The following is a 144,179-nucleotide window of genomic DNA, read 5'->3' as shown; positions in this document are numbered from 1 at the left end:
CTGCAAGAGAAGTAGGGGGCCAGCCAAATGGTTCGCTTTGGTTCATTTGCTGCCAAGTCTGACAACCTGAGTTCAAGGCATGGAACCCATATGATAGAGGAAGAGAACTGCTCCAGAAAGTTGCCCTCTGACCTCCACACACGCAAGCTTGAGTGCATATGTGGTGGTGCACACACATCAACAAACAAATAAATGTTCATTTTTTTAAATGATTTTTAATGGAACTGACAAGAGCTGGTAAAGGCACTTGCTGCCAAGCCTAATGACCTGAGTTCTATCCCTGATAGACGTTTCAGGATAAAATGAGAAAATTGATGACTCCTCAATTCATCTTCTGACCTCTGCAGCTGTGCCATCACACGGGAACCACACGTGTGCACACACAAACACATACAAACACCTAAATAAATTTGTAAAATTTGTTCTAAAAGACAGCAGTAACAAAAGGGTTATATATTTAATATTTTTTCTTATTAGTTCAAAATTCTTTAATTATTCAGTAAACCTACCCACCCCCACAATTGGAGCTATCTCTAAATTCCATGGGCCCCTTTGGCCTTTCATAACTGATTGCAGTTCAGTGACTACTCCATGTACCATGGTGACCATGTGATCACCAGGGAATCAATGTTCCTCCCCCAACCCCTTCGTTCTCTCACTTCCCAAACCACATTTCCATCAATGAACCAAGGCTCTCATAGCAAATTCCACATAATGGATACCAAATCAACTGGGAAAAAGTAACTGCTTCCCCTACCTACTCTCACACCATGATTAGCAGATGCTTTGGGGAGCCTTAAAGGATGTAAGGATACTAGCTGGTCAGTGGTGGCACACACTTTTAAAACCAGCACTTTGGAGGCAGAGGCAGATGAATCTGAGTTTGAGGCCACCCTGGTCTACATACAGAGTGAGTTCCAGGATAGCCATGCCTACACAGAGAAACCCTGTCTCAAAAAAATAAAAACAAAAAAATGTTAAGAATACCACACACACTTCCTAACAAGCAAGTGATGCTGTAATGCTATAGTAGTGGGTACCAGCCTGATGTCCTCTAACTCAATCCAGGAAGACACCATCAGAACCTACAGGTAGAATGTTCAGTCCTACAGCTTTCCACCTTCTTTAGATGCCAGTCACAAGCTCCAGGGTGTTTCACCTGTGCTTCTGAACTACTGACCACAACTCCTTCCTCTGGTCTGATTACCTTGCCAGAGTGTCTTATAGAACTCAGGGAAGCCAAGATTCAGATCCTGTTTATTACAGAAGGCATGACAAAGGATGCAGATGAAGAGAAGCACAGCCTGCAGGATGGGTGAAGGATGGGGAAGCTCTGTGCATGTGACACTCAGACACCTTCAGGTGTTCAGCAATCCAGATGCTCATGTATGATATCATAATAGCAGTACCATGGTCTAAAATTACTCCCTTCCTGTGGGAGCCCGTTTTCAGGTTCCTCGTGGCTTTATCCAGCAGGTCCGCATAGAGGATGATCAGGACCACGGGCCTGAATGCAGGTGTCTGAGATGGTCTGCACTTGGCTGTGCTGGGGGCAGGTCTTTTGCTCCACCCCCTTGGCATTTCTATAAATGCCCTAGGGCAGAGGTAGTCAGGGCTCATTGGAATAGGTTCCAGGCCCTCTCGAGGTTATCCTTTATTTTCTATCTTTTATCTCCCAATCTAAATCCTTCTATCTAACATTCCCTGCTGCTCAAACTCAAGAAAACTCTAGGGAACTGTGGGGTTGGTGGGTAAATGTCCCGCACCTTCCTCTGGGATGAAAATGCTTAAAGAAAGGAGAACATTTTTAACTGCTGATTAAACAACGTGGCTGGGCATTTACGCACGTATCAGGAATGACTAGTTTCATTTCTTTAATTTTGAATGCCATCATGTGACGTCCACATTGGATCCTCTTTTTCATGAAAGACATTTAAAGCCACTTTTCAACTAGACATAGTGGCCCCTGTCTGTGGTCCCAGAGCTTGGGATTAGGAGTTCAACACCAGTCTCAGCTACAGATGAGGCAAGCCTGGACCACATGGCAACCTGTCTCAAACCTGATTATAATAAATAAATAAATACAAAAATAAATAAAGAGAGGGAGAAGGGAGGGAAGGGAGGGAGAGACGGAGGAACAGAGGGAGGGGGGGGGCCTGGGTGGCACATACTTTTAACTGCAGCGCTAGGGAGGCAGAAGCAAGAGGATTCTTACAAGTACACGGCCAATCTGGTCTGGCAAAATCTTATCTATAAATGTTTCCTAAAAGCCAGGTCATTGTGGGGCTAGAAAGATGGTTCAGTGGATAAAAGCAATGGCTATTCTTGTAGAGGACCTGGTTCCGTTCCCAGCATCTATCTGGCAGCTCACAATTGTCTGCAACTGCAGTTACAGGAGATCTAGTGTGCTCTTCTGTCCTCTGAGGGCACCAGGCACCCACATGGTGCACAGACATATATGCAGATAAAACCCTCATAGACAAAAAATTTAAAAAAAATTTTTTAAGAAATCCTTAAAAGGAGCCAGGCATTCTGGCACATGCCTTTAATCCCAGCATTTGGGAGGCAAAGGCAGGCAGATCTCTGTGAGTTTGAAGCAGCCTGGTCTACAAAGCAAGTTCCAGGACAAGGGCTGTTACACCGAGAAACTCTGTCTCAAAAAATCCCTAAAAGGGGAGGAGCTTCTGAAATGGCTCCACAGGTAAAGGTACCTGCTGTCAGACCTGCAGATCCAACCCCAGGACCCACATGATGAATGGAGAAAACAGACTCCCACAAGTTGTCCTCTGACTTGCACATGCATACTTTGGTATGTGTGTGACAGTGAACACACACAAATATTTTTTAATAAGCCAGGCATGAAGGATAGTGTGTGCCTATGATCCCAGATCTGAGAAAATGAAGACAAAATGCCCAGGAGTTCCAAGCTAGCCTGTGCTACATGAGCTCCCTTGTTAAGATACACACATACTCTCTTTCTTCCTCCCCCTCCCCCTCCCCTTCTCCCTCTTTCTCTCTTTCATGCACACACACATACACACACACACACACACACACACACACACACACACACACACACACACACACACAGGCTGCTTGCCTAGAAAAGAAACAGACCAGACTCTTATATTACACCCAGGGCTTCACTTTATCAGCTGTTTTGTGCCCTGACATAACATAGTTACTTTGAAGGAAACTTTTCCTTTGGCCACAATTTTCTTTTGATAGTATTTTTCTTATACTCTGAGGAAGTGGAGTGAATCATTTGCAGAGTTGGGGGGCACCCCACTTTCTTCACAAACACAGAGTAGATGCCCAAGATATATAACAACAAAAATGAGAAAGCCATAAAGTAGAGGATTTGGATGTTTTTATTTTCATTTCAGATTAACTCTTATTTTCCATGGAGGCATTAGTAGATAAAAACACAGCTTGATGGCACAGGCCTTTAATCCCAGCACTCAGGAGACAGGGCCAGGTGGATTTTTGTGATTTCAAGGCTAGCCTGGTCTACACAAGTTCCAGGCTAGCAGAGCTACATAGTGAGACTCTGTCTCAAGCAGACAGACAAAACAAAAGACCTTATCACCCTTCCTCAGATCCAAGGCCTTGACTGAGAAGATGACAATATTCGTCTTGCTGTGTCATCATCAGAGAAATTTAGTGGTTCTCAAAACTGAGAAGATATGGAGAATTGGTCAGAGCTGCCCTCTGGACCCTCTTCTCCACCTCTGTTTTCCTCTGAATCAGGCACACAGAAGGAAAGACAGAACTCCCCCACCTGGCTGCCAGTAGATTTTTCTTTTTTCTTTTCTTTTTTTTAGTTCTCTCATACATTACATCTTGACCAAAGCTTCCCCTCCTTCCACTCCTCCCAATCCTTCCCCCCACCATCCCTCTCCCCCAGATCCACTCCTCCTCTGTTTCCCTCTTTTAAAAACAAAAACAAAGCAGCCCCCCCCACCAGAGATAACAACCAGACACTGTAACAAGTTACAATAAGACTAGGCACAAACCTTCATATCAACTGGACAAGGCAATCCAGTAGGACAAGAAGGGTCCCAAGAGCAGGCAAAAGAGTCAGAGACACCCTTACTCCCACTGTTAGGAGTCCCACAAGAACACCAAGCTACATAACCAGAACGTATAAGCAGAGAAACTAGCTCAGACCCACACAGGTTCCCTGATTGTCGCTTGAGTCTCTGTGAGTCCCTATGAGCCCTGTTAAGCTGACATCTTGAAATGTGAGTAACCCTACAAAGATGTTTCTCCTTAACACAGGAACAGAGTGAACTTCATTGTAATATGTTGGCTTAGCTTGTCCAGTGGCTTCCCTGTCTTAATAATTTCTGTAGTATCAGGCATGGAGGCACATGCCTGTAATCTCAGCACTCAGGAGGCAGAGGTAGGCAGACCTCTGTGAATTCTGAGCTAGCTTGATCTATATAGCAAGTTCTAGGACAGCCATGCATACATAGAGTGACCCTGTCTCAAAGAATGAAACCAAATAAGACAAAGAACTTCTGTGGTGGGGGAAGCCAGAGAGATGGTTTAACATATGAAGCCTGATAACCTGAGTTTGATCCCCAGGACCCACATGGTGGGAGGAAAGAACCAATTGCTGAAAGTTGTCCTCTAATTTCCATACAGGTGCCATGGCACATGTGTATACATGCATGTGTGCTCACACACACACAAACAAATAAATATATGTAAATAAATAAATAAAATTTCTGTGGAATGCCAGGGATGTAGCTTAGGGGTAACTACAGGAGTAGAATGCTTGCTTAGCATGCATATGACCCTCAGTACCCCATAAAACTGGACCAGTGATGCATGCCTGTATTCCTGCACTCAAGTAGAAGCAGAAGGATTAGAAATTCAAAGTCATCCTTAGCTGCATAGTGAGTTCTGGCAGCCTGGGGTTCAGAGGCCCTATTAAAAAAAAATGTGGCAAGAGGGAGGAGAGGATGGGGCTGTCATTTTCTGATTGGCCAGAACTGGATTAGTTCATGTCACCTTCGTGCTTCAGGTAGACCAGCCCACCTGTGCTTCAAAGACCTTCTCTTCACATACAAGTCACCATGTCACCACCCAGCCAAGGGGGACCCAGTACTTACTTTGTCCTGTGTGGTGTGGCCCCTGCTTTGGCCTCATTTGGTTGGACTGCCTACTTACCTTGGACCTTCAGACACGCCGGTCTTATGTCATATCATCCCTTTTTGCTTTTGAACTTACCACATGGCAGTTTCACCTCTGAAAACAAGGCTCCTTCCCTTCGTGTCCTGTTTAACTGGCTCACTTCCACTTATTTTCCTAAGGGCAGCTTAAATCCTAATTTTCTCAAGGATATCTTAAATGATTCATAAATTAAGTTACAGCCTTCTCTTCCCATTCCCCAACAGCCACTAAATATCTCCTTTGCAGCTTTTATCATAATCATAATTAAGTTTCAAATGAGTATTTTCTTTTAGTTCTGTGGGGACAAAATAACTGTAGAATTTGAAGGTTTTGTCAAATAAATGGATGTAATTCTTCACCAAATGGGTAAGCTAAAGGACTTTATCATGCTAAAGACAGTGTTTTTGTTGTTGCTGTTTGTTTGTTTTGTTTTGTTTGTTTGTTTTTCGAGACAGGGTTTCTCTGTGTAATTTTGGTGCCTTTCCTGGAACTCACTCTGTAGCCCAGGCTGGCCTCTAACTCACAGATATCTGCCTGCCTCTTCCTCCTGAGTGCTGAGATTAAATGTGCCACCACCACTGCCGGCTGAAGATGGTTTTATTAACCCCTCCCCCTGCTTCCTGCTCACCTGGTCCAGTTTTCTTTCATCTCCTTCCCTTACACATCAATACCAATTTTTCCCTATGTTGGTTCTTCAATAATGTCAACAAAGAGGATATTTTAGTTCTGTAGCAAAGCATCCCTATGTGGACATTTTGAGAGAATATAATTTCTCAATTAGTTATTTTTGTTTGGGTTTTTGAGACAGGGTCTCATCCCATTGCCTAGACCTCAAACCTTTGGGATTATGGGACAGAGTTACCACCCTTGGCTTCAACTAGGTGTTTCTGAAGGATCTATCAAGGCATTCAGTGCAAAGTGCTCATACCCTGCCATACGTAAACCTAGATGGCACACTAGGTTTAGTCATTCACAGGCTCTTTGATTGCAAGAGTTCATTTATTCTCTCTGAGTCTCCACTTATCTTCTCACTGCAGACAATAACAAAAATCTGATGGGGGTCTCGTGACAGCATAAAAATACTGAACGCTTTGTCCCCAGCACAAATCAGGCCATCGATATTTTTGTGATTATTCTGATGTCACAAAATGGCCGCTGCTGTAGAAAGCCTGCCAGAAAGCACAGCCGCCCTGCCCATCACTTGGACAGCATACCTGGGACACTATAAAAGTGGGTGGAAGCTGAGCGGTGGTGGCGCACGCCTTTAATCCCAGCACTCGGGAGGCAGAGCCAGGCGGATCTCTGTGAGTTCAAGGCCAGCCTGGGCTACCAAGTGAGTTCCAGGAAAGGCACAAAGCTACACAGAGAAACCCTGTCTCGAAAAACCAGAAAGAAAAAAAAAAGAAAAAAGAAAAAAAGAAAAAAAGAAATGAAAACAAGTGATTTAAAAAAAAAAAAAAGTGGGTGGAGAGGAGAGACTCACGGCGAACAAACTCAGCCTGGGTCGGTAACCATGTGGTCTACGCTAACCGGAGACCCTGTGTTCTTAGCATTAACTCCACAAAATTACCTGAGCCTCAAAGTTGTAACGGAAACGTCACACTGGACCACGCGGCCCAGCTTCTTTGCCCTCCACCCTACATGTCAGCAGAGTGAGCTTCCCACCTGTACTCAGGAGCGAAACTGAGGGCCCGGACTGTGCTACACAAGTACTCCGGCCCTCGCCTTCACCCACGGGCTGCGCCTTTCAAAAGGGGGTGATTTCAATAAATGGTCTTTTCTTCCCTTCAGTACCCACCCTGATTTGCTCCTACCGGCATTAAACCACGTTCAAGTCTTTTCCTCTTTCACCCCATATCCCTCTTAGCTACTCTGTCCCCTTCCTCCCTGTCACAGTGAACCTTCTTTATACAGTTGTCTCCACAGCCTCATTTCCTGGTCAGACTTCAACCTCAGGCGATCTGGCTTCTGGGATCAAGGCTCTTCTTCTGAAATTCACTTGGCTAAAGATCACAGGACTGTCCCACTGTGCATCCGAGGACAGTTCTCATCACCTGTGTCTGTGACAGCTTGATGGCTGGTGGCCCTGCTGACCAGGTCATACATTCCCTCAGGAAGCATTTAAGCTGTTCCTTAACCCCTCTCCCTTGGCACCAAGGACCCTCCCACCCAACCCCAGGGCTCCTTCTTGGTCACAAGGATGGAGTTTCATTTTTCCTCTCATTCCCTACTCAAAGCCTCATTAAGTGCTGTCTTTATCCGAGTGGCCCACAGATTCAAACCTCTACTCCCTAGTCTTCCGAGTGTCTGGCTCAGACAACCACCATGGGCATGTCCACATGGATGCCTCTCAGGTGCCTCAGAATAACTTGTTTACTGCTAAGATTTTCCCTCACAAACGGTCGAGTGCCCACTCCCAAGAGCACACCTGCTCCTGATTTTTAGCTCTAGGGATGATCACCAAACATCCCCTGGTGGCCAGGTGGGCGCTGTGAGTGAAATCCTTGACTGTGCCCAGCTGCACACTGCTGAAAACCCTTCGCTGTGATTTACATCAACCGTCATGGCAAAGTGCTACATCCTGCTCCCTGTCTTCCCTTGACTTCCTGTCCACATCTTCTATTTCTGGAACACCTCTAGCTTGACCAATGATTCTCCTCCCAGTGACCTGATCTTTAATCCAGACCACTCTGGTTTTGTGTAAGTCACTTTGCTCAGTGCTGTGACAAAATACTTACAATGACAGTTTAAGAAAGGAAGGTATCCCAAGGTGGGGGGGGAGGGGGCTTTGTCCTGCCTCAACTGAATGTACCAGGCTTTGCTGACTCCCCATGGGAGCCCTTGCCCTTTTGGAGGAGGGAATGGGGGGAGGAAGCCCGGGGAAGGCAAGAGAAGGACGAGGGATGAGATGGGAATCTGTGGTTGGTATGTAAAATGAATAAAAAAATTTCTTAAATAAAACAAAAGAAAAATATATGTAAAAAAGAAAGAAAGGGAAGGAAGGAAGGGAAGGAGGGAGGGAGGGAGGGAGGGAGGGAGGAAGGAAGGAAGGAAGGAAGGAAGGAAGGAAGGAAGGAAGGAAGGAAGGAAGGAAAAACCATTTCTGGTTTCTGTCTCATAGACCAAGGGTTCCACCCAGCATGGTGAGGAGGGCATGGCAGCCAGAAACCAAAGGAGCTGGTTCACATTGTGTTGGAAGTCAGGAAGATGAGAGAGATGAATGCTGCTGTTCAACTCTCTCCCTCCTGTTTATCCAGGACCCTTACACAGGGGATGTGACTGGCCATGTTTGGAGTGAATCCTCCCACCCCAGTTAACCCAGTTTAGAAACTCTGGCCCCCTGGATGATTTTAGGTCCTGTCCAGTTGAGGACCGACATGAAGTGTCTCAAGGATGTCCTCTTTCCACCGTGTTGAAACAGTGTCTTTCCTGTTTCCACTGTAGCACCTGATACTCCAGGCTAATGGGCCAAGAACTTCCAGGCAATGCTCCTGTCTCCAAGGACTACCATAATTACAGATGGGGGCCACTGCACAGTCACATGGGAACTTAGGTGGTCAGGCGTGCGCAGTGGCACACTCCTCCCCAATGGACCTTCTTCCTGCTCTTCTGTCTTCTCAATGCATTCTCCACACCATCTCACCGGGGCTGCAGAGGGACTTCCATGTTCCAAATCTACCACTCTGATCATTTGCTTCTTCTCTAAAATCCATCTTGTGATTATTGTTTTGTCTCCCCCACCCCCTTTTATTTTCCTATGTGTATATATGTTTCTGTGTATGGGGGCACACATGCATATGCAAATGAGCATGCACTGGAAGGCCAATCGCTCTTCTACCTTAATCTTTGTTGAGACAGGGTATTAATCGAACCCAGAGCTCACCTCCATGGCTAGCCAGCTTGCTGTGGGGGTAGCTTGTCTCCTCCTTCTGAGGCTGGAATTACAGTTGAGCTGCTTTGCTTAGCTGGGATATGTGGGGTCTAGGGAATCTGAACTCTGGTCTTCTTCCTTACATGGCAGGCAATTGTTTTAATCACTGAGCTCTCCTCAACCTTTGCCAAAACTTTCTTTTTTCCTTTAAGGTTTCACTGTGTGGCCCTGGCTACTCCAAAATTCATTGTATAGACTAGGATAACCTTGAACTCATAGAGAACCACCTGCCTCTGCTTCTTTTGTGTTCAGATTGAAGAGGACAGACAAGGCACAGGATGGCCTAGAACTCATTCTGTAGACCAGATGGGCCTGAAACTCAGAGATCGGCCTGCATCTGCCTCCTGATTGCCAGGATTAAAGGTGTGTACCACCATGCTGGGCCTATTTTGTTTTTGTTTTTCACACAGGGTTTTGTATGTATCATAGGCTAGCCTTGAACTCATTATGTAGTCCAGACCAGCCTCAGCACCCCCACCCCCACCCCAACACTTGTCTTGACTTTCTCCGAAAGTCCTTTGTAATTAATTTCTTCAAGTACATCCCGCTCTCTTATGAGCAAGTTGTCCCTAGTCTTCCTCTTCAGGAAGTACTCTCCTCTCACGTCATGTGGCCTCGGTCGCTCTTTCCTTGGTTCTGAGATCTATTTAAACATCATTGCCAGGGGGAGTTTTCTCTGAGGCATCTGAGCAGTGGCACACCAGCACATCTTTTCTCACACAGCTTACACTGCTTTGTATTAACCCCTCTGCATGCCTGTTTGCCCAGTCCTGCATAAAATCTCTTCAGGCAAAGGAACACAGCTTCCTCGCCATCATATACCTGAATGCGGGAATCAGTGCATGAAAGAATACTGAAGACCGAATCTGAACATTGTATCGCCTGCTGTTTAACCCGACACAAGCTACTTAATCTTTCTGACATATCCCTGCTTGCATTAAACACGTGTCTCCTCATGCTAAAGAACAAAATTCAGTAAGACAGGGATCAACGCAGTCTTACTTTAAAGACTACTGCAGAGGTAAGGAGCATAGCTCAGAAGTAGAGCACTTGCCCAGCACGCTGAAAAAAGGAAAGGCTAAGCAAAGTCTTTCTGCTACTTTGTCAGGAGCAGAGTCCAGACTACAGTCCTGAATTTTGTCACTGATCTGCAGCAGACTGAACTTGACTCTTCAAATGAGTATACTTTTATCAGTTCTCTCTCTTTAAAAATAGTTACATTTCTAAATGTGTGTGTGTGAGAGAGAGTGTGTGTATGCACGCATGTGCACCCTAGGGCATTCCACGACATACTTGTGGAGGTCCAAGGATGACATGTGGGAGTTGATTCTCTTCTTTCTAGTATTCGGGTGGCAAGGATCCAACTCCTGTCCTCAGACTCGGCAGCAGGCACTTTTGCCCACAGAGCCATCTCACCAGCCCTCACTTTCTCTTCCGAAGTCTTTTTGGTATCTTTTAAAAATAAAATAAAATGCAGGTCAACAAGATGGCTGAGCAGGTAAAGGGGCTTCCCATCCACGCCTGCTGAATCTGAGTTGTATCGCTGGGTCCCGCATAAAGGTGGAAGGAGAGGACCAACTCCACAAAGTTGTCCTCTGACCTCTGCACCCGCATGCTCATACACCTGTCATATGCACACACCGTACTTTAATAAAACATAGAATGCTTTAGAAGTTTGAGTTTAACCTCGGCACATAAACCACCATCTCTGCAATCTTCTACTGTTAGTAGATGTGTGGTCAAAGAAAACACTGTTGTTGTTGGGTTTTATTACTTATTACACTTTATTTATTTTGTGGCGGGGGTGGGGGTGGGGGTGGGGGTGGTACACATTCTATGACGTGTGAGTGGAGTAGTGGAGTCGGGTGACAACATGTGGGAGTCAGTTCCTTCCTTCCACCACATGGTTCTAGGGGTTTGAACACAAGTTGCCAATCTGACAACAGACAAGCATCTTTATCCAGCGCCATCTTGCTTGCCCTGCTGGTTTGAGTGACAGGGTCTCACTCTGTAGGGCAGGTTGTCCTCAAACATTACGTCTTGTTCAGGTAGCCTCAAACTTGCAGCAGTTCTTCTTGCTCAGTCTCCTACATGCTGGGACTACAGGTGTGCAATACCACTTTCTGAATTTTTTTTTTTTTTTTTTTGAGGTAGGGTATCACAGCTCAGGCTGGCCTGGAACTCACTATGCAGCTCAAGCCAGCCTTAAACTCATAATGCTCTGGCTTAACCTCCCAAATTCTGGCACTGCAGATATATACTATTTCACTTGGCTCTTAAATATCCATTTTTTAAGTGCATGTTGCCTGTGCCTTTAGTACTCAACCTCACCCGCCCCCCAGAATGTTTAACTTCACATTTTCCCAGATGTTCAGTCTAGATAGACACTTCTAGTTCTTGCTTTCCAGAAGACTGGCTTCATGTATTCTCTGATATAAGTGCTTCAGGAACATGTCCTTCATCAAAGTCTACTGTCTGCTAAAATACACCATTTGGGGCTGGCAGGATGGCTCAGCTGGTGAAGCTCCTGCCAAGCAAACCTCATTACTTGAGTTCGATCCCCAGAATGCAGAGTGAAAGAAACTGACTCCAAAAGTTGCCCTCTAACCTCCACACACATGCTGGCAAACACATTCACCTGTCTGCATATAGATTTTACACACAGACAAGAATAAGGGCAATGAAGGTTTCTAAAATATGTATGTGTACTGGCTGGGGTTGTAGCACTGGCCTCCCATTCCTGAGGCCCTGCTTTGGGTTCTCAGCACCACAGAAGTATATCGACTCAAGCAAAACAATCAGCGTGTACCTGATGACATCAACCCATGGAAACAGCCATCTGCATCAGTTCCTTCCTTCCATTGCCCTGCCCAGTCTACATCAGACCTCCAACATGAAGCCTTCAGGAGAAGTGAAACTTAGGGACACGGAACACTATCAGTATGACTCGTGATATCCTACTTTAACAGATGAATGTGTTTCCATTCCACCTTCCACAATCTTTCTGTTATGGGCCTCTGGTTTGTGATCAGTGCTTGAATATTAATTTATTCTTTGGTTGATACAAGCTGTTATGAAAAACAAGACCATGGGCTACCCATCATGATCAATGTAGAGGCATGCCTACTTACTAATAGATCAAAGTGGTTCCTGCAGAATAGTAATAATGTTATGATCTAAGATATAAAATGAGAGGCCGGGTGTGTTGGTGGCACACACCTTTAATCTCAGCATTTGGGAGGCAGAGGCAGGTGGATCTCTAAGTTCAAGGCCAACCTGGTTTACATAGCGAGTTCCAGGCCAGCCAGGGATACAAAGGGAGGCCTTGTCTTGCTCTTGTAGATCAGGCTGGCCTCAAACTTGAAGAGTCCCACCTGCTGCTGTCTCCTGAGTGCTGAGATTAAAGCCATGCACCATCATTGCTTGGAGGCCCTGTCTCAAAACCAACCAACCAAACAAACAAACAAAAAAGATATAAAATGAGGAAACAAATTTAGTGGAGACTGGTAGTGCACAGCCTTGAAGGAAACTCAAACAGCCTTGGTCTCTGAGCTGGAAGTGAGTCAGGTCTCATTAGCTTTTCTACACACTTGTCTAGAAAACACACAAACAGTGCAGAAGATATAAGGAAAATTGGACATCAAATAATGATATCCTGCCTTTTGACTTTCATTTCTCTTCTATTCAGAGTATCTGTAGTAAAGGAAATAATTTAACTAAGAGGGGCCTGAAATTAGTCTTGTTTAGTTCTTACTTGGTTTCCTTTTAGAGACTGGGCCTCACTGATACAGTCCAGATTGACCTGTCCTCGAATTCAAAAATCCTCTTACTTCAGCCTTCCAAATTCTGAGACTAGAGAGGAAAGCCATCTCTACTGGCTTTTGAATGCCTTTTATTACAGTTTCCCAGATGAGCGATCCCAGCAGTTTTCAAATGATTATATATCTGACTCCTGCTAATCTGTTGAATGATCTGGTTACAGTAGTCTTTACCCCAGAGCCAATCCATAAGCTTCTCCTCAGGACCTCCAGAACTGGAGGAGTGGAACCCAGTCACACATTATTTCTTCCCAAAGCTCCCAAGGTGGTTCTCATTGTTTTTCCAACTGACACCATTCTGAGTACAGTATCTCCAAGGACCCATGCTGAGCTAACAAGTTCAGCAGAGGGCGCTCTTTCTACCTTCCAACTTTGCTGCCTGACGGAATGGCTTTTGGACAACTCATGAGAGTCAGGAGCAGACCAAAGGGACAATTTCGCCTTTTTTGGTCATCAGTGAAGCTAATCCTTTTGTGGCTCTAACCAAAGCAAAACTCATAAAAGATATTATTCTTTTTTTAATTAAGACTTTATTTTTCATTTCTGAGTGTATACTGTGTGGTGAGGGTTGGGAGGGGATGTGTCTAAGAATTGAACTCTGGTCCTCTAAAAGACCAGGAAGCCTCTAAACCCCTGAGCCACCTCTCTGCCAAACAAAAGGCATTCCAAGTACCTTCCCAGTTATGCAAGATGATTGTCTTCCCCTCCCCAAAGAACCGAGACCAAAGTACAGCACCCTATGATCTGTGGTCTATGCTCATGAGAAGAGGGGAGAAGACAGACATGATGGCATATGTCAGTTACCCTAGCATGTGGCAGGCTGAAACACAATGATCACAAGTTCAAGAGCAGTTTGGGTACCTTAGGGAATTCCTATCTAAGACCTCCCTCAAACTCAGCGAAACAAAGCAGAGAAAAGATGAGATAAAGCAAAAGAAAGGATGCAGAGGCTTACGTTGTATGCATCGTGTGGGGGCTATGAAGAGCAGCAAGCTAGGGAAGTGGTCCAGACTTACACTGCACAGAAATTGCAGGAACAGGCTGGTGGTTCATTGTCCACATGAGCATTCCTCCCTGCAAGGTGTTTTTCACTAGGATGAAAACAGACAAAGGCTCTGTGAAGATACTTGAACAAAAAGCCAGATTTTGCCAAGTAGGACTGGAAAAGAAATACAAATACACAGAAGAAACAATCAAGAGGATCAAGGTTGCATAAAACCTTGCATTAAAAATTGCTAACATGAAGGGAGGTAAGATGTAATTCACTATTACCAATGTAATGGGTTTTACCTGTGTTTCTAGATGTGGTGGTGCATAGCTGTTACCCCAGTATTCAAGAGACAGAGGCAGAAGAATAGCCACAAAGTCACAAATTGAAGACCAGCCTGGTCTACTTAGTGAGTTCAAAATCAACTTAGGCTGCATGGTGGCATGCTATCTCAAAAGAAAGCAAAGCTGGGTAGAGTGGCACATGCCCTTGATCCCAACACTTGGGAGGCAGAGGCAGGTAGATCTGTGTGTGAGGAGTTCAAAGCCAGCTTGGTCTATATAGAGAGTTCCAGGACAGCCAGAGATACATAGAGAAACCCTGTCTCAAAAAAAAAAAAAAAAAAGACACATGCCTGTAATCTCAGCACTTGGGAGGAGAAGGAAGGGGTTCAGAAGTTCAAGGACAGCCAGGGCTACAAAGCCATCTGGGCTATATGAAGTAATTTTTTTTCTAAGTTCTGAAAATTTTTGGAGATTGATATTAGCAACACATTTACAGTATTTCTGGAGAGTTTCCATGATATTTGTCCCAATAATGATCTTAATGGTCTCTTCATAATACTCCTGATGATATTTTAATAGAATTGGGGTAGGGGAATAGCTCACTGCTGCAGACATAAACCACATCAAACAAGGTCAGGAAAAAATAAGTACTGGTTACAGTAAGAAAATAGACTATCTAGGCCCTCATAACATTATGATCTCTGGCTTTGGAAAACAATGGTTTAATCATTGTGGATAATTCATATCTCTATGCTAAGGGGCTATGTGCAGATGTTTTATCTATTGGTGGTATCTTCTAATTAGCATTCTGTCTATGCTGATTTAAACAGGTGCCTCCTTGTGATAGGAAGGATAGCAAAGCTACTTCCTAGCAAAAGTGCTGTGCCCTCTGAAGGTCAACTGACTTTTAAGAATGCAGAAAACTTCTACCCTGTTATATTTCAGAAAAATGTTTTCAGAGTCAGGAAATGACAGGGAAGATTTAATGTTTCTGTGAAATCTCGGTAATTCTTTCAAAGCTGTAGGTAGCATAATTCTTAAAGAGAAAAATCAAATCTGTGAAAAACAATGCCCTGCACTGCAGGCAGGGAGAATACCAAGTGTGTTCCTAGTTCTTGTTGGTGTGTTGGCATCGTTATGAGCACAATTCAAAAACCTCTGCACCGTAAGGAGGTTCTCTGGTGGACGGCAGCAGACAGGAAATGACCTCCTCTCCATGAGGCTTGGAGATGGAACAACTGACTGAGACAGCAGATGCTCAGGCCAGTCAAGTCAAGTCTTTGACACAGAATGGCATGGCAAGGAGTGTGTTCTATTAGCAGCTCCCCCCTTTCATCAGGAAGCAAGGAGTTTGTGGTGTGGCAGAAGCACTCTTATTTCTAGTTTTTGAGAAATAGCAAAGAATTTGATAACAATTGGCTGTTGGTAAAACAGTAAATTATCTTTTAAAAACCCGATTAGCCACACCTATGGGGGAGGGATCTCAAGAATGCATAGTACTCATAAGAGCTGGCTCTGAATTACTCCTACAGAGGGACCCTAATGCCAGGAAACAAGTGATTATGCACACTAGAGCCTTCCTTTCCCAGAAATAGCTAAAAAGTGAGGCTTTCTTTAAATCAACAAAACAAAAACTGAAAAAACGAAAATGCATACCTACAGACTTTTATAGTTTTACTTCATTTTGCTGATGAAATGTCACAGTAGCCAACAGGAATAATACATTTTCTTTTAAATTAACAAATGTCATGGTGGTTAAGGGTGGGTGAGGATGCAGAGAAAGAACTTGGCAAGAAAATGTTCAGAGCCTCTTGCAAAAGCAACTGTAACCCAAACATACTTCCAGCAGACAAGAACCACCTGCTGTAACAGAGAGGTTTTAAAAGACGAACCAAGGAGACGGCCTTAAAGTCGCTTTTTACCAATTTTAATATAAATAAAGGAACCTACAGACATATCAGATATATACCATGCTTCTAATTCCAGCACTCTCAAAGCAGAGTAAGCAGATCTCTGTGAGTTTGAGGCCAGCCTGGGCTACCTGGTGAGTTCCAGCCTAGCCAAGGTTATAAGGTGATTCCCTGGAGATGGGGGTGGGGAAGTGATGGTGAAGGCCTGGGGGTATTTGAATATTTAGGGGGATGGAGAGGTGGCCAGGAAGTTAAGAATGCTTGCTGCTCCTACTCTTGCAGAGGACCTGAGTTCTCCTATCTAGCACCCACAGTGGCCACCCCACAATAGCTTGTAACTCCAGTCTCAGGGGATCTGATGCCTCTTCTGGACTTTGCATCATGGACTTTCTGCATGTACATGATGCACAAACATACATCCTGGCCCACACACATACACATAAAAAAAAATACATACCAGCATTAGATTTCTCGTCTATTATTAAGCATAGAAAGACATATAATTATGTATATATTCCTGTAGTTAGTCAAGAAACACTCCTGGAAGTTGATGGCTTACTACTGATAACAGTAATGAGTACCCACACACATACTTGGAGTCTTAGTTAATCCTTATAGCAGTGCTCTGTTTTACAGTGCTTAAGGGCTGAAAAAAAAAAAACACAACGAATTCACAGAGAGTTATGTAACATGTCCTGGTTCATACTATAAGAGATTGAGACAGACTTTCTTCATGTCTACCCAACTCCTCAGCCCACACTCTCAGAAACTCTGTGATCCTATGCACTACATACATGTATGCCATGGTCAATGTAGAACTTCACATTCAAGTTAAGACAAATAAATTATAGGGAATCTTCCTGGGTTTGAAAATTCATTGAAGACCTCATTGACACATTTGTGGACAGACAGACAAGAAGACAGAAATTTAACTCCACAGAAAATGCTTAGGGGAAGACAAACACTTTTGCTTGGTCAACACAGTCAGAAATATGATTGTTTCTTTCCTCTCTTCTTTCTTTTCTTCAGTTTAAAACTAAATATCTTCCCACCCTTTAACACCAGTGCCCTGCTAGCCCTACTAGGAGCCATGTTCCCACTGGGGAATGGAATGAATAACTGTGAAATGGGGTCCATGGGTGGCTACTGGGCCTTTAAGACTAACTGGAGGCCACTGCCAGCACCAAGGGCTAATGTCTGAATTAAGCTGAGGTACAGAACATGAATATGAAGTGTGGGTGTAGAAGTCCTGTGTACTTTACATGCTTCCTGGTGGTACATGGGTGTGTGCACTCAACACTCAGACACCTACATACACTATTTTAAAAATAAGTTGTGTGTGTGTGTGTGTGTGTGTGTGTGTGTGTGTGCATGTGTACATATGTGTATCACAGCACAATTGGGAGGTCATATGACAACTTAGTAAAAGTCAGTTCTCTCCGTCTACCTCCAGGAGGGCTCTGGAAATCAAATCCAGGTTGTACAACTTGTGTGGCAAACACCTTTCCATGATTTCTAACACCTCCTGGCCAGCATTCCAGAAACTCTCAGAGAGCCTGGCCTTGAGATAATTCAAGGTGAAGGTCAGTACATGTAAGTCATTGTACCTGTGGCCCATTGTATATGGGCCAGACTGTGGTCCAAGGGGAATGCTATTCCTTCCTACTACTGGGGTAGTCCTGAGTGTGCTCTTACTGTCTGTTAGTGCATTAGACATTAAATGCTGGATAACCAGGGCAAGACCCCTGAACTACAATGGGAATTTCAGGTTTCTAACTGGGGGTTTTGTTTTGAGACAGGGTCTCATGTATCCCAGACTGGCCTAGAATTCAGTGTAGCCAAGTGAGTATGACCTTGGGCAGATCTTCCTTCGGTCCCCAGCTCCTGGAGGCTGACGTCACAGGCATGTCTTCATGCCCAGGCTTGAGCTTCTCTGAGCAAGGAAGGTAGAACACAGGAAAGGCCCAACAGAACAGCAGGTTGGCCTGGATACTACTCAGGTGCCAAAGCTGGCTCCCAAGGGCACTGTAGACACCTGCCGAGGCTTCCGAGGCTTTCTCTGCCAGATCTCAGATCTGAGGATGACTCTGGTTTGGAGGGAGTCTCAATGGGAACAGCTTGGCTATTTTAGTCTTACTCCCTAGCAAGAAGTTTTGGATTTCCACAATAATTCAACAAACTCTTGGAGATGCCTGGTAAACAAATAAACAAGGCGGGGGTTGGGGGGAGATGGCTCAGTGTTTAAGAGCATTTGTTCTTGCAGAGAACCTAGGTTCAGTTCCCAGTAACTACATGGCAGCTCACAACCATCTATCTGAAAGTCCAGTTCCTTGGGATCCAACCCTTCTTGACTTACTGGAGCACCAGGCACACGCATGATGCACAGACATAAATGCCAGCAAAACACTCATATAAATAAACAAAACTCACCTGGGAGGCAGAAGCAGGCGTTTCTCTGAGTTCGAGGCCAGCCTAGTCTACATAGTGAGTTCCAGGACAGCCAGGGCTACACAGAGAAACTCTGGGGGGTGGGGGAGACTGGTACACATCTTTAATCCTAGCATTTGGGAGGCAGAGGCAAGCTGATCTCCATGAGTTCTAAGCTAGCCTGGTTTACATAAGCCAGGGCTACACAGTGAGACCCAGCCTCAAAAAAAAAGAAAAAAGAAAGAGAGAGAGAGAGAGAGAGAGAGAGAGAGAGAGAGAGAGAGAGAGAGAGAGAAAGAGAGAAAGAAAGAAAGAAAAAGAAAAAAAATTAGAAATAAGGTGGAGCCCAGTTAAATGTTGATTACTGACTTGTGAGATCATGCCTTAGTGATTGTTTCTAAATGGAAGAAACATTGTTTCCTTAGAACTTACTTTAAGCATTCTTCTCAGTAACAATGTGAAACATAGAGTTCCCGGCTTTGTCTGCGTGTGTACACATACATGAGAACATTTTACAAAGAGGAAGTGTTTCCATTTCATAAAATTAAGGGAAGGTGTCACAGTGTTTTCTTTATTTTTTTGAGACAGTATCACTACAAGGCCCAACGGGGTTCAAACTTCCAGACATCTTATTGCCTCAGACTTCCAAGGGCTCTGATTGCAGGTCTGATCTTTTTCTTTTCAAAATTTATGTAGTGTGTGTGTGTGTGTGTGTGTGTGTGTGTGTGTGTGTGTGTGTGTTTGCGCGCATGGGCGCGGGTGCGCATTAGAGGGTGGGGTTGCGTATTTATGGGTGCATGCCACAGCACACGTGTGTAGGTAGGGTCAGAGGACTACTTTTGTGTAATTTCTTTTACCTTTACACAGGTTGTGGGCATCAACTAACTTCTATAGGCTTACAAGGCAAGGTCTTTACCCTATGCGTTCCCACTACTCTGCCTTTTTCTTTTGACTGACTATGCACCAAGGCTGACCCAGGACTCCCTGACTCAAATGATCCTACTATCATCGGCCTCAGGAATAGCTGTGACTACCCATAGGGGTCTTTTCTAAAGAAATCACACACGCGTGGTTTACGGGCAATATAATGATGTTAAGGCTGACTTAAAGTTGACTTCAGATTCTTGTGATCACAACTTTTCCCAAAGAGGAGGCTCCCAAATTACCCAAAGTGCCCTGAAAAATTAAAAGATGGGAGGGTGTATGCGTGCGCGCATTCTCTAAACTACTATCTCATGATTCCTATGTGTTTGTCTTGAGCTCACCTTCGAAAGTTAATGATTACCAAAAGGAGTATTTAAAAATGTAAGTAAAACTCCTCAGCAAGAAAAGAGAAAACTGCCAAGAGAAGAGCCGGTGTGCACAAGCCTTGAACTTCAGGGCAAACTGAGCGCTGCTTGGTCGGAATTCAGTTTCCCACAGGCGGTTTCTTCATTACTTAACCGTATGAGTGGAAATTTGTGCAGAATAGAGGAACTTACGGGGGAGACTTGAACATCAGAAACTGCAGACTGATTTCTTTCGAGTGACAAGTGGGGGCTCCAGGACACAACTCCTCTGGGCTAGGCGAGACTGCCCCCCTGCACGGCCCACGTGGCCAAAGTAAACAGAAGGTGGGCCTGGGCGGGGAGAACCCCGGCGCCGCCGGTTTGCAGCCCCGTGGAGTCTCGAAAGCACAGGCCCCTCGAGCATTTTTGGGCACGGTCTTGGAGAAATGGGGAGCGGCTTGGCTGGCCGACAGGGAAGGGAGGGTGGCAGGGCGTGGGGAGGGAGCGGGGAGCGGTCTGGTGCGGTGCTGGGAGCGGGAGCGCGGGGCCGGGGGCCTCCACGGAGCGCGCGGGAGGGAGCGGAGTTTCCAAGTGCGCCCGGGGCCCCGCGGGGGACAGAGGCGCGGAGGCCCACGCGCGGGGGTGCGGCCGGCGGGCTGGGGGGGTGGGTGGGGGGAGGCTGCCGAGAGCCCCGGGGCGGAGCGGAAAAGCGGAGTCCCCGAGCCCCCGGGGAGGGAGCGAGCGCCTAAGCCCCGGCCCCGCGTCCCCGCGAACGCGCGAGCGCACCGCCGGGCCCCCGCCGCGCCCCCGCGAACGGGCGAGCGCACAGCCCGCGCCCGCCCGCGCCCGCGCCCGCGCCGCTCGCATGCCAGTCACGTCCGCCCCTTCGGCGGCCGCCCGAGAGCCGGCCCCGGCGAGCCGGGAGAACAGACGTCAAACTGCCTTATGAATATTGATGCGGAGGCGAGGCTGCTTTCGTAGAGGAACAGAAGGAAGCAAGATGGCTGCCCTGTAGGATTTGTTAGAAAGGAGACCCGGCTGCGACGGTGGCGGACTGCGAGGCTAAGGGACCAGAACCAGGTCAGAGCGCTGCTGTCCGCGCCTGTCTCTCTCCCTCTCTCTTTCTCCCCTCGCTCTTTTCGGCAGCGGAACTGTCCCTTTCCAAGCCCCCTCGCTTTCTCTCGGCCTGGCGGGGACTGTCATGTCACCCACAAATACCAAGAGGGAAGAGGGAAGCCTCACAAATTACTGGAGCTTCTTCAACATGGCTGACAAATATAGTTTTAATTTAGCACCACCTCCCCCTCTTCTGCAACCTGCACTTCTGGGGGTCCCTTCTTCCTACTAATGCGTGTGCCCCTCCTTACCCAGAAAACTTACCTTTGTACCTCCCACCAGCCGCTCTCCCGGCCTTTGAGTGTCAGGAAAGTGAGTATTTTCTTGGGGCTGCCTTTCTGAAAGAGCTCATCTTTGGGGATCACCACTTTTCTTTTTGATCCTCCTCCCCCCTGTCCTTAGGGTAAGTCATTCGAGTCCCTCGTTTATCCTCAGACACCCCGGAAAGAACACTGACCCGGTGTTTTTGACTCTTTTATCTCCAGTAGTGTTTGTTTGGGTCCTGTTCTGGGTTTGTGTCTCCGGCTTCCAGCACGTTTGCCCCCCCCCCCACTTCCCCCGTGGACAACTACACTAGACAAATGTCACAGTGAGTGGATTCGGGATCCACTCCGTGGAGTTTTTTTTCTTTCTCTCTTGAGTCCGCGCGTTTTGTTAGTGGCGCTGAGTAAGAGAGGAAAGAATAGTTTCTCTGCTCCCCCAAACAAGACCAGAACCCACTTTTCTCAAGGCCCACGAGCTCTGCGTGGGCTGTACCTTCCAGTTTAGGAAATGTGTGTAGAGAATCTGTGCAAATCTGTGAGTTGGCTTTGTGCTGCCCCCGAAATCAGCTTCGTTCTGTTCCCCGGTAAGTGACAGGCACACACAAAGGCAGGCGCAGGCCGAGGGAGGGGGCGGGAGAAGCGTTCCGAATTGGAGACAGCAAGGTCAGGGGCGCCCAAAGAAATGAAACCCAATCCCGGCGAAGATCTAACAGTCCCATCCCAAATTTCCTTAACTCTGGCATTCACTCTTTTTGGGGGGTCTTTCACCACCTCTCCTCCCCATACTCTTCACTCACATCCTGATTCTCTCCGCCAGAACTGCTTGCTTACTGTTAGAAAGCTAATAGGGTTTCTATGGAGAGTTTTCTACCTATGACCAGACCAAGTGTGGCCTGGACAGACTCCTGGGAAGGTCGAGTTTAAGACATGTAACTTGGTGGCTAATGCCTTCATGATACACTTTTGAGCGCTTTGAGTGAATCTTCTCTCTCTTTTAATGGTTTGGAATAGAAATAGGTTGTTGTTTTTTTTTTTGTTTTGTTTTGTTTTGTTTATCCCAAGTTGTTTGCTTATAATTTCGGGAAATGTTTTGATGTTTGCCTATCTATCTGAGGAGTAGAATACATCCGTGGATTTAAAAAAAACAAACAAACAAACAAAAAAAAAAAACCACAAGTCATACACAGTACTTTTACTCTAATTAAGAATTATAATGACAAAATTTATACTCAGAAATACTCATACGAATAAGATTGCATGTTACAGGAAGTTGGGATTCACAGGGAAAAGATATTGGTTTGGTTTAAGACTGGGTATTGTTGCCTGGTTAATGAAATCATTACATTTGCATTTTAATGGAAAGTTGAAATACTGAAGGGGAGTTAAATTCTCCATGTTTCCATGTGTGTTTTGTAATGCATTTTGAACACAGTACAAATTACAACACAAATATTAATTTTGAAAAATGTTGTTAGGCAGTACAGTGTTTGTGAAGGATCGGGGGTTAACCTTAAGTTCAGGAGGGACTGATTTGATTACAAGGCAGAGGGAAAAGCACATCACTGCACCAATCAAACCTCCAAACCTGCTCACCCTCACTAACTCACTTCGCAAGCCTTTCTGCTTTGGTTTTCGGAAACATGGCTAAGCTTGCTTTAAGCTTGGTCCTAGGGGCTCTTCCACATGACCAGAAGGAAGAAACATTACTCATCCCTGAACAGAAACAGTTCATTGGTTCTGATTTGCCCTCAAGTAATAGAGAAAACAGAGGGGTTTTCCTCCACAAATGTTTGTTGTTGGTTGAGAAAACTATGGTCAATTATGCCAGCAATCTAGAATGTAAAAAGAATAATTTGGCTGGGCAGTGGTGATGCACGCCATTAATCATAGCACTCAGGAGGCAGAGGTAGGCGGGGATCTCTGTGAGTTCAAGGCCAGCCTGGTCTAGTGTGTGGTGACATCTTTGAGGGCAAGTTTTCAGATTCCTGATCTTTTATGTCCTCAAACTTCTCAAAAGTGTTTTCCATTCCAATCAATATAAAATTTCATTCCAATAAAAATACCTAAATTGGCTTTTTTTTTTTTTAATGTTATTATAGAGGCCTGCTCTTTCCTGTCATGAAATTTAGAATCTTGTTACTTTGGGCATCTTAGTTTTATGCTGACAACAGCTGCTAATTACTATTATTTTAAGAGTTTTGGAGAGCTGGGCGGTGGTGGCACATGCCTTTAATCCCAGCACTTGGGAGGCAGAGGCAGGCGGATTTCTGTGAGTTCGAGGCCAGCCTGGTCTCCAAAGCAAGTTCCAGGAAAGGTGCAAAAGCTACACAGTTTAAACACTTTGAGTAAAAATAACACTTTCTCATTTCTTAGAGACTTTTTTTTTTAAGCAAACATGGGGTGAAAGGTCTACAATAACCTTTCATTTTCTGTATGTGTGAAAGTACCACCTAGGTATTCTAAAAGTTCTTAAGAGCTAGCTGTCTTAGTTGGTTTTACTTTAGGAAAAAAATATTAAACAATAACAAGATTGGTAGCTTTAAAAAATGCATTGTTTTGTCTATTTGCATACTGAACTAATGAAAAATTAACTTGAAATGAGACTTTGCTTTGTTTAAATTCACTGATTGGCCAAATATTTTTAAAGCTTTCAGTAGATGACTGCTGTTTCAGTCTGTGCCAGGAACCTGGGGGGTGGTATGGGTTCCACATGACAACATGTGGCCCTGCATACTGGCGTCACCATCACTTCCAGAGCAAGAGTGCACACCTGCTGTGGGCTTGCTAGGATGACTTCCCCAGTCTCTGCTGGCTGCTGTATTTATGTTTCATTCTGGTTTCACTTGCTGAAGCTAGAAATTCCCTATCAATTGCTCTGAGCTCCACCCAGGCCCTGTTGTAAGCCAAGTGCCACTATTTCCTTGTTTGCTAGCCTCGTTTGGAAACCCTTTTTATGAATCACAGGCACATCTACAAGAAAAGTCTCTTTTCCATCATTACCTAAGCAATCATCAAGTAAAATGTCTTAGAAAATGTTTGAGCTGGGTATGGTGTGTCAGGTCTGTAATGTTAGCACTTGTCAGGCTGAGGCAGGAAGATGGCTAAAAGTTTTGGACCAGCTTAGGCTAATGAATGAGACATCTCAAAAAAAAAGGAGATGATATTTGATATAAAATGTCTGTATTTTAGGATGTCTGGTATTTTTAAATTAGATCTGATATTTATGTTATAATTGCTTCTAACTTTTCATTTGTTGTTTTTAACAATTGTTGCTTTTTATGTATGAGTGTTTGCTTTCATATTTGTATGTACAGTGTGTACATGTTTGGTGCCTTTGGAGGCCAGAAGAGGATATTGAATCCCCTGGATCTGGTCTTAGGTAGTTGAGAACTGCCATGTGGATACTTTTGGAATCCAGATCCTAAGCCAAGAGCAGTGAGCCTTGTTAACTGCTCAGCCATCCCTCCATCCCCAAATTTCATAATCTTACATAGTTTATTGCTAGAAGACACATTATAATTGTGTCCTGAATGGAACAGTATTGATTCATTAAAGTCATACTTTCTCAAGGATTATGCCACCATTGAATAGTAATTCCTGGGGGCAGCAACAGTACCAAAATCAGCAGCAGGAAAGTGTCTCCTAAGCCAACTTTACAGTTGGAGCCTTAGCTGTGGGAGAGTCCAGTTGCCAAGCAGACTGGTGGTTATCCTGGAAACTGTGCTAAAGAACACAACCACAGTGATTGTTGCCAAACACACAGTATTTACACGGGTCTAGTGCTCTGGTTTCTATTACAGTTGACTGCCAAAACTTAGTGAATACTGTGACATTATTGAATGAGGTTATACAGTGCATCTGTTGGTGTGTAGGGCTCTAGCAGGGGAGGAGGCGCAGTCAGAGCATGTGGGTCACAATGAGCACAAACAAGCAGGAAGAAATGTGTACACTTTACACTTGCTCACTTCCAACAGTATTCTGACTGTAGAATGGACATTGCAGCAAATTCCAAACTTAAGCTACATCTATCATTTTTCTCAATAAAATTGACTTTGAGTTGCCATTTCCAATGTAGCAACTTCTCGCTTTTGACTTTCTCCATTTGTTGCAAAAGGTATTTAAGGGTTTAGAGAGATGGCTCAGTAGCTAAAAACACTTTGCCCCATCATGAGGACTGGAGTTTGAATCCTAGCACCTACATTGGGTGGCTTACAAACACCTTTAACTTATCGATCCAAGTATTCCAACACCCTGCTTCAACCTCTGCAGACACCTGAACACACACAAATAAAAATAAATAAATCTTAGGCTGGACATGGTGGTGCACACCTTTATTTTGTTTGTTTTTTATGTGTATTTGTCTGTCTATATTGCACTATGTTCCTGCAGTGCCAACAGGGGACCAGAAGAGGGCATCATCAGATCCCTAGGAATGAGAGTTACAAAAGATCCTTAATCCAACAAGTGAATGCTGGGAACTGATACCAGGTCCTGGAAGAGCAGTTAATGCTCTTAACTTCTGGGCCATCTTTTCAGCTCTGGTTTCAGGTCTTGCTATGGAACCCTGGATGGCCTGATAATTCCTATGCAACCCTGGGCTGGCCCCAGACTTGCTGAAGTCCTCTTGACTCTGTCTTGACTCTGTCTTCTGATTGCTGAGGTTCCATGGCGCTTTATGGTGCCTATGTAAGAAACTAGAATCCAGTGCTTTAAGCTCACGAAAGGTTGTTGTTCAAAACTGATGTGAAATCATATTCTAAATAGTCTGAGAACTAAAATCAGAGATGAATAAACTGGGATGAAGTATTTTTGAGAGATAATTTAGGGCATAAAATAGATCTGTTGTACCAAAAATATTGCAAATGTTTCTTTTAAATTAGATTTCTTCCTGTCTGTTGAGAACTTGCTGATTTCTCTGTTTTTATTCACTAGCAGAATCTAGTAAAAACTTTTTTTTTTTACTAGAACATGTGTCATCTGTACTCAAAGCATAATGGGAAAATAATGTAAGAGGCCTTGGTGATGGCGTGGTGGTAGGTAGTGATGCTATTTTTCCTGTATGTAATTTCTACAGGAAATGGAAATGGCTAAAGTCACCCATCTTCAGCACGGCAGGTAGTGGCTTTTATTACATTTCTGCTGGGATTACATATTTTTAATTGAAGCTTTTATTCAAATAGTTGTAGAATCTATGCAGTTATATGAAATAATGGAGACAGAACCTGTGTACACCATCTGGTCTCCTCTAGGGATAACATTTGCACAACTTTTGTACAGGAAGCCAGCCTTGATTCAGTTCTTTGTGATGTGTGTGTGTGTGTGTGTGTGTGTGTGTGTGTGTGTGTGTGTGTTGAGAGTCAAACTCGGGGTCTCAAACATGCTAAGCAATCACTTTCCCACTAAGAGATAGTGGTCTGTTTGTTTGGCCTTTGTTGTTTTCAAGATAGAGCCATGCTCTGTACCCCAAACTGGCATAGAACTCATGGCAATCCTCCTGTCTTAGCCTCTGCAGTGCTGTGATTGCACGCATAAGCTATCACATCCAATTCTGTCTTTTTCTTTTCTTTTCTTTTCTTTTCTTTTTCTTTTTCTTTTTCTTTCTTTTTTTTTTTTTTTTTTTGAGACAGGGTCCTGCTGTGTAGTCCAGGGTGATCTAGAACTTGGCTTCCTTCTACTTCAGCTTTCTGTGTGCTTTGTTTACAGATGTGCACTGCAAAGCATGTCTGCTTGTCTGCCTGTCTTACTGGACTTTCTCCAGTTTGGTTGTCCTCTTTCATTCCTGTATATACTTAGTTCTTTATCACATAATCTTGAGCCCAGAGAAGCTAGGCATGGTGCTCCATCATGCATGTGTTGTACCATTATATTTTAGCAAAATATATCCAGTTTTATATAGAGAGCCTTTTACAGTTCATTAAGGAGATGGGACCTAAGAAATAGTAAAAGGACTATCTGTAAAAATGGCTATCATTGTTTAAACGGATGGATGCTGAATTTATAGTGAGATCTAGAAATGAAATTTCTAGATTGAATATTTTAGTAGCAAATTACTAGACAATTTTTGTATCTTATTTACCTGGAAACATAAGGGCATTAGAGACCATAGTCAGTTTCTAAAGATTGATTTTTTTTTTTCAAGACAGGATCTCACCATGTAGACCATGCTGGCCTCAGACTCATGAAGATCCCCCTGCCTCCACTTCTCAAGTGCTGGGATACAATCAAGGCATTCCCACTGCACCCAGCTCCCCAGTTTCTCTTAGTACTTTGGGAATCACTTCATTGACAGTAGGGTTTTATAGTCCAATCATTGTCATTTTTAGTTATTCACTACTTTTTAGTATTCCATTTTTACTTTTACGAGCTTCCAAAAGTTTATTTTTCTTCCTTGCAAAGTTGGCATAGTTTAATTTATTGTTTTTGTCTTACTAAGTAGCCCAGGCTGACCTAAAACTTGATGTAGCACAAGATGGCCTTGGCATTCCTCTCTCTTCTCCCCGCTTGAGACAGTGTCTTCTTACGCTACCATTGAAATAACAAGTGTCCCGCCTCAGGCCCAAGTGCTAGGATTACAAGCATGTACCATTATGCCCTGTTTGCCCTTGAACTCCTGATCCTCCTGCCTCAGCCCGCTGACTGTCAGATTGACGACACCTGTTGTTGATTTTTCAAAAAGATAGATTTTATGTGTATGACTGTATTGCCTGCATGGATGTCTGAGGACCATGTGTGTTCGATGTCTGAGGTCAGAAGAGGGCATCACTTCTCCTGGAACTCGATTAACAAACAATCGTGAGCCACCATGTGGGTGCTGTGTACTGAACCTAGGTCCTCTCCAAGAGGAGCAAATGTCCTGAACTGATGAGCCATTTCTTCAGCCCCTGCTGTTGATATTTTAAACTTACTTTTATAAGTAATTTCTGTGAAAAATAAAACCTACTGAAAAGAAAACAATGTGTCATCATTTCTGCTGATGCACTGCTCTCTTCAGAGAGCACCGCCTATGGGCAGGCACAGGTGGAGGCTGCCTGCCATTAAGGTATCCCCTTCAGTGCACTGGGTTTGGCTGCTGTGACTGTTCCGAGGTACCATCGTTTGTTCTGTGGGCACTTCAGCCGCAGTAATCGTCATTGTCGTGGCTTCATGGGCATTGCTAAAATGTGCTGTATCAAATCGCCTACTTTCATCACAGAATATTATACTTCAGTCAATGGAAACTATCCATATCCCTGTCAAATGGGTTTTTTGTATTTCAGTATTTTCTCCTGAAATTTGTATTTTGTCTTAAAAAAAAAAAAGATAACAGGAGCTTAAATTATGATAATGGAAGCCAGGGGGTGTGAAATGATATCTGAGTTACTCTTCTCTTTGTCTTCCCTGTCCTTAGTTAGAAGGTCACCCCTTAGAAAAAGACCTTAATCCTTAAGGTAGACAGTGATGCCCAGCCACAGCTGGGTTTTGTCCTCCGCACACTGGCCCACTCCTGCCTGTTTGCTTCTGTCTGTCTGTCCTTCCTGCACGTACGCAGTGATGCACAAAGTCTCTGATCTGAAGTCTTTTCCTATTAGCTATAGCATGAACTCACCTCTTTGTGCCTTTCAAGACTTTTGCATTAAAAGGCTCTCTTTGCACAACCTGTAATTAGGTCAGGATGTTAGCTTTTTGTTTGTTTTATTGCATACATTAGAATGAGAAATCATTTCTGCAAATAAAGTGGCCAATCAACTGTCAGTTTCAGGCAATAATCTATAAATGAATAAATGAATGAATGAATGAATAAATAAATAAATAAATAAATAAATAAATAAATAAATACCTTTCAGATATGAGGGAGGAAGAAATCCCCCAACTTAGAAGTGCTTAACACATAATTTTTTTCTTTTAGTAAAAACGTAGACAGGTGTATCTTAGGAAGAAAGAACATATTTTAAAATTGATACTCCCAGTTCTGCTTCACAAATTTCAGAGGTCACCTAAATGATTAGTTTTTGACCTGTGATATTACATTAGGTTTAGGTTGATATTCAAGCAAGACTATTTTAATTTAGAAATTTCTAATTCATGGGTAAACACTGGCAGAAAAAAAAGCTAGTAAATATTTCTGTGTATGGCTCCCCTTATCGATGGCTTGGTTGGTAATGCCCCTTATCAATCAATAGTTAGGATTTGATTACTACTGAAAATAGTCCTTATTACCTTTGGGAACTAAACTTTCTGTAGCTTGAAGTGATCTCTTTCTCTTTTTAAAACATTTTTTTTTCAAGTGAAAAATTCTATATGCATTAATTTTTTTCCCACATACAATTTGAAGTCATTTCTACAGAATGTATATATTTCTAGTGTTAAGATATAGGACATATCATTTTTTTTTTTTTTTTTTTTGGTTTTTTCGAGACAGGGTTTCTCTGTGTAGCTTTGCGCCTTTCCTGGAACTCACTTGGTAGTCCAGGCTGGCCTCGAACTCACAGAGATCCGCCTGGCTCTGCCTCCCAAGTGCTGGGATTAAAGGCATGTGCCACCACGCCCGGCTCAACATATCATTTTTAAAATTTAAGATTTGGGCTGGAGAGATGGCTCAGCCATTAAAGGCTAGATTCACAACCAAAATTAAAATTTAAGATTTATTTTTATTTTAGTTTCTAAGTGTTTAGCACACATGAATGTATGTGCACCATATGCAATCCTGGTACCAAGAGAGGGTGTCAGATCCCCTAGAATTTGAGTTACAGATGATTGTTTGGTGACATGTGGGTACCAGGTTGAACCCCCAATCCTCTGGAAAAACAGCTAGTGCTCTTAACCACGGAACCATCTCTTCAGCCCCAGTACATTTCATTTTAAAGTGACTTAAACATCCAGGAAAGACTAAAGATAAACTGTCCTTATTAGAGTGGATTCCTTGTCATCCGCATGCATGTTTTTATGGCTAACAAATGTTTCTGTGTGCTACTGAAGCATTCAAGTCTTTACACCGGACCCTGTCACTTGGACACGTGGGCTGGTACTCAGGCAGCACTATTTACAAACACTGGGAGGGAGGATGCTTTGTGTGTCTGGAGCCAGGGATCCACCCCCTTAATTAATAGTCATGAAACCCCTGTCTGGTTCTGACCAGGTCATAACCCCAAGATCAAGGTGTTTCCCTGAGGCCTGCCCAATACAAAGTCTACTTAACCAAAGCCTGGCCCAGCCTCCATTCAAGGTTAGGTTAATCTTTTTTTTTTTTTTTTTTTTTTTTTTTTGCCTCTGGTGGCTTGCACAGCAGGTTGTGCTAGCCTTTTTGTTTGTTTGTTTCTTTTGGTAGATGGTGCCTTGGTTCTGTCATTTACAATTCCCAATGCATGAAGGAAGTTCGGCCCATTCCTGCAAATACCTTTAAAATGACAATCATCAGTGATAAAAAAAAAAAGGAGCTGAGGGAAGGGAAATCATAATCAGAGTATATTGTATGGAGAAAAGCTTATCTTCATTCTGAGGTCTTGAGAAGTGAATCCGAGATCCAGTTCCCGAAACAGTAGGAACTATGGCCAGAGATAGTTGATACTTTCCACCCCACACCCGGATCTGAAATTTACCCCCATGGCTGCCACATTCCAGCTCCACCTCCCCCTGGGGTTAACACAACAGTAATAAAGCTTTCCCTTGGTACTTACTTCCTCCTTTCCCTAGTTGATTTCTGCAGATTTTCAGTTGTATTGTTGAGTTTAAAAAAAAAAAAATATGAAATTAAATGTCTGCTCTTATGTGTGTTTGATTGTGTTACAGTTTTAAGCAGGGTGGTTCTGAAACGTAAAATATGAGCAGGTGTGAGTTGTGCTTGTATTGTATCCAACCATGGTTTCCCTGACATTTCATCATCTGAAAGTGGAAGTTGTGTTAACAGCTGAGATGCAGCAGGGAGACGGTGAGCTGGCTTGAATGGCTATTTGCTTTCCCAGACCCCGGCTTACTGTGTAGCCCAGGCTGTCCTGGAACTCACAATGTGGACCACACACAGAGCAGCAGCTAGCAAAGGCCTGTGATGTTAAGAGTGATGCCTGGCTCCGGACAGCTCCAGGTTATTCTCATTCCATCTCAGGTGGTCAAACACTCATGGATTTAATGTTTGTAGACTGTTCCAGAATTCTGAAGACTAGCATTTAATGATGGGGGTGTGGCTGCCTCTCACAAACTATTTAGTCAGCTAGCTCTTGGAATATTGGAACGCCCTGCTGGTGTAATAAACTTAACTGGAAGAGAAATGTGGTGGATGCCTGAAGGAGCCTCACCCCCTTGTTTATTTTAGAATATAATTACCACCTGAAAGAAAATATTTTGAATGAAAAACAGTGGTAGTGGTTGACTCTGACAAGGATTTCTGTATGCAAACAGTGGACGGAAGGTAGCCCTAAAGCTGACCCAAACTCTACTGTAAATTAACAAGTTAACTAATCATCTGCAATAATGGAGGGAAGCTGCCTTGGAGTTAGGGCTGCATTTTCTCTCATTTTAAAAGTATTTCTCATCCGTTATTTCTGCTTGGTTTTTAATATAAGCAATTCCTATTGTATGTATAATGTTTTCCAAAACTACTGAATGTATTTATACAGAGAAGCATTGCTTGGCAATGGGTTGAATATAATGAGAAACCCCCCCTCCCCCTTTTCTTTGTTTTGTTTTGTTTTTCAAGACAGGGTTTCTCTGTGTAGTATTGGTGTCTGTCCTGGATCTCACTCTGTAGACCAGGCTGGACTTGAACTCGCGGAGATCCGCCTGGCTCTGCCTCCCGAGTGCTGAGATTAAAGGCGATGGAGGGCCATTGCCATCTTTGTGTTGTTGCAGTCAGATAGATACACTAGCTCCTGATGTCACCTGTTCGTGAGTGTCCACTGCTATCCTTGTATGGAAATAAGCTTGTCTTTAGAAATATTAAATGATAGCATGCATGATTTAAAAACTAGTAATACTAAGGAGTGGGTGGGTGGTGGCTCACACCTGTATTCTCAGCACTTGGGAGGTGGAGCCAGGAAGATTTAAAATTCAAGGTCATTTGAAGGAGAATTTGAGGTCAGCCTCTTCAGGTGTTGGGATTAAAGGTATGCACCATTACACCAAGTATTTGGGTTTGTTTTCATTGTTGTCATTATGTAACCCAGGCTACCCTGGAACTTGCTAGATATTGGAGGGTGACTTTGAACTTCTGATCCTATTGCCTACAAGTGGTGGGATTAAAGACATGCACCACCACACTTGATACAATATAAACATTTAAAATAATATAATGAGAAGTATGATTTTTGTCAGGTGGTGGTGGTGGCACACACCTTTAGTCCCAGCACTAAGGGAGGCAGAGGCAGAAGGATCTCTATGAATTCAAGGCCAGCCTGGCCTACAGAGCAAGTTCCAGGACAGCCAGGGCTACGTAGAGAAACCCTATCTTAAGAAATCACATTTGTCTATTAACCATGCAGGAAAATGTAAAGCATTTTGAGCAGGTTAAGCACTTACAGTATCTCCTGAACTCCCAAAATGGTTAGGAGTTCTATGCTATTATTCGTTATTGGTAAGTCCATATTCTATCTTCTTAGGGCAGAGGATATAGCTCGTAGACCTTCAAGCGAGACTTGCTTCAGTATTATACTAGCCACCCAAAAGAAAAAATGATATTGTGGTGTGCATTTAGAGCTGGTTTTCTTGTGTTTTGTTTCTCATTGCTAACTGAAAAAATCATCACTTAGTGTCGTGATTTTGATGTCTAGACCTGAGCACATGGTGTGGTAAAGGTGCAGAGCAGGAAGAGCCGTCCTGACATGGGATTTGGCTTGCTTCAGGTGCAATATGTTATATGCATCAATTAAGTAAATTTTGTTTTCTTATATTCTTGAAATTCCTTCCAATTGTGCTCTATTTTAGCTTCTTTCATATCCACTCTCAGGTTTTCCTATTAACATTCACTTTTTCTTGGAAACTCTAGTTGCTTCTTTTGTTCTTTCTTAAATAACTATCTCTAGTTCTGAGTGTGTTCCTGTGTCGGGTCTGTGCGGTTGAGTGCTGGTGCCCATGGAGCTCTCTTCTCCTGTTGTAACACACAGAGTCTCTGTTCAGTTTTTTTGTCCTCCTTGGGCTTCCTCGTGGTTCACTCTCTCATATTCTCCTCTTTCACACTGGTCAACACCTCTAACCGTTTTGGGAGTTCAGGAGATACTTAACCTATTCAAAATGCTTTACATTTTGATTTTACACATGATTAAAATCATTTGGAGTAACTAAAAATTTTATTTTTTAGAGACAGTCTTACAGTGTAGTGCATGCTGCTCTCAAATTCTAGATCCCCCTGCCTCCGGTTTCCAAGTAGAGATTACAGATATGCACTACCACACCTGGAAGTTTGGAATCATTTTAACTAAGAATGTAGGAGACACTGGTAGATTACTAACCATCTGGTATTGCTTGTCTGATGTCAACATTTAAAACATTCAACTGCTTCCTATGAAACTTGACTCTTTAACTACAAAATCTTGTTACAATTTAAAATATTCTTTTTATAGCAGGCGGTGGTGGCACACGCCTTTAATCCCAGCACTTGGGAGGCAGAGACAGGCGGATCTCTGTGAGTTTGAGGCCAGCCTGGTCTCCAAAGCGAGTTCCAGGAAAGGTGTAATTCTTTTTGTTTTGTTTTTTTTTGTTTGTTTGGTTGTTTTTTTTCCCCCCGCTTTTTGAGGCAGGGCTTCTCTGTGTAGCTTTTGGAGCCTGTCCTGTAACTCACTTTGTAGACCAGGCTGGGTTTGAACTCACAGAGATCCACCTGCCTCTGCCTCCCGAGTGCTGGTATTAAAGGGGTGTGCCACCACCACCTACTGGCAAATATTCTTAACATTGTGATCATATACAATCTTTTCGTTGTTGTTTTTCCAGGCAGGGTCTCACTATGTAGTTTACAGAGATTCCCCTTCCCACAAGTACTGGGATTACCCTCACAATATACAATCTTAAAATAAGAACCTTCATTCATTTCAAGGAATTTTTCTTTTGTTATCACATTATTTCTTTACCTATTTTTCTTATCTTTGTGGGATTTCTACTAATTGTTCATTAAGCCCCCCTGAATTGAATATTCATGTTTGTTAAAGTTCTCACATTTTCACACTAGATTTCAAAAGTATCCATCCAATGCATGCAAGTGAGGCTGGATTTGCAGATAGATACTGGTGCAATACAGCTTCCCAGCAGCTGCTGGAGCAAAGGAAACATTTGTATCTAGAGTGCTCTTCACAATGGCAACTGTATTCTTTTAAGATGTTCTTAGAATGTTACAATATTCCAATTATATTATGGGTTTAAAGGGTCTTTGCAATCGCTTCAAAAATACAAAAATGATTTGCAGCATCACAATTTAGTTTTTTAATTTAATTTTTTTTCATTTATTGTTATTTATTTATTTATTTTTATTATCAGCATGATACAGTACAAATTCTTATCCTAATAGTAAATGTTTCACTGAGGCTTGCCCAGTGATTGAGTAAAACCAAAACTTATTATAAGCCACAGTTATCCTAGGGTCCTGCTATGTAGCATCCCTGGTTCTGTGGGTTGCAGTCTGATTGTTCTTTGCTTTATATCTAGTATCCACTTATGAGTGAGTACATACCATGTTCATCCTTCTGAGTTTGGGTTACCTCACTCAGGATGATATCTTCTAGTTCCATCCATTTGCCTGCAAATTTCATGCTGTCATTGTTTTTCTCTGCTGAGTAGTACTCCATTGTGTATATGTGCCACATTTTCTTAATCCATTCTTCAGTTGACGGGCATCTAGGTTGTTTCCAGGTTCTGGCTATTATGAGTAGTGCTGCTATGAACATAGTTGAGCATGTATCTTTGTGGTATGAATCAGTATTCCTTGGGTATATGCCCAAGAGTGGTATGGCTGGGTCTTGAGGTAGATAGATTCCCAATTTTCTGAGAAACTGCCATACTGATTTCCACAGTGGTTGTACAAGTTTACATTCCCACCAACAGTGGAGGAGTGTTCCCTTTGCTCCACATCCTCTCCAACATTGGCTGTCATTAGTGTTTTTGATCGTAGCCATTCTGACAGGTGTAAGGTGGTATCTCAGAGTCGTTTTGATTTGCATTTCTCTGATGACTAAGGATGTTGAGCATTTCTTTAAATATCTTTCAGCCATTTGAGATTCTTCTTTTGAGAATTCTCTGTTTAGCTCTTTAGCCCATTTTTTAATTGGATTGTTCAGTATTTTGATGTCTAGTTTCTTGAGTTCTTTATATACTTTGGAGATCAGTCCTCTGTTAGATGTGGGGTTGGTAAAGGTCTTTTCCCATTCTGTAGGCTGTCTTTTTGTCTTATTGACTGTGTCTTTTGCCCTACAAAAGCTTCTCAGGTTCAAGAGGTCCCATTTATTAATTGTTGTTCTCAGTGTCTGTGCTATTGATGTTATATTTAGGAAGTGATCTCCTATGACAATGCATTCAAGAGTACTTCCTACTTTCTCTTCTATCGAGTTCAGTATAACTGGATTTATTTTGAGGTCTTTGATCCACTTGGACTTGGAGTTTTGTGCATGGTGACAGATATGGATCTATTTGTAATCTTTTACATATTGAGATCCAGTTATGCCAGCACCATTTGTTGAAGATACTTTCTTTTTTCCATTGTATAGTTTTGGCTTCTTTGTCAAAAATCAGGATTAATGTCAGGGTCTGTATGTCGGTTTTTATGCCAGTATGAAGCAGTTTTTATGACTATAGCTCTATAGTAGAGCTTGAGGTCAGAGATGGTGATACCTCCAGAGATTGCTTTATTATACAGGATTCTTTAAATGAAGTTGAGTATTGTTCTTTCCAAATCTGTGAAGAATTGTGTTGGGATTTTGATGGGGATTGCATTGAATCTGTAAGATTGCCATTTTTACCATGTTAATCCTACCTATCCATGAGCATGGGAGATCCTTCCATTTTCTGATATCTTCTTCAATTTCTTTCTTTAGAGACTTCAAGTTCTTATCAAACAGGTCCTCCACTTGTTTAGTTAGTGTTTTCCCAAGGTATTTTATATTATTTGTGGCTATTTTAAAGGGTGATGTTTCTTTGATTTCTTTCTCAGCCCTTTTATCATTTGTGTATAGGAGGGCTACTGATTTTTTTCAGTTGATCTTGTATCCTGGCACTTTACTGAAGGAGTTTATCAGCTGTAGGAGTTCCCTGGTAGAATTTTTGGGGTCACTTATGTATACTATCATATCATCTGCAAATAGTGAAAGTTTGACTTCTTCCTTGCCAATTTTTATCCTTTTGGTCTTATTGCTCTAGCTAGAACTTCAAGTACTATATTGAATAAATATGGGGAGAGTGGACAGCCTTGTCTTGTTCTTGATTTTAGTGGAATCACTTTGAGTTTCTCTCTGTTTAATTTGATGGTGGCTGTTGGCTTGCTGTAAATTGCCTTTATTATGTTTAGAAATGTTCCTTGTATTCCTGATCTCTCTAAGACCTTTATCATGTAGGGGTGTTGAATTTTGTCAAAGGCTTTTTCAGCATCTAAGGAGATGATCATGTGTTTTTTTTCTTTCAGTTTGTTTATATGGTGTATTACATTGACAGATTTTCATGATTGAGTTTTAAGCAACCTAACTATAAGCAGAGGGGAGGTCAGGTCTCCTGCAAAGTGAACGTTGCCTGAGATCCCCAGCTGATTCCTGCCTTCCAGGGTGTGTCAGCTAACCTTGAGGCTAGGAGAGATTGTAGGCTCTTCAGCTAGCTTGCCCTTGGTGTTAGCAAGCAGTCTTACTGGGTGTGGTGGTGCACACCTTTAATCCTAGCACTTGGGAGGCAGAATCAGGTTTAGGCCAGCCTGGACGACATAGCGAATTCCAGGATGGTCAAAGCTACATAGTGAGACCCTGTCACAGGGTCTAGAGGCTGTTAAGAGCTCTTGTTGCTTTTCCATAGGACCTGAGTTCAGTTCCCAGAAGCCACATGGCACATGGCGGCTCACAGCCATCTATAATGTCAGTTCCAGCGGGTCTGATGCATTCTTCTGATCTAGCGCTAGGCACTAGGCAAAACTTATTTTGTCTTAGATAGTCTTCTTATTTATTATTATTATTTTATCTCCTGTGTGTGATATTTTCCTGCATGTATATAGGTGCAACACATGTGTGCCTGCTGCTAACAGAGGCCAGAAAGTATTGGATCTCTTGGAAATGGAGTTACAGACAATTGTGATATAGGAGCTGGGAATTAAACTCAGTCCCTCAGGAACAACAGCCAGTGCTCTTAACTCTGAAACAGTTCTTGAAGCCCACAAAACAATTTTTTGTTTATTATTATTTTTTTTGGAGACAGGGTCTTTCTACATAGCCCTGGCTGTCCTGAAACTCATTGTGTAGCCAGGCTGGGTTCAAACACAGAGAAACCCGCTTGCTTCTGCCTCCCAGGTGGTGAGACTAAAGGTGTGTGCCATTTTTGGACATCTTTCAAAATCCAACTTTTTGCCAGCTATGGTGGAGTATGTCTTTAATACCAGTACTACAAAGGCAGAGACAGGCAGATTTCGGTGTATTCTAGGCCAGCCTGATCTATATAGAGAATTCTAGACAGCCAGGGAGGGCTATGTAGTGAGACAGTTTTAGGAGGAGGAAAAAAATAATAAATAAAAAAAGAAAAATAATGTAAAATCAGTAAAAAAAAAAAATTGACTTTATATATCCCAATGATTACTTACAGTTACAAAGTTGGGGAGCTGTTTCATTTTGTTTTGTTTTTGTTTTTGTTTTGTTTTGTTTTTTTAGTTTTTAAAAGTGACTAAGCCCTCCTGTTTGTAGTCTGTCATGTTGGAAATGAGAAGCACTACTCCATCCCAGTGACAAGTAAAACATTGAAGAAGATGAAAACCAACAATTCCTGGTTCTGTCAAGAGGATCAGAGGAAACCATGGCCCCCGTGTTCAGGAGATGCAGGCAGATACAGAGAAGTGTACTTGTCTGAGACCTCCACAGGAAGAACTCTCTGGAATTGTCTGAGTGGGAAAATCTGAGTAGTTATTGGCTTGCTGGAGGCTTAGTGTGGCTGAGGAGCGCAGACTCCTGGACCATCCAGTCAGTGTGGTACCCTCTTCATGTCTCCTGTACCACCAGCGCTCCCAGCTCCTCCAAGTGGATAGTGTAGTACATCACCACATGCTTCCTGGCAAGCGACAGGAAAGCGGTCATCTTGAAATATGCCAGAGAATTTCATTAGACTTCTTTTTTTGTTGTTTGTTTTTTGTTGTTCGAGACAGGGGTTCTCTGTGTAGCCCTGGCTGTCCTGGAACTCACTCTGTAGACCAGGCTGGCCTCAAACTCACAAGAGATCCACCTGCCTCTGCCTCCCGAGTGCTGGGATTAAAGGTGTGTGCAACCACCACCCAGCTCTGATTAGACTTTCAAGGCCCAACTTCAGGAAACTATTTAACAAAGCCTAAATTTCTGGATTTTCTTTCTCTTTGAGGCTAGGCTTCATTATGTAGTTCTAGGCTGGACTTGAAATCACAAAGGTGCAGCCCTCCCTACCTGCCCAGTGCTAGGATTAAAGGCATTACCATCTCAGCAATTTCTAGAATTTTATCAGATTCTAACCTAACCCTAACCTTGAGAAGACATCCAACCTTCCCCAGCAGGGGACATATCTATGAACAACATTGGTGAAGTTCATAGCACAAGGTACAGGTCCACCAAAAGACTAGCTAGTCACAGGAGTGCAGGATGTTGCACTCCTGTCACAGCAGGCTTGCTACCTGACGGGTCTTTGGTTCTTTCTGGAAAACGTCAGTCTCCATGCCTATTGAGGGCAGTTCTTCTTACCAAGAATATAGTGTGTGTGTGTCAGTCAACAACAAAAAGTACAGTGTTTATCGAAAAAATTGAAGAAGCAAGAATTCAAAATGGAATCAAATACAGTAGTAATGTAGGGATGATCAGGATTTTGTTCCCATGTGTATTTAATTATTGTGTGTGAGTGTGTACACACAGGCACTGGAGGTCAGGTGACATGTGAGTGTGTACACACAGGCACTGGAGGTCAGGTGACATGTGTGAGTGTGTACACACAGGCACTGGAGGTCAGGTGATGTGTGAGTGTGTACACACGGGCACTGGAGGTCAGGTGACATGTGTGAGTCACTTCTCCTTTCACCTCCGAGGCTCAGGGGGAAAACCCTGGTGTCAGTTTTAACAGCAAGTGCCTTTGAGCAGCTGAACTGTCTCTCTGGCCCCCAGAATTTTTTTAATGATGATGCGTACGCAAGAGTCTAAGCGGGAGAGGTAGACAGGTGTAAGAGCACCAGGTGGGTAATGTCAGCATGGAGACAGGCATTTTCAGGAGGAACTAAAGACCTGTCAAGGAACAAGCATGCTGCCGTGGGAGTAATGAAAAACGCCTTCAGTGGCCTCATTAGGAAGCTGGCCAATAACTAAAGAACTTCTGAGCTTAAAGACACGGGCATAGGAAACTCAAAAGCTAAAACACACAAAGAAAAGGGGCTGGGAAGGGCAAGGAGAACACACCATTGGAGAGCTGCAGGACTGCTCCAAGGCTCATACTGTAAAATGAAAACCCAAGAAAGAAAAATGCATTCGTACCTGAGAAGTCTCAAATTAATGTCAAATACACGATTATAAATCCAGAGCATCAAGTGGGGTAACATCCCACCACCACCCCCAACTCCCCCCCCACTTCCCCCCCCCCCCCCCCCCCCCCCCCCCCCCGCTTAGGCCCGCAACCCCCACTGTGGCTAAAGTGAGTAACCTAATGGCCTTCTTCGTTGACCCATAGCGTTGCTCATGATGAATAATTAGCACTGATCTTTTCTTAAAAGCAGGGGTGGTGAGGGTCTGCCGAGGACGGTGGACTTCCTTCAGTTCCCTTCCTACAGTGCCCATGGTACAAAGGCTACAAGGCAAATTGGCATGTCCGCTGATGGCACAGTTAGTATTCCGGATGAAATATCCTGTTGGCTTTGTACTTTCCTCCTTGCCTCACCTCTTCATGCGAAAGTGAGTTCTTGTAATAGAAAGTTATGTGTCGACAGCTGTGACGCTTAGTGATTTACGCCAGCTCTGACCTGCATTCTGTGTAACACATGACTTCATCCGTGGCAGTGAGTAGAGGTGACCTGTGCACCCTGACCTGGCACACACCTAGTGCCTTAAGTAACTTCACCAGTGCTTGTTGCTAGAAGATTGACATCTGTCTGCAGTGAGGTCTATAAAGCAGGCCTCTTCCCAGCGAGAAAGGACCCAGTTTATTGGGCTCTTATCTATGAGCAAGGAGAGTTTTCTTCTATTTGCTTACTTGTCTTTGTTTTGATTTGTATCTTTGGCTGGCACTGAATTAGTAGAAATCCTCCTGCCTCGGCTTCTTAAATGTTGGTATTAGAGGCCAGCTCATGCCCCCAGCTTCTTAGCACCACTTTCCAGGATGGTCTCAACACTTGATCTTAGCCAAAGGTCAAGAGGCGACATGAATCTTTAGCCTTTGCCTGCATATTTGTTATTGGCATTTAGAAGAATCTATATAGGTGCCTATCCACCTTTATGTAGTTCATAAATACTCCATGTGGTCAAAATTAACATTCTTCAAGAGGGTTTTCCCCTCCTGAGGCTGTCTTGGTGGTTTTCACTTTGCCCTGGGATGGAGTTGGTTGGAAGCACTGAGCATCCCCAGTGCTTCTCTGCCCTCCTCCACTGTTCACTGCAGCATGGTTGGAGACAATAACAACTCTTACAGTGATTTCTACGACACACACGGTCCGGGTGACTTGAACTTCTGCAACAAAGGACAGTCAATGGCCACACATTCTTGGTCTCTTCAGGTTTTATATCTATCTTGGAAGATTTAGCAAATAAAAAATGATTTTTGAACGTTTAAAAAATGGTTATTGGGGAATATATGTATATCATGGCATGTGTATAGAGGTCAGAGGACAGCTCTGTGTAATCTGCTGTATCCTTCCACCCTTACATGGGTTCTAGAGATCTGATACCTTCTTCTGACCTCCGCAGGCACACATGTGGAACACATACATACATGCAGGTAAAACACCCATACACATAAAATAAATCAAATTCTTTTTTCAGTTCATAAAGAAGTTCTGTGTGGCATGTCCTATGATCTGCATCATGCTCCAATTGTTTTTTTTTTAATTTGTGCTGCTATTTTTTAAAATGTCTATAACAAGTCAATTTGTTTCTAGTAATGGTTATACCCCCTTTGCATAACACAATAATAATACTTTCATTAAAATAGGTCATAAGTTTGTTACATTTGAATTTCTTATCCATTTATATGATTATCAAACCATAAGCATGACATGAGCTTGAGTTCCTGGCTTTTTGTTTTTTGCTTGTTTTTCAGACAGGATCTCACTACTGTCTCAAATTTGTGGTTATGTGTTAAGATTACTGCTCTACACCATTATGCCGGGCTGAATTTATGCCCCTTTCTTTTTGTTTTGTTTTGTTTTTTTTGAGACAGGATTTCTCTGTGTAGTTTTGGTGCCTGTCCTGGATCTTGCTCTATAGACCAGGCTGCCCTAGAACTCACAGAGATCTGCCTGGCTCTGCCTCCCAAGTGCTGAGATTAAAGATGTGTGCCACCACCGCCCGCCTCGAATTTATACCTCTTTATGCTATCTGCCATCTTTACTTAGGGGCAAATACATTTAAATTCACTCAACTTGGCCCCAACTTGAAAATTTAGCCTCATGCTTCCATTTTTATTGAAGCTTCATAATATAATCTTCTGTATAATCCTAAAAGTATTTTTTAAAGTTTGTTATATTTAAGTATGTTTATTCTTCCAAAGTTCCCTCCCCATCGTCCTGCTCTCTAGCTATCACGAAAGTGAAAAGTGACATGTTCCCCCAGCAAATGTTAGGTTCAAAGAGACTTAACAACCATCGGTCTTTTTTGATCCCTTAAGATCCTGGAGAAGAAGCGGAGCCCCGTGTGCAGCAGGTGCCTGAGAGTGGCCATTGAAGTGCTTCCAAGGGATCTGGCCCTTCTGCTGCCTCAGCCACCACGTCCCCTCCCTGCCACGTCTGAGCCTGTCGACTGCCCTGCAACTAAAATAGCACATGGCTTATAGGTGGGCTGCAGATGGCCACTGGGCTCCTCCTCCGTCCGCTGACCCATGCTTTGGCATGCCAGATGTTAAACATTTTGTTTATATTGGTGTGTGTCAAGAGAGACGTTTGTTTCAAGTTCATGAGTGCCTCCCCTTCCCACTTTTCTTTGTTCCTTTGAGACAAAACCTTGCTGTGTAGCCCACCCATGCTGGCCTCAAACCCCTGACCCTTCAGTGCTTTTTATAAAGTCTTCTGTTGGATGCGGTGGCATACACCTTTAATCCCAGCACTTTGGATACAGACACAGATGGATCTGTGTGAGTTTGAAGCCAGCCTGGTTTAAGCAGTAAGTTCCAGGCCAGCCAGGGTTACATACTGAGAACCTACCTAAATAATAATAATGACAGTAATGATAGGAATATATTGCGATCACAGTTTTTGTTTGTCACTTTGTTTGTTTGAGAGCTGTACCACACATCAGTGAACACAAAGGTGTATATACACACATGCACACACAAAGGGCTAATCTTGAATTCCTACCTCCTGCTCCTTCTGCCTCTGCTTCCTTAAGTTCTGGGATGACAGGTGTGAACCACCATGGCAGGATTGAGATAGAATTATTTTGATTTCATCTTAAATGAAATTCCTAGTTTGCAAAATGCATAATTTGTTTTTAACAACACAGATAAATACAACTCCGGAGTTTTCCTGTTTGATTTGATGTCTTAGAAATCCCTTTCATTGGCTTTTCTATTAGATATGAGGTTTGATGAGATCAACCTGAGTGTGGTGTTCCGTGGTTGTGCTCTGAATGCTAGGGATGCTGAAGGAGGATCAAGGTTGAAGCCAGGATGGGCTACGGAGAACCTTTGAGGCCAGCCTGGAATACAGAGCCAGACCCTGCCTCAAAACAAACAAAAGGGAATTGATAAAACCTGCTTGATTAAAATTCAACAGTGTTGTTTCTTGAATTAATACTATGTAAACGTTTTTACAAGATTTTTGTTTTTAATTGTGTGTAGCACAGTGATGTATGATATATGAGCACAGGTGCTCGAGGAGTCCAAAGGCATTGGATTTTCTAGAACTGAAGTTATAAGTGGTGGGGAACTGCCCAACCCATGTGCTAGGAGCTGAATAAGCATTTTCTGCAAGAACAGTATGTGGTCTTCATTGCCAAACTGCCTCTCTTTAAAGAAAATAGTAACAGATCAAAGGTCATCAGCTTCCCAGTATGGTAGAAGAGTGGGAAATTCCACTTCACCTGTAAGTCTGCATCTCACCAGTCCTTAGAGTTAGTAGAGTTGATGCTTGACATTGGGAATGCTGCTGCTGCTGTTGTAATGGCTTTAAATCTTCCCTCCTGTGAGCATAAGATTCAAGGCAGGACTATGGGTCATTTATGACACAATTAGTAGTTTAACATTCATCCTGCTCATCTGTCTTGAAGAAATTGGAAGATAGGGTTAATATAAACCTCACACTTTCCTCAAAATATTGGAAAAGTAAACTATTTTTAATATCTAGGGTCATGTTACAGCTTCAAAGCAGCTTTATAAAGCACTTATGGTCTACTTATTGATCCTTAATGTGTGGCCACTATGAATGTGCAATCAGTAATTCAGTCTGCTTAAACCTTGGTAATAGACTCTTTCTCCCAGGAATCCACCACTGCACTTTATGACATGAAATTGCCAAGTCTAAAGAAATAGAGCACATGTTATAAAATGTCTTTGAACCTAGTGCTGAGCATTATGACTGTGAGCTGGGGTTACACATTTCAGCTTAGAGGACATTCTTTGTGTTAAAAAAAAATGTACTATTTGAGACTAGAGGTATAGCTCCGCTAATAGAGTGCTTGCCTAACCTGCAAAAAAGCCCTGGGTTTGGTGCTTCTGTACTGCATAAGATAGGCATGGGGGGAAATACCTGTAATCCCAGTACTTAAGAAGTAGGGTCAGGAGGATCCGGAGTTTAAGACCAGCCTTGGCTGAGTAGCAAGTTCAAGGGCAGCTTGGGATACATGAGTCTCTGTCTCAATAATCACTTTCTTTTAGTATCATGTCATTGAGAATAAGTTGAGATAGTTGTATCACTATAATGTACCTCATATTCCTATATATTATCTGCTCCTGCTTCAACTTTGAGATATGGTATCATTACATAACACTGGATTGCCTGTAACTTGCCCTGCAGCTCAGCCTGTATTTGAACTTGTGGCTATTCTCTTGCCTCTGTCCATTGAGTGCTTAGGTTACAGGTATACACCACCACACCTGGCTGTTTATTTGATAAATGTATTTGTCCCACCAGGATCAAACTGGACAGCATCTAAGCCAGCGGTTCTCAACTTGTGGGTCACAACCCCTTTGGGGGTCGAACTCTTTCACAGGGGTCACCTGAGACCATCCGAAAACACAGATATTTACATTATGATTCATAACAGCAGAAAAATTAGAGTTATGAAGTAACAACAAAAATAATTTTATGTTTGGGGGTCGCCACAACACAAGGAACTGTACTAAAGGGTCACAGCACTAGGAAGGTTGAGGACCACTGCAGTAAGCCATAAGCTCCTAACGCCTTAGAGCTGGGCTAGAGCCGTGATGATACAATGAAACAATGTATGAGTGGCTGTGGTCCTCAGTTCCCTTAAAAGCTCAGCTGAATGTCATAAGAATGTAAAGGGGCGGAGTCAAAATGAGAAAGTGAGTGAGCTTCTTCTGTGATAACCTTTCTGTACCCATTCTCCTTAGTTTGCTTCTGAGGTTAGAGTTGGAAAGCAGTCTTGAGATTCAGCTCAGAATTTGCTCCCCGCCTGGTGGGGTGGCACCTGCTTTTAATTAATCCCAGTGCTTGGGAGGCAATGACAGGCAGATCTCTGAGTCTGAGGCCAGCCTGAACTACAGAGTGAGTTCCAGGACAGCCAGAGCTGCACAGAGAAACCTTGTCTTGATAGCCCCCACCCCCTGAAAAACATTGCTTCCTAGTGGAATGATTGTCCTGTCTTCAACTGCATCAGCACATCCATCCACTAGTTACTCGTAACTAGTAACAGTACTAGTTACTGTTTGTTGCTGTCATAAAATGCAATGCCCAAAAGCAGCTTATGGAAGAGTTAGTTTGCCTTGCGGTTCCAGAAGGCTGAGTCTATCCTGGTGGGAGGCATGGCAGCCATCAGCGGGCACAGTGGCAGGAACAGGAAACCGGCAGCTCACTTGGTTAAGTGCAGTTACAGAGCAGAGAGTGAACTGGAAATGGCAGAGGCTTTTCGTTCTCAAAGCCCGCCCACAGGGACATACTTCCTCCAGCAAGACTGCACCTCCTAAACATCCCCCAAACAGTGCCACAAACTGGGGGGCTGAGTCTTCAAATGCCTGAGCGCCGAAGGGGGGAAATTTATCACTTAAACAACCACAACCATTATGCCTAGAGTTCTCTGTATGAAGAAAAAGGAAATGACAAATGAACCATTAAACCCAATGCAAACCTTGGGTCCTTTTCCTTCTCCTTCCCTTCTCTTGACACAGGATTTCTAGAAAGAATCCTCAAAATTCCTGGATGTCTGGAATGGTGGGACTGTTGTAGGAATCTTTATTTTCTATTTTAGTGGACTATTAAATTAGTTAAGGTTTTAGACACACCCTCCATTGGCCCAGACTGGGACCAAAGAGGTCAAGTGCTAGCAAGTGTCTGAGTGTTGGAAATGTTTACACTCAGGCTCAGGATGCTTTTGTTTTGTCTGGTTGACTTTTTAGGAGCAGGGCAGGCAATGTTTTTGCCTGAGCTTCCCCTAGGCTGAGATAACGAACATGCACCACCATACCTGGCTTTCTGCTGTATTTTTGCTCATTTTCCTCTAACATGGGTGTCCCATCTTTGTTCCTTTTTTTTTTGTTTTGTTTTGTTTTGTTTTTTGAGACAGGGTTTCTCTGTGTAGCTTTGTGCCTTTCCTGGAACTCACTTGGCAGCCCAGGCTGGCCTCGAACTCACAGAGATCCGCCTGCCTCTGCCTCCCAAGTGCTGGGAATAAAGGCATGCACCACCACCACCCAGCTCCCATCTTTGTTCTTAAACATACCTACTATAGCTTTTTCCTCACAACATTCTCCTGTTTCTGCTGAGCATGTAAATTGACATATATATATATATATATATATATATATATATATATATATATAATCTGTTCATAGTGTAGAATTTATATGTCTCTCTTATATTCCACTTGGCTCTTAGATAATCCAGTGGTGCAGTACAAATACTACAATAAACAGCTTTTAACTGCTGGCTAATATTTCAGATTTGTTTGGGATTTCAGGTCTCTAAAGACTTGACTAGAAACAGCTTATGTGGAGCATTTGTTTTTATTCTGGAATTTGTCCTGCAAATTCCTGCTGAATTCTTCCTTCAGAGTCACACTCTGTATAAGTTAGGAGGAACAAAAGTAGAAATACTCGAGGTCTTCTCTAATTTTCCTCTCATTGCTTTTTTTTAAAAAAGCAATTGTTTTCAGTATAATAATTTTAAAGCATTAATAAGGAAAGCCTTGCTGCTGAGTTGCTGAGATTCTGAAATAGCACTTTGCTCTGAGAACTGTATGGCTGAGGTCATTGACCAGCTCTGGGTGTGCGTGCGTGTTAGGGCAGAGCCATTTGTGGACCCACCCTGCTGAGGTCAGTAACCTGTTGTGCAGGGCACTCTACTCTGACCCACTTAGGCCTGGAGGACCACAGACTGTGACAGCATTTCTCCAGGAAGGAAGCAGCTGTTGCCAGGAGGTTATAAAGACCAGGCACCGAGGGTACTAGGGGCACCAAAGGGAAAAGATGGGTCAGACCCAGGATGATAAAGATGGAGCATTTGGTGACATTTGGTCTATGGAAGATGCAGCTATTGAAAAAGAATGACTTTTGAGCTCTGGACATGGTGGTTCATGCCAGGGATCCCAGAACTCAATGAGCGGAGGCAGAAGGATCAGGGCAAGCCTGATGTACATAGAAAGTTCCAGGCCAGCCTGGTATATAGAATAAGACAATGGCTTAAAAAAAAAAAAAAAAGAAAGGGAGAAAGAGAGGGGGAGGGAGGGAGGGAGGGAGGGAGGGAGGGAGGGAGGGAGGGAGGAAGGAAGGAAGGAAGGAAGGAAGGAAGGAAGGAAGGAAGGAAGGAAGGAAGGAAGGAAGGAAGGAAGGAAGGAAGGGAAGGAAGGAAGGAAGGAAGAATTTCAAAAGAAAAATCCTACACACAGTATACATAGCTTGTATGTATGTCCATGTTCGTGGTTTGAGTGACTGACTTTTAAAGATTTCTTTTTCTTCTGTTAAAGGACTGCTTTGGGTTGGGGTGTGGTTTGGTGGATGAAATGCTTACTGCTCAAGTGTAAGGACTCCAAAATCCACATAAAAGCATGCCTGGAAATCGCCTGGAATCCCAGCATCAGAGAGGCAGATCCCCAGGGCAAGCTGCACACTTAGACTAGCTAGAATTGAAAAGCTCCTGGTTCAGTGAGAGACCCTGCCTTACTAAATGGAGAGTGATGGAGGCATGCACGCACGCACGGACGCACGCACACAAATGCGTACCTCCCATACAAAGAAGAAGAAAAAAAGGAAAGAAGGAAAGGAAATGGTCTTCTAGGATTTGAAATATGGAATTGTTGGCTTTTATCAAAATGGGCTGTTTTTGCATTGAGCCTCCTCCAAGCCCACTGAGACTCTGAAGCATGGCAGGTCGAGTCCAGGCGCTGGGGCTCTGCCACCAAATGCAGCAGACAGTTTGCTGAACACTAAATGAATCCAAATACCTTTAGTAGATCATAGCTTTTTTACTTATTAAGTTTTACCTTCTAGAAAATATAGCAGAAAATCTATTTTAAAATACTGAGTAACTAAAAGTTAAAATAGATTTCAATTTAAAGGGAAAAATCTGTCTAGGAACTACATAATTCCAGAAAGATCACACTTTTATAGGGTCTGTATCATTCCATTGCATTTGTTAGTGATAGAGTTTGTGCGAAGAGGTTGTTTGGGGCATAGGAAACTGGAATCTCATGGTTCTCTTTGACAGTTTGCCAGCTGGAATCCCAGGTAACCAGATAACTGGTTGTAGCAACACACAGTCCTCTAGGACTCCTGAACTTCGTCCAGGCCTTGGAGGGAAGTCTCTCTGAGCACACTCGTGCCCATCTGAGAGTAGAGGGTACCACTGTGCCATGGTGTAGGCAAAAGTATTCCATCACAGTAGGCTTACAGATGAAATCCTGAAACTATGTAGTATTGTTTTACTATTTTACATTTTAAACAGAAAACAGGAAGGCAGAAACCCCTTTGCCTTCTTTAGTGTTCTGTAAGTGGCTGAACTCAGCTGAAGGGACCTCAAGTATGTGTGTCAGGAAATGACGATGACCCTCTTGTAATACAACCAATGTTTCCTCGAGGAGAGATGGGGTGAGAATGGGGTGGAAGTTGGGGTGGGGGAGGAGAGAGAGATCCTAAATTTCATCTTTATTCATGGAATTCCTAGATTTTCTCAAGTGTATTAAGAATTTATGTTTCATTTCAGCTTTCCTTTCAGGAGTGATGCATTTACCCGGTTGATACCATCACTGATCCAGTCAATCAAAGCTTTGCTATTCTAACTGCCTCGTTGTTTTTTCTCATTTCTCATTTTTCTCATTTCTCATTTTGAGAATGTCGCTGAATTTCGTATTTATTTCCTTATAGTATCTCCCCAGCTGATCATTTCCTCTGCTACTCTCTTTTTCAGACTCAATCACCTCATGCATAGCTAAAGAACTAAGTATCTTCCCTAGGGTTATTTATAGCATCTATATCTTCTACCACTTACCACTTATGAGGATAAATATAAATAAAAGGACACACAACAACAAATGTTGGTAAGGTTGTAGGAAAGCGGGAACCCCCAGATATTGCTTTTGAGAGTCTAAAAGGTGGCAGCCATGTTGCAGGATAGTTTAGTACTTCGTGTTTAAACAACCACAACAAAATGATAGAAAGACCTTGCTCAAAGCGGTGACACCATCTAATGACCCAAGACCAGTTCCTAAGAGTCCAGGAACCTCACTAAAACCCCTGGAACATGCTGCCACTACTCTGGGTACTGTTTCGTGATGTTCCAGGGCCATTTTCAGTGTTCAGGATAATGCTACATTAGCTGTTTTGATGGAGCTCTTAGATTCTGTTGGAAAATTTTTTTCAAACATTTTCTCTAAATTTCTCCCACTGCACCATTAGCGTAACCTCCATCCTTAGCCAGCTTCACAGAGTCTTGGTCCACCCATCCCTTACTCTCCATTTTTCTCTCAGTTAACTTCACCCTCCCCTTAGAACACTCAACTTTCTGTGTTCTATAGCACTCAAGACTTTCTACTGTATCTCTGACTGGTGGGTTAGGTTATGTTTTCAAAGTATTTTTCTTCTCAGGTAATCTTTTTAAAAAAATGCATATTAGAGAAAATGAAAGTTCCAGAACCTAGGGACCACCTGTTGCAACGCCTTCCCCTTTCCACAGCACCCAACACTTGTCTTTCACATGATGCATGCAGAATAAATGCTACGAGTTAAGTTAGTGCTTCATCTCAGTAAGTGCCAGGTCCCCACCTCTGCCTTCCCCATGATCCCCCGGGGACCAAGTTCTTCCATAGTCCAGCAGGTCAGACTCTCGGGTGGAGGGCTCAGCCTTACACTGAGATGCTGTTCTTACAGCCCAGGCTGAAGGGCACAGAGCCTGACAGGTAAAGGAATGGAAGTCAGTGGTTAGGAAACCTAGTTGACCATTGCAAGGGTTGAGGATCAGAATGCTTGCATTTCGAAGCTCTCCACTGATGGGGGTTTTGTTGGGACTTTTGAAAGAATCACTGTTTTGATAAGAATCTTTGCTGCAGCAATGTAATTGAGACAACAGCTCTAGGCCCCTAAGACCTTTTAAAAAACACATCATACCTTAGTAATAGGTGTAGATGTCTTGATGCTCTTGGCAAACTAAGAACCAATGAACTTTTGTCTTCTCTAGGCTGGTAAACACTCAGCAGCTCACCCTCCCAAGACTCTCCATGTCCCTTGTTCCTGTTCCGCTGCGGTGCTTGGAAGCAGGAGATGGGCTCACACACAGTCAACCGGACATGATCCAGGAGGAGCAGTGAGGGGCAGTGCTGCTGGTGAGGCCGGGGGCATGGTGGATGCTGGACTTGCAAGTTCAGGGTTGTGTGTGGTTCCACGGTTACTCCAGATCACACTGTGAATCATGACTGTCAGCTGTGCATAAGACACAAAGATCAGATTTTAAGATAAATCTCTACCGTTGTATGACTTTTATACCTTTCTGTAGCTTCCTGGAGTGTTGTACATTTATAGAATTCTTACCAGATTCTTAATGTCTGATTATTTTTTTTTTTTTAATTTGGAGCTGAGGACCAAACCCAGGGCCTTGTGCTTGCTAGGCAAGCACTCTACCACTGAGCTAAATCCTCAACCCTAATGTCTGATTCTTACTAAAAAAGAAATAGCCTTCACATATAACTAAGCATGGAGAAGTGCATGTTATTGTCACAGTATCCCTCTTTCCTCTCCTCCATTTGTTACTCACACGTGGCCACGTTCCTCAGCCTTGTTAGGAAAAAGTCAGTGGTGTTCACATTGGAAAACTCAAATAATTCCTTGTGTCTTTAAAATTAATCTTAATAAAGACCAGCATGCTTTTAATGTACCAAACTCTTAGTAAGTTTCCCAAACTAAGGGTTCTTTTAAAAAAAGAAAAATTTTATTACATTTGTTTACTAAGGAGCCATTCTATATTTGTGTGTGTTTGTGTGTATGTGTGTGTGTGTGAGAGAGAATGTGTGAGTGTGTATGTGAGTGAGTGAGTGTGTGTGTGTGTGTGTGTGTGTGTGAGAGAGAGAGAGAGAGAGAGAGAGAGAGAGTGTGTGTGTAGTTCAGAGGACAACTTGTAGTTGTGGGTCTGTCCTTCTGTTATGTGGGTTCTGATGATAGAACTCAAGTTGTGACCTCTGGCAGCCAACACCCTTACTCATCTTGCTAGCCCTAAACTAGGTTTAGTTTTAATTAATTAATTAATTAATTTGTATTTACTGTGCTTGTGTTTTCTCCTTCTACCATGTGGATCCTGGGGATGGAGCTTGGGTTATGAGGGCTGCCAGCAGCAACATTTACCTCCTGAGCCAGCCATCTCTCTGGCCCCCTAAGTAAGGATTCTTTATCAAACCATTTTCCTGTATTTATATGCACATATAGAAGTAGGGAAGAAATGGATTCCCCCCACACACACGGAAAATGAGAACAAGAATGCATTCTGCATACACCCTGGCCTGTGCTGGAAGCCAGCTGAAGTTTTAGGGGTGGGTGTTGTGGGCGAGCCCCGAAGGTCAGATAGAGAAAAGGAAGATTTAGGCAATTCCCCCTCTGTAACTCTTGGCAGGTAGTCCAGCGTCAGCGTGTCTTTATGCATTCAGCAGAATGAATTGTGCAGAAAGCCCTGCCCTCGTTCTCTGAGCTTGAGGATGTAAGCATCCACGCTGCCACTTGATACTTCGGAGATGATGGTCTGATGCCGAGAAGTCCTTCTGAGTGTCCTCAGCTAAACCCTTGTGGCTTCAGAGGCTAGTGCCTCTGCCTGGTGGGGGTGGTCAGCTCATTGAAAGGGAACTCTCAGAATGAAGATTTTCCTCTTGATTCTTAATATTCTTAGACTTCCTCTTTCCCTGCGCATGTTGGAAAATCTTGGGTAATTATGAGCAAAGCATTCTTTACTCCCCCCCCCAACACACTCAATGACTGTTCACTTCACCACGTGGGTGCCAACTGTGGCCACTCATTCTGCTCTTGTCCTTAACGTGAGAACTGAGAGCATATATTTTAAGATGGAATTTTTATCTCTTTCGTGAGATGATAGTGTTACTCGGAGATTCTTTTCTTGGAGGTGGGGGGTGGGTGAGGAAGGGAGTGTACAAGTTGATGGAAAAGTGTAAGAGAAATAACTAAAGAAGATTCAAAATTGGAACGTTCGCTTTTTTAGAAGTGGCTTGCTGAGGAGCTCTTTCCCTTAGCACCCCCCAATCCCCAATCCCCCTACCCTGCTCCTATCTTAGTTCACACTTAGTGTTTACTGTTGAATCAACTCAGCCTAGGACTTAACTTTCTGTAGTAAATAAGCCTAGGGTGCATCTGAGGTCACTTATTAAGAGTATATTTAAGGTCTTTTTTGTTGCTGTTGTTGTTGTTGTTGTTGTTTTGTTTTGTTTTGTTTTTCGAGACAGAGTTTCTCTGTGTAGCTTTGAAGCCTGTCCTGGAACTCACTCTATAGCCTAGGCTGGCCTTGAACTCACAGAGATCCACCTACCTCTGCCTCCCGAGTGCTGGGATTAAAGGCGTGCACCACCACTGCCCGGCTGAGTATGTTTAAGGTCTTTAAGCCTTGCTTTACTTGGCAGTTAGGAAAGAATAGACAAGGACAATAGGATTGTTTTAAGGATACTCTGTAGGGTCAGGCACAGTGCGAGTTTCCAGTTTTCTACTAGCATATCTTTCGTTGTTATCAACCATCTTAATGGTTCCTTCCATTTTTATTTCGTTTCATTCCAGTATTTCTTTAATTAATTCTCTATGTGAACGAGTGTTTTTGCATGTATGTCTGTGCACCACATGTATGCCTGGTGCCCTCAGAGACTGAAAGAGGGTGCTGGAGTTAGAGACAGCTGTGAATGTCTGGGACATGAACTGAGTCCTCTGGAAGAGCAGCAAGTGCACTTGACTGCAGAGCAGTCTCTCCAGCCCCACACTTCCCATATCAAGTCCTGGGGACAGAACCCAGAGCCGTGATCGTGCTCGGCATGTGTTTTGCTAGAGAGCTAGACACTTACCTCTCCTTAAACCTTTTAAACTAGGAATTTGTTGTAAAGAACTTTATGTATGCCTATCAAATACTAGACACACTTCTAGGAAACAGACAGAAATTTTTGTCTTTGGTGAGCTTAGGAGTCTGAAGGAGACACAGACAAAACATGATAGTTTTTAAGAAGGCAGTATGCTAAATACCAAGAATTATTAAGCATAAAATAAAGGACAAAGTTGGATGTGATGTTGTATGCTTGCTTTTTCTTTTTCTTATTCTTTTGCTTTTTCTTTTTTTGCTTCTGCTCAGTTTATTGATGCCTCTCCCCACTCCCCTGTACACAATCAAGATAATGCCCCCACAGGCGTGGTTAGCAGCCCCGCCTTTTCATTTTCTCAGGAGGCTGAGGCAGGAGGGACTATTTGGGTCCAGGAGTTCAGAGCCTGGGCACTCTTTCACAAGAAAGAGGGTATCCGGCATGACTATGAGATAGTTAATTGAAGACACAGCAGTCAGAGAAGTCTTGTTGAGAAGATTAGATCATGGCATTGAAACAAACCATGAAGTTATGTGGAGCAAAACCTCTAAGTAATAGAAACAAGTCAAAAAGAATAAGAAAATGGTTTCAGAGGAAGCCAAAAGGAACCAGAGCACTAGAGCTTAAGGAAGTTCCATCAGTAAATGTTTGTCTATATCCTCAGTTAAGTGGGAATGGATGAGGACCTGGGGAAGTCAGAGGGCAGGGTCTGGATCTTGAAGGACAGGAGGTAAGAAGAGGGTGGCATCCTAGTGGAGAAATGGAGGCAAACATTATGGTGTAATAGATTGATGATGTGGACTCTGAGGGTTGGATGCCACCCTCTGTAGACCTCCTGTGGGCAGATGATTCGAGAGCAGGTGAGAAGCACAGAGAAAGAAAGGATCGGATCAAACTAAAGACTGCTGTACCGAGAGAGTTTCAGGACAGCCAGAGCTACACAGAGGAACTCCGACTCAAAAAACCAAAATAAAGAAAACAATAAAAATGTATTTTTAAAACTTAAAAAAAACAAAAAACCAAACCAGAGCCCGGCACATGCTAGGCACATGTTCTAACACCTCATACCGATAATTTGAAATTGTATCAGGTTCCCTGTCTTCACCTCTTGGTGACTAGTTTTGAGAAAATTTGATGTAAAAATATAGACTGAATGTGTAAAAAAAAAAAAAAGATATTTAATAAAGACATCACAATCTCAAAGGCAAAAAAAAAAAAAAAAAAAAAGACTACTGTACCCTGTCCTGCAAATACTGGGGAACAAATGCCACAGTGGACTGTGAACTCATCATCAGTAATGTGACCTTGACAAATTTAGAAGAGCAGAGAGTAGATATGGGAGTGATTCAGGGGTGATTCAGGAGTGATTGAGGACCTGCATTATGCCAAGAGATAAGCATGGAAAGGAAAAATAGACCTGATATATTCAGAGAATAATCAAGAGGATTCAGATACTAGTTGCACATAGGAGATGAAGGAGACTAGTTTAAAATTTCCCCTTATTGTTTTCAAAGGGCAAATTGGGGCATATTTGAATTCAAAGTTCATATAAGATTTGAAATGAGCCGAATAAGTTTCTAGGAGTCTCTTAACCATATATTAAATATCCAGGTAAATGCTAACATATTGCATTCTATTATCTGTAGAAAAATATGTTCGAGTTCTAGGTTTTTTTCTTCTACCAATACTTACTTAAGGTTCCTTATTTAAATAAGTCAACTTTCTTGCTTTAGTAGTTTGAAAAGAAATTGTTGGGTTTTTGCTTTTGGTTTGGTTTGATTTTCAACACAGGGTTTCTCTGTGTAACAGCCCTGGCTGTCCTGGAACTCTCTTTGTAGACCGAGCTAACCTTGAACTCAAAGAGATCCACCTGCTTTTGCCGTGGGGGTGCTGGGTTGAAAGGCGTGTGCCATCCCTCCCAGCAGAAATGGTTGTTTTTAATGATGTGTTAATTTTCTGTTTATCTTTTGGGGGTGTGCATGGTTTGGTTTTCTTTTTCTTTCTTCTTTCTTTCTTTCTTTCTCTCTTTCTTCTCTCTCTCCCTCCCTCCCTCCCTCCCTCCCTACCTACCTTCCTTCCTTCTTTCCTTCCTTCCTTCCTTCCTTTCTTTCTCTTTTTTCCTAGACAGGGTTTCTCTATGTAGTTTTGCACTTTTCCTGTAGCTCACTTGGTAGCCCAGGCTGGCCTCGAACTCACAGAGATCCGCCTGGCTCTGCCTCCCTAGTGCTGGGATTAAAGGTGTGCACCGCTGCTGCTGCTGCTGCTGCTGCTGCTGCTGCTGCCGCCGCCGCCGCCGCCGCCGCCGCCGCCGCCACCACCACCACCACCACCTGGTGTGCATGGTTTTCTTAATGGTCTATAAAATCATTGACCTTAATCGGGTAGTGATGGCTCATGCTTTTAATCCCAGCACTTGGAAGGCAGAGGCAGAGGCAGGCAGATCTCTGTGAGTTCACAGCCCACCTGGGCTACAGAGTGAGTTCCAGGAAAGGCACAAAGCTACCCAGAGAAACAATGTCTTGAAAAAACAAACAAACAAACAAACAAACAAAATCATTGACCCTCTAGAAACAGACAACTCTGATTTTATTGACATGGTTCCTGTTAATCTTGTTTTCAATCTCCACCTAGATTTAAGATGAAGATTTCAGTGTTTCTTCCTTACAAACCAAACCATTCCTATGAACTGAAGTCTCTAGTCATTTGTATAACAAACTTCATCAATTTGTCCTTTGAATCTTGGGATAGTTTGTTGTTTGTTTGTTACTGACATGAGGTGTTGCCTGGTCTGACTTAGTAATCCTCCTGCCTCAACTTCCCAGGTAGCTTGACCAAAAAGTCACCACCATACCTGGCTACCACAGGATTTTTAAACAAAAATAAACACAACAGATCATCTCATGCATCATCTCCAGTCTACAAATGATTTTTTTAAACCTCCTGTCCATTTGTTGTTGTTTGAATTTTTAAGTTTTGTTCATTTATTTTATTTGTTTGTGTGTGTGTGTGTGTGTGTGTGTGTGTGAGAGAGAGAGAGAGAGAGAGAGAGAGAGAGAGAGAGAGAGAGAGAGAATGCCATTGTATATGCCTTTGGAAGTTGCTCCTCTCCCTCTACCATGTGTGGTGGGGATGGAACTCATCGAGTTCAACTGCCTGGGTTGTCTTGCTGGCCCTAGTTTTTTAGTTAATTTTTTAAAATAAAATATAACTGTTTAGTAAATGAACAGCAGAAGTATATTTGGAAAGCTTGATTGTCTGCTCTGCCCTTTCACAGCATGGTCTGAACACTGGCTGACCTATGGAAGCAGAACCCTGCTGTAGCTTCTCCAGATTAGCCTCTGGGGCCTGTGTTCCACAGGGACTGAGTGAGAGAACATGGATTCAGCCGAGAACTTTGGCAATCCCTATGTTCACAAAGGGCTGGGCGGCAGTCTTGCATTACTGTGTGTCCACATGTGCTGTGTCCTTTGCAGTCAGAACAAGTAGACCATACTAAAATAGAGCGGGCCTGAGAAAGTCATTTGCACCGTTCTTGTGTTTCAGTTTCCTCTTCCAGTGAAGTATCAGTTGCCTCTATTGATCTCATGGGATATTTTAAGCAGAAATGAGAGTCTTGATGAAAGCACTTTGTATTCTAGAAGAAAGTCGCAGTGCCAATGAAGGTTCTAGAATGTTTACTCATTATTTGAGGTGTTAACTTACAAGATAGTTACTCCAAATATGAAAATGTTGTATGTTATCTTAGTTTTTTAATCAGGCCAGTAATAGTCTTCTTGTAGAATTTCTGTTCCTGTAGTGAATGTTTTATTTGTGTTTAAGGCTTTTGTAATTTTTGACCAAAGCATACACTGTCCTTAAATCTTGGTGAGGGTTTAGACTTAAACACAACAACAAGAACCTGGTATTTATCTTGAATATTTACCCAAGTGAGCTAAAAATTTTTGTATCACCATAAAAACCTGCACAAATATGTTTATAGCAGCTTTTTTTTCTTACTTTAAAACAGTTTTATTGAGGTAGAATGACATAAAAATGAGAATATCTTTAAAACAAATAACTTGGCAAATTTTGATACATTTGTGAGACATCATCTTAGCCAATATAGTAGACATTGTTGTCACTCGCCAAAGTAACCTTGTCCTTCTCTAGTCCTTCCTCACCCCACTCCATCTTCTGCTGACCCCCACAATCCACTATTGAATTTTGAGGGACTTCTGGATAGAAGTCTTTTTTTTTTTTTTTTTAATGCCAAATGCTGTTTATTGAAGGAGGGAGGAGGTCTTAAATACAGGCTTGCAGCACAATGGGAGAATCCCAGAGGGGAGAAGTTTGCTACTGATGTTTTACAATCTTGCATCTAAGCTGTTAATGTATAACAGCTTTTTCATGTATGAATGTTTGGTGGGCATGTACATATGTGTACCATAAGCATGCCAGATGCCCACAGAGGGCAGAAAGAGTACTGGGCCCCCTAGAACTGGAGTTACAGACTGTTGTGACCTGCCAGGTGGGTGCTGGGAAATGGACCAGGTCCTCTGCAAAAGCAATCAGTGCTCTTACACGTTTAGCTGTCTCTTCTGCCTCAGTTTATAGCAGATTTATCTACAATAGGCAGTTGATGGAATGAGTCCTTAAGACTTAAGACATTCTTGAGCCAGGCGGATCTCTGTGAGTTGGAGGCTAGCCTGGTCTACAGAGCTAGATCTAGGACAGGCACCAAAACTACACAGATAAACCCTGTCTCAAAAAACCAACAAACAAACAAGACTTAAGACAGTGTTACTGTTATTTTCCCTTCCCATCTCCTTCTGTATCTAGCTCCTCCTCCACAATGAGAGCCCCCTTTCTCATGTCCCTGATCAGATCACATGTAGCCTGCTATTGCTCTCCTACCCAGCAATGGTCCCTTTTTTACTTTCCTGGTTTCTGCAGTTGCTCCAGGATATGCACTCAACTCTGAAGATTTGGAGCTAAGAGGGAAAACATGTGACAGTTGTCTTTCTGCTTTCTGGGTCTGGGTTACCTCACTGATTATGATCTTCTCTCCAGTAATGTGCAAATTTCATGTTTTCTTTCCTCTCTTGCTCCCTCCCTCACATCCCTCTCTTTCTCCCTTCCTTTCTTTCTTTTTTGAGGTAGCTAGCATCTCATGTGATCCAGGCTGGGACACTCTGTATCTGAAGATATATCTCAACTCCTGATTGCCTGGCCTGAACCTCCCAAGTGATAAGATCACAGGCGTGTGTGTGTGTGTGTGTGTGTGTGTGTGTGTGTGTGTGTGTGTGCGTGCGCGCGCGACCACACCTAGCTCTCTCTTAAGTTGTTGAATTTGAATACCAACGTTTTATTTTGGTTCCTGTGGGAACAAAAGGATTTTAAGACTTGAGTTATAACTTACTGCATTTTGAGATGTGCTCTGCTCACTACCATTTTCAGGTGTTTATTGCAAAGTTTCACTTTCTTCTTTGACAGAAGAGTTGCTCAGGACAGGAAACAAAAATCCCTTTAGCTTTGTTGACCTAGAATGAAGTCAATTTAGCAAAAAAAAAAAAAAAAAAAAAAAACCAAAGATTAAAGTTGTTTGAGATTAAACAGGATTACAATCTGGGAAAACAGATTTAAGCCTTCGAAAAACGTATCCAGGTACTAGAGAATGCCAGCCATGTCTGTAGCTCTGATCTCAAGCAGGGACAGGAGTGTAGTTATGCCGACTGGCTTATCAGGAATTGTTAGTGCTGGTGGACATGAAACTAGCTTACTGGTTTGTGTTCTCTCTCTCTCTCCATGCCCCCCCCTCTCCCTCTCTCTCTCTCTTTGAGGGGCTCCTGCGTAGCACTGGCTGGCCTCAAACTCACCGAGATCTGCCTGCCTTAGCCACCCAGATTAAGTTCATGCACCACCATGTTCACCTGGCACATTAAGCGTTCTTTTAAAAATGGAATTGGATCATGCATGCATGCATTCATTCATTCCTATTCCTCTGCCTCTTTCTGTCTATCTGACTGTCTATAGTTATCCCCACCCCTTTCTGCTTTTGAGCCCAAGCCTCAAACTCAAAATCCTCTTTCTTCATCCTCCTGAGTGCCAGGATTGTAGATGTGGGTCGCAACAGTTTAAGGCCAGACTGGGGGATAGACTGGGGCCAGACTGGATAGTGAGGACCTTGTCATAAAACAAAATTTTCTGCTTCCAGAATAATTTGTTAAATTATGAACTTAAAGTAATTTTTCTTCCTAATTTGTTTTCAAATTTGACATTCGCTTCTTTCAAAGTATATAAAAAACCTTTTCTTGTGTGCCCATGCATGTGCCTGTGTGTGTCTCTGTGTGTCTATGTGTCTGTCTGTATGTGAGTGTCTGTGTGTGTTTGTGTCTTTGTGTGCATGTGCTTTGCTTATAGGCATACATTCTATTTACCACGGTGCTACATCCTTAGCCCCAAACCTTTGACAGGGTGATGTGACACATGAAGTCTATAATTGATTTATAAAATTATTCAACTAAGCAAATTATTTCAAAACATTGAGTAATATATTTATTTCCTTATTTTGGTTGAAATTTCATTTTCCCTTACATTCTGTGATATTATGAGACATATGTATGCCAGTTTTATATGGTTTCTGACTTGTAACTCCCATCCCAAAGCAGGCCTTAGAAAGTTGAGTTTAGCCTGGTGGTGGTGGCGCACCCTTTAATCCCAAGAGGCAGGCAGATCTCTGTGAGTCCGAGGCCAGCCTGGTCTACAGAGTGAGTTCTAGAATAGCCAGGGCTGTTATACAGAGAAACCCTGTCTTGAAAAACAACAACAACAACAAAAAGGAAGTTGAGTTTATTCCCTTAAGGTGGGTCATACAAATTGCACTTTCTTGAGGAATGTGATCACTACCACCCATGCCCTAGGGAGGTGGGAGATGCCCAAGATACTGAAGAAGGAACCTCCCTAGATTTCCCCACCCAGTCCATTAGCATTGGCTGTATTGGAAGTCTTATAAGTGCCCTAAACAGCAGTGTCCTCCAGCATGTCACAGCTGAGAGCGGGGAGTCTGTGAAGCGTGTGTAGTATCTTGAAGAAGGTAAGGAAGCTTCAAGCCTCTTCTCTGTCTTATTTCAGTCTTCATATCTCTTCTTCCATAGCCTTCTGACTGATAGCTCCTTCATGGAAAATAGGCACATTGCCCTGAGCTTTGGGAGCTGCTCCTGCAAATGAATACCCAAGGAAAAGGTTGTGAAAGTTTTGATTGTAGCCTGTTGGTACAGTTAAAATGCCCAAGGCATCTAATGGGGGACCTGATAAAGGGGACCGTCTTAGGCCTGAGCTCTTGCCCTGAGACCTGATGTTCTGCCCAGATGCAGAAGCTATGGGAATTGAACAAAAGATGGCATGGTGGCATATTCCTGTAATCATGACACTTGGAAGGCTAAAAGAGGTTAATTTTGACTACAGAGAATTCTGGGCCAGTCAGGTCTACATAGAAAGTGAGTCTATGTCATAGAGTAAGAGGGCATATTACACCAGCACCAGTCTGCATCCTGGTTGCTTGTCAATGGTGAGAGATGTTCATGCATCCTGTGGGTCACATAGTGGTATGAGAGCCAGGGAGAAACAGGCAGTTGGATTTTGTTTTTGCAGCACAAGTATTTTAGATTTTTTTTTCTCCCCTGCTCACATTCTAAAGGAAGAAGGATTCCTCTATCCATCTACTACTCTGTGTAGTAGATAGAATCTAGATAGCTGAGAAAGTCACTGAAGAGGGGCCTTTAGAAATTATGACCAGAAAACTTTTGAGGTTATTTCCTGCCTCTCCACTCTTAACTTGGTGTCCTCTCTAAACTTGCCCGGGCTTCTAGTCCAGGTCTATAATTTGGTTATGCATGATATTCTCTTGGCGCTTCAGCCCACCCAGCTGAGGAAGACCCGTCACACTGGATCTCCCTTTCTGTGAGCCTTACCAATATAAACAGTGAGCTCTGAGGTGACAGCTGAGTCCTTTCAGTGACGCCAGAGCAGCTCCAGCCATGTTGTGGGTGGATAGGACACTTGCTGCCTTTGACTCCTTGGAGCTTGAAGTCCTTGGTTTCTCCAGCTTGCTTCATCCCTTCCCTTGTAGATAGCTGTACAGTGCAGAGCCTCTTGTTGGGGAGACAGCTTCCCTCTGTCTGGGATAGCATTCCACATGTGACTGTGACTCAGGGACTGCACATGGCATCTGCATGTTCTCCTCAGCTGCTCGGCACTGACTGAGGCCTTTGACTGCACAATCGGCTGTCAGGGTTTTTTTTTTTTTTTTTTTTTAACTGAAAAGTTTTCCAAGACAGCAGAGCTTTGTGCTCAGTAGCATTCCCTATCTAGCTTTAGAAAAGAGCTCATGGTTGGACTCCGAGCAGTGTGGTGTCTCAAAACTTTGTATCTGAGTTTGTACTAGTATCGAATATATTCATACTAATATATTTATGAATTTTTGTTTTTCAATCATTTTAAAGTATGTGCTTATGATATTTCTACTTGTCCATGCTTTAATTTTATCCATGGATGTAAAAAATGATCTCATGAAAGGGCTCTATTGTTGGATACTGCTTTCAAAGAAACTTAAAATAGAAAGCATACTTGCAAGATAAAGGAGTAAGGGGATAGGAAGGGGGATGGGAATGCACACCTTTAATCTCAGCACTTCTGGCCTTTAATCTCAGCTGTTTAAGTAGAAGAGAGGCAGGTAGATTTGAGAGACAGCCTGGTCTACATGAGTTCAAGGCCAGCAGGGATGACATGAGACCCAGCTAGATAGACTCAAGTCTTATTTTAGGAAGCTTTTGAATTTGAATTTTTTACATTTCAAGTTGCTAGGATTAAAGGTATTCAACCATGCCTGCCTCAATTTGAATTTGTCTTTCAAAACAATTTCCTCTCACTCTGTAGACCAGGCTGGCCTTGAACTTACAGATTTGAATTTTTTTTTTTTTTTCGAGACAGGGTTTCTCTGTGTAGTTTTGCGCCTTTCCTGGAACTCACTTGGTAGCCCAGGCTGGCCTCGAACTCACAGAGATCCGCCTGGCTCTGCCTCCCGAGTGCTGGGATTAAAGGCGTGAGCCACCAACGCCCGGCCTTGAATTCCTTTTTTTAAAAAAGATTTATTTATTATTATGTATACAGTATTCTGTCTGTATATCTGCAGGCCAGAAGAGGGTGCCAGATCTCATTACAGATGGTTGTGAGCCACCTTGTGGTTGCTGGGATTGAACTGAGGACCTGGAAGAGCAGTCAGTGCTCTTAAGCACTGAGCCATCTCTCCAGCCCTGAGATTTGAATTCTGAAGGTTGAGCTTCAGAGTTAAAAACTGAACCATAAGTAGTTTAAGCATCAATACAATGGTTCTCAACCTGTGGGTCTCCACCCCTTTGAGGGAGCGTCAAATGACTGTTTCACAGGGGTCACATATCATATCCTAAATATCAGATATTTACAGTTCATAACAGCAGCAAAATTCCAGTTATGAAGTAGCAATGAAATAATTTTATCGGTGGGGGGGTCACCATAACATGAGGAACTGTATTAAAAGGTTGCAGCATTAGGAAGGTTGAGAACTGCTACATTAATTCATAGTAATTCATAAGTAATCTGGAAATTTTACATAGACCTTTCTAGAAAGGGTGACTAGATATCAAATCCCAGATCTCAAAGCTTAGGAACTGATGCTGTAATGTGTGTGGAAATTAAGGCAAAGATTAATTTATGGAGAACTGCTTTTTCGTAACTATGAAAGCCTTTTAGTACAGAAAGAGTAAAGAATTAGTGGTGCAGGGGCCATGGTTCAAAGTGTACTGTAAGCATCATTCAGGCCATCGCTTCCACGCCTGTGTCTGCATTAAGAAAATAACAGAGTCCGGGGCAGCAGTGGCACCACCTCAGGAGGCAGAGCAAGGTGGATCTTCTGTGAGTTCGAGGCCAGCCTCGACTACAGAGCCAGATCCAGGACAGGCACTAAAACTACATAAAAAACCCTGTCTTGAAAAACAAACAAACAAACAACAACAACAACAATAATAGTAATAATAAAGGAACTGAAAAATGATAGTCCAAGGTGGCAGCTTTGTCCTGGTGTGCCTCCACAGCTGGAAGAGTCCGACTGTTTTCTCTCTTCTGGGAAAGTCACTATGGCTGTCTTTGACTTTGTGGTATTCTTTTTTTTTTTTAATATATATATTTTATTTTACAATACCATTCAGCTCTACATATCAGCCATGGGTTCCCCTATTCTCCCCCCTCCCGACTTTGTGGTATTCTTAAATGCATTATTATCACTGTGATAGGAATGGTAGACAATGTGGTAAAATGGTAGGAAATTCCCTTAGCGAACACTCAAATGGATGGACTCCCCTAAACCCAAAACAACTCACTAGGAGTCTCTGGGATTCCCCTCACACTTACTTTCAATTTTCTAGTTATTTTTCTTGTCTTTAGGTATAAAGGGCACAAAGACTAGATTGATTTTTACCATGAAATAAGTTCAAAAAACTAAGTACTGTGTTTTTATTTGGCCACTTTGTTGAATGAATCTTGTAGTCTTAGTTGCTGAGCATGCGCAGTCTCTTCCTGGCAGAGATTAACAGTGAAGTGGCCATGGGTGAAACATGGGTCTAAGCAAGCCAGGTAGCATTTCCAGTGAATCCTGAAGCTTGTGGGTAACGCAGCATGTGTTTTCCTCTTTGGTGTCTACCTGAACTTTTGACATGGCGATCTGCCGTAACAAAAGACAGCAGGACCCTTGATACCAACGAAAACAAAGGCTGCTGAATGCTCAACTGTTAGCAAATCCATCTCAAATTCAAGTGTCTTAGAATCAAGAAGGAGATAATGGGCAAAGCTATTAAATTTTAGCTAGGGGGAGAAAAGCGTGTGCCAGCTTAAGGTCTTCTGTTTTTCTCTTTAAAACAAGGTTTCTCTTGTGTAGCACTAGCTGTCTCTAGACTTGCTCTGCAGACCAGGATGGTCACAAGTCAGACCACCTCAGACAGCAGATGCCTATTTTTGCCTCCCAATGCCTCCCGTATGCCGCCATGCCTGGCTCTGAATTTGGTTTTAAGAAGTCATAATTTGCACATAATAAAGAAAAATAGATGGCTTATACATGATGTGCTTGTTTGGGTGAAGTCTGAAGTCTGTTGTTCACCATGGTTGTTTGTTGATATCAGCTACATAATCAGGATTCATTTTGATTAACAGTAGTTGAAGTTTGAATTTGTTCAGAGCAATGGCAGGGTTCTGTATTCTGTAGACAGGAAGGAAACGTGAAATGTATGCTTTACACAGGCTGAGATACTCTAGTAAGTACAGAGTCCTCACTGTCACTGGTCCTTCTCATCCAATAGTCAGCTTGATTGATTAAGGCCAAGAGACCTAAATATTTGCTCCCTATGAATTGGGTTGCAGCTAATGTGAGCCATTTCCAACAATTGTATGTATTATACTAAATACCTTTGCTGGGATGGTTTCTTCTCACATTGAAATTCAGAATAAAAAATGGACCCTGTAGTTTTTTGTTTTGCTTTTAGTAACTATAAATTTATAGTCTTTCTGTCTCACTGTTTCTATTTCTTAGAAAAAGGATCTTACTAACTCTATAGCCCTGACCAGCCTTGGAGTATGTAGGCCAGACTGACCTTCTAGAGATCGGACCTGCCACTGCTTCCCAAGGGATGGGATTAAAGGTGTGCCCCACCACACCCGGCTCACCTTGGCCACAGGGTAGGTGAAAAGAATTCCTCAAGCCTCAAGCATAGCCAGGCACACCTTTAATCTCCCAGCAAGTGGAGGTAGACAGAGTTGTCTGGTCTACATTGTGAGTTCTCAGGCCAGATATGGCTACTTAGTGAAATCCTGAATTTTTTTTTTTTTGAGGTTTTATTGTTTTTCTTTTCTTCATATGAAAAACAATTATTGTTTTTTCTCCCGGGACAAGGTTTCTTTGTGTAGCCCTTGCTGTCCTGGAACTCATTGTAGCTAATATTGAAGGAGCTTGCAGTCATGATGATGGTGAGTGGGCATTGAATTCTGTGTTTGTGTGAGATAATTATAAGGATGAAGCTAGAGGATGATAATGTACCATCCACAGAATTATCTCAGAGCAATCTGGACCACTTAAGAATTTTTGCATCCATGTTCATAGAGGAATATTGTAACTTTTCTTTGGGGGCTTTATGTGGTTTGGATATCAAGGTAACACATGGCTTACATGAAACAAACTGGACAATGTTCCTTTTGTTCTATTTGTGAATAATTTTGAGGATCTTGGAGAGAAGCCTGGGCCTCTAGCAGGGGAGGCTCTTCTCAACACGGAATAGAACCAGTGATAGAGGAAACCCTGTGGGGTCACATCAGATATCCTGCATATCAGATATTTATGATTCATAATAGTAGCAAAATTAAAGCAGCAATGTAATTATGTTTGGGTCACCACAGCATGAGGGACTATATTAAAGGGTCTCAGCATTAGGAAGGTTAAGAACCACTAGTCTAGACAGATGCTTGGAGCTGAATTTACCCATTAAGTATAATGAACTTTCTCACCTTGGTTTACTTTGAACTGTCTTTACAGATCAGTGTACCTCTGATTGAAATATGATAGACTAGTGAAATTACACATTTATTTACAAAAATACAACTGCTAAAACAATAGTTTTTGCTAGTTGCAGATGTTGAAATGATTTCCTTGTCTATTCAACAACACTTGCCAATAAACTTGGCAACTACTGTGAATCTTCATGGTTCCATTTTTGTTTGGGTCTGATGGTATGACTAACCATGATCTATTCTATTCTAATTAGGAGAAAGCAGACGGTACTGACCAGCAGACCACGCTGGTGAGGTGTATTTGTTTAGGTTTTGGTTTTTTGAGACAGGGTTTTTTCTGTGTAGTCCTGGCTGTCCTGGAACTAACTCAGATCCATCTGCCTTTGTCCTGCCCCCCCCCCCCCAGTGCTGGGATTAAAGGCATGCATCACCACCATCCAGTTACAAACTTTTTACTATACTCAACAGTTCAATAAACAATTAAGTTGAACCAGTGAGAATATGTGTATACCGTAAGTGTGCCTTGTATAGTGATGCATGGGATATAATATTTGCTGTACATGAGGTATACCATGAGACATTATAATATCTAACTTTCCTCAAATGGGTATCAGTTCTCTTCAATCTTATGACTACTTACCAACCCATATTAGAAAACTAATGAAAGAGCTTTTTAAACATTGATTGACCCATGTTTATTACTGAAAAGCTCAAGTTCTTTATTCGGTGCATTGCAACTTCTACTAAAAAATTTAATTTAGCTGGGTGGTACTTTTAAATATTTATGAGATTGTTAGTTATGTGGTAGTCATCTGAAAGACGTGTGTGTGTGTGTGTGTGTGTGTGTGTGTGTGTGTGTGTGTTTTATCAACTTGGCACAAGCTAGATTCACCCAGGAAGAGGGAACCTCACTTGAAGGATCACTGCCATCAGATTGGCCTGTGGTCAAGTCTATGGGGGCATTTTCTTACTTGCTAATTGATTTAGGAGGGCCCAGCCCACTATGGGCAGTACCATGCCTAGGCAGGTGGGTCTAGGGTATATAAAGTTAGTATAAATACTCATTTTTAAAATTAAAATGTATATGTGATAAATCATCCTAGTATTTAACTAATGTTATAAAAAAAAAAAAGCTGAAGCCAGGTGTGGTGGCATATGCAAAGGCAGGTGGATCTCTGAGTTCAAGGCCAGCCTATTCTACAAAGGAAGTTCTAAGACAGCTAGGGCTACATAGAAAAACCCTGTCTCAAAAAACAAAAACAACAATTAATGAAAAATAAGGGGTTGGGGATTTAGCTCAGTGGTAAAGCCCTGGGATCAGTCCTTAGCTGGGGGAGAGGGGAGCAAAAAATGTGTTAATTTTCTTTCATGTTTGGTAACCTTCCCAGAGCCTGCTCTTTCTACATAGCCCTATCTCAAAAAAAAAGTCACTTTCTTTTTTAATAAATTTTTTTTGAATAATTTAACTATTTAATGTGCATTGGTGTGAAGATGTCAGATCCCGAGTGCTGGGATTAAAGGCATGAGCCACCACCGCCCGGCTCAAAAGTCACTATTTCAAAAGTTGTTTATGTATAAAAATTTGACCAATTTGTATGCCTTCACCGAGAGAGAAATACTGAGTTAAAGGAGAGACAATTGAATACATTAGAACGCCTGTATAAATGAAAGCCATGACAAACTTTCTCCCACAGTTTTTGACATTAAAAGCTCACACAGGTAAGGTACATCTAAGTTTCAAGTGGTGACAATTTATACTCATTCCCCTTCTCCCTAGATTCTCAGCACCTCAGGAGTGATGTATTTAAGCCAGGCGTGGTGGCTCCTGTCTGTCCTCAGTACTGGAGGGACTAAGGCAGAATTTTTGCCAGTTCAAGGCTAGCACGGGCTATATAGTGAGTTCCAGACCATCCTGAGCTACAGCCAACCTTTTTATTGTTGTTGTTGTTAACCCTTTATTTTTACCATGTTGTGCATTTTTTACATTTATGAATTAGCATATGCATGTGGGCACATGCATGCCACTGCGCTTGTATGGAGGCTAAAAGATAATTTGTAAATCAGTTTTCTCCTTTTATCATGTGGATCCTGGAGGTCAAAGTCAGGTCCACCAGCTGGGTGGCAAGCGCCTTTGTCTGCTGAGCCACCTTACCAGTCCATTATGCACATTTTCTTACTGTTTTGAGAGAAAGTCTGTGTAGCCCTGGCTGGCCTGGAACTCGCAAAGTCCCCCTGCCTCAGCCTAGGATTAAAGGCGTGCATTACAACAGCAGGTCTGAGGCAAACAGATCTAGATAACAAATTCCAGGCCAGGCAAGACTACACAAAACATTTAATTAAAACTGCATGAATTATTCATCTAAATTGGGGTTATAATGTATGCTATTCCATGGAATGCTGGTTTTGTAGAGTGTTCTATAAATGCCCCACCTGTGCCTGTGAGAGGTGCTTCAGAACGCTCACTGGCTGCTTCTCAGCACACGTGGTGGCTACAACCATCTGTAACTCTTGTTCCAGGGGATCAAATGCCCTATTGTGGTCTGGATTGAGGGAAATTGTTTTAATCAAACTCAATGGAGGTGTTTAACATGGTGAAGAATTTAATATATTAATTTTTCTTTGTACTTAAATTAAGTATTTCTGGGAGGTAGATTTTTTTAGGAACCAACTCATTGTTTGGCTGTCCATGATACTGTCGCAAACTCCCTTGCTTCATAGGGGAATCTGTTTGCTTAGGGATTGCATTCACTGGTCAACTAATTCCATTTCTTCTCCCAGGAGAGTACAGATATGGACAGCAAATTGATCATCTGAACTGGTCATCTGCATTTGCCTGTTTCAGATCTCCCTCTTCCTTTGTCAACTGTTCCAACCACACTCTTTAAAAAGACATGAAGTCACTCTGACCTGTATTTCAATGAAGCCCCAGCAGATAATTACACTAACACTACAAATTTCAGAGAACTATAATTGTATTTAAAAACATTTTAATTCCCATATTTATTAAGTCTCTCTCTTCTCTCTCTCTCTCCTCTCTCTCTCTCTCTCTCTCTCTCTCTCTCTCTGTGGGGGGTATTTTGAGACAAGGTTCTTTTGTGTAGCCCTGGCTGTCCTGGAACTAGTTCTATAGCCCAGGCTTGCCTCATCTGCTTACCTCACCTGCTTCCTGAGTCTCTACCTTTTTCTGTTTGTATTTTGATACCATCTAAAAGGTATCATTTAGCTACATAATCTTAAAATGTTTATTAGACCTTTCAAGTTAGGGTTGTCTTTAAGTGTGTAGGGAACCTATTTCTAGATATGTGGTTACCCAAGATCTCTTTTCCTATGCTTACTGGAGGATTTTTTACTCAATTCTCTTAATAGACGAACATGAGAACAGTCTCAACTAGTCTAGTCTGACCTTGAACTCCTCATCCTCTGCCTCAGTGGAATGTTATGGTTTTAAGTATGTACTATGGCCAACCTATTTTGCCTGGCTTCCTTAGGACTGGCATGTAGTGAAGTATCTTGAAGCATTATAGCCCATGATGGGCAATGCATTTATTGACATCTCATACTGATCCTTAAGAATATCCCTCTTATTCTCAAGAGTCACTCTGTAGCCTTAATGAATGCATGGTAATCATTTCCAAGACAGGAAGAAGAAAAATGACTAGATTGTCACTGATGGCAGTCAGTCAATTAAGACGAAATCAGTATGAGGGTGGAGCTGTTCAAGTTTGGACAAAACTTCTCAGACCCAAATGGCATGTCATTTGAGGCAAAGTAGCAAGCAGAATATCTTTGAGAAAGAGCATATTTCATGAGTATGATAGCATGTAATTCTCCAAATTCATATGTTGCAACTATTCACTATAAAGTTTTTCAGTAAAGGAGGCATTTTATTTCTATTTCACATTTAAAGTGAAGCTCACTTTGGACATGATAATTCAGTTAAGTCAAACACTTTCTGCATTTTGTTCATGTATTTTGTTTTGCTTGTTATTTTGATTTGTGTTTTAGTTTTGTTTTTGAAGATAAGACTTCATGTAGCCTACTCAAGTTTGCCATGTAGCTGAGCACAGCCTTGAATCATCCTGCCATCACCTGATAGATGCCACCAAAACCAGCTTTCCCTTCCTTCCATATTTTATTCCTTCCTTGACTTAGGAAGGGGAGAGATGGTACCTATATTAGGAATCAGTGCATTGATTTTTTTTTAACAACCTAGTTAATTAAAATTTATTGTCATTCGCCTCAAATTTCACTATATCAATGATACTTGTTCTAAGTACATAGTATTTAATAATGCCATCTATAACCCTTCCCTGAAATACTTAAATCTGCATAAAATCCCCTATTGCCCCTTCCAGGACTCTCTCAACATTGAGTTTATTATTTCTGTTTGAATATCAGATTAACAAGGCAAGGATATTTGTCTCCTTGATTCAGTGATGTATTGGTGGCTACAACAGTGCCTGACAAAGGAGTCTATTCAATAAATATTTGTCATTGAAGAAAGAATGACTACCAGGATAATTGTCATTGCTTAAAAATACTGAATAATTATAAAATATCTATGGAGTTCTAATACTGTACTACTAGAAACCATTATATTGGATTTACCTGATCTATAATTATCTAGTTGTCCCATAAATACACTACAATGGTTTTCCCTCTATTCTGTTCTTTCTCTGACTTGACATTTCATAATGTTTTAAACTCCCTTTCAAGCTTGTACCTCAGCCCCAATATCTGCTGGCTTTAGAGAATCATGGTCTCACGTTGACTATGTCCTCTCTCCCCTCCCCTGAGATAGGGCAGACCTAAGGGAGAATTGAAAGGCACTTAGAGCTCCTTGTGTAAACCAGGAGGCAAATTTCAGGGCTCCTGGATTTGTGACTGACCTTGTTAGTTATTGGATGTCCTCTGTGAGAGATAGGTATCCAAATCCAGTCTCTGTCTCACAAACAGATTCTTCAGATAGGATGCCCCTGGTATTAGAACTTTCTCCCCTTTATCTGTTTATTATCATGTCAGTATCCATTTCAGTTTTGCCCACAGAGTCCACCCCATAGCCTCTTTCTGCTGTGGGGAGATGCCTTGTCCCTTGGAAAGATTGATTCTAGATAAACTATCAGCAAACTTACATATATATAATACTTTGATTTTTTAAATTGAAAATTTTAAGCACTGCATGAAGAATAACCATAAGCAAAGATAACCTGCTTATGGTTAGATTCTAGTGAGGAGTGGAGTGAAAATGGAAAATTTGACTCTCAGTTTATGGATTATAAATATGCTTGTGACATTCCAACTAGATTTCATTTCCTCTCAGCCTGGTTAGTTTTTACAGACTGCAAATACATTCACTTTCTAACTGGCGGGTGGCAGTCTGAAGTGGAGTGATCTCTTGCTTCACTATTAGTGACACCCTTCTCCCTGCATTTGCCTCTTTCAGATAATCTCAAACTATTAAAACTCATCATCTTATACTGCTAAACCTGGGCATGAAATGGTCCCAATGAGGATTCCTAAAAATCCCAACAGCCTCCCCTCCAAACTGTGGCACCCCAGGAAGGATGGATGCATGTGAGTGTGTGTGTGTGTGTGTGTGTGTGTGTGTGTGTGTGTGTGTGTGTGTGTGTGTGTAAGCTCATGTCCAATCAGCTTTAGAAAGGACCTTCTCCGAGGATGTTGACATACAGATTTTTTTCTTTTTTAATTTAAAATGTTTACATGTGGCTGTTTCATCTGCACATACAACTGCACCACTTGCGTGCCTGGTGCCTGCAGTGGCCAGAAGAGGGCATCGGATCCCCTGGACCTGGAGTTAACAGAAGAAGATCGTTAGCCATGTGGGTGCTGGGAAATGAACTTGAACCTTGGAAGAGCCGCAGTTGCTCTTCACTGCTGAGCCATCTCTCCAGCCCCACACATCCTTTTTCAAGAGATGAAGAGCATGCCAGTTCCTCTTTACTAAATGCTTTTACCAGATGGGTGATAGTAAAGTCAGCGTCACCTCATGTTCTCCGTATTCATCAACACGTCAGACTACAATCTAGCCTGTTGGTATTGGCTTTATAATCTCAGCTGCTTGGTTGAAGCAGGAGGATACACAGTTCAAGGACTATCTAGGCTCCTGAGCAAGTTTCAGGCTTGCACTGAAAAGTTAGCAAGAACTTATTTTGAAATATAAGATAGGGTGGGAGATGTGCTCAGTTGATAAAAAGTGCTTGGCTACCCCGCAGTGCACAGAGTGGCTGTGATGGTGCACACCTGTAATCTCCTCTGCTAAACAGAGAGTTCAAGGCCAGCATGGGGATGAACAGAGGCAGCTGTTTACTTCATGTGTGACCCGTAAGTTTTTCTTAGGCAAACAGTAGGAACCACACTGACATCAACTAAGAAAAGTAAGCTAGGGCTGCTGAGCTGATGACTCAGAGGTTGAGTGTGCCCACTGTGCTATCGAGGACCAGAATTTGGTATCCAACACCTGTGTCCAGTCACTTACAACTCTGATACCCTCTGCTTTCCTCGGTACCAGCATTTACATGGATGCCTATTACCCAGAGCTGGGGGAGTGGAGATAGGATTCTTGGGGTTTGCTGGGCACTAACTGATACAGTTCCCTGCCTCAAGAGAACAAGGTTGAGAGTAATAGAATAGGGTCCCTGGTATCCTCTTTTGGCCTACACCCCCCCCCCCACACACACACATACACAAAGCAAATAAATAGAGATACAAATAAAATCTTCTTAAAAAGGAAAGCAAGAAAGTTAAATGGCAGGATTTGGTAGATTGAGAAGAAAAGACTCCAAAGCAGCATTAGGGTTACAGGAGCCTTGTCATCAAGGACACTCAATAGTCATGCATGATGTCCATTGTCCTGTACACTTTGAGATGGGCTTACTAAGTAATCCAGGTCACCTTTGATGTTTGGTTCTCTCAGTCTGGTTCTAGGGTGATGGACATTTACCACCACAATATGGCTCACTGAACATATCTTGAATGTATAGTTGACGTAAATTGTGTTCTACCTTGTTAATAAGACCATAACATTGTTTTGGAGATTATTGCCATGTATGTAAGAAGTGTAATCAAATGTCTCCATGCCAAGAAATTATTCCTAACAATAAGTTTACTAGAAAGAATAAAACTTGTCACTGGAAGTGACAGGGTGACATAGAGTGATCCCCTAAGGCTAATGACAGAACATGGACTTGCATTCCCTGTCCATAACCAGCCATAAGTGTTTATACCTCCACGAATCTGAATAGATTTACACACAGACATGGTTCACCATTTGATGGCTGTGTGTGTGTGTGTGTGTGTGTGTGTGTGTGTGTGTGTGTGTGTGTGTGTATAATATTAGGACAAAGAGTAAAAGGAATATTTATAGGAAAAAAATTACTGCCTTATTGTATAAATGTATTTGTACTTTTAGAACTGGAAAATACATATCGCCTACTAAACCAGTAAGCCAAAAAGAAAACAAAAAACCCTCCAAATTTTGAGCATCATCTACAGCTTTCTATGGTGAGAGATATGGCTACCCTCTGAGTGATTTGGAAAGAGTCAAATGGTGCGGAGCTACATTACAACGCTAAATGCACATTGGTGAAATGAGATGCTGATCCATTTGCACACTAATGTGCTATTTTTAAGTCATGCATCATAGTGTCTTGAAAGAGGACTGTCATAATTATGATGGATTAGACTGCAGAGTCAGCCCTCCGTGCAGTAATTGTTTCACAGATGCTGTCGATGTGACTTGAATTTATAATTAATTATTGTCACAGGCAGGAGAAAGCACAAAATTAAACTCATAGGAAAACTACGATGGCTAAGACCTGCCTTGTCTTCAGGAAACCAAAAGGCTAGCTACCCCTCAAAAAAGCAGTATTTTAAATGGAGATACATTTTTTGTTGTGATTTTTGAGACAGGGTCTCTTTGCATATTCCTGGCTGTCCTGGAACTCATTATATAGACAAGTGGTAAGATTAAAGGTGTGCCACCATGCCCAGCATAAACATGCTTTGTAAACTTGGACCTCTGGTCAGTCTGTGACATTAGCTAATATTATGGAATGGGAATGGCCATAAAATGATTACACATTCCTATATTTCTGTTAAATTACTGTCGTATAATTCTAACCTTAAACTTTCAACAACAAAAGGGGATGTATCTATAATATAGTTGATATAACCACTACTTTTGGTTCCTCAGACAGCCGGGCATTGTGAGGAATACTCAAGGATAAACATTAAAAAATATATATTGTGTATTGTGTTTAGCCTGCATGTATGTCTGTGTGAGAGAATTGGACCCACTGGAACTTGAATTATAAACCGTTGTGAGGTGCCATTGTGAGGTGTGTTGTGAGGGTGCTGGGAATTCCCATCAGCAGCCACCACAGTGGCACACACCTGTAATCCTAGCACTCTGTGAGACGGGGGATCTTGAGTTCAACAGTATCAGAATAACTACAGGAACCTCACATTCCATATTTTAAGTGTTTGCATTTTATATTTATTTCAAACCATCTAAGGAAATGAAGCCCTGGTTAAAGATAAATAAATGCCCATAAATCTGTTAATAACTACAGGTCTATAGACGTGTATTGAACTGCCTTTAGAGCATTAATACTAAATAGGCAAACAGGCCCAAATAAAGGCAAAATATGAATTTAAGGTCAATATAAAATCTCCCCAAATCATGCATTTTCATGCTATGTGATGGGAAGCTGAGAGCTGTCAGTACTTCTGCAGGGTCCCAGTAGGAGCTACTATTTTCAAACATAAATTCTGGTTTCTCAGTATTCACATCTGTAAAGTGGGCAAACAATGAAGTCCTTTCTAGTACTCTGAAATGCTTCATACATAATTTGGACTATTAATACCTCATGCCCTCGCTCATATTTGAATGTCACCTGAATGTCTTTCAAAGGTGAAATGCCATTCAGTGATTCTGAGTTCTTTGTTAAAGTAATTCTGAAAGCCAGAGGGGCTATCCGAGTATATATGCTAAGCTCAGGGAACTTGCATTTGATTTCCAAATAAACTAATAGTTGATCGTTTTTCAGTAGCCCTAGGTATAAATTCTTAACAGAAATTGGTGGTGGATTTCAATAGCCATGACCCCTAAATGCAACTCTCAGCGTATGGTTATTCGATTTTTTTTTGAAGTGTAGCTGTTAAAATATGAGCTGTCGCTGGGCTGTGGTGGCACACGCCTTTAATCCCAGCACTTGGGAGGCAGAGGCAGGCGGATCTCTGTGAGTTTGAGACCAGCCTGGTCTACAGAGCAAGATCCAGGAAAGGCGCAAAGCTACAAAGAGAAACCCTGTCTCAAAAAACCAAAAAAAAAAAAAAAAAAAGAGGTGTCATGTAAAGCAACCCTGGGAAGCTTAGCCAGCACCCTAATTTTGATTGGCTAGTAATGTCCTCATGAGTGACATTGTCTAATCCCTCTTACAAAATTGCTGCTCAAGCTGGATATGATTGCCAGCATGGGCTCCAGAGTGAGCTCTTGTCTCAAAATTATAGTGATGATGATGATGATGGCATTGCTTCTCAGTCTAAATGAAAAATGTCTTCATGGAGCAAACAAGATAATATAAATAAATGGTTGCCATCTACAAATCTCCAGTAATTGCATTACTTTAGAAGTGTCTAATCTCATAAATTAAGCAATAGCTATTTCTGGCCATTCACTTATAAAAGCAGAAAAGAATAAATAAAATCTATATCTGTTATTATTTTCAACTGAGGAAGGAAATGCTATGAGTTTTCCTGTAAAACATGGTTGAAATTTAATCCTCACTGGGTAACCGAGAGGGTAAACTTGGTATTTAGAGGTATATTCAGGTGTATTTAGAGGTATTCAGGTATATTCAGAGGTGATAAAATTGGGATCATGGGGTGGGGTCCCCATGATGGAATCCCATGATGGCAGTGTGTGGGTCAAGTGACAACCTGCAGGGGTTCTAGGGTCCAGCCCAGGTCTTTTGGGATGGGGGCTTCATAACGAAGAGGAAGAGACCAGCACACACAACACACATGGTTCCTGCCTTGGTGACGCCATGCCCTGCACTACCTGCAGACAAGAACAGCAGGCAGGCTGTTCCACTTGAGAGGGAAGAGCCAAAGTAAGCCTCTAACCTGCCCCACCCTGTGCTATTAGCAATAGGAAGTGGACTGAGGAAAATCAGGCAAAAATAACTAACTCCAGCAAAAGTTTATAGTTTTTTGAAAATGGTTCCTTGTTTTACAGTTTGAAAAATAACTTAATATCTTAACTGATTTTTTTAGGTAAATATCTCAAATACAACCCAAAGATTCTCTTAACCATGACTTTGTCAGCTTTAAAAACCAAAACAAAAGCCTGACAGCTGCAGCATCGAGACTTCTTCATTCTCTCTGATTGATACGAATACTGCCCAAACACGCATGATTGAAAGTACAAACGGCTACAGGATCTATAATAGTCTGAGTATTCATATAAGTGTGGCTTAGGACTTACTAAAGCCAAAGGCAACATCTCCTTTTTTATCCTCGGACCCGGGAGTTGTTTCCCTGAACTATTAGCTTTCCACAGCTACTGGGTTTACACAGGAAATGAATTCTTGCCACAGAGTACTTCTGTTTAATTTGGTGCTTAAAACTGCTGTTGTGTTTAAACCTTCATATTAATATGAACTTCATTTTGTTACCTTATTTCTTTGGAGCTACTATTATTATGTTTAAAAGGTTTTTGAGCTTCATCTATTATAATTTTTACCCTGACACTTTAAAGAAAGAAAATTACATGGAGTGGATTATGTAATGTATTGAATGTTTAAAATACTTGAGTTCATAGCTGTAAAATTAGGTAGGACAGCACTGTGTACAGAGCCTCCAGTCTTTTTTACCGTCAGGAATGTACATTTGTCTGTAGCTGTAAATAACAGTTGATTGCTGTGTGTGTGGATTGGTTGGTTGTACAGTGGCCAAGAGTACATCTTTTCCTTCCTTCCCCTCCCCCAACCCCAGAACAACCCAAAAGAAATAGGATGGAATACATGATGTGGAACTTGACATTTCCCCAAAAGGGAAAATTGGTTCTGTTTACTGACATCCAACATATAATTTATTATTTTAATTTTTTGAGACATTTGTTTTTAAATTCACTATGTAGCTGAAGACAACCATGACCTTGATTATCCTGCCCTCACCATCCTCTGGAGTATTAGGACTATTTGTTACCTGCCATCTGCCCGGGTTAATGTGGTGCTGGGATCTGAATGAAGCCAGCCAGGACTTTGTACATGGCAGACAAGCACTCGACCAGATGAGCTACATCCCTAGCCCATAATGGATCTTTTCAAAAAATGAGATATTTACATTCTTATTTTTTTCAGAGAGGCTTGAAATCCAGTGGTTCTTTTCATTCTTATGCCACATTTCAACTTGGAGTAATATATATATATATATATATATATATATATATATATATATATATATATATATATATATATATATAGCAAGGGTGCAGGAGTTGAATGTGACCATGTATTCATGTCTATGTTAGGTGATGTCAATCTCACCTGTCATTTGAAACATAGAGAAAGATACCATTTTTCTTTGTCCAATGAGGAAAATCTTTCAATTTTAATTTTATTAAGTAATGCACACTTAAAAGTATAAAGACAATTAAAAGCAATCCCCTTCCCATTTTGCTGTTCTTCAGCTGCTTTTCCGCCCATTTATGTATTTGTTACTCAGGTTTTTTGTTTTGTTTTGTTTTTGTTTTTTTGGCTTTTTTTTTTTTTTTGAGACAGGGTTTCTCTGCGTAGCTTTACGCCTTTCCTGGAACTCACTTGGTAGCCCAGGCTGGCCTCGAACTCACAGAGATCTGCCTGCCTCTGCCTCCCGAGTGCTGGGATTAAAGGCGTGCACCACCGCCCAACTGTTACTCAGGTTTTGTGTATGTCGAAGCATTCTCTTTTTATGCAGCAAAAAGTTAGAAATCCTATATAGTTCATCAATAAGATCTGTAAATTGTTGGGACAGCCATTGTTGAAATGAGTAAGGTACCTTCCTACATTTGCAGACGGAGGTTCTAGGTGAACGCTAGTGAGAAACTTGGGGACATACTAGAGTGAAGCTGCTGCCCACCAGGCTGGCTGCCGTCCTTTCTCAGAACATCTAGCTGTGGGGTGTATTTCCTTCCCTAACTTTCTTTCACTCTTCAACTCTGTCCTATGGCGATCTTATTGCATATACATATAGAGAGAGCTTTTATAATTTCCTCGTTCTGCTACAACTGCCATATTTTATTGCCATAAAGTTTCGGATTGCTTTTATGTTTTGAGGCTCTAATTGCATTTTGGGAGCTACTTTACTAAATCTTTAGAGGTGATGACAGCATTTTAAGCAGGTTCTTCTCATTGACCAGTGTACAATATATTTATTATCTTTTTGAGACAGAGTCTCAGTATACATATAGCCCTGGCTGTCCCGGAAGTCCTGTCGACTCATCCATCCCCCTAACCATGTGGAGTTAAACATGTGCCCTGCTAAATCTAATAATAAATCATTTTAGTTTTGCTTTTCAGCATTTCTATCTTATTTCTTCCTCTGTTCCATTTGTCTTGTCTAAAGAGTAACTAACCACTAACCTAATATGACACTGTTTTAGTGCAGACAGAAAATAGTGTTCCCCCCACTAGGTGTGTGCCACGACGGGTGTAAAGTCAGGGGACAGTTTGTAGGACTTCACTCCTCACCTGGGTGCTGGAAATTAAACTCAAGTCATCAGCTTAGTGATGAGTGCCCTTAACGCACTGAGTCATCTCGCCTGCCCTAGACAGGGAATCTTCATTCAAGTTGGTATCTTGATTAAAGTGGGCATCTATCTTTGTTGAAAAATCACCTAGAAGTGGCATGCTTGGAGGTGTGTGTGTGTGTGTGTGTGTGTGTGTGTGTGTGTGTGTGTGTGTGTGTGTTTCAAACTGAGTGTTGAACCTGGGGAGAGCTTCCTGCATGCTGCACATATCACCTTGCACTGACTTCAGTCCATAGCCACATGGGTGTCTTAAAGCTGCGTCTTTCACCGCATCACCCCATAGTATATGGACAACACTGAAATGAGATGTGATGTCCCTCCCTGTTAAATGGAAGAGTTTGAAAACCATTGATACAGGTCAGGCAGAACTAACCAGGTATGATGAGGAGGGAAGATGCCGGAATTAGATTTTAGAACATTCTTTTTGATCTTTGATAACAAATTGGAGGCAGCCTTGAAGAACTTGAGGGAGGATCCAGTTTCAAAGAACTGTTACAGAGATTATAAGACATAGAACTGAGTGGATTTTAATATAGATGATTCAAGGAATACATAGGGAAGCAGAAATGACAGTTCTAGTAAGTGATTGGACAAACTGCTGGAGAAAATGATTTTTCTCTGATACTACTTACTGGTGAAATATAAACTTCTCAAAGAATCTAAGATTCCATTATTCCTTTTCTCCATGCTAGGAAGACAAGAGTAGCTAGCTGTTGGCTGCTAAAACATGAAAATGAGTATCTAGTTGCTATATGTAGGTATTGGTGGTGTTGTAATGCCTTTTCAATTTCTGTGTCTGTGTTCTTTAGGATTAATTCAAAGGGCAGCCTTGTGGATGGCCCCGAAGCAAGCCTGATGGAACAGGACAGAACCACCCATCCTGAGGGTAACAGACTGAGTCCATTCCTGATACCATCACCTTCTCCCGGATGCCAGACAGAACCTCAACTCCAGATTGGAAGCCTGTTAGCAGAGAGACATCATCCAGAAGAAGTAAATGCAGACATCAAGTGGCAGTCTTCTGAAAGCTATTACGGAATACCCCCCATGAAAGGCAACCAGAGCAGTTGTGAGAGTCCAGACACCATAAATGAAGGCAGAGGGTATTCCAGGTGCTTGCAAAATCAAGGGATAAAACGCACTGTCAGTGAACCATCTCTCTCTGGGCTCCATCTGGACAAGAAATTGAAACTAGACCAAAAAGCTAAGGGAGAAGGTAATAACTTCGGGGAAAGCAAAGAGAGAAACCCAGGTGAAAGCAGCCATCAGCCAAATGTCTCCAGTCTGAGCGAGAACAGAGAAGCTGTGCCCTCTGTAGCCCAGGAAAGTGCAGATACAGCCATCGATAGTGCCCCGACTTGTAACTGCAATGGAGTTGAAAACACAGAGTTGTGGATTCTCAAGAATCAGGAAGGGGAAAATGGCAGGAACATTTTACTTAAAAACAAGGCTGTGCTAATGCCTAATGGTGCTACAGTTTCTGCCCCTTCTGTGGAAAACACACACGGTGAACTCCTGGAAGAAACAGCATCTCAGTGTTGTCCAGATTGTGTTTCCATTACAGTGCAGAATACCACATCTCATGTAAATGCCCTGACCAGTCGGGCTACTAATGAGTTGTCTAGTGAGATCACTCAACCATCGCATACCTCAGAGCAGATCAATTCCCCACAGACCTCAAGCTCCCAGCTGCCTCTGGAGCCAGCTGCCATGGTGACTGAGGCCTGTGATGCTGATACTACCAGCAAACCAGCTGGAGTGCTAGGTACCTGTCCCTTCCAGAAACCAGAACACCAACAAAAATCAGTTTTGGAGATAGGTCCATCTCCTGCGGAAAGCAAAAACATCCAAGGAAACATGAAGCTATTTGCTGAAGAATTCTGTTCCAGTTCCAACAGTGGTTTGCAAGCTTCTCATGGCAGCTCTGAACAGTATTTAAAGCAAAAGGAAATCAATGGTGCTTACTTCAGGCAAAGCTCAGTGTTCACTAAAGATTCCACTTCTGCCACTACCATGACTCCACCATTACGATTGCTTCTTTCTCCGCCTCCCGTCGTTCTTCAGCTTCCTTCAGAAGGAAAAGGCACTCTGAATGACGGGACTTTGGAAGAAGAACACCACCACCCCTTAAGTAATGCACCTCTCTTAAGGGAAGGGAAAATAGAACATCAACCTAAGGCGTCATCATCTTGCCAGAGTCCGAATCCCTCTGTGCATACATCCAACCCCTCATTGATGCTTCCAGAAGGGCATCAGAATAATGGTGTCTCAGTGCGCTCTGAACAGACAAGAACAATGTCAGAACATCTCAAGTATTACCCACCAAATCATGGCCACAGTGGAGACTTACAAGAGCACAACCTGCATCCGATGGGACACAGGGAACGAGAGATTCTGAAGGATGAAAACAGGGAACAAACCCAAGATTCAGTGCTGGCAGCCCAGCGCTATCTGAAACCTGGATGGATTGAACTGAAGACCTCTCGTTTTCTTGAAGTGCACCACAAAAATATAAGTCAACCACAAAAATATAAGGATGCAATGTTTCAATCAGTCCTTCGTTATCAGGCCAGCCCTTCCAATCAGATGTCCTCTAAACAGTGCACTAGAAATTTAAACATGCCAGGAGGATTTGCAAATCAACCTTACATCCAGAAAACTGCTCAGCCAGAGCAGAAGTCACAAATGTACCAAGTGGAGATGAATCAAGGACATTCTCCTGGTATGGGGGACCAACATCTACAGTTCCAGCCAGCTTCATACCAGGAGTGCATCTCCAAGGCAGACCCCTCTCCTGGCGCTCACGTGCTGGCCCCAAGTGCTCCTCTCTTTCATTTCCAGCAAAGAGCAAATCCCTCCAGTGATGAGCACTTGAATCAACAGGCCACAGAGACCGAACCATTTTCAAACTTTTTACAGCCTAAGCCTCATAAGCAGGCAGCACAAACACAAGCATCCCAGAACTCAAATCTCCCTCAAAGCTGCCAGCAGCAGCAGCAATTACAGAGGAAGACTGAAGAACAGATGCCTCAGACTTTCTCTCACCTCCAAGGTAGCAGTGATAAGCACAGAGAAACATCATGCACCAGCCAGATTAAAGTGGAAGAATGCTATAGTACTGAAAACCAGTATTCAAAATCAAGTAATTTCCAGACTCATAACAACACCCAAGGGGGGGTGGAGCAAGTACAGAATATGAGTAGTAAAAGTTCTCCTTATGTGAAGACCTTAAAATCAAATATAAGCAAGTTACAGACTCCCTGTTCAAACGATACACACCCAGTTCCTGAACATCCTGGACTCTTTGCAGGAAATAAGACCCCAAACCTGCAAAACATGCAATACTTTCCAAATGATGTGACCCCAAATCAGGACATTCATCACAGGTGCTTTCCAGAACAAGAACAGAAGCCTCCACAAACCCTGGCTCTGCAGGGATTTCAAGGCAAAAGCCAAGAGACAGAGAGAGCAAAGCTAGCTGAACTTGCTCAGCAGAGGTACTTGGTGCATTATCAAGCAAAGGCACTCCCTGTGCCCAAGCAAGGAGGGAGTCAGATGCAGATCCCTCCTCAGAGGGACATTCAGAAGCATGCTGCCCTAAGATTTCTCCTCTTACAGAAGCAAGAACAGCAACAAACGCAGCAATCCCAGGCTGACTCTTGTCCCCCTAATCAGATGCACAGGCCAATCAAGACTGAGCCTGGATCCAAACCCTCTTCCTGTAAACGCCCCGTGTCCGCACCCGAAGAAAAAATACCCAATAGGATAAAGCTAGAGACTTCCCCACCACGCTGTGATCATGGGGTGCCCAAGAGCATCCTTGAGACGATGGAGCAGCATCTGAAGCAGTTTCAGCTCCACTCATTGTTTGACAATGCGTCCCTGACTCTGACTCTCAAACCACAAAAACAAATCAAAGGAGAGACACCATCCACCATCACAGTTTGTCGGACCAAAACCGAAGCTGCAGAATCTGAGACCCATACCCCAGCTACAGATGAGACGCCAACCAAAAGAACCGTTGGTAACACTCTCAACAATCTTTCAGAAGTACCTATCAAGACTCAATATGATTTCCCATCATGCAGATGTGTAGGTAAGTGCCAGTAATATACTGAGGCACACGGTGTCTTCCAGAACTAGCTAATTATCTTCATATTTGAGAGTTTCTTCCTGCTGAAAGCTGGAGTCTGTCTGGGAGCCAATTGTAAAGGCTCATAAAAACTCGTTTTTGTCTTCACAGACATTTGTGTCATGCAAAGCAAAAACTTCACTTGAATCCAACCCCCAACGCCCAAAATACCCACTGAATATGTTCATTTTCCCCTCTAATCATCAGATCTTAAAAGCATAAATGTATTTTAGATCGTTTTTAACAATTTGTTTGTATATGTTAGAATTTTGTCTGCACATCAGAAGAGGGCATTGGATCCCATAGGACTGCAGTTCTGAGCCACCATGGGGTACTGGGAATTCAAACTGCTTGATCCGTCTCTCCAGCCCTAGATCTTGTTTTGTTTGGGTTTTGAGATGGGGTCTCCGAGCCCTCTCTGTCTTGTAAGTCACTGCTTAGATCAGCTGGCCCACCTCTGCCTCCCGAGTGCTGGGATTCCATGCGTGTATCGCCATGCCCAGCCTTGATCTATTTATTTTGACTCTTGTCTCTTAGGGGAGGCATATAGGCAGGAAAATTTGTTAACAGGAAAAACAACTACTTCCTCCAACTCATGGAGCTTTTTAAACAACAAAACAGTGCCATAAAACCATGTTTATAAAGTTAAAGATTAGTAGATTTCTGGGAATTGAAGAGGTTACTATCTTTAATCTTGAAAAGTTGGAAAATTGCAGTACCAAAGTTCTGAGTACTTAGTTACAAGGCTTTAAGTACTTAGTTAGCCCTTAGTGCTAAAGCATTGAGTACGTGCAGAAGCTCCCTTAGAAGCACTTAGTCCCTTCTCACTTAACAGTCTGTATTGGTTTGTGTTCCTTTTTGTGGGTTTCTTTTATTTTTTTATAGAAATGGTATTTTTTTTTTTCTGAGACAGGGTTTCCCTGTGTAGCTTTGGTGCCTTTCCTGGAACTCACTTAGTAGCCCAGGCTGGCTTCGAACTCACAGAGATCCGCCTGGCTCTGTCTCCCAAGTGCTGGGATTAAAGGTATGCGCCACCACCGCCCAGCCATAAATGGTATTTTTTAAACATGCCTTTTGTTAAGTTTGTGTTGTGTAATAGCTGTGCAGCTGGAAGACATCAATAGTACCTGCTCCCCACAGGTATAGCTGAAGACATTAGAAGAACCGGGTACATTACTGTCTAGTGCCCCCCCCACCATGTTGTACACAATGTACTGTGCGTCTACTTGGTAGGCTGGTGGGAGGAGGTCTTTCTGCCCTGTGTGTGGCTAATAAGTTGCCTCACAGAGCTAACATGTAACAAATGTCATAGCACCAACTTCTCACATTTACTCTTACAACTGGCCCTTTTACTGGACTCTCGAGGATTCCCTCGTAAAGTAATAACTTTAGAGCAGTGAAACTAGTTCTCATTAAATGTTCAGGGGAAATAGGAGTAGAATAAATGGACTCAACAAGTTGACTAATCTGGAGTGGAAGAGGACAAGATTTTGCAGTTTTCAAATGACAAGCATGATTCATGTTGGATTTTTTTTTTCTATTTAGAAAACTTATGTTGTAGTTTATTACATATTTTAATTCCTTTATTTTTATTTGGTTCCATATACTTGATTTAAAATAATTTCTTATGCTATGTCTGAAATGTACTGATAAGTTGTCAGTAGCCATTGTGTATGTATTACTTGGCACATTTTCTAATAGATCAAGCCACCAATGTACTCTAATTTAAAGGAAAAAGAATGAAAGTTACTTAGGGCCATTAATGTGCAGCTGGGGGATAATCTTTGGATGTAGCCTTAATACTTAGTATAATTGAGGTCTAAAATAATAATCTTCTATTATCTCAACAGAACAAATTATTGAAAAAGATGAAGGTCCTTTTTATACCCATGTAGCAGCTGGTCCTAATGTGGCAGCTATTAGAACAATCATGGAAGAAAGGTAATTAACTCAAAGGCACAGGGCAGATTAACGTTTATCCTTTGTATACAGCAGTTTTTCCAGTTCCCCCACACAGAGCAGTAAACAATTGTAAATCAAGTAATTATCAGTAGGCTCAGCTATTCCAGGGTTGCCAACCCAACACACTGCTATTCACTACAGAGTCACAATATTTGACAGGACAAATAGTTGCTTAGCTGGCACAGGCTGCCCATTTGGAAATGGATGCTGGAAAACCCAGGCACAAACAAAAATCATCCAGCCAACCTGCCAGGCATGAGAGGGCTGGCGCAGGCTATAAAGGGGCCTCACTCGAGCCTTCTCCTGCCACGTGGTGATGTGTCCAAGAAATAAAAAGGGGAAGGCAGTTGGGATCGTTGATTTAGGTCTCAGCTTTGCAAATGAGTTCTTTCGCTTACAGAAGAAAGCAAGAGTGAAAGGTTAACTAAGAGACTCCATTTGCTTTTCAAAACTGTCAGTCCAAGGTATCTACACTTAATTCCTTTATGTCAAAGACTCAGAAGGCCTTTCTTATAGATAAAGCTCCAAGCTGTTTTCTGTCTTGCTCTTAAGAAGCAGACATGTATTCAAGCGTATTTTCATATATGTGGGCAGCACACACAGTATCATTCTTGCATTCTTCTGTGGATTATGCACTTGTAATTTATTATGTAGAAATCCACCTGTAATCCTACACCCTGGTAGAGGTAGTGAATTTCTCTTAAACAGCATCTCGACTACAGGGAATACAATCTATTTCTAGAGTTCTGACTTTTAAAAATAGCGGGATACTTTTGGCCGGATTTCTTTAGAAATACAAGATTTCTAAAAACTTATTTCACCAAGTTGTAAGATAAATTTAGTAAAGGGTGATAATCAAATGGTATATGGTTTCAAAAATTGAATTGAGCAAACTAACTTATTTTGTACTTTATATAGAAAGATAGCTTTCCCAGTATTTTTTACTCAACATATAATTACAGAGTAACTAATTTTGGTATATTTAGATGTTGAAGAAAAGACTTGAGACTTAACCCATTACTTGGCTTATAGCAACTTTTAAATAAAATAATGAATGTTTATTTAATGAGTTAAACCCCTAACTTTGATTGCCTCTTGAAGTAGTCTACTAATTATGTGTTTGTGTGTGTATGTGTGTGTGTGTGTTTCTTTAAGGTTTGGAGAGAAGGGTAAAGCTATTAGGATTGAAAAAGTCATCTATACTGGTAAAGAAGGCAAAAGTTCTCAGGGATGTCCTATTGCTAAATGGGTAAGTGTGACATGTCAGTGCTCTTGCTATTCAGTCTTGATCATTTTGATTCATCTAACCTCAAGAATTGGCTCGCCCAAGCCAAAGAGTATTGCCAGTTGGAATGAACATCCTGTGTGTCATTTTGTATTTTTTTTTTATAATTTATTTAACTTTATTTTATGTGCATTGGTGTGAGGGTGTCAGATGCCCTGGAACTAGAGTTACAGACAGTTGTAAGCTGTCATATGGGTGCTGGGAATTGAACCCGGGTCCTCTGGAAGAGCAGCCAGTGCTCTTAACCTCTGAGCCATTTCTCCAGCCCGTCATCTTGTATTCTTTTTTTTTTTTTTTTTTGGTTTTTTCGAGACAGGGTTTCTCTGCGTAGCTTTGCGCCTTTCCTGGAGCTCACTTGGTAGCCCAGGCTGGCCTCGAACTCACAGAGATCCGCCTGGCTCTGCCTCCCGAGTGCTGGGATTAAAGGCGTGCGCCACCACCGCCCGGCCATCTTGTATTCTTAATGTAGTGTAGTTCTAAAATCATGAACAAACCATTAAATTGAAATAATTTAGTAGTTGAGGTCTAGAGCAGTGGTTCTCAACCTGCATAGGTTGAGAGCCTTGGGGGGCAGGGGTCAAACAACTCTTTTACAGGAGCCACCTAAGACCATCAGAAAACATATCTATTACATTATGACTCATAACAGCAAAATTGCACTCATGAAGTAGCAAAAAAATAATTATGATTGGGTGAGGGTCATCACAACATGAGGAACTGTATCAAAGGGTCATAGCCTTAGCAAGATTAAGAAGCACTGGTCTAAATCATAGTCCTTAGATTGTGAAGAAACAGTCCTTAATCCTTTAAGCACCAGGTTATTTATAATGCCACTTAATGAAAACCTCAACTAAGACCTTACATGTCTTTTCTGTAGTTCTTGCTACAAGAGTAGCATTTAATTGCCCCAGTATATCAGGCCTCTAGCCATTGAGGAGTAATTTTGTACTATATCTTTTTGTGGTAGTTGATTTGGTGCTTGCTGTATACCTGGGCAGATGGTGATAATTTTGATCAAGACATGAAAAAATATGCACATGCAAGTGGATACTTGTTGGAACCAACTGACCTTGGTTCTGTTTTGGGTGGGGTGGGACTGTTTGGGTGGGCTATGGATTCACACAGGTGCTTCGAAGAATGACCGTGGAGGAGAAGCTGATGTGCTTGGTTCGAGAGCGAGCTGGCCACACCTGTGAGGCTGCTGTGATTGTGATTCTCATCGCGATATGGGATGGAATCCCAAGGAGTCTGGCTGACCAACTCTACACAGATTGTTCAGAGATCCTGAGTAAACACGGTGCACCCACTAGTCGGCGCTGTGCCCTGAATGAAGAGTAAGTGGAGCTAAGACCTTTCCTACCCTCCAGGGATATAGTTGTGTTTCAAGCAGGACTTGAAATTGTCTATTGACATAAAGTGAGGTCACTTGCTTTATTTATTTCAAAATGAATAATTCATAGTGATTTTTAGGAATATTCTGTCTACTTAGACCATAAGTCATTACTCAGCAGCAGTTTCTGGTAATATCTAAGTGTCTGCACCCATATGACTTTAGGTAGAATTAGTTTTACCCTAATTTCTATTTTAGTTCTCATGTCATAATTTGGCACTCCTTATCAATGTGACTACCACTTAAAGATTTGTAAGAAGTTCTGTAGAAATTGAAATCATTTTTCTATGTAATCTAGTTCATCACTTCTGTAGTATAAATTGGCTTCCCCTTTCAATACTGTTCCATATGTCACTGCTGTGTATTTGTTGTTACTGTTGTTGGTTTAACTTGGTCCCGTCTGCATGAAGCCAAAGCATTTTCTCCGATGTTTTCTCTGTTCCTCTTTGGTGAATTTCCGCATGATGCTGAAGTATAGGAAGGCTCTCCTGCTACATTTTCTCACAGTTGGCTGAAAAATCATTTAAGTTTTTTCAAATATACCTAATCCTAACTACAGAATCATTTGGGATTACAGAAGGATATGCCCATGTTTACCAATCCCATTGCTAATTGTTTATTATGGTTTCTCAGACTTGGTTGTATATCACTGAGCCATGGCTGATTTAAGAATTTACTCCTCCAATTCAAAACTGACTTGATTTTGATAGGTTTGATCACAAAGTCTTTGACTGCCCTCAGTTCAGTTTCTGTCACATGACTTGTAAATTTCTGTTGAACTGCTTCAGATGGAAAATACTGTTCAGTCTATCGGATTATTTTGTGAAGTGAAGGCGTGTTGGGCACACTTGCTGAGGAATTACTATTCTTACACCAAAACAGTGGCTTCAGATTCTCAACTGTTGAAGAATTTAGGAAATGATTTAGGGAAGGATACTTACTTGCACATTCACACTTACTGTTTGTTGCTTTATGCCTAGTAGCCAGGAAATACAGCTAACATAGATAGATATCTACCAACAGATAAATAATAGCGCAGTGGTGACACGCCTTTAATCCCAGCACTCAGGAGGCAGAAAGAAGCAGGCAGATCTCTGAGTTCTTGGCCAGCCTGGTCTACAAAGCGAGTTCCAAGAAAGGCGCAAAGCTACACGGAGAAACCCTGTCTTGGAAAACAAAACAAAAAACAAAAGAAAAAGAAAAAATGTGATGCATGCACATAATCAATTTCTACCCATAGGGAAAGGAAATTATTTTCAGGAAAACAAGTGGAACTAAAGATGATTATGTAAACCAGTCTAAAACATTATACCAAGAGTGTCATGACCATGGCATGATAGTTCTCTTGAGTTTTTTGGGCATAGGTTCACATTCTCACCTTCCCACATTATCAACATTGATCTCATATATTTCCTTGAAAATTTTCTGACTTGAGTGATGTGGAATCAATCTCAAAACAGTTTTAATGTGTGTGCATTTCCCTGATGTTTTACTTAATATGTTCAAATATTTTGTTGGTTCATGTATACTTCCCGTCTCTTCAGTGCTAGCCTGCTTATTTATTGAATGAGAGTTTGGTTTTTAGTATTTAGTTTTTGCAGTTCTTTAAATATCCTATATTTGATCCCTGTCTTGAGCCATATAATCTCACTATCATTAAGATTACCTCAGGTGAGGCTTATTGATCATTGTCAACTTGACGGGCTCTAGAATCACCTTGGAGATATTTCTGGGCATGCCTGAGGGATTTTCTATAGATAGGGTTAATTGAGGTAGGTAGACCCACTATACTGTGGGCAGTACCCTTCCTGGCTGGGGTCCAAGACTTCAAACAAGAGCATTTGTCCTTCGCCAATGCCTTACTTTTATCCATATTGAAAAGAATTTTCTTCTGCAGCATGTGGATATTTCCCCAGAACCATTTATTCAGGCAGCAGTTCTTAAATTTGAATGTTGATAACCTTTATAAAATCGGGGCTGTAGCTCTATTCTTAATCCACTGGTCTAAATGTCTGTTTTTGTATGAGTACCATGCTGATTTGTTGCTATGACTCTGTAGCATGGTTTGAGATCAGGTATTATGATACTTACAACATTGCTGGCTTCTGTTTAGGATTATTTTGACTATTTGGAACTTTTATGCTTCCATGTGAATATTGGGAACCAAATCATTTTTCTTAGGGTGTGAAGAATGTAATTTGAGATCTGGTGATTGCTTTGACTCTAGATCATTTTCATTAATATAGCCAATTATTGATTATGCCAATGCATGAGTATAGCTCCAGTTTCTTGATTGTCTTGAACTTTCACCTCTTTGGTTAGTTTTATTCATTTGTATTTTTTATACTTGATTTGAAACTATTGTGAATAGGAGTTCTATTTCATTTTTGTCAAGTTCATTTTTGGTATATAAAGAAGCTGAGGAGATTTCTTTGCCATCTTTATTTATTTATTTAGTAATTATCTGTGTGGATGTGTTCATGCAATTGCTAGTACCCACAGAGGCCAGAGGACTTGGATACCTCTGGAGCCTGAGTTATATAGGTAATTGTGGGTGATAGGAACTAAACCTGTACTGCTATTTCCAAAATCCACTGCTGGATTTTATTTTATTTTATTTTTATTTTGTGCTTTCCTGAAAAGACTGAGCATTGACTTAAAAAAGAAGAGTGATAATGAATAATCTTGCCTCACTCCTGATTTGAGGAAATGGTCCCCATATAGCATATGTTGACTGTGGCTTTACTTTGTACTCTTTATTATTGTGTTTGACATGGGTTCCTTCTATCCCTAGTTTCATTAGAACGTCTCATGAAGGAATGCTGAACTTTGTCAAAGGCTTTTTGTATGTCTGTTGAAGATCATGTGATGTCTGAAGTTATTTGTGCATTGATAGGATAAAACCAACTCTACCAGGGTGTATGATCTTAATGTATTCTTAAATATGCAAAACTTTATCCATCTGTGTTCATCAGTTACATTAGATCAATAGTTTTGTTCTGTCTTTAAATTGTAGAATGAGTTCCTTCCCCTCCTTATCAAAATTTGTGTATCTAACAATACATTTATAAATAATGCACCAAGTGCATTTTAATTGAGCATGACAAAGAATAATAATAAATAATATTAAATAATCATATAATAATAATAATAAGTTTGGAACAATAAAATGAGAAAATTGAAGTGGACAAACAATACATGGAAACAAATGTCTTTGACACACAATTACATAAAATCTAGGTATACTCGGTCAAAAAAACTAAAAGGTAGAAATAATTCTCGCCGGGCGGTGGTGGTGCACGCCTTTAATCCCAGCACTTGGGAGGCAGAGGCAGGTGGATCTCTGAGTTCGAGGCCAGCCTGGGCTACTGAGTGAGTTCCAGGAAAGGTGCAAAGCTACACAGAGAAACCCTGTCTCGGAAAAAAAGAAAGAAGGAAGGAAGGAAGGAAGGAAGGAAGGAAGGAAGGAAGGAAGGAAGGAAGGAAGGAAGGAAGGAAGGAAGGAAGGAAGGAAGGAAGAAAGAAAGAAAGAAAGAAAGAAAGAAAGAAAGAAAGAAAGAAAAAGAGAAAGAAAGAAAGAATGAATCCCCATCTCCTTAAGACATGAGAATGCCTCAGTAACACAAAAGATAATGGTGGAGTTTGTCAGAGACTAAAGTGCTAGATGTCCTTCCTGAGGAGACAGTGTAGTGTACCTATAATCTTGCATTTTGTGCTTTGATCTCAGGAGAAACTGTGCTTGTCAGGGCTTGGATCCAGAAACCTGTGGTGCCTCCTTTTCTTTTGGTTGTTCTTGGAGCATGTACTATAATGGATGTAAGTATGCCAGAAGCAAGAACCCAAGGAAATTTAAGCTACTTGGAGATTATCCAAAAGAGGTTGGTTTGTTTCCTAATATATAACCTATTTTTCATATAGAATTAATGAGCATGGATGACCTGTCATACTCTCATTAACAGAAGGAATTTCATCTCAGATGAACCTACAAATTCTGGCTAAACCATAAGTACAAAATATTTTATAAATTTAACATAACTATGCATAGCACCATAAATTATTCCTCCCTGTGGGTTGTCTTAGCCAGGGTTTCTACTGCTGGGATTAAAAACACCATGACAGATCACCTTAGGGAGGAGAGATTTATTTCACCTTAAAGCTTGTATTGTCATTATATAAGGAGATTAGAGAAGGAATTCAGAGGCACAGAACCATTGCAGAGGCCATCAATGAGTGCTGTTTGCTTGATCCCTATGGCTTGATTTGGGTCGCTTTCTTATAGCACCCTGGACCAGAGGTAGCACTGCCCACATTGAGCTGGGCCCTCCCCAATCAATCATCAATCAAGAATATGCACCACAGGCCTGCCCACAAGAAGGCATTTTCTTAATTGAAGTTGCCTCTTCCAGAATGACTCTAGGTTGTGTCAAGCTGACAAAACTAACCAGCCTTTATAGAACAGCCATGTGATAACTAAATTAGGTTAGGCTAGGCTGGACTAAAGAATTGGCTCTGTGTAAAAAAAAGTCTGTAATACAGTAATTTTTTTTTCAATAAAAGTTTTTCTGTGTAGCCCTGGCTGCCCTGGAACTCACTCTGTAGATCAGGCTACTCTTCTTGAACTCAGAAATCTGCCTCCTGAGTGCTGGGATTAAAGGTGTGCACCACCATACCCAGTTTAGGCAATAATAGATTCTGATGTTTATAGCATTTTGAGTTCTCTATGTAAATTTACACTATTTAGTATGTATAATGATGAGGTTCCATTAACATTACCATATTTCATAGAGTATTTGGACAAAAAAATGCCTATAATTAATATCTTAGACCAGATAAGAATTATTTGCATACTAAAATTTGTCCTGCCTGAAGCTCTGTGATATTGGGAATTGCTGTGACAATGTGAATCATGTTGCAAACAAGGACAAAAATATTGTGGCTTTATAGATTATATATATGTAAATACTATTTTTTAACATAAGGAAGACATTTTAAAGGAAACTAAATTAGGATTTGCGATGTCATTCTTTTCCATGTCTGAATTATGGAAGTCATGTTTATAATATTTAGCCACAAGATTTAAGTTACTGTAGTGAATGTGTTTGAGCAACTAGAAGAGGTCAATTTTAGCCTACATGTTCCACTTAAAAATAATATGAACATTGCTTTCTTATTGAAGCCATCACATTTTTTAATCTCTTAAAAATACAGATTCTTTGAAAAACATAATTTGTAAATTGTAGGATGTAAGAACATTTGAGTCTGCATGTAAGTTTGCCAACTGAACAAAAACCTCAATATATTCAGCGTTTGTATATTATTTCATTCCATACACTATAACTATTGAATCTTAAGTATAGTTAAATACACATATGGTTAATAAATTCAATATATTCCTCTAAAGGGGAAATGTTATCTGCAGCTATAATATTAAATAAAGATAAATGGCTTAAGTATTCTCAAAGGATATTTTCTCAGGCAGGAATGCGGTACAGCTATCTGTTCACCTACCAAAGTTTGCATCTCCTGATGTACGTGTCATTTGTGTGTGCACTCACACAGGGCATGAGGTGGGAAGCATAATTATTGATGTGAATGTATATGTACCACATACATGAAGGTGCCCGTGGAGGCTAGAAGAAGGCATGTGATCACCTGAAACTGAGTTCCAGGTGGTTGTGAGCTGCCCTGAAATAGGTGAGAAGAACCAAGTTTGGGGTCCTCTAGAAGAGCAGCGAGTGTCTTAACAGCTGAGTTATCTCTCCAGCTTCCCAAAATTGTGTTTAACATTAGTGATTTTAAGTGAGAATGTGCCTCGAGTGGTGGGGCACACCTTTAATGCCAGCAGCCCAGAGGCAGGCAGACCTCTGTGATTAGGAGGCCAGCTTGGCTTGTGGAGTGATGTCAGGACAGCCATGGCTACACAGGGAGACCCATCTTGTCAGAATGGCAGTGGGAATTTACCGTCAGAGTATTAACATTAACACATGCCGCTTCAGAAAGCCTATCTAAAAGACTTTTCTTTGTGAGCATGGAGTATTGAGGATGTAGCAATGTTATTAGAAGCAGTCATATTTTAGGATATATAAAGAAAAGCACTACACTTGGAAATAATACAACTGAATGCCTTGTGTCTAAATGCACACACAGGTTTATATATCCATGTTTAACTTGTTGAATCATTTTGTACAGGAAGAGAAACTAGAATCACATTTTCAAAACCTGGCTACTTTACTTGCTCCAATATACAAAAGAATGGCACCTGATGCATACAATAATCAGGTAAGTTTAAGTGATTATTGATGAGTCTAATATTTGTTCACTATTCATAACCTATCCAGTCCAGAAGTATTTTTTTGTTTGTTTGTTTTCAAGACAGGGTTTCTCTGTGTAGCTTTGTGCCTTTCCTAGAACTCACTTTGTAGACCAGGATGGCCTCGAACTCACAGAGATCCGCCTGCCTCTGCCTCCTGAGTGCTGGAATTAAAGGTGTGATCTACCACTGCCCGGCCACTTTTCCTTTTCTTAATGTATATGAGTGCTACCCAGCATATAATATACATATAGAAGAAAATACACACACACACACACACACACACACACACACACACACACACACACACACACACACACACACACAAACACGGTCCCCTGGAACCAGAGTTATAATGGATAGACAACTCTAAACCACTATGTGGGTGTAGGGTCTCTGCAAGAACAGCAAGTGCTCTTAACAGCTGATCTGTCTCTGCAGCCCAACTCGTTCTCTTAATTATTAAAACTACTTGTAGAATTGTTCCTAGTATATGAATTTTGCCATCAAAATGTATACTCTTGGTGTTTTTGGCCTTAAAAACCAAGTTTTTAGTCCTAACTGATGTTTGTTTGTTTTGGTTTTTCGAGACAGGGTTTCTTTGTGTAGCTTTGCACCTTTCCTGGAACTCGCTTTGGAGACCAGGCTGGCCTCGAACTCACAGAGATCCGCCTGCCTCTGCCTCCCGGGTGCTGGAATTAAAGGCGTGCGCCACCACTGCCAGGCCCTAACTGATGTTTTATCTACTAATTTATCTCTATGTGAAGATTTTGTTGAATATATTTAAATCATGTGACCCTGACTATGCAGTCTATTTTCACAAGATTATCTTTATGACTCAAAAATGTGTTTTACATTTATTACACATGGGTCCAGATGTCAGATTTTTGCTAGGCATTGTGGATTTGCTTACTTCACAAGTACTAGGCTCACTAGTTAGTGAGGTGATGAGGTCAGAAATTGCTCCAGATTGATTCCCACAACAAAATCATCCAATGAGCTCACTGTTTATAATATAACCACACAGAGGCATCAAGAGATCAGTGTGATTTCTACATGTTTAGAAATAAAGTAAAAAGCAAATATAAAACACAAACAGCAACTGTCACATAATAAAAGCTAGGAAGGGATGTACACAGAGATAAAGCTGTTCCTAAGTATCTGGTACAAATTTTACATAGGGCCGGGTGGTGGTGGCACAGGCCTTTAATCCCAGCACCCGGGAGGCAGAGGCAGGCGGATCTCTGTGAGTTCGAGGCCAGCCTGGACTACCAAGTGAGTTCCAGGAAAAGGCGCAAAGCTACACAGAGAAACCCTGTCTCGAAAAACCAAAAAAAAAAAAAAAAAAAAAAAATTTACATGTGATATCAGCCTATAGGATCCATCATTCTACTTTTTGAGTGTGTGTTGGAGGTGAGAAAGGATGAAGTGAGAGAATTTTTATTTGAAAAGCAATCTTAGACATTTTGGAAAGTAACCATAATCAGAGGTATCATCTACACAGATTTTCTTCCATCTCATACAGTTTTCTTTTTACATGGGTTGTTTGCTTAACTATGTAGAAGACTTTAAATGTGATACAATCCTCATTTGTCTGTGGTGGGTCTAGCGAGAGCAGGAGGGAAAACCCCCAAGACTGGCAGAAAGACTGCAGAGAATGAAGAGAATGGACCTGACTTTGTTCTTAGCAGTGGTTATGTGGGTATACCTAGATCAAAGTTAGACTGAATTCCATAAATGCCACTTCACACATGTTCATGGGCAGGTTGTATTTAGGAATATATGCAATTTGTGTGTGTGTGTGTGTGTGTGTGTGTGTGTGTGTGTGTGTGTGTGTGTGTGTGAATATTAGTGGAAACAATTAGTGGAAAAGGAGGCCATGAATTTGAAAGAGCAGGGTGGGGGGTTGGAGGGAGAAAAGGGAAGGAAGAAATTTGGGACCTGGGAGGGTAAGTCAGTGGTAGGGTGCTTACTTCAGTATGTGAAGCCCTGAGTTTGATCCCTGGCATCACACAAGCATGTGCCTGGACACACACACACACACACACACACACACACACACACACACACATTTTCCCTCAGCAATATTGTCAAATGAAACTTGTGTGCCCTATTTTTTTGGCATTTCATTATTTTCTAGATATAGAAGTGCAAAATAGTATCAAATAATCTCAATAGTCTCCAGTACCTTCCCACTCACACACATATTCTTCTCAGGTTGAATTTGAACACAGAGCTCCCGAGTGCCGTTTGGGTCTGAAGGAAGGCCGACCATTCTCAGGGGTCACTGCATGTGTGGACTTCTCTGCTCACTCCCACAGAGACCTGCACAACATGGCGAATGGCTGTACAGTGGTAAGTGGCACCCTATGACCCCAGCAACATCTGCTGGTGAAAAGCACGGGTTGTGTGGTGCTGGCTCAGAACAGATGCGGATTGATTGTCTTCCAAAGTGACCTTCCTGGGGCACTACTAGCACTCTCTCTTATGAGTGGGACATTAGGAGAAATGTGGACAACCACACGAGAACTTGGGCATTCTTAGCAAGAATCTAAATCATGTCTGTACAGTGTTATTTCAAATGACTTATGAAGAAAACCAAAATTGGGGCTGGGGAGATAGCTTCGTAGTTGAAAGTGTTTGCTGCTCTTGTGGAGGACCTGGGTTCCATTCCCAGCACCCATGGCTCACAGGCACCTCTAACTCCAGGTCTAGAGGATTTGGTACATTCTCCTGGTTTTTGCAGTCATGCTAACATACACATAGACAACCCATACATACATACAGTTAAAAATCTTCTTAAAAAATTAAATTTCAGCTTTAAGTATGTAGTGAATTATAACCAAACAAGTGGGAAAATAAAACACACACTCACACCTTCACTAGCACGTGCAAGACAAGGTACTGATTCTCCTAGCAGAGAAATACAAATGAAAAGCATGTTATCACTGTCGGCATGTTATCGCCACCACAGTTTGTAATGCGCAGTTGAGGAAGTGGTTCAGCTAGGAAAGGCTGACAGAACTGAATTGGATCCCCTGTGCCTTGTAAAAAAAATCCAGTGCTGTAGCAGGTGACTAAGGATGCCTAAGCACTTCCTCCAGCATAGAGGAAGTAGAGACAGAAGGATCTCTAAAGCTTGCTATCCAGCTATCCAGGCAAATCAGTGTATTTTAGGCTCAGTGAGATAGTAAGGTGGTAAGTAATTGACACCCAGTGTCATGCTCATGACACATGCTCAGTAAGTCCAAAGGAGCTCATGATGATGCCTACATATTCCAGTCGCCAAGACAGATTAACACATCCTTGGTTATAAACATATAAAGCTCTGATGCAGAGCTATCAGCCCTAGTTAGATTCAGGAAAACAAGCTGCTCATCACCCTGGTCAACCCCAGCCATTTGTGACCACTATATTCTGTAAGGTGGAAGAAACCCACTAACTCAGCCATGCCGTCTGTTCTTCATTCCAGCAAGGTGATTGGAGTGGGAAGTGAGAGAGCCTGCCTTTGAGTGATCACAGGTTCTACAGGCAAGATGGAAAGGCACTCTCCATGAGAGCTGAGTAGTGATAGATATGTATTTGGAGACATGAAGTTTGGAAAGCATTCTTCACAATTCCTCACATTAGTCATTTAGAAAGATCACATTCCTTTTAAGGGGGAATCTCCCACATTCATTTTTATATCTGTGGCCAGGTTGTTTTTATGTCAATTGGCATCTTGTAAATTTTTCTTTCTTTTTTTTTTCTTTCTTTTTTTATTTTTTGGGGATTGTTGTAGGGGTAGGGTTCAAGACAAGGTTTCTCTGTTAGACTTGCCAGTCCTAGAACTTGCTCTGTAGATTAGGCTAGCCTCAAACTAACCAAGATCCACCTGCCTCCTGAGTTCTGGGATTAAAGTCATGTACCACCACTGCCTGGCTGTAAAGTTTCTTGAGCATAGTAAATTTTTAAAACATGGATGGTTAGGAGTCAGGTCTGAGAGAAGCTGAACTGTGTTGTATTGTCATCCTTTGCCAGCCCATTGCATATAGTGGTCACATGGTTAACCTCCTGAAAGAAAAAAATGATATGTCATGTGGGAAGCAGGAGATTGCTTCATTTCATCTGGAAGAAGTAGATCTTCCCTGAGTTCTAGCTAGAAGTACATGACAAATAGCCACTTCATAGCGATTCCTGATAGATAGACTTGAAAAAGTATAAATGCGAGGTGCTCTATGTCCTCCATTTGTACATTGTCTTCACTAATGACAGGCAGATCTGTATGCATGTCCTTGATCCAGCACACATGTGGGTGCTGGGAGGGAGAAACCTCAGCATGTACACTTTGTTTTGGTCCTGCCACTGAGCCTGGAACGCCTTCCCTCCCCATCAGGTGTGCACCCTCACTAGGGAAGACAATCGGGAAATTGGAGTGAAGCCGGAGGATGAGCAGCTCCATGTCTTGCCCATGTACATACTTGCTCCTGTGGATGAGTTTGGGAGTGCTGAAGGTCAGGAGGAGAAGATACGAAATGGGTCCATTGAGGTTTTGACCTCTTTTCGGAAGAAGAAGATAAAGTTAGCAGTGCGGGCCAAGAGTGACCGACAAAGAAAACTGGAGGCCAGGAAAGCTGCAGCTGAAAAACTTGCTTCCCTGGAGAACTGCTCAAAAGGGAATGAAAAGGACAAGTCTTCCTCACGTACAAAGCAGATGGAAACTGCAAGTCATATGAAGCAGCTGCCAGGTAAACTCCATGTGACAGGTGCTAGCTGTTACCTGGGGCTGTCAACAATCATGGTCTGAGTCTACACCACAGTCTTTGCTCAAGTGGCCAGGCTGAGGCTGCACTGGGGTTGTCGGAGTTTGGTGTACCTTCCATCTCAAACTGGAAAGACATTCTACAGGTCGTTTACATGTCGAAAGTAACAGGAGTCATGCATTGACAGTTCACCAAGGTTAAGGAGGGAGCATTTGGACACAGATCCAGTGGAGCCAGAGGAAGGTCACAAGACTTCAATATGTCAGAAACTATGCAAGTAAAGCCTCTCAGAATGCAAAACAGCACATCGACAAACAGTAGAAGGGAAGACAGGAAACTTAGGCCAACTCAAAGTCATTAAGCCTAGATATAGATAATTCAAATAGTACTGCACTGAAATGAGTTTGCAAATGCAATTTACAGGATAGAGGGGAAGATGAGTATATTTTTCCATAGACAAGTTTGATCTAGTTTAGGTAAGGTTCCACACTCATCAGAAGAGTGGTAGTCCTACTAAAGAATGGACATAGATAGAGCTCCTTGCTTTATGTCTACAATTAGAGCTACTAAATAGGAATCCAGTTTTTAGAAAGTATTGGCTTGACCCCAACAACAAGAATGTTGTTTAAATGTACCTTACCACTGATTTGTTTACAGCCGATCCTCTTTGCTTTGAGAGATGAACATCTCCTTCTTACTGGTTTCTGTGATGGAAAGCTGTTCATGCCTCAGAATTGCCACTGCAGGTCCAGTTTGTAGCTTACAAGTCTACAAGGTGTTCTCTGCAATTGTATAAAATGCTTTTTAGAGCCGGGTGGTGGTGGCGCACGCCTTTAATCCCAGCACTCAGGAGGCAGAGGCAGGCGGATCTCTGTGAGTTTGAGGCCCGCCTGGGCTACAGAGCCAGATCCAGGAAAGGTGCAAAGCTACACAGAGAAACCCTGTCTCGAATAACAAAAAAAAAAAAAAAAAAAAAAAAAAAAAAAAAAACACTAAGATGCTTTTTAAGGACAGATAAATGCCATTCTTCTTGTCATTTTAATTCTACAACCAAGTCCTGTCAGGTGCCAGATATTTGAGGGTCGAGTCAAATGAAACATGTTCCCTTCCTCCAGGAACAGTAGAGGTAAGGGGGGCACTACTGTAATCCAGTCCCTCCTTACCAGACTACGTTTGCATAGAAGATGAGGACATGGCCTAAGTGGAGGAAATGGAGGGAGATAGGCAGAGGCATTTTGAGTGACTCTGGACATACTTTTTTTTTTTCAAAGTTCAGCATGTATTATTCTAATACTTCAGACACAAAAGATTATGTTGACAATGTTCATCTTTGCTTGGGGGGATTGATTGCCAGTGCTGTTGCATGTATTTAAGTCTCTCCACTGGTGCTCTTAAAATAACAGTCCACTGTATTTGTTCCTGCTCTCTCCTTAGAACAACTGCGGCTTTCAGGATCAGTCATTCAGCAGCCCCAGCCACTCCAGAGGTACCTTCAGCAAGTGCCACAGTCACACCAGCCACAGCCACCACAGACACAGCCACCACAGACACAGCCACAGCATAACTTGCCCAGTAACACTCAGTCTGAGTCCATTGGCTCTTACTCCACCAACCCGTACATGAGACGGCCCAATCCACTTAGTCCTTATCCAAACTCTTCACACACTTCAGATATTTATGGAGATGCCAACCATGTGAACCTTTATCCCACCTCATCTCAAGCTGCAAGTTCATATTTGAGTCCTTCTGACCCCATGAACCCCTACCCTGGGCATTTCAATCAGAATAACCAATATGCAGCATATCAGTGCAATGGGAATGTGTCCATGGACAACTGCTCTCCTTTCTTAGGTTCTTACTCCCAGTCTCAGCCTGGGGATCTGTGTAGATATCCAGGCCAGGACCATCTCACCAAGCTGAACCTCCCACCAATCCACACATTTTACCAACAGAGGTATTTAAGTTATGGAAACCAAAACATGCAGGGAGATGCCTTTACCAACTGTCCCATAAATCCAAATGTACACTACCTGGCAACTATTTCTGCTTATCCCACCCCTGAGATGGATGGCCATTTCACGGGAGCTGCCTCCAGATTACCACACAGCATGAGCAATCCAAACACTGACGTCAGAAACAGTGAGCATCATCCACCTTCTCACACGACCCACAGCTACACCACAGCAGCCGCGGGCAGGACGAACAGCTCCAACGACGCCTTCCACAAGGAGGACGCCATGCTCTCGCACACAGTGAATGGGCTATCAAGGGTGCTTCCAGGGTTTAATCACGGTAGTCCTGCTTCTGCCCAAGGTCTATTACCCAATCTGCCTGAGAGCAGTCAGGAGAAGCAGCCTGGGGCAGCAAGCCAGGACATGGCTTCTTCTGTGGAGGAGGCTGCTTCTGTGGAGGTTTGGTCAGACAGTGAGCACTGCTTTCTGGATCCTGACATTGGAGGTGTGGCTGTGGCTCTAACTCATGGATCAATTCTCATTGAGTGTGCAAAGCGAGAGTATCATGCCACCACCAAAGTCAATAATCCTAAAAGAGGTAACGCCGCAAGGATCTCACTTGTATTTTATCAGCATAAGAGCCTGAATGACCCAAAACATGGTTTGGCTCGCTGGGAAGCCAAAGTGGCAGAAAAGAACCGAGGGAAAGAGGAAGAGTGTGGACCAGACCACGTGTCTCAGAAAAGCCATGGCAAAAGGGTGAAACGTGAGCCCACAGAGTTGCAGGAACCTTCTGAGCCCAGTTACCTGCGCTTCATCCAGTCCCTTGCTGAGAACACAGGGTCCCTGACCACAAACTCCACAGTGACTACATCTCCATATGCCTGCACTCGGGTCACGGGGCCTTACAACACATTTAAATGATGCTGCCCCTTGTGCCAGACCAAGAACAACCTCTCTTTCATGGCATGGGCCGTAGGGGCAGGTCACAGCATCCATGACAAATGCAGTGTGTGTGTGTGTATGTGTGCATTGGGGGCATGTCAGCTCACCAGCAAAATAGGGATTAATTTTACCATTGCACTTAATCTCCACTGACTTCCCAAGTGGTCACTGGAGGCATTCAGGAAGAAGACCAAAGCATCCTATGCAAAGGGAAGGTGAGAAGAAAGTGCTCTACAATTCCTATTTTCAAAACCACTGGTTCTCTTATTGGCTATGGTCTTTTGTGTGTGAGATGCTCCCCGACCACTCGACACATGTGACCACTTCTGAAACCGAGTTTGCATAGTCATGGGACACAGTACTGTAGTAGGACAGTTGCAGGAATCATCTGGTGCTGATCTATGATGTACCGAATACTGGAATTGTGGCTTTTTAGCATGCAGTTTTTACTGTAATATCTTAATATTAACTTATTTATCCAAGTAGCTACAGGAAGATTACGTGAATAATGGAAAAACACTGAATTCGTTTGGGTGTTACATGAAATGGTGCTACAAAAATGGTGTCTTTAATAGCTGAAGAATTGATGCCTTTTTATCACGCTACCAGTACAGTCTTGGTGCCCTTGAAGAACTGGGGTACCTTCCATTTACATTTCTGTCTTATTCTTATACAGCTTACTTTTTAAAATGTGGACATTTTAAAGGCCTGGATTGTGCTCATCCAGTGATGTCTTTGTAGGACTATAAACATAATGTATACATATACACATTTTTATATGTGCAAATATGTGTATATTGAAATATTTTAAGTGGTGTTTTAGAAGCACTTTGCCTACCTAAGCTTTGGCAACTTGAACAATGCTAAGGTACTGAGATGTTTTTTTTAAAAAGTTTACTTTCATTTAGGATTAAAAGATTATTTTTTTTAAAGGAAAGCTTTTAAAACATTTGCTTTTAGCCATGTATCTGCTGATGAGCAGTATTCTTTGTTGACACGCCTGTAAAATCCAAACCGAAGCTGAACAGATGTGTTAGTCCACAAAACACATGCTTTCTGGTGCTCATCTTACATGCTATACTAATGGTATGACAAGTTCATTGCTTCTGTGTGTCCAGTTTCAGATTCTCTGCTAATGCAGGCAATAACTAGCTGAACGCTACAGAGCCAGCCAAGCTTGTCCACTTAAGCTGTCTGGTGGGCCTGTATATTCTTCAGGACAGCAGCAGGCTGCCTCTGTGTGACTCATGCATTGCAATGTCATTTCTTTGCTCAAGTGTTCTAGTTACCAGGAAGCTGGAGTGGACTGATGCCTGCGTCAGATGAGTAGACAGGGTTGAGTCCATATGAATCTGTTGGTTGCATAACAAAATCCCTAAACAAAATAGGCAGCTGGTTTGCTGTGGTGATTTCAAATCATAATTTGTATAAAAAGATAAAAGTTGTATAGTAAATTAAATTGTAAAACAAAACTTTTTTAATGAAATGCTTTAGTATTTTAGTACTGTAAAAAATTAAATATATACATATGTATATATAGTATATATATATATATATGAGATTGAAACAAAATTCACATCACGATGGTGCTACTCAGACTGCTACACAGATGCTAATGTGAGCTAAGAATTGATTATAAGTTTGAGTGATGTTCCTACTTGTCATATACCTCAACACTAGTTTGGCAATGGGATATATTGAACTAAGTGAAAGCTTATAGCATTGTATACCACCATTTTTAAAAAAGTCTTTTTATTATTAAAACATACCGTTTTTTAATACTTGATTTCTTAGCAAGTATAACTTGAATTTCAAACTTTTTGTTCTAAAAATTCAGGGATATTTCAGCTCGTTCTCCTTATGCCAACATGTCATCTGTGTTTATGTAAAGTTGTCAGTTAATATATTTTTCAGGGATTTAATTCTTATTTCAAATCCCTCCTATTTTGTTTGTACATGGACTGATAGCTGCAACTAATTTTGTAAACTTGTTGACTTTTGATTATAAAGAAAAGCATTTTTAAAGTTTGGAGAGTTTCAGTGATTTTAAAAAGTAAACAATTTAAAATAGAATACACTGACCTGATAAAGGGAAACTTGTGAAAGAAAAGGTCATCATGTGGCTGTTGGCCAAGTCCTCAAAGGTTTTTTGATCTAGTAATGACTACAGGTTCCTGTCCATGAGTGTCTTTAAACAGTGCTAGAACCTGCTGGTGTGCTGTGCAATAGGACTCTTGTTACATTGTGGCCTAAATATGGTGTTGCTTACTAGCTTTTCAATTAGCTTTATGATCAGTGGAGACCTTTGTAATTAATTGGTCACATTTTGTCATTAAAACTTTCCAAATGTCTCCTTGGTGCACACACACACACACTAAACGTAAGTTTAATGGTTTTCACACCATGATGTTGAGTCCACAACATCGGGTTCCTGCAGGTGCATTTGGCAATGTTGAGCCATCCATTCATGAGGAATGCTTGCTTTTGTATGTCACCCACTGTCATTTGTCAAACTGCTGGCCAACAGGAACAGGGAGTGCGGTTTAGAGAGGGTGGGTCGTGTAGGAAGAGAGGCAATTAAATGACATGCAACCTCTCAATTAGATCAATGGAAAGCAGCCCAGTGATTGGCTTCTATAGGAGTAGGTTGACTACAGAGCCATACTTGAAAGTGTTTCTGCATGGTGTCAACATTGCTTGAATGAAATTTTCATCTTGATTGACGAACAGTGAGGGAGAGTTCACTTTACAAAGGTAGTTGTTAACTTAGGAAAAGGTTTTGCAGTTTGACACTAAGATATTGAACTTCTGTGTGCATTTTTCTATGGATTATTTTTTTAACTTAGTTTCATTCATGAGATACTGGGTTTGTTTATAAAATCTGAGGGTGGTTATAAATACTGTAAGTATTGTAATGTTATGCAGGCTATTTGAAAGCTGTTTATTATTATATCATTCCTGATAATGCTATGTGAGTGTTTTTAATAAAATTTATATTTATTTAATGCACTCGAAGTATCCTATTGCAGAAGTTTCTGTTCTATAAATAAGGTAAAATGGGATGAAGTGGGTTTTGTTTTACAGTTCCTTTTACACAGTTCCTTCCACATGTTCAATGAAATCAAAATGAATACCCCAAAGCTGTTTCTCTGCTCATCACCCCCTCTTCTGCTCTCTTTCAGCCTATTTATTTCCTCTACACATAAAGACAGGTAATAGGGAATGGAGTGACCACAGCAGCTGACCCTAGGATGTCATTTCAGCTGTCAGCATCAGCTGGTACACATTCTCAGGCTTAAGCCCTGGTCTGAGTCGGTAATCGAAGCCTGTTCGTGCTAACTCCTAAATGTCCACGGCCTGCCTATGCAAGGCCTTCAAGAGTCTGGTGCAGGAAAGGTTGCCTGAGCAGTACCAGCTCTACCTGTCCCATGTGGCTTCGGGAGGCTTGAAGCAGCAGTGCCTTCAGCCCAGCCTCATCTATTCTTTGCATGTCCATCATGTCAGTTTGCAACCCCACAGCACTCGGGTTGCAATGCTTCCCAGATCCACAGGGCATGGTTAACAATTATGAGAGTCTTGTAGCTTAACTATTCCAAAATTAGAGGGCAATCATTTTCATCATGCCTATAATAAGGGAACTTCCTCTTCCATATTTTTTTCTTTTGGCCTAGGGACAAATTTGACTCAAGTGGTTCAAGCTTTGGGCCCTGGTAACTTTCAGCTCATTGACAGATGCCTTCCATGACTGCTCCAAGCCTGTATGCCATGAGCAGCCACCCAGTAGCTTTTTGAAAGTTGAATCCCCTGGGCATCATCTACTCAAACCTCCATGAGTTCCCACCGTCCACTTAATGTAAGGTCAGAGAGCCGCAGTCAAACACTACACACCTGAAAGGTGTGTCCCCCCCCTCCCCCGCTAGCTCCCTCCGCACACTGATCGCACAAACCTCCAGAAGCTGGGCATGTTGTCAGCACACTACAGAAGGGGCTGGAGACAAGCTTGCAGCCGAGCTTACAGGGCACTCGAATGGCTAGACAGCCGGAAGTGACCGATGAGCCAGCGTTCACCAAGTGCCATTGGCCCCTTACCTCTCCTAAAACCGCCTAAACCAAACCCGTGCAAAGCTGCCCTTAGTGTAAGCGGCTGCCTCCCGCATCCTCGAGTTGCTTTAACATCCAGACAGTTCCCACATCGGAGAACTGTACTTTCGCTTTATAGCTTTAACTCCTGCCTGATCTGCTGCAGGAGAACCAGGACACGGGAGAAATGACTTGATTCAACAAGATGCATGCCCCCTGTGTCCCAAGAGCTCTAAATTGATGCTGTTGGTTTGAAAAGCCACTGGGAGGTGAGCATTCTGTCAGAGACTGGGGCGGAGGGGAGGGGAGGGCACGGAACATTTCTTTCCGGAATTCAGATGAGGGCTGCCCTTGTTCCATGAAACATTTGCTTGACTTCTATCACTCATCTGGCCAGGGGGTGCCTCCTTCCAGGAGAAATGAACATAATACTGAGAAAGGGATTAACTGTAATTTACATTATTCTGGTTTTTGCAGTGTGTTTCAGAACTAAGGTTCTTTTATTCTGATCCATTTGAGTCACTCTTCCTAACATACACATGCGCTGAATATGCTCTTGGCAGCTTCTCTTTCTGCAACTTCAATGATGCTTAATCTACTCAACTTGACACTGTATTCTCTAATCAATTCTTAATTCAAGCTGAAATGAGAGGTCTACTTATGTATTGGGTGAAATGCGCACTACGGAAAAGGACTTTGCTTCTTCTCCCCTCTCTAGATGAATCCAGATGTGTTAAAACTACAGGACTGAGGATTCATAGGCAAAAAAAACTCTTGCTTTTATCCCTTGTGTAGGAGAAATGTGTGTTAATGTGATGCTCTAACCCAGTGGTTCTAAACTTGTGGGTTTAGACCAAATAAACTATCTCCAAAAAAATTCTTACATTACAATTCATAACAGTAGCAAAATTATAGTTAAGAAGTAGCAATGAAAACAATTTTATGGTTGGGTCACCACAACATGAGGAACTCATTAAAGGGTCGAAGCAATGGGAAGGTTGAGAACCATTGCCCTAACCGTCTCAGTGGCCATTTGTTGTTGTTTGAGCCAGGATCTCTCTATGTAGTCTGCTGTCTTGCAGCTCCCTACGTAGGCCAGGTTGGCCTTAGATCTTCCTGTCTCTGCCTCCCAGGTGCTGAGATTCAAGGCGTGTACCACCATGCCCAACCACAGTGGACTTAAAGATTTTATGTGTATAAATGTTTTGCCTACATGCACATGTATGTAGCAGGTGTGTGCCTGGTGCCTTCAGAGGGGGGAGGAGGGTGTCATCCCCTAGCACTGAAGTTACACATGTCTACCATTTGTCCTGTGATGTTGGGAACAGAACCACAGTCCTCTGCAAGAACAGCAAATGCCTTTCACCACTGAGGCATCTGTTCAGTCCCACAGTAGTCTCTCGATTGGAGCTTTAAGAAATGTAATGCTAGAGACAGCATCTGGCTTTGGATTTAGTCTGATAGTGTCACTGAACCATATCTGGAAGATCAGCACACTGCAGCCACCATAGCTATGGTGAGGATCAGGTAGGAATATAATTTTTTTTTCGTTTATTTTTGAGACAAGGTTTCTCTGTGTAACAGCTTTGGCTGTCCTGGAACTCACTCTGTAGACCAGGCTGGCCTCGAACTCAAAGAGATGTGCCTGCTTCTGCCTCCTGAGTGCTGGGATTTAAGGTGTGTGCCACTGCCACATCTGTCAACATCTCCTTTGCCTCATGCTTGAAGATTCCTTCCAGTGACTAGCCTCAGAGCTCCACTAGTAGATGCTACAGTGGATAGGATCCTGACTTCCTACTTGAGTATTATGCTTTGAGTGACAAGGACAAGTGACCTTCACAGGTTCTTGTGTTTGACCCAATGGTCTCCAACAGATGGGGCTACTCTGGGAGTGTATGGAGTCTTGCAGGCCCAAAGAAGGCTAAGGAGGATATCTTTGTATGATTCTGGCCTTGGTTCAACTTCTAGGAGTCCATTGTCAATAAAATATAGGGAGAAACACTATGGTTTCTGTTAATCACCTCTCTCAGTTTCTGCCACCCCCTTCCTACCCACATTTGAATGCACCTGTTGAGGAACTAAGAATGAGTTCAACAAAGGGGTGCTGTCTTTCCTGTCCCAGCCACTCCTATGGCTATAGCATAAGTGGCTGGCCAGAGGAGAAGCATTTCAAAGCCCACAGCATCTCAGGCTGTCAGTACCCATGGCCCTTGATAGTGGCTGGAGTGCCATCAAAAGAGCCTGGGGAAAGCCCCAACATATAACTCAAGTCAACACTCCCGTTGAGGGAGTAGCCACGCTGGGCACTGCACACATTGTTGTTCGTACCATACCTGCCTGCACCGCTAGTGCTCTCTCTTGTAAATCACACAGAGGCAGCGGTCCTCTTCTATGACATCATGGTGCATAACCTTGCAATGCCACTGTTCACAGCCAAAGAAAGGAAGAACAATAAAGTCTGGGAAGAATCAAAGCCAATATTCTCTAAGAAGGTGTTGTGCCAAGGTACATTTTCAATGAAAAGTCCTAAAACTAAGAAGGCAACTAAAAAAAAAATTAGTAGAGATCTCTGATCTACCAAATATAAAAATCTACATATAGGCAAAAACATATAGTATGCAAAACTAATATGTATTAGGAATGTAACTGTTGGCTGGGTGGTGGTGGCCTACACCTTTAACCCCAGCACGCTGGAGGCAAAGGCAGGCAAATCTCTCTGAATTTGAATCTACAGCATGAGTTCCAGATAGCCATGGTTACATAGAAAAACTCTGTCTTGAAAAATGTAGAAGAGGAGGAGGTGGGGGAGGAGGAGAAGAGGAAGAGGAAGGAGGAGGCGAAGAGGAGGTGGAGGAGGAAGAGAGAAGGAGTGGAGGAGGAGGAAGAGGAAAAGAGGAGGAGGAGGAAGAGAGGAGGAGCAGAGGAGGAGGAGAATGTCACTGTCTAGCAACAGATGACAATAACCAAATGGAGAAAATATCTGAAAGAATTTTAGAAAGGACCTGCAAGTAGAAATTCTTGCCACACAGCCTGACTTTAATCTCTGGAACTTGTGGTGGAAGAAGAGAACTAGCCTTTAAATGCAAGCCATGACAGTTGTACGTATATGCACACATACACACAGTAATAATTTTTAAAGGAAAAATTATAAATGTTTATAAAACATTTTAATGAGATCCAAGAGAGTATAGATAAACACTTACATAAATTAGGAAGACAAAGATATGAATGTGAAATTTAGCAAAGAAATGGAAATTTTGAAAAAAGTTAACAGACTTTAGAAATAAAGAGCTCAATAAGACAAATAATAAAGTTGAGGACTGAGGATATGGTTAAGTGTGTGTGTGTGTGTGTGTGTTTGTGTGTGTGTGTTTGTGTGTGTGTGTGTGTGTGTGTGTGTGTGTGTGTGTGTGTGTGTGTGTGTGTGAATATCAATTGCCATGCAATTCTAGTAACCTGAGTTCAGATCCCCAGAACCCAGGTAAAAGACATACCTAACATTGCAAGCATCTGAAATCCTCGTGTCCATTGTGGGACATGGGAAGCAGAGAATCTAGTGGGCCAGCTAGCCTAGATTTCATAGCAATGAACAAGAAAGATCCTGTATCAAAAATAGGTGGAAGGTAAGGACTCCTACCCAAGGTTGTCCTCTGACCTTTACATGGGCAGTTTAGCATGCATGACCTCCTTCCTGATGAGTACAACACACACACACACGGACAAAAAATGAATAAACAAGTCATGATAGAAGACTAGATCAAGCAATCAGAATCTGTTGAAGACAAAACATATGAAAGACAGGAAAAGAAAAGGAGGAGGAGGATTTAATTCAAGATATTTCTAGAACTATAAATGAAAAATAAATCTGCAATTTTTTAAAACCTAAAAGCAAAAATAAGTATTTAAGGGCATGTAAGACTCATTCAATAAAATGCCAGAAATTTCCTAAGCTTGGGATTCCCATCTTCAGACATGTCCATGAAAGGCTTAGAGTTCTCTAAACAGAAGTGAGCAGAAAAGATGCTTAGCAAGTGTATTATACCCAAGTGACTAAAGCATAAGCCAAAGAAAAGAAAATGAAAATATACAAGGGAAAAGCACTATCACATTTAATTGTTGCTCATATTAGATTAACTACAGAATTATCCATAAAGTCCCGAAATCTATGGCAGAATGCTATGATACATTCTAGGTCCTGAAAGGAAATTACCTACAGCCATGATTACTATAACAAGGTAAATCTTGAGAAATGAGGAAGAAACAATGACTTTACAACATGAGACAAAATGAAGGAATTGATGATAACCAGGTAGCCATACAAAGATGCTGAGATAGTCCTCCATCCAGAAAGGAAAAACAATTATCATGAATGCATGTGCAGGTATAGATTCAGGAAAAGACAATGGTTGAGACTACAAAACAAGTCTTAAATTCATAGAGGTGAAACTGGGGCCAGGTAAAATGACACAATGAAAGCTACTACACGGTCCAAGTGACCATGAGAAGGAAAATAGAGAAATGAAAGAGACTATTCCAAACAGGAAAAGAAGAGCTTCTAAAGCTCATAAAGACTCAAAACAACGAAGACTAGGCAGCTAAGAAGTGCAGAGGGAAAAGGTGCCACGCCAAAACACAACAAATTTAACACAGCTCTTGCCACATGGCTTTCCAGTGGGGGACAGGAACGAGAAGCCAGGGGAAAGCCAGATGCCCCAGGTAAAAAGAGATGGTCACTTTTGTCCTAAGAACCAACCTACAACCCTTCCTATACCCACATCTATAGATGTAACTAACCGTCTTATTAAATAAGAAACACAGAAACAATGTAAAGGAGAAAGCCGAGAGGTCAGAGCTCAGAGCTAAAATCTCACCCTTCCTCCTGCTGTCCCAGCTTCGCGAAAAGAGACCTACTTCCTGTCGGTTCGTTTTTTTATAGTATGTTGTTCTGCCTTTTCATTGGTTGTAAACCCAAACACATGACTGCCTCGTCACTGTCTGAATGTACAGCCCCCTAGGTCTTAAAGGCATATGTCTCCAATGCTGGCTATATCCCTGAACACACAGAGATCTTATGGGATTAAAGGCGTGTGCCACCATCGCCACACTCTTGCTATGGCTCTAATAGCTCTGACCCTGAACACACAGATATCTATGGGATTAAAGGCGTGTGCCACCACCGCCACACTCTTGCTATGGCTCTAATAGCTCTGACCCCCAGACAACTTTATTTATTAACATGCAATCAAAATAATAATTCAGTACAATTAGATTACCACCACACACATCCAATTGTGAATTTCTGTGAGACTATGACTCTAAGTGACAGAATCATTCTATATGACTCACAGGGCAGTGGTCAGTGCCCACACTGAGAGAGGACCTATTATATAAAACTGAGCTACTTTGGGGGCCTGAGAACAGGGACAGCCAGTGAACTAACTTGCTGTAGCTCCAGATGTGACAGCCTGGAGAGGCAACTGTGCAGACTAGGGGGCTGGTCACAGACAAGCTGAGCAGTGCAGCAGATAGGAAACTCAGCTCAGACAGTAAAGTGTACTGAGAAATGGAGCCCTGAACGTAGTGACCAGGAGCCAACCTCATCAACTAAGAGTAACTGGAGTCTGGTGACCTGAGGTAAGCAGGTAGATCAGCTTCAGCAGTCATATAACTACCATTCTGTGTCATGGAGTCAAGGACTTTCAGGCTTTAGTGGACTGCTTGGTGTCTACAGACATGTAACCAGTACAGCATTACTATTTAGCAGGTTTTGAAGCTATGAAAACAGATCTTCCACGTGTATAGGTCACACTGCTATTGTGATCTACTTCCAGCACACTCAGGAGACATCTCAGAAGCCCATTGGAACTCACTATGAAATATTTAAGGCCAGAAAACAACTTTAGTAAATACCAAAGGCTTTAAATAACTACTCACATCTTATCAGATCACAGTGGACTAGAACTAGACATCAATAGTGAGAGAAACTACACAAATACTTAGAAACTGAACAATAACTCTTGAATGATGAGTGTATCACTGAATAAGCTGGGGAGAAAAAATGTAAACTCCTAGAATCAGATGAAATGAACACTATTTACTTTGTTACACATTAAGACACGTCTAAAACAAAAGTTTATGATCAGTGAGTGATTATTTTATTGATTGATTGATTGATTGATTGATTGATTGATTTTTTCAAGACAAGGTTTCTCTGCATTGCTTTGTGCCTTTCCTGGAACTCACTCTGTAGCCCAGGCTGGCCTCAAAGTCACAGAGATCCACCTGCCTCTGCCTCCGAAGTGCTGGGATTAAAGGCATACACCACTACCACCCGGCAAGTGATTATTTTTAAAAAAGAGGTGGAGGGGCTGGAGAGAGAGACCCATGGGAAAGAGTACTTTCTGCTCTTGTAGCTTAGTTCCAATACCCAATAAAAGAAATTAAAAAATAAAAGAAATAAATGAATTTAAAAATCAGAACTGGGGCTGGAGAGATGCATTAGAGTTTGAGTGCTTGATTCTCTTACAGAGCACCACAGTTCAGTTCTTAGCATGCACATATCAGCTCCAAGCATTTATAAGTCCAGTTCAAGGTGATCCATCATCCTCTTTTACCTTTCACAGACATCATGAATGCACATGGCACACATACACACATGAACGCAAAATAATCAAATGCAAAAAAAAAGTAGAATTAAAAAAAAGAAATCAGGATTTTTTTTTCTAGTTTTACCCATTTGCTTTCAGATTTTACAATGTCGTTGGTTTTTACCACTGAATAATACTTCATTGTATAAATGTATCTATCATATTTTCTTTTCCATTCTTTGGTTGAGGGGCATCTAGGTTGTTTCCAGGTTCTCACTGTTATGAATAACTCTGCTATGAACATAGTTGAGCAAGTATCCTTGTGATATGGTTGCACATCCTTTGGGTATATGTGTGGTGGTATTGTGCTCCCCAAAATATTGTGCAAGCTAATAAACTTGTCTGGGATCAGAGACAGAATAGCCACAATATTAAACATAGAGGATAGGCAGTGGTAGCACACGCCTTTAATACTAGCATTCCAGAGGCAGAAATCCATGTGTTCAAGGATACAGCCAAGCATGGTGACTCATGCCTTTAATCCCAGGGAGTGGTGGTAGAAAGCAGAAAGATATATAAGGCGTGAGGACCAGAAACTAGAAGCATTTGGCTGGTTAAGCATTCAGGTTTTGAGCAGCACAGTTCAGCTGAGAGCCATTCGGATATGAGGACACAGAGGTTTCCAGTCTGTGGAAACAAGATCAGGTGAGAAGTTGGCCAGGTGAGGTTAGCTGTGGCTTGTTCTGTCTCTCTGATCTTCCAGTGTTTACCCCAATACCTGGCTCAGGTTTGATTTTATTAATAAAAACTTTTAATATTCATGCTACATATATGCCCAAGATTGGTATAGCTGTGTCTTGAGGTAGATTGATTCCTAATTTTCTGAGAAACTGCCATACTGATTTCCAAAGTGACTGTACAAGTTTGCACTCCCACCAGCAGTGGAGGAGTGTTCCCCTTACTCCACATCCTCTCCAACATAGGCTGTCAATAGTGTTTTTTATCTTAGCCATTCTGACAGGTGTAAGATGGTGTTTCAGAATCATTTTGATTTGCATTTCTTTGATGGCTAAGGATATTGAGCTATTGTATAATAGAGCTTGAAATCAAGGGTGCTGATACCTTCAAAAGTTCTTTTATAGTACAGGATTTTTTGGCTATCCTGGCTTTTTTGTTTTTCCATATAAGGTTGAGTATTGTTCTTTCAAGGTCTGTAAAGAATTGTGTTGGGATTTTAATAGGGATTGCATTGAATCTGTAGATTGCTTTTGGTAGGATGGCCATTCTACTTTGTTAATCCTACCATTCCATGAACAATGAGATCTTTCCAACTTCCGATATCCTCTTCAATTTTTTTCTTCATAGACTTAAAGTTCTTATCATACAGGTCTTTCACTTGCTTGGTTAGAGTTACACCAAGATATTTTACATTATTTGAGGCTATTGTGAAGGGTGTTGTTTCCATGATTTCTTTCTCGGTCCATTTATCATTTGTATATAAGCTATAGGAGTTCCCTGGTAGAATTTTTTGGGTCACTTATGTATACTATCATATCATCTGCAAAGAGGTATACCTTAACTTATTCCTTTCTAATTTATATCACCTTGATCTCCTTCAGTTGTCTTATTGCTCTAGCTAAAACTTAAAGGACTATATTGAATCGCTATGGAGAGAATGGGCATCCTTGTCTTGTTTCTAATTTTTGTGGAATTGCTTTGAGTTCCTTTCCATTTAATCTGATGTTGGATGTATATTGCTTTTATTATGTTTACGTATGTTTTTTTTTTGTTTTTTTTTTTTTGTTTTTTTTTTTTTTGTTTTTTTTTTTTGTTTTTTTTTTTTGTTTTTTCGAGACAGGGTTTCTCTGTGTAGCTTTGCGCCTTTCCTGGAGCTCACTTGGTAGCCCAGGCTGGCCTCGAACTCACAAAGATCCGCCTGCCTCTGCCTCCCGAGTGCTGGGATTAAAGGCGTGCGCCACCACGCCCGGCTCACGTATGTTCTTTTTATCTATGACCTCTCCAATACTTTTATCATGAAAGGATATTGGATTTTGTTGAAGACTTTTTCAGCATCTAATGAAATGATCATGTTTTTTTTTCCCTTCAGTTTGTTTATATGGAGGTTTACATTGACAGATATTTCATATATTGAGACATACCTGCATCTCTGGGATGAAGCCTACTTGATCATAGTGGATTATCTTTTTGATATATTCTTGGATTTGGCTTGCCAGTATTTTATTGAACATTTTTGCATCAATGTTCATGAGGGAAATTGGTCTGTAATTCTCTACCTTTGTTGAGTCTTTGTGTGGTTTGGTTATAAGGGTCACTGTGGCCTCATGAAAAGAATTTGGCAATGTTTCTTCTGTTTCTATATTGTGGTATAATTTTATGAGTATTGGCATAAAGTCTACAATCCACAGAACCAGATAGGCTAGGTAACAAGGAGGGCTCAAAGGGAGATGCTCCAATCTCCTTAAGAAGAGGAAATAGAAGAGATCTCATGGGTGGATTGTGGATAGTAAAATGAAGGATTGGGTTGGGGAGTGGATGGAGGGGGAGAGTACTGAAAGAGATGACTGGAAAGAGGAGTGCATTTCAGGGTCATGTAGAAACCTGGTGCAAGGGAAACTCCCAGGAATCTACAAGGATGACCTCAGATAAGACTCCTAGTGATAGCAGATACACAGACTGAAATGGCCATTTCCTGTTACCAGCAAAGACTTCCAGTGGGCAGATTGGAACACCAACCCAGCCACATAACCATCAACCTAGAGTGTGTCCTGCTTATTTGATGTGCTGGGGTAAGGGTGGCACAGAGGTTGTGGGAGTGGCCAATCAATCCAGCCAGAGACCCATGCCATAAAAATGAGCCCACCCCTGGCACTGTTTGGAGTGCCATGACCCAGAGTCTGGATGGCCAGAGACCTAGGATAGAACCAAACATGATGGGAGTAACAATGAAAAAAAGTCAACATAATGATGCAATATTCATTGGTGCCTACCCCAATTGTCATCAGAAATGCTTCATCCAGTAACTGATGGAAACAAATGCAGAGACCCATAGTCAGACAGTAGGTGGATTTCAGGGAATCCTGCTGGAGAGGCAGGAAAGATTGTATAAGCCAAAAGGATCAAGAACATTACAAGAAAACCCACTGAATCAACTAACCTGAGCTCATAGGAGCTCACAGAGACTGAACTGACAACTAGAGAGCCTGCATGGGACTGAACTAGGCATTCTGCACATATGTTACAGTTGTGTAGCTTGGTCTTCTTGTGGGACACCTAACAGTGGGAGGGAGGACTGTCCCTAACTCTTTGGCTGGCTTTGGAGAACCTATTCCTCATACTGGGTTGCCTTGCCCAGTCCTAATACAAGGCAAGGTGCTTTGTTTTACTACAACTTGATATGCCATGTTTTGTTGATGTCCATGGAAGGACTGACCCTTTCTGAATAAAACAGAGGAGTGGATTGGGGTGACAGCTAGAGAGGCAATGGGTGGAGAGAATGGGAGGAGAGGAAGGAGGGGAAACTGCAGTTGGGATGTAAAATAAATAAGTTTAAGAATCCAGGCAACTAGACATCAAAATACCAAGTAATCCAATTAAAATATGGGGTACAGATTTAAACAGAGAATTCTCAATGGAAGAATCTCAAATGACCAAGATACACTTAAAGAATTGTTCAACATCTTTAGCTATCAGGGAAATGCAAATCAAAATTACTCTGAAATACCATCTTACACCTGTCAGAATGGCTAAGATCAAAAACACTATTGACAGCCTATGTTGGAGAGGATGTGGAGTAAGGGGAACACTCCTCCACTACTGGTGGGAGTGCAAACTTGTACAGTCACTTTGGAAATCAGTATGGCAGTTTCTCAGAAAATTAGGAATCAATCTACCTCAAGACTCAGCTATACCAATCTTGGACATATACCCAAAGGATGTGCAACCATATCACAAGGATACTTTTTCACCTATGTTCATAGCAGAGTTATTCATAACAGTGAGAACCTGGAAACAATCTAGATACCCTTCAACCAAAGGGTGGATAAAGAAAATGTGATACATTTATACAATGAAGTATTATTCAGTGGTAAAAAACAATGACACCATGAAATTTGCAGGCAAATGGATTGAATTAGAAAAAAAAATCATCCTGAGTGAGGTAACCGAGAGCCAGAAAGACAAACATTGTATGTACTCATTCATAAGTGGATTAGATGTAAAGCAAAGGATAACCATTCTACAATCCACAGCCCCAGAAAAGCTAGGTAACAAAGAGGACCCTAAGAGGGATGCATGAACTTCCCTGGGAAGGGGAAATAGAAGAGCTCTCCTGGGTAAACTGGTAGTGGGGTAGGGGTGGGGGGCATAGAGGTGAAGGGATGGGGCATTGAATCATGAGGGATTGGGTTGGTCGAGTTGAGGTCAGGATGGAGCAGGAGAGTAGTGAAAGAGATATCTTGAAAAAGGGAGCCATTTGGGGATTAGAGAGAAACCTGGTGCCCGGGAAACTCCCAGGAATCCACTAGGATGACCCCAGCTAAGACTTCTAGCAATGGTGGAGAGGGTGCCTGAACTGACCTCCTGTAATCAGATTGTTAACTACTCTAATTGTCAATAGAGAGCCTTCATCCAGTAACTGATGGAACCAACCACTAGGCTGAGCTCCAGGAGTCCAGCTGACAAGAGGGAGGAGGAATTGTACAAGCAAGACAGGTCACAATCATGATGGGAAACCCACAGAGACAGCTGACGTGAGCTAATAGGAGCTCAAAGACTCTGGACTGACAGCTAGGGAGCCTGCATGGGACCAACCTAGGTGTGCTGCATGTGGATGACAGTTGTGTAGCTTGGTCTGTTTGTGGGCTCCTGGCAGTGGGATCAGGACCTGTCCCTGGCATATGATCTGGCTTTTTTGGAACCTATTCCACATGCAAGGATGCATCACCCAGCCTTAATACAGGGGAGGAGCTCAGTCCTACCTCAATATGATATGACATGCTTTGTTGATTCCCATGGGAAACCTGCCCCCTTTTTAAGAGAGAAGGAGTAGATGGGGTAGGGTTAGAAGGGAGGGGAGGTAACAGAAAGAGAGAAGGGAGGGGAAAATGTGGTTGGTATATAAAATAAATGAAAAATTTTAAGAAAACAATCAACTCAGTTCTCATACCAGTAGCATAACATACCTGAAGATCTTAGAAAAACAATGAGCCAACCAAAGAGCAGTAGCTAGGAAGAAATACTAAAGATTGGGGCAGAAATTAATGGAATAGGAACTAAAAAAGAAAAAATCACAAACTTGGTCAGAGTTGTTCATTAGTGGGTTTTTTTTTTTTTGAGGTTATAATTTAATTACAATACATTTCCCTTCCCTTTCCTGCCTCCATACCTTTCCATATACTCCTCCCCAGGCTTATTAGCTTTTTGAAAAGGGGTGGGGAGATGAAAAGATAAAGATAAATCTATAGCCAAGGTAACCAAAAGCAAGAGATGACAAAAAAAAATAATAAAATCGGGGATTAATAGGCTGAACTTGCAATGGAGATACGTGAAATTCAGACCATTGGGGAATATTTTGAAAATTTATATTCCAAAAAACTGGAAAGTAGAGGAGAATGAACTAATTTCTAGACATAGATGATTTAATCAAAATTAAACTAAAGGGATGAACAACAGAATCAGATGGGTAGCAAGCAAGGCAATTAAAGGAGCAATGATGAGATCCCCACAAAGAAAAACCCAGGTCTGGACAGATTCACTGTGGAGCTCTACAGACCTTCAAAGAAGAGCTAACACCAAGGTTCCTCAAACTTTTGGACAAAATAAAAAGGAACGGAACACAACCAAAGGCATTCTTTGAAGTCAGTATTATTCTGACAACCAAACCAGGTAAGTAAACTACAGACTGATGCCTTGATAAATACAGGTCCAAATTATTTCAATAGCACCCTTACACCCTAAAGTAAACAACGCATTTAAAAGATAGTACAACATGACCAACCTGGTTTCATTCCAAGGATGCAAGGATAGTTTAACACATGCAAATCAATACATATAACACAGCACAAAAAGTGGACCTGAGGACAGAAGTTACATGATCATTTCAATACATGTAGAGAAAAACCTTTCACAAAGCTTAACATCTCTTCATGATTAAAAACTAAAGAAACCAGGAACAGAAAAAAAACATACTTAAACAAAAGGAAAGTTGTATATAAAAAATTATAGCCAATAATATTCCAAACAATGAAAACCTAAAAGCATTAACTTTAAAGTCAGGAATAAGGTAAGGGTGAACATTCTCCCTATTCTTACTTAATATACATCTCAAAATCTTAAAGCAATAAGGTAAGGGAAAAAACATAAGAGAGGGAATAGAAAGAAGAAAATTACCCTGTTTACAAAGATTATGGTCCTATACTTAAATGACCCTCAACTCTCTATCCAAAACATTTTCTGCAAAGTAGCAGGGTACAAAAATAATAATTTCTCTGTATATTAATACAAACATATTGAACAACAAATCTCCCATTTACAATAGCCCCTAACAAGGCTGGGTGGCCCACCTAACTAGAAATAAACTTAACCAAGGAACTGAAAGGCCATTTACCTAGAAACTTCAAAACACTGAAGATACTAGAGCATGGAAAAATATTCCATACTCATTGGTGAGCAAAAATCATACTGTGAAAATTGTTGTAGATCCATCTTCAATATAGCCCCCATAAAAATTCCAATAGTATTTCTCAGAGAAATAGAAAAATCCACCTTTTTCCTTTCTTCCCTCCATCCTCCCCTCCACCCCTGAGACAGGGTTTCTATGTGCAGTGCTGGCTGTCCTAGAACTCACTATGTAGACCAGGCTACTCTCAAACTCAGAAATCTGCCTGCCGCTGCCTCCCAAGTGCTGGGATTGTATGCTGCCACACCTGGCTAGAAAAAAACAATCTTAAACATCATATGGAAGCATAAAAGAGCCTAAATAGTGAACACAATTCTCAGGAAATTCAGTAGTTCTGTTTTTTTAATTGTAAGTTCAGATTATACTAGTTTTGTTTTCCTTTTTTTTTTATTTAAAGCAAACAATACAGGCAGATCAATGGAATGGAATAGGTGACCAAGAAATTAAAAAGATACCCACACACCTGCAGCCATCTTATGGTCAACAATACTGCCGAAAACATGTTAGAGAAGATGGGCACTTTAACAAGTCATATTGAGAAATCCAAATGCAAAAGATGAAACTAGTTCTCTCATCCCCCCATCTCTTTTTCTCTCTCTCTCCAAAAGTCAACTCAAAAAATGTATCAAAGATCTTGATATAAAGTGTAAAACCGGGGGCTGGAGAGGTGGTTTAGTGGTTAAGAGCACTTCCAGAGGACTATGGTTTGAGTCTCAGCACCCATATGATGGCTCACAACCATCTATAACTCCAGTCCCAGAAGATCTGACTCCCTTGGTTCCGGCCTCTGCTGCACTGTATGCACATTGTGTATAGACATACATGGAGGCAAAACAGCCCCACACATAAAATAAATGAACAAATAATGTCTTAAGGAGATGCAGAACTGAAATTGCTAGAGGAAGGCAGACAAATTCTTCATGGATATGTCTATAGATAGAGGCATAGGCAAGGACCTGATGAGGATGTCACACAGCTCAAGAAGTAATGACAAAGGTGCCAGTGAGATGACCCAGCCAGTACCTGCCATCCATCCTAACAACCTAAATCCAATGTCCTTCCCCATATGATGGGAAGAGAAGACTCACTCCTCTAAGCTGTCCTCTGACCTCCACATGCATCTTTCTCTTTCTCTCTCTCACGTACACACACATACTCTGTGAGAGAGAGAGAGAGAGAGAGAGAGAGAGAGAGAGAGAGAGATGAGTATTATTATGAGTATTATTATGAGTATTATTCCATCACAAAGAAAACAAAATTATAGCATTTGTAGGAAAAGACATAGATTCAGAGATCAATTAGGTGAAATAAAGCAACTTGGAAAGGTGATAATTATGCCCCTGAGAAGGTAGGCAGTCCTTTTTGTGTAGTGATTGGGGAAATAACTCAAGGTTAAGTCTTTGGACTGCAGGGGTCAGGGTGGGGTAGGGTGGGGTGGGGTGGGGTGGAGGTTGTAAATACAGGATACAAATGACAGAAAACAGCCAGAGTCTACAAGACCACCCAGAGACAACGTTTTTCTTGGTTCCTCAAAGCATAGCTCCTTGTGTAGTCTATATTCCAGAGCAGTTTAAAAACTAAAAACACATGAGAGAATTGCATCCTGAAGAGACTAAAATGGGAAGAAGGTATGCCTCTGGTGTGAAGGAGTGCCCATGAGTGGGTGACAAATGGGTGTCCAAACAGGCCTCACAGTTACTTCAGGGAACAGGAGGGCAATAAAGAGCAACTCTCAGCAAAGGCTGGAGGACGTGACTTCTGAGCAGAACTGGGAAGGACAGAGGTACACAGTAGGTACAATGGACAGAAACATACCCAACAATCCCTTCTTTTTAGGGGAATTCCCCCCCCCCCCCCCCCCCCCGCAGACTATGAGATGGGATTCCCTTTTCTTCTAACAGTATTCTTTTATAAATGCCAAATGTAAAAGGCCTTGGAAGCACTGGGGCAGAATGGAGTTTAGCTTGAAGTAACAAGAAATTACCAGGTTTGTCCTTAGATGAGCACACAAACTTGCAGTGCTGGGGACTGAACCCAGGGCCTTGTACATGCCAGGTAAATGCTCTAGCGCTGAGCTGCAGGCCTAGCACCGCCTCTTCTTTATTTTTGGAGACAGGTTCTTGCGAAATTGCTAAGTGACTCGGGCTAGCACTGATCTCACTCTGTAGCCCAGGTTAACCTCACACTCCTTCTGACTCAGCCTCTTGAACAGCTGGAATTTCAGGCCTGTGATACCACACCTGGCTAGGGACACTTCTTCACCTCCTGCCAGCAGCGTGTGTCCCCCTAAGGTTGATTGTGAGGATCACACCAGCTAGACGAACATACAAATGAGCATATCAAGGAGCCCAGGGCAGAAGGAGCTTGCCTCTTCCGGGTAGCCAGAGGCTGAATTTGTACCAAACCAAGCCAAAATCATTCTCAGAGAACAGCAGCAGGAGAAAGAAGAGAGATACCTAAGGAGAAGAGAAAATTACAGAGTATGGTGGAACAATGGGAGACAGCGTTTCTTGATACCAAGCCTCTGCCTCTATCCTTACTCATATAACTCCTGTGAAAACTGGAGGGGAAAAGTAAATCAACGAGAACCTTGAATACGTAAGGCCTAAAAGAGTAAAGGAGCCCAAAAGCTGGTCCAAGAAAGTTGCATAAATAAAAACTCCTCTTCTCTCTAAATGGTGTGTGAAGAACAGCCAGGAACAGTAAATCCCAGGCTGGGAGTTTCTCCTCTGGAGAAAAGTTCCACAGACTGAGCTCACAGTCTGCCAGAGGAATCCATTCTCAACTGGGGGTGATTCAAAGCAAGGTCACCACCTCCAGTGAAGAAATTGAGAACAGCTGGTGTGAAGCTGACCCCAAGCTGTTCCTGTGCCCTATGATGGTCAGGGCTTACAGAAAAAACAGGACATGGCTGGAGCCAGTCCTTCCTGAATTTACCCTGAGACTCACATCTGTGATGCAGAGGGCAGGCCAAGTCCTCTCCTCCTGGACTCAGAAGCCCCAAATCCGCCTCAGGCAGTGGGTCCAGAGATGTCTTCATACACACAATAGAGACAGCAGAGAGGCCCTGGGAAACTTTCTCATCATGCAGTCACAGGACAGCCATCTCTAAATCGGTCCCTCCTTTCCACGACATCACCTCTATGCACAGCCACTCAGAATAGTTTAAAGGAGTCCTGCACAGCTTAGAGCTGTGGTTACAGGGATATGGGTTCAAGTGAGCTTTTTATCAATTTAAACTTGTTATTTATTAGCAAGGTACTCCTCTTTGTTTATAAATAGAATGGGAACAGTGGCATCTACTCCTCTAGAAACTAATGAGAGGAGGAGGTTACCTTCTGTGTCCTCAGGATCATGGCCACCACTGGGAGCTTAATAAATGGGGTGTTCTGGAGGTTATAGTTCTAAAATGTGGGGTTTTATTTGGCATTGATTAATGTCAGGAGAAATTTTATTTTATTTTTATTTATTTATTTATTTATTTGTTTATTTATTTGGTTTTTTGAGACAGGGTTAATCAGTGTAGCTTTGTGCCTTTCCTGGAACTTGCTTTGGAGACCAGGTTGGCCTTGAACTCACAGAGATCCACCTGGCTCTGCCTCCTGAGTGCTGGGATTAAAGGCGTGTGCCACAACCGCCTAGCCAAATTTTTATTTTTAATTTTAAAACTTCACTCATGAATGTTTTTCACAAAATATTGAGCAGGAAAGACAACCAAGAGTCAACAGTTTTATTATTTAACTAATGGCAGATTTGAAATAGACAAAGCCAAAGCCTCAGGAAGCCAGTGCAGTGGCTGCCCATTAGGGGGACAGATGAGGTTTGGTGGGGTGCTGTTGGATGTCTTTCTGTATGTTGTGAATATGTGTTGCTCTGATTGGTTGATAAATGAAGCTGCATTGGCCTATGGTAGGGCAGGATGGAGCCGGGTGGGAAAATTCAAGAGAGTTAGTGAGACAAGAAAAAAAGGGGAGACACTGTGAGCTGCCAGCAGGAGAAGCAAGATGTAAAAGTACTGGTAAGCCACAAGCCATGTGGCAAAGTATAGATTTATAGAAATTGGGTAATTTAAGATGTAATAGCTAGCTAGCAAGAAGCCTGAGCCATTAGACCATATTGTTTGAAAATAATATAAGCCTCTGTGTGTTTATTTGGGACCAAGCAGCTGCAGGACGTAGGTGGGAGAGATTTGTCCCAATTGCAGGGCCCAGGCAGGACGGGACAAACCTTCTGGCTACAGTGGTGAGAAGTGACTGAGAAAGAGCCTGACATGGGGAGAATTCTGCTTCCAGAGTCCTGAAAATCTTGTGTCTCCCTGTAAAGGCTGATTACACAGGTACATTTACTTCATAAAAATGCATAGACCTCCAATTCTGATTGGCTTCCTTTCCGCATGCATATTGTGTTTTATTATAAAGGTCACTGGTGAGTTTTAAAAAGATAAAGTCGTCACTTTTCACCTCATTTATAGGCAACCACCTCCTCCCATTCATTCATTCTATAGCCATTTACTGAACACCCATCACGTTCTAGGAAGTGTTCTAGCAGCCTGGGGCAGGGCAGTAAACAAGACAGAAGTCATGCTCTGAGTTACAAAGGCACCTTCCGTATCCAGTGAGGACAGAAGCTGTGCTATGGCATGGTCCAGTGGGGAGAAAGTTCTAGATAAACTTTTATCTAGTAAGATTTATTTTCTCCTGAGACAAATGGACTTGATACATGTCCTGCTGGCTTTTCAGAGTTTATTTATCGATTATCAACTCTGTTAAGAAAAGAAAAAACTCCCATATGGGATCTCATAGACCACACATTGATCCATTGAGTAATGTCCTTGCTGGAGACAGAAGAAAGATTTTTTTCTTCCTAATTTCAAATATAATTCTCCAAGTCTTTTTTTTCTTTCTAGGGAGAGTTTCCTGTTATTTTCATGGTTTCAAACTTCAAAAATCCCAAACTAAATCCTTTTTTAAAAAGTCAGTAGAAAGAGCATTTTAAAAAATCCATTTCCATTAAGACCACTCAGCCTACGCCCCTGAAGCTAAACTGATGAGTGACATCAGCAAATGGAAGATTTAAAGGCTTCAGGCTCTCACTTCTCCATGGAAACATAAAACAATAGCAACAACAAACTGCCTAAAATAACTTCATGCGTGTTCCAGAAAACCAGTCAAAGGACAACAGCAGTTCACCAAATGTACCGTCAAGGAAAATCCATCCAAAATGGCAGGGAATTTCAATGTTTGATTCCTTTCCCACCCACACACAGAAGGCTTTACTGACTGTGACACCACAGCCCATAAGGAGGAGCCCTGAAGGTCCCTTAGTTCCTCCCATATTAGACATTAGAGAGCAAGCAACAGTGTCCTGCTCAGGAAAGTTAAGGAGAAAAGGAAGACCAGTGGATATGTGGAGCGAAATATGATGAGGAGAATACAGAACTGGCTTGTTAAGGCTCTGGGACACTGGGATACTGCTTGGGCAGGTTCAGAACATGTGGCCTTTTTGGAGGAAGTGTGTCACTGCAGGTGGGCTTTGGGTGTGTAATGACTCCTGCCATCCATTCCTCCATTATTCTCTCTGCTCTGTGCTTGTCATTGAAAACATGAGCTATTGCCAGGTGGTGGCAGCACACACTTTTAATCCCAGCACTCGGGAGGCAGAGCCAGGCGGATCTCTGTGAGTTCGAGGCCAGCCTGGGCTACAGACAGGCACCAAAACTACACAGAGAAACCCTGTTTCAAAAAACCAAAAAAAAAAAAAAAAAAAAGGAAAGAAAACGTCAGCTCTCGGCTCACTGCTCCAGCCACTGTGTCTACCTTCTGCCATGCCTTTCAGCCGTGATGGTCCCTTATCTCTCTCTGGAACCATAAACACAATGGTAAATGGTAAGTGTTGTATGTGATGCACATTTTACCACAATAAACACAAATATCTTAAATTTGTTCAAAGAGGTAACAAAAGATGAGCAAAGAAATAAAGGATATCAGAACAACAATAAATGAACAAAATAAGAATATGAAAGAAAATTATGTAAAGAAACACTAGAGGAAAAAATTGACAATTGAATTTAATTTACTATGCAGGTTCACTAGGCAAGAAACAAACCTTACTATCGAGGCTAGACCTCACCTAGAGTAAAAGAATGGGGAAAAGATAGTCAAAGCAAATGACCCCAAGAAGCAAGCTGGTGTAGACATTTTAATATTTAACATCTGACAAAATGGATTCCAAATCAAAACTAAAGGCAGAAAAGCCTTACATACTCAAAGGAAATATTCTCCAAGAGGACATGGTAGTTCTTAACATCTATGTCCCAAACACAAGGCACCAAATTTCATAAGAGAAACACTATTACAGCTTGAATCACATATTGACCCTCACACAGTGCTAGTGGGAGACTATATTAAAAGCTGCAAGGGAAAAAGGCCAAGTAACATATAAAGGCAAACCTATTAGAATTATACCTCACTTCTCAATGGAGACTCTAAAAACCAGAAGGGGCTAGACAATGTCTTGCAGACTCGAAGAGACCACGGATGCCAGCCTGGACTATATACCCAGCAAAACTTTTAATCACCATAGATGGAAAAAATAAGATATTCCATGACAAGGTCAAATTTGAGGAATATACATCTATAAATCCAATCCTACAGAAGGTACTAGAAGGTTAAACTACACCCACAAAACACAGGAAATAACATTTCACCCAGACACAAAATAATATACCTTCTTCTCTATATCTCATGAAAATTTCTCCAAAATCCACCACATACTTGGACAAAAAGAAAGTTTCAGCAAATAAAAGAATACTGAAATAAACCCCTGCATTTTATCATATGCATTTAATCCATATCATGGATTAAAGCTGGATATCATCAACAACAGAATGCTTACAAACTCATGGAAACTGAACAACTCACTACTGAACAAAAAATGGATCCAGATAGAAGAAAGAAATTAAAGACTTTCTAGAAATGAATGAAAATGAATACACAGCATATCCAAACATATGGAACACAATGAAGTTGTTCCTAAGAGAAAAGTTCATGGCACTAAGTGCCCACATAAAAAAATTGGGGAGCTCTCATACTAGTAACTTAATAGCACACATGAAAGCTCTAAGACACAAAGAAGAAATCACACTCCAAAGAAGTAAATGCTATTAAATAATCAAACTTGGGGCTGAAGTCAATGAAATACAAACAGCAAAAACAATTCAAAGAATCAATGAAACAAATAGTTAGTTATTTGAGAAAACCAATAACACTGACAAACTGTTATCCAAATTAACTAAAAGGCAGATATAGAAGATCTAAATTAACAAAATTATAGATGAAAAGAGTACATACAACAAACACCGAGGAAATCCAGAGAATCATAAGGATACTTATGTATCATAAGGATACATACTTTAAAAACTTGCACTCCACCAAATCGAGGAATCTAAAAGAAATGGATAATTTTCTCATTCATACCATTTACCAAAGTAAAATTAAGATCAGGTAATCAAATCACATGGACCTAAAAACCCTAGTGAAATAGAAGCAATCATTAAAGGTCTGCCAACCAAAACAAAAGCCTAGGAAGGGCCAGGTAGTTTTAGCACAGAATTCTACCAGACTTTCAAAGAAGTTAATGACAATACTGCTCAAATTATTTAACAAAATAGAAACAGAAGAAACATTGCCCAATTCATTTAATTGAGGCCACAATTACCCTGGTATCCAAACCACATAAAGACCCAACAAAGAAAGAGAATTACAGATCAATTTCCCTTATAAACATATATGCAAAATTTCTCAATAAAATATTTGCAAACCAAATCCAAGAATACATCAAAGAGATCATCAACCATGATCAAGTAGACTTCATCCCAGAGATGCAGGAATGGGTCAACACACAAACTGATAAATGTAATCCTCCATATAAACAAACTGAAAGACCAAAACCACATTATTATCTCATTAGATGCAGAAGAGTCCTGTAATAAAATTCAACACCCCTTCATGATAAAAGTCCTAGAAAGACTAGGGATACAAGGAACATACCTCAACATAATAAAGGTAGTTTACAGCAAGTCCATATTCAACATCAACTTAAATCGAGAAAAACTCAAAGCAATTCCAATAAAATTGGGAACAAGATAAAGTTGTCCATTCTCTCCATACCTATTCAATAGTACTTTAAGTCTTATCTAGAGCAATAAAATGACAGAAGGAGATAAACAAATTGGAAAGGAAAAAGTCAAAGTTTCTTTATTTGCAGATGATAGATAGTAAACATAGGTGACTTAAAAAATTCTACCTTGAAACTCTGACAGCTAACAAACACTTTCAGCAAAGAAGCAAGGTACAAAACTAACTCACAAAAATCAGTAGCCCTCTGTGGTGATACATTGTGTCCCCCAATATATTGTGCATCCTAATAAACTTACCTGAGGTCAGAGGATAGAACAGCCATTGATAGACATAGAGGCCAGAAAATGGTTGCACACACACCTTTAATCCTATCACTTGGGAGGCAGAGATCCATCCAGATCTCTGTGAGTTTAAAGCCACACTGGAAACAGCCAGGTATGGACACTCACGCCTTTAATCCCAGGAAGTTATGGTAGAAAGCAGAAAGGTATATAAAGCATGAAAACCAGGAACTAGGGCTGGTTAAGCTTTTAGGCTTTAGAGTAGCAGTTCAGCTGAGGTACATTCAGATATGAGGACACAGAGGCTTCCAATCTGAGGAAACAGGATCAGCTGAGGAATTGGTGAGGTGAGGCGGCTGTGCCTTGTTCTGCTTCTCTGATCTTCCAGCGTTGACCCCAGTACCTGGCTCCAGGTTTGATTTTATTAATAAGAACTTTTAAGATTCGTGCTACAGCCCTCCTATATATTAATGACAAACAGGATTAGGAAAGCATTACCTTTCACAATAGCCTCAAATAATATAAAATATCTTGAGGTATCCCTAATCAGGCAAGCGAAAGACTTGTATAATAAAAACTTTAAGACATTGGGGAAAGAAACTGAAGAAGATAGCAGAAGATGGAAAGTTCTCCCATGCTCATGGATTGGTAGGATTAACATAGTAAAAATGGCCATCCTACCAAAAGCAATCTACAGATTCAATGCAATCTCCATCAAAATTCCAACACAATTCTTCATAGATTTTGAAAGAACTCTTGTTTTTTTGTTTGCTTTTTTTTTTTTGGAGAGGTGCTAAAAGACATTCCTTTATTCTGAAATGACAATTTTGAACTTCATAAAAACAAATAAAATAAAAACCCAGAATAGCTAAAACAATCCTGAAAAATAAAAGAACTGCAGAAGATATCACCATCCTGATTTCAAATTGTTCTACAGAGTTATAACAATAAAAACAGTATGATATTGGCACAAAACAGACACATTGATCAATGGAATCAAATTTAAGATCCAGACATAAATCCAAATACATATGGACACCTGATTGTCAATAAAAAAGTTAGAAATATACACTGGAAAAAAGACTGCATCTTTAACAAATGGTGTAGGTCAAACTAGATGACTGTATGTAGAAGAATCCAAATAGATCCATACTTACCACTCTTCACAAACCTTAACTCCAAATGGATCAAAAACCTCAACACAAGACCAGATACACTAAACTTGATAGAAGAGAAAGCAGAGAATATCCTTGAACTCATTGGCACAAGAAAAGACTTTGAACAAAACACTATTAGTACAGGCACTAAGAACAACAATTAATATATCTGACCTTACAAAACTGAAAAGCTTCTGTAAGGCAAACATCCTTAGCCATTAGGGAAATGAAAATTAAAACTGCTTTTGAGATTTCATCTTATAACCATTAGAATGGCAAAGATCAATAAAACAAATGGTAGCTCATGTTGGCAAGAATGTGGAATAAGTAGAATAGTCATCCATTCCGGGGCTGGGGGTGGTACTGCAAACTTGTACAGCCACTATGGAAATCAGTATGGTAGTTCCTCAGAAAGATGAGAATCAATCTACCTCAAGATATAGCTATACCACTCTTGGGTGCACACCTAAAGGATGCTTCATTGTTCTACAGTAACACTTGCTCATTCGTGTTCATTGCTGTTTTATTCATAATTGCCTGAAATTGGAAACAACCTAGATATCCTTCAACAGATGGATGCATAAAAAGAATGTGGTACCTTTTCACAGTGGGGTATCTGTTTAAAAGAAGTGAAATTTGCAGATAACTTGATGGAACTAGAAGAAATGTTCCAGAGTAAAGTAACCCAGACCCAGAAAGACAAATATGGTTTGTATTTGCTTATAGGTAGATATTAGCTCTTAAGTCAATGATAATCAAGCTACAATCTATAGAACCACAGAGGTTAAGTATGGAGTAAAGGACTGGGGAGGGGAGCAGATAGATCTTCCTAGGAATGGGAAAGAGAATACATAGTTATGAAGGTTGGGGGCTGGGAACAAGCATGGACAGGGAGAAAAGAGGGGGTGAAGCAGGGAATACTGGGAAAGACAGCTAAAATTAAGGGTCATTTGAAGGGTACAATACAGTAGGAGCTTCCTAATATATACACATATAAGAAAGCAATCTAAATGAAATCACCAAATAACAGGGAAGACAGAGACCTGGCCATCTCTTCAGTGTCTTTATGGGATTCCTGAGTGTGCAAATGAATGGGTCTCTGCGTCTACAGCTGTTTCTTATGCCTTTCCTTGGGCTCTTTTCCTTCTGTTCATTTTGTCCTATTCCTATGTGTCAGTTTTTGTTTTATCTCACTATATTTCATTTTATGATTATCCTTTAGATGCCTCTTTGTTTTCCAAGTAGAGACAGGAAGGTGGTTGATCCAGAGGGGATGAGAGGTGGGAAAGAACTAGGAGATGTAGGGGGGGGGGCTGTAATCATAATATATTATGTGATAAAAAAATTCTATTTTCAAGAAAAGAAAAAAGAAATAAGTTTGATTAGTTGCAACAACAACAAAAATGATCAGAGCTGAAGTCACTTCCAGAATACAATCATGAAGATCAATCTTGGGAGCCTTAGAAGAGGGAGGAGCGTGAGGCATACAAATTACTTAAAGAAATAAGGACACCCGAAATTTTCCAAATTTGGTAAAATGCATAAATGCAGAATCCCAAGAAGCTCATAAACCTACTAAGAATCAACCTAATTATTCATTGTAGCCATATAAAAACATATTGTCACCAACTGTCAAGAGACAAAGACAGTGTTGAAAACAGAAAGAAAATAAGCATTGCACCATGAACAAAGTAAGTCTCAGTGACATGTGTTGGTAGAGACCTGAAAAGCCAGGAGGCACTGGGATAGCAACATGGAGCATGATGAAGAACAGCACCTGAACCAAAGATTCTGTCCTAGGCAAAGCCGTGCTTTAAAAAAACAAAGGGAAGCCAAGCCTCTGCTTTGTAAACATAGGAAACAAACAAGCAAATGTAAGAAAATTTAAGATATTCACAGATTTAAAACTGAGCAAATTCAAGGCTAGTAGACCTAACTCAAAAGAAACCATAGGGGAAATATTTAGGGTAAGGTGCTATGTAGTAACCCAAGCCATGTGAATATGGACATTGACCAGTAAAGGTAAAAACATGAGCAAATAAAGAAAACTAGTATTTTTTTCTTTTTTATTAATTAATTTTACATCCTGACAACAGCTTCCCCCTTCCTCTTCTCCTCCCATCCCTTTCCTCACCTCCCTCCCACACACCCCCTATCCACCCCTCCTCCATATTGGCTCAGAAAGGGGCAGGCCTCTTATAGGCTTCAGCAAAGCATGGTATATCAAGTTGCTATAAGACCAAACACATCCCCCTGTATTCAGGCTAGACAAGGCAATTCAGCATGAGAAATAGGTTCCCAAGAACCAGCCAAAGCACTAAGGACAGCTCCAGCTCCCACTCCTAGGAGTCCCACAAATAGACCAAGCTATACAACTGTCTCGTGTATATAGAGAGCCTAGGTCGGTCCCATGCAGGCTCTCTGGTTGATGGATCAGACTCTGAGTTCCCACAAGCCAGACTAGCCAGTTCTGTGGGTTTTCCTCCAATGTCCCTGACCTGCCCCTCGCCCCTCCCCCCCCATGGCTCCTGCAATCTCTCCTCCCTCTCCTCAGCAGGACTTCCTGAGCTAGGCTAGATATTTGGCCATGAGTCTCTGGATCTGCCTCCATCAGTCACTGGATGAAAGCTCTCCCCTGACAACCAGGATAGTCACCAATCTGATCACAGGGCATGGCTAGTTCAGACTATGCATCCACTGCTGCCAGGAGTCTTAGCTGGGCCATCCTTGTAGACTCATGGAAGTTTCCCTTGCATCAGGCTTCTACTCAACTCCATAAAGCTCTCTTTCCAGTCATCTCTCTCGGCACTCCCCGCTCTGCCCACCCCCTAACCCGATCCCTCAAGTTCCCATTCTTACCCTCTCCCAGCCCACCTAGGAGATCGCTTCCATTTCCCCTTCCCAGGGAGATCCATGCATCCTGCCTTAGGCCGTTCTTGTTATCCAGCCTCTCTGGGTCCATGGATTGTAGGATGGTTATCCTTTACTTTACAGTTACTATCCACCTGTGAGTGAGTGCATATCATGTTTGTCTTTCTGGGTCTGGGTTACCTCACTCAGGATGATTTTTTTTCTAGTTTCATCCATTTGCCTTCAAATTTCCTGATGTCATTGTTTTAAAGAGTTGAATAATACTCCATAGTGTATATGTACCATATTTCCTTTATCCATTCTTCATTTGCTGTACATCTAGGTTGTTTCTAGGTTCTGGCTGTTACAAATAAAGCTTCTATGAGCAAGTGTCCTTGTGGTATTTGCTAATCTGAGTTTGTGATTTTACTTTTAATTTTTACATGAGTTAGAATGCATAAAAATTACAAATTAATGACAATAGGCATACAATACACAAAAAGATAATCTGTGATATTAATATAGTGTGGCGGGGGCAGAACAACACAGGAGTGGAATATTGATTGAAATGGAGCTGATAGTACTTCAGAATGGATTGTTGTAACTGTAAGATGCTCTGGTAGCTTAAATAAGAATGAGCCCCATAGGCTCACATATTTGAATGCTTGGTCATTAGGTTGTAGCATTACTTGAGAGGGACTAGGAGTGTGGCCTTATTGGGTTAGGTGTTGCCTTATTGGAGGAAGGGTGTCACTGGGAGTGAGCTTTGTGGTTTCAAAAGTCCAAGCCAGGTCCAATGGTTTTCTTTCTTCCTGCTGCCATTGGATTTTGATGTAGAACTCTCAGCTACTTCTCCAGTACTACGTCTGCCTTTGTGCAGTCATACTCCCCACCATGATGATAACCGATGAAGCCTTTGAAACTGTAAGCCAGCCCCAATTAAATGCTTTCTTTTATAAGAGCTGCTGTGGTCATGGTGTCTTTTTCACAACAATAGAACAGTTACTAAGATGATGCTATCTGTAATATTCAGGGTAATCACAAAGAAACTATAAAATAGTCAGAAAAGGAGTGGTGAGATGCTCAGTGAGTAAAGGTCCTTGCCCCAAATCTGATAACCTGAGTTTGATCCTGGGAATCCATATGGTAGGAGAGAACTGACTTCTACAAGCGTGCTATGGTGTACACACACCCGCACACTTACACAAACACAGAGATAAGGAAATAAATATAAAAAATAATTTAAAATAAATAAGTATATACACAAGGAAATAAGAGAATCAAAATTCATCATGGCAAAAATAAGTCTACGAAACACAAAGAAAGGCATTGATGGGGAATGGGAATAGAGAAAAGGGGACAAAATGTCTTAAGACTATAGCAATAAAAAACCAAAAATGCAAAAGTCCTTCCCAATAAGAGGTCACATCCACTTATGGGTTCATAACTGAAGGCTTTAAACCAGCAATAATAGTATGGGTATGTTCTCCTAATGAGTGGACCACAGTAGCAGAGGACTATTGGTAAGAGGAAAGTCTATGTCTGTGAATCTAAGTCTTTTCCAAAAAGTCTACTTTAAAAAAATAAGAAAGTTATTATTAAACAAATTTATGTCAATGAATTCAACAAAATAAATTCCCAGACACATGTAACCTCCATAGATTGAATCAGGGAGATTGAGTCAGGGTCAAAACTTCCCCCAAGTAAAAACATCTTTGATCAGATCCAAATGGCTTCATAGAAGAATTCTACAAAACATATGAAGAATTACTATCAACTTATCTCATATTCTTCAAAATAAACTTGAGAGAGAGAGAGGGAGAGGGAGAGGGAGAGGGAGAGAGAGAGAGAGAGAGAGAGAGAGAGAGAGAGAGAGAGAGAGAATTATAACTCACTCTGTGCCCAAAAATGTCCTGAAACCAAAGCAGCCATTACATAGTTGTAAAACTCCTCAGTAAGAGTCTAGTAAACCAAACCTAAGGTTATATAAAAACAGTGATGCATCTGCACCAAGGGTGATTTAATTGTAGAATATAAGGAAGGATAGTTCAACCTTTAAAAAGCCAGCCAAGATAATACATAACTGACTAATGACTAAAAACCATTTGACTTTTCAGACGTGGTGGTGCATGCCTTCCATCCCTGCACAGGGGAGGCAGAGGCTGGCAGATCTCTGGCATGGTGGAATCGTTGCTTTGGTCTGTCATAGGTGTCCTGTCTTGAGTGAGTACATGGTTATCTGTATCTCTTAAGGAATAATCACACACCACCAGTAAATAGAAATAGTTTAAACAAGAAAATCCTCATGCATTCTAGGACACTGGATCATGGCAAACACTGAGATACTAGAACTGTTGATGTCTGAAATAAATTTCTACTATACTACAAAGAAACCATGGCCAAGCAAAAACTGCATGTTCAGAAACAGATGTACTGGCACATACCTGTTACCCTAGCACTCTAGGAGTAGAGGCAGGAAGATCATAAATTTGAAGTTAGCCCAGGCTAGAAAGCAAGACCCTCTCAAAAAGAGGTGTGGTATTTTCTTGGTACAGGTCCAAAAGGGTGACCTTCAATGTCAACTTCATCAAGCATCTACAGCATGACTCACTTTGCAATAGAGTACAAATGGGCCTAGAAAGAAGGATGATGGGGTCCCAGCCCTACAAACTTCCTTTTAGGAGCAATGACGATGACTACAGAACATCATAGTGGAGCAGCGTTCAGGTGATTCGAAATGGTTATTTCATGATGGCCAGTGCTGATCTGTTCAAGGCATGGGGCTTTTCTTTTTTTTTAATTTTATTTATTTATTATGTACACAGTGTGTAGATGTAACCATCTTATTAAATAAGAAACACAGAGCCAATGCAGAGATGAAAGCCCAAGAGGTCAGAGCTAAAAACCTTACCCTTCACTGCTGCTGTTGTCCTTTTCAGCAAGAGAGCTACTTCCTGTCTGTTTGTCTTTTTTATAGACTTTCTGTTCTGCCTTCTCATTGGTTGTAAACCCAACCACATGACCTCCTAGTTACTGCCTGTCGTACAGACCTCTAGGTCTTCTATGGTTGGTATTGAGATTAAAGGCATGCTGGCTGTATCCTTGAACACACAGAGATCCACCTAGCTCTGCCTCCCAAGAGCTGGGATTAAAGGTGTGCACCACCACCACCCAGCTTCTGCTATGGCTTGCTATTAGCTCTGACCCCCAGGCAACTTTATTTATTAACATACAAATAAAATCACATTTCAGTACAATTAAAATATCACCATATTTCCCCTTTTCTATTTTAATAAAAAGAAAAAAGGAAAAAGGTTATAACTAACATAAGAAAAACTATATACAAAAGTACAATAACTATATACCATATATACAAGTAATAAATATGTAAACAATGTCTAGTCCATTTGTATTCGACAAATTCAGAGAAAATAATTCCATTATCTATCCTATTTTGGTAAGTCCAAAATGTACCTAATTCACTTTCTATCCTAACTAATCTTCAACTATAACTAACTATTATAAGTGGGCTGTCAGACTGCCGGGGCTTGGCAGCAGCTGGAGAGAAAACTCTCCAGCTACAACAGTGTTATGCTTGCACAACGGAAGAAGGCACCAGACCCCATTACAGATGGTTGTGAGTCACCATGTGGGTGCTGGGAATTTGAACTTAGGACCTCTGGAAAAGCAGCCAGTGCTCTTAACCTCTGAGCCATCTCTTACGCCCCTAATTTCATTTTATTTATTTATTTTTATTTATTTTTGTTTGTTTTTAAAGACAGGGTTTCTCTAGATAACAGCTCTGGCTGTCCTGGAACTCACTCTGTAGACCAGGCTGGCCTCGAACTCAGAGATCAGCCTGGCATGAGGCTGTGCTTTTATCTCCCAGGTAGGCTGTGATAGTACTTGTTGATGTACATTTCAGCAAGGTCTCAACCTTAGAGGCTTAGTCAGGACACTACTAATCACTATCATTTATAAAAATTTTACTGTAGACCAAACACTCACCTAAGTAGTGTGTGTGTGTGTGTGTGTGTGTGTGTGTGTGTGTGTGTGTGTGTTAACCTTCGCCATTTTCCCTAACTGCCAGTAAGGAGAATTATTATTATTATTTCCAATTTATAGTTGTGAAAACTACAGTATAGAACTTAAATAATTTTCTGAAGATCAAAGCACTAATAATCAGTGACTTCAAAGCCTGGCAGAAATTAAGGGAGTCAGTAGTTTCTTTCCCTTTCTTTTTAGAGAGAGAAGCCTTTGGCTGCCTGGCCAGAGCCCAGAAGGCAAGTTTCTGTTCAGATAGTTTTTGTTTCTCCCTCTGTCTAGGGATTGAACCCAGCATCCCTCATACATTAAGCACAAGCTCTACCCCTGAGCTACAGTCCAGCCATCAACTATCCAATTCTTACAGTGATCTGGGATAGCCATGTGGATATTCATCTCATCTAGCCCCATCATCATGGTCCTGTAGGTCATGTCCAGGCTACATGCATGACCCAGCTAAGATTTGCCACCCATTATTTCTCTGTCCCCTCGCAAAAGGTTTTGGGTCAGTGGCAAAACCTTAATGAGAAGAAAGGTCCAAAACAGAACTCACGAGGAGGTGACATTTTCTCTAGTGGTATGGTCACTGATAAACTGACTTTGTTTAAAATAACGCCTCACCCGTGCTTGGGAAAGTAACTCTTATTAAACTCAGTGTTCTACACACAAAAGGAAGATGTGAAAATTAGGAGGGAGACTTGGTCAGAAGGGTGCCCATGGCAGAGGGAGGGGGATGAAAGTGAGGAATATTGCTTATATAAATATATGAAACTGTCAACCAAAATCAAGTATTTTTAAATGAACCGGACTCCAGTGACGCTGTTTAGGATGGTAGGCATGTGTCATATGCATTTGAGTATGTGTTACATGCATCAGTAAGGCCATACATAATTGTGCTTCTCTGAAAGCATCTGACTCTGAAAAGCATCAGTGGAAACATTGCACCATGATGCTACGAATGACAGAAGCAAAGGGGTGGAAGAGGAAGTGTGTGTGTGTCTGGTTCCAAGCACTGAGCAGCAGCTGGTGCCTCGGGGACTTCTCTCCCATAGCTCGGTACATGAGAGTGCTTAATCACTCGCTTTCACGGCAACCATTCATAACTAGAATGCAAGAAGAGGGGAAAAACCCAGGGCTACCCAGAATGACTCTCCAATGAAGAGGCAGAGAGAAGCCAGTCACACAATCAGCTTGAGATCATTTAGAGAAAAGAGGGTTGTTCAGCTTTTTCTGAGTCACTAAGTTAGCCACGTGGAACAGAAAAAATGACTCAAGAGAACACGGTTGATCCTGGAAATGGGTTCATTGCTAGGAGGGTGAGGGGAGGGCCCTGGGCAAGGAAGAAGAGAATGGCAGAAACACCTTTCCTCTAAGATGATGGTCTTAGATCCATTTACTCAGGGATACCACCAGCATCCTCAGAGGGCTGGAGACAGAATGGCAGGGTTCCTCCCGCCATTGAGTTTCAAGAGATTCATTCCAGGATTAAGGAACCATCCTTCCTAATCCAGCGTGCACAGACCTACGCTGGAAAGCGAGGCAGAGCAAATCCAAGTGGGTCAGTGCTGTCAGTGCCTCTTCTTTCTCACACACCTGGGCTCAGAGTACCAGAGAAGGAACCAAGATGAGCGCAGGGTTCCTTCCCCAACTAAGCAACTTTGAACTTTCTGGCTTCCCCACAGGAAAGACAGCCATTTCTAGGCCCCTCTTGTCTTCTGTTCTCTTTCATACTAGGTTCACTGTTAGTTGTTTCTACATCTGCTGTGGCCAAGTTGTTGGGTAAATCATCTCTTTATGTCAGTGGTTCTCAACGTAGCAGATAGCCTGCCTATCAGATATTTAATACACTATGGTTCATAACAGTAGCAAAATTACAGTTGTGAGGTAGCAATGAAAATAACTTTATGGTTGGGGGTCACCACAACATGAGGAACTGGACTAAAGGGTCACAGCATTGGGAAGGTTGAGAACCACTGCTTCAGGTCTTGTTGAGTGCTTAGACCAGTGAGGAAGACTAGAGTTTGCTACAGGAAACAAGAGCCTTGCCCCCAAGCAGCTTGACAGACAGGCAGACTAGGGCACCACTTGAATGTTCTTACCCCTGATGTTCTGCATTGGGGGGGGGCAGCAATAAAGACATGCTTACAGATTAATTAGCATGACTGAATGACCCTACAAACAAGAATGAAGTTTTTATATTTCTTTTCCAATGACAAGTAAATCCTCCCATGCCTTTCCGTCCTATATCCTCCCCCACCAAAGAGCAACCGAAACCAAACCAAAGCTTCAGTCTAGACAACAGCAACTCATAGTTTGAAATTTTTGAGTTCTCCTCTATATTTTTCCACACTAGGAAAGCAATTTATAATGAGGGAAACAGGAAGAGGTGGATGAAAAGACACATTGATTTAACACCTCATTACTAGACTCCTAATCTCCTGGAACTTCTAGTTTTGTTAGAAGGAGAATGTCCTATAGTGCAGAACAGCCTTGAATTCGCTGTGTAGCTGTGAACCAAGCTGACCTGGAACCATGGGTGATCTTCCCTCCATCTCTGGCCTCTAAATACTGGGATAACATGAACCACTATGTCTAATTTCCTGCAATTTTCAGCAGGTGGTCTCAGAGTCACCAAGCTCTCTCCCCTTGGCATGACACCTAGACAAACCCAATAGAGAAAGGCACAGGCATTTTCAATTCATTGTGTGAGAACATGTGTGCTCACCTTCAGGAAGGGGATAGATACTATTTCTGATCCAGGAGCCAAATCTACCTATAAGGTAGAGGCTCAAAGATCTTTGAAGTTCTCCTGTCTGTTGAGCTGGGGCATGGGCCCATGGGAATGGGACCTGCCTGATTTGATTTTCCCAGATCCAACTACCAGCATAGGCACAATTCAGTATCTTGGCTGTTGGGTGCAAAGTGGAACCTTCCCTACATGGCAGGCAGGTCATGGCCTGTGCAGGTCTATATTTGTCCTCCAATTCTCTCAGGACTAGCATCTGGAATTTGCACCAGTTTCTCTGAGGCCTAATGTCATTATGCCCAGATATACAGAGAGGTGGTATTTGTCTCTTCTAACCATCCTATGATGGCTAGTGTGAGACACTCATTGAAGGGAATGGGCCACAACATTCAAATTGAGTAATTCAGCTGCTACTCCCTATGAGTCAGAGCACAGCACAAATGTGAATGGTTAAATTCATGCTAATTATTTAAAATATTTATTTCTCTTAACATAGAATAACATGAAATACCAGCTAGAAAAGGCAATGTACTATGTCAAGAGGGATATGCTATTCCATATTCTTGTTTGAATGCTTTCTCTGTTTTTGATATATGTATGGGATCCAATTCATCCAGTAGTTCTATCCTTTGGCCTGAAGGTCCGTTGTAATAAATCTAGGGAAGTATTGATGGTCTTGTAACTTCTACTAGGACAGAAGTCCTCTTTCTTTTTGCATGGTCTTTACCTCCAGACATTAACTGCTCCATTATAACCTACCCAGTTTCTTTCTCTAATCCCCAACAGAGCTACAATGTCCAAAAAGATACTTTTTTGAGTACCATTACATCATATACAGGACACATGTATATAAGATACAGGATGCACAGTATATAAAATATTAAGTGCATGGATGATAAGACACAGTATATGATCAGTACTGAGTCAGGACTAGAGAGAGAGACCCATGAGGAAAAGGCTGTAACAATGTTCTCTAGATCACAGTTCAGGTTAAAATTTTCCTGCAGATTGTAAGGGCTCAGAGCAAAAATGGGAAGACTGTTAGGGCCCTATTTCCAGACATCCTTGAATCTCAGTCTAGGTCTCTCTGTGTAGCCCTGGCTGTCCTGGAACTCACTCTATAGACTAAGCTGACCTTAAACTCAGAGATCTGCTTCCTGTCTCTGCCCAGCACTCTTCCTGAGTGCTGGGATTAAAGGTATGCACCAACACTGCCTGGCTCATATGCTTGTCTTGTAGATCTCAGGAAGCCATCAAAACCTTGTGAGCCAGCCAATGTTTTCCAGTGTGGAGCTTCCCCTAATGTATCATAGTTTGACTTACAAGTCTTCACCCATTCACAGTGAGTCAAGTGATTTGCATTCAGTTAAAAAAAAAAAAAGGCTTAGAACTTTTAACTTTCCCAGGCTTGCAATATGTGACACAATATTCTCTCAAGGTACTAGACAGTTCAGTCTACCTGATTATGACAAAATAATTGACATTCTGAAGTACAGAACACTGCTAAAACAGACAGGGTAGGTTTATCCAATGCATTTTCTTACAATATCTACAATCTATAATGAGTTTATCAGAGCAAAACCCCAGACACTGACTGGATTAGTTTTGCCAAAGAACAAACAGTTAACCCTGAAGCTATATATTTGCAGCAAATATTTCCTTAATTGAGACTCTCTGTTCCGTCTGCCTTCCGAAATCACAATCACAAACCCAAAGGATCCAAATTTAAGAGGCAATTAATTTCTACAGATGCCCCAGAGAGTCCAAGGAAGTTGAAGTGTAACATCTTGATTTCAAGAGAAAAAATGCATGTGGTGCTAACATCTCAATAATTAGGAAGGGATTTAGGTACTTTCAGTAATGACGTCTAATGTGCCTCACAGTGGCAGTCCTATTCTCAAATATGGATCCAAAAACTCTTGCTAAATAGGTGAACGCAAGGTGTTCTTATCTATTTCTTGGGGGCTAATTTCTTCCACCAGGAACATATTGCCAGTTGAATTGAAGCCAGCATAGACTCATCTAATCTCCCTCTCCTTACACACACACACACACACACACACACACACACACACACACACACACACACACACACACAGCATCTAACAACATGCATGACTCACGGTGAATTATTGGTGTGGTGCCAACCTGTCACCAGCTGTGTTATTAAACACAGTGCTCTAGCCATGCCCGCCTTGCTCCTTGCCCTCTGTCTCACCTCCCACTGACCTGGCTGCCTTTCATTTTGAATTGAAGCCCTCATTACGGGAATCTAAGAGGGTTCTTTCTCCATTGAAAAAGAAAACTTCTACGCTCTGATCTCTGGTTGGTTGCCTCTATGCGTCTTATCTTTCCAGCCACTGCACAAAATCACATGTGGCACATTTGTCCACAAATACACACTAAAATGCGGGTGGAGTGCTCTTTGCCATTTCGAATGGTAATGGAGACAAAAAACGGTAAATTCTATAGTTCAGCAGTAAAATAATCGTTTGTGATTCTTTAACTGATATGGTTAATGATTCTGTCTTGAAAATATGCACCTGAAATTTTCTCTTCTTCACAAAGACTTTCACCTTCCAGAAATACAGCTAATAATTAGGTTCATTGAGAGACATAACCAATAATTTTATCATCTATATATTCTGTATTGATAATACGTTCTCAGAGAAACAAAGCCAACAGCATTGGAACCAGTCATCACCAAAATTTGTCATAGTTACGGCAGCTCAAAGGTTTTCCCTACTTTTAAGATAGCTGACTTTCCCTGAAAATTATGTTCTACATATTTCTATGAAACTAAAAAAAAATTGCTTCTGATATAAAATAAATAACTCTTCATAGATTTCTTTCATGTACAACTTTCCTTTCAGGGTCTGCTTTATTGTTTATGCTCTTAGGGAATCCTGTGATGGTTTGTACTAATGCAAAATATGGAATTCTCCTAAAAGGATAGGTCCTGTGTATATTTGACATTGGTTGCAGGGTCACCGGAAACCCTCATCTATTTTTTAAACTTAAAAAAAATAAACTAGTGTACAAGGTAATGAGTCTCATTTCAACATTTTCAAACCTGTTTGTCATTATATTCATCCTGATTTCTCACTCACTGCTATCACCCACCTCCATGCCCCCTCTGCCTAGTCTCCTTTTTCGCCTAAATAGTATTCCCTTTACTTTCATGTCATGTGAGTCCCATTACTTTATCTTTATTGTTCTCCATCTTCCCTAAAGACCTCTTTATGGCCGTAGGGTCCTCTTTCTACTTTCATGATCTACACACACACATATACACACACACACACACACACACACACACACACACACACACACACACACACACACTGATTCTATACATGAGAGGAAATATTCAATATTTGTCTGAGTTTGGCTTATTTCACTTAACATAATGATTCCAGTTCCTTCTATTTTCCTGAAAATCTCATGATTTCACTTTTATGGTTGAAGAAAATATCTTTGTGTGTGTGCATCACATTTTATTTACCCATTCATCTTTCTCTGGGCATGAGCTGCTGCCATTCCTTAGTTATCGTGAATAGTGCCTCAATAAACATGGATGTACATGTATCTATCTCTGTGTTGAGCTCGAATCCTTTTGTTATATACCCAGGAGTAGTAAAGCTGGATCAAATGGCACTTCTATTTTTAGTTTTTGAAAGGACATTGAGAGTGACTACAGAGGGAGATCAAGTCACATATAAAGGCAGGCACAACAGAATGGTACCTGACTTTTAATGGAAATTTTGAAAGCTAAAAGGGCCTTGGCTGATGCTTTACAAGTTCTAAAAGACCACAGATGCCAGCTCAAACTAACTACTATACTCAATAAAACTATGTCATAATCAAAGGATAAAGGATTCATAATCAAACAGATTTAAGAAATTTATGTCTAAAAAAGCCAGCTCCATTGAAGATATTAGAATAAAAATTTAGGTCAAAAGAGAAGATTAAACTTAACCAAGAGGACCAAGGAATATATGATCCCAGAATATCTAAACAAAAGAAATCAAAGAAACTCCACCCTCACCATCACAAAATAGCAGGAATAAATAATACTCAATAATAACTCTCATTATTAATATTAATGGCCTCAATTACCCCAATAAAAAGATATAGACTAATAGATTGGTTTAGAAAACATAATTCATCTTTTTGCTGCCTCCAAGAAATACACCTCACCATAAATGATAGACATCACCTTAGAGTAAGAGGATGGAAAAAGATATTCCAAGGTGTGGTGGTTTAAATGGAAATGACCCTTATAGGCTCATATACTTGCATGCTTTGTCTCTAGTTGATGAATTGTTTGGAAAGGATTAGTAGGTGTAGCCTTGTTCGAGGAGATGTGCTAATGAGCGTGTACTTTGAGATTTCAAAAGCCCACACCAAGCCCAGTGTCACTCTCTCCACCTGCTGCCTGTGGATTAGAATGCAAAGCTCTCAGTTCCTTCTCTGGCATCATTGCCTGCTTGTGTGCTACCATGCTTCCTGTCATGGTGATCATGGACTGACCTTCTGAAACTGTCCCCGATTAAATGCTTTCTTTATAAGAGTTGCTGGTCATGGTGTTTGTTCACAGCAATAGTAATCCTAAGACACAAGGAAATAAGAGGGTGGGGGGGAAGCAGGTATAGCTACTCTAATATCTGACACAATAGACCAAAACTAGTCAAAGAGAAAGGGAAGGACCCTGAGTAGATATTACACTAATATTTACACACCAATACAGGGACACCCATTTTCATAAAATAAACATTATTGGAGTCATACATTGAGTAGGGTTTGGTGTGCATCCCTTTAATCCTAGCACTTGAGAAGCCAAAGCAGGTGACTCTGTGATTTCAAAGTCAGCCTGGTCTACATAGTGAGTTCCAGGTCAGCTAGGGTTGTTACACAGTTTGACTCTGTCTCAAAATAAATAAATATAGAATCATAGATTCACTCCAGCACAAGAGACAGTGTGTGACTTCAATACTCAACTATCACCAATAGACAGGTCATCCAAATAAAATCTAAACAAAGAAACTTTAGAGCTAAATGGCATCATGAATCAAATGGATCTAACAAATGTCTAGAAGAAAGAAGACAAGGATGTTCACTCTCCGTGTTCCTGTTTAATATATAGAGGGTTTGAAGTCTTAGATAACGAGATAAAGTAAGTAGAGGAAATAAAAGAAATACAAATAAGAAAAGAAGTCAAATTACCTTTGTTTGTAGATATATGATTCTATAAATAAAAGATCCTAAAAATGCCATCAGAAAATTCCTACACTTGATATTTTCAGTGAAGTATTAGGATACAAAATTAACACAAAAAGTTAGTAGCTTTCCTATATATAAAAATGATAAACATGTTGAGAAAAAAATTATGAAAACAATCTCATTCAGAATAGGCTGGAAAATAAATAAATCGGACTTACATACTAAAAAATTAAGATATTAACAGAACAAATTGAGGAAGATACCAGGAGATAGAAAAGACTGCTCATGCTCAAGGATTGATAGGATTAATATTGCAAAAATAGCCATCCAACCAAAAGCAGCTTGCAGATTTAACATAATCTCCATCAAAATTGCAATTCTTCACAGAAATTGAAAAAAAATTGAGGGGCTGGAAAGATGGCTCAAGTGGTTAAGAGTACTCGTTCTTTCAGAAGCCCTGGGTTCAACTTCCAGAATCCACATGGTTGCTCAAAACCATCTGTTACTCCAGTTCCAGGGGATCGGATATTCTTCAGACTTCTGTGGGCACCAGGCACAGGTGGAATATATAGAAGCAAAACACTCATGCACATAAAATAAATATTTAAAAGAAGAAAAAAATTGGCTTCATTTGGAAACACAAACTACCCAAGAAAGCAAAAACAATCCCAAACAATAAAAGAACTGCTAGAGGTATTACCATACCTGATTTTAAGTAATGCTATGGAATATAGTAACAGAGCCAGCATAGATTTGGCATATAAATAGATACCTTGGTCAATGGAATAGAACAGATAGAAGGCCACATGCCTACAAGCACTTGAGCTTTTTTCTTTTTTTTTTTTTTTTTTTTTTCGAGACAGGGTTTCTCTGTGTAGCTTTGCACCTTTCCTGGAGCTCACTTGGTAGCCCAGGCTGGCCTCGAACTCACAGAGATCCGCCTGGCTCTGCCTCCCGAGTGCTGGGATTAAAGGCGTGCGCCACCACCGCCCGGCCCGAGCTTTTTTCAAAGAAGCCAAAAACACAACTAGAGAAAAGACAACATTGTGAACAAATGGTGTGTCAAACTGGATTGGCTGCTTCTAGAAGAATGAATA

General features: G+C 41.6%; 1 protein-coding gene and 1 long non-coding RNA gene across 9 annotated transcripts; one reads left to right on the top strand and one right to left on the bottom strand.

The window, feature by feature from the left end:
* Positions 1-50,319: 50,319 nt before the first annotated feature.
* On the top strand, positions 50,320-104,288 carry Tet2 (tet methylcytosine dioxygenase 2). 7 transcript variants are annotated; one of them, XM_006970351.4, is made up of 10 exons: positions 50,320-50,459; positions 79,371-82,657; positions 84,544-84,634; positions 85,811-85,904; positions 87,066-87,274; positions 91,058-91,208; positions 93,520-93,609; positions 95,858-95,995; positions 98,016-98,367; positions 99,817-104,288. In XM_006970351.4, the coding sequence occupies exons 2-10, from the start codon at positions 79,417-79,419 to the stop codon at positions 101,256-101,258; spliced, it is 5,808 nt and encodes a 1,935-aa protein (XP_006970413.1). In that variant the 5' UTR covers positions 50,320-50,459; positions 79,371-79,416; the 3' UTR covers positions 101,259-104,288. The 7 variants fall into 7 exon arrangements, 2 of the variants coding, with proteins under 2 accessions (XP_006970413.1, XP_015848201.1); XR_013052375.1 differs by lacking the exons at positions 98,016-98,367; positions 99,817-104,288 and having other exon boundaries at positions 91,058-91,146; positions 91,249-93,609; positions 95,858-95,917; XR_013052373.1 differs by lacking the exons at positions 98,016-98,367; positions 99,817-104,288 and having other exon boundaries at positions 92,890-93,609; positions 95,858-95,917.
* LOC143273994 (uncharacterized) lies at positions 50,425-139,263 on the bottom strand. 2 transcript variants are annotated; one of them, XR_013052376.1, is made up of 3 exons: positions 139,183-139,263; positions 99,023-99,164; positions 50,425-50,556 (listed from the first exon to the last, which is right to left on the bottom strand). It is a non-coding gene; the product is annotated as an uncharacterized LOC143273994 (long non-coding RNA). The 2 variants fall into 2 exon arrangements; XR_013052377.1 differs by lacking the exon at positions 139,183-139,263 and adding an exon at positions 107,693-107,782.
* Positions 139,264-144,179: the final 4,916 nt, after the last annotated feature.

The sequence above is a fragment of the Peromyscus maniculatus genome, chromosome 6, assembly GCF_049852395.1.
Source record: "Peromyscus maniculatus bairdii isolate BWxNUB_F1_BW_parent chromosome 6, HU_Pman_BW_mat_3.1, whole genome shotgun sequence".
NCBI lineage: Eukaryota > Metazoa > Chordata > Mammalia > Rodentia > Cricetidae > Peromyscus > Peromyscus maniculatus.
Note: the sequence above shows the minus strand (reverse complement) of the source record. Positions and strands in the feature narration are given on the sequence as shown.

Bases quoted from the DNA above. Each gene is read 5' to 3' on its own strand.
- Tet2 (XM_006970351.4), top strand. From the start codon at position 79,417: ATGGAACAGGACAGAACCACCCATCCTGAGGGTAACAGACTGAGTCCA. The intron at 87,275-91,057 runs GTAAGTGGAGCT...CTTTGATCTCAG, and splicing joins CGCTGTGCCCTGAATGAAGA to GAGAAACTGTGCTTGTCAGG. The intron at 91,209-93,519 runs GTTGGTTTGTTT...CATTTTGTACAG, and splicing joins TTGGAGATTATCCAAAAGAG to GAAGAGAAACTAGAATCACA.